The 141,142-nt window shown below is 45.9% G+C and overlaps 2 protein-coding genes, 1 long non-coding RNA gene, 1 other non-coding gene and 1 pseudogene across 15 annotated transcripts; 3 read left to right on the plus strand and 2 right to left on the minus strand.

The window, feature by feature from the left end:
• Window positions 1-22,229: 22,229 nt before the first annotated feature.
• On the minus strand, window positions 22,230-22,871 carry LOC121828241 (splicing factor U2AF 35 kDa subunit pseudogene; annotated as a pseudogene).
• A 288-nt stretch (window positions 22,872-23,159) lies between these two features.
• Window positions 23,160-35,526, plus strand: Nanog (Nanog homeobox). 6 transcript variants are annotated; one of them, XM_042274061.2, is made up of 9 exons: window positions 23,162-23,631; window positions 26,112-26,377; window positions 28,215-28,298; window positions 28,902-29,144; window positions 32,634-33,004; window positions 33,971-34,079; window positions 34,260-34,411; window positions 34,689-34,760; window positions 35,269-35,523. In XM_042274061.2, exons 1-5 carry the CDS (start codon window positions 23,484-23,486, stop codon window positions 32,850-32,852), a joined length of 960 nt encoding a protein of 319 aa, XP_042129995.2. In that variant the 5' UTR covers window positions 23,162-23,483; the 3' UTR covers window positions 32,853-33,004; window positions 33,971-34,079; window positions 34,260-34,411; window positions 34,689-34,760; window positions 35,269-35,523. The 6 variants fall into 6 exon arrangements, with proteins under 6 accessions (XP_042130002.2, XP_076424025.1, XP_042129995.2 ...); XM_042274068.2 differs by lacking the exon at window positions 32,634-33,004 and having other exon boundaries at window positions 23,160-23,631; XM_076567908.1 differs by having other exon boundaries at window positions 34,260-34,726; window positions 35,269-35,526.
• Window positions 35,527-46,934: 11,408 nt separating this feature from the next.
• Window positions 46,935-117,690, minus strand: LOC102924702 (solute carrier family 2, facilitated glucose transporter member 3). 6 transcript variants are annotated; one of them, XM_042274057.2, is made up of 11 exons: window positions 117,456-117,690; window positions 113,879-113,956; window positions 56,624-56,716; window positions 56,037-56,197; window positions 53,889-54,129; window positions 53,378-53,540; window positions 52,966-53,153; window positions 51,647-51,751; window positions 51,304-51,405; window positions 50,300-50,503; window positions 46,935-49,253 (listed from the first exon to the last, which is right to left on the minus strand). In XM_042274057.2, exons 2-11 carry the CDS (start codon window positions 113,897-113,899, stop codon window positions 49,047-49,049), a joined length of 1,485 nt encoding a protein of 494 aa, XP_042129991.1. In that variant the 5' UTR covers window positions 113,900-113,956; window positions 117,456-117,690; the 3' UTR covers window positions 46,935-49,046. The 6 variants fall into 6 exon arrangements, with proteins under 6 accessions (XP_042129991.1, XP_042129990.1, XP_076424032.1 ...); XM_042274056.2 differs by having other exon boundaries at window positions 117,164-117,464; XM_076567917.1 differs by lacking the exon at window positions 117,456-117,690 and adding an exon at window positions 117,160-117,333.
• Window positions 58,105-72,896, plus strand: LOC121828110 (uncharacterized). Of its 2 annotated transcripts, none has more exons than XR_013050151.1 (3): window positions 58,105-58,418; window positions 58,664-58,900; window positions 72,628-72,896. It is a non-coding gene; the product is annotated as an uncharacterized LOC121828110 (long non-coding RNA). The 2 variants fall into 2 exon arrangements; XR_013050152.1 differs by lacking the exon at window positions 72,628-72,896 and adding an exon at window positions 63,631-67,804.
• Window positions 100,916-101,018, plus strand: LOC121828476 (U6 spliceosomal RNA). Its single transcript, XR_006070935.1, has one exon. It is a non-coding gene; the product is annotated as a U6 spliceosomal RNA (small nuclear RNA).
• Window positions 117,691-141,142: the final 23,452 nt, after the last annotated feature.

Genomic DNA, 141,142 nt, shown 5'->3' on the forward strand with positions numbered 1-141,142 from the left:
TGGGTTCAATTCCCAGCATCCACATGTTAACTAAAAACCATCCATAACTCCAGTTTCTGGAGATCCAGCTACTTTTCTTGCCTCCATGGTTATACGTGTGATGCATAGACATTCATGCAGAAAAAAACACCCATAAGAGTGAAATAGAAATCTACTTTTTAAAAAAGTAGTAAGGAGTACTGTAGGTAACGCCAAGTCTGCTGCCCTGTTGCACTGCACTCAATAAACCAATATCCCTAAAAATAATAACATGAAGAAAAATATTTTAAATATGTGAATCTTTAGAAATGAAAAAAATTTAGGAGCTGGAGAGATGACTCAGGGTTTAGAGCACTGGCTGCTCTTCAAGTGGACCTGAGTTCAATTCCCAGCACCCACGTGGCAGCTCACAATCATGTGACACTCCAGCCCCAGGGGAATGCGATGCCCTCTTCTGGATCTCTACAGGCACTGCACACATGCAGTGCACAGATATTGTAGGCAGAATACTTGCACACATAAAGTAAATGACTCCTAAAAACAGTCCTATGCTGCAGGATGTGGGGTGCACACCTTTTTTTTTATTATTAAGATTTATTTATTCATTATGTATACAGTTTTTCTGCCTGCGTGTGTACTTACAGGCCAGAAGAGGGCACCAGATCTCATTACAGATGGTTGTGAGCCACCACATGGCTGCTGGGAATCGAACTCAGGACCTTTGGAAGAGCAGTCAATGATCTTAACCACTGAGCCATCTCTCCAGCCTGGTGCACGCTTTTAATCCCAGCACTCAGGAGGCAGAGGCAGGTGGATCTCTGTGAGTTTGAGGCCAGCCTGGTCGACAGAGTTCCAGGACAACCACAGCTGTTACACAGAGAAACCCCTTCTAGGGGGAAAAAGAGGGAAAAAAACTTCTATGCATTTGCAGCAGCTCCAGTCAAATCCTGGAAGCAGACGCCCTCACCTGCAGAGCCGTCTCACCAGCCCAAATACTTATTCAAGACCGGACGCTCTTCCACTTCCTGCCTAGAACCCTGCAGGGCCCTGGAATACCCTGAATACAATATTTATTTTGGCGTCACTGATGATTAGACCTAGGGCCTCACCCAAGCTCACCAAAACCCACAACTTGACCTTCACCTGCAGTCGGGGTGTGTATTTGGATACAATGTGATCAGAGTGAGTATCTTTTATTTCATCCTACCCCACCTAATTAGATCCACACCTAAGGTCCAGATAAGAGAAGGAACCCTGCTGCTGGATTGTTTTCCAAGACCTCACCGCACCTCCTCAGCTTCAACCTCCCTCGGCTCCTAGGGAAAAATGTTCTTCCTCTAAGGCCTACAGAGTAAGTAAGGAACTCCTCTTCTCCCAGACTGTTCCAGAACAGTCTGAAGCTGGTTGAAGTTTGGGCTGCCTTTAGGTAATCCTCCCAGGCATGGAGGCTACACCCACTGAATAAAACATCCCTTTTTACTTAAGGTCAAAGATGCCCTGAAGACAGGGTGGGAAGGAAGGAGTAACTCCTGAAAGAATGGCCTTACCCCTGCTGGAGGACTCTGGTTTTTTGTTGGAAATGGATTTTTGTTTTTTAAGATTTATTTATTTATTATGCATACAGTGTTCTGCCTGCATGTATGCCTGCAGGCCAGAAGAGGGCACCAGATCTCATTACAGACGGTTGTGAGCCACCATGTGGGTGCTGGGAATTAAACTCAGACCCTTTAGAAGAACAGCCAGTGCTTTTAACCACTGAGCCATCTCTCCAGCCCTGATTTTTTTTTTTTTAGGCAAGGTCTTGTAATGGCAGAGGCTGGCTATAAATTTAATCAATCAATCAATCAATCAACTAAAACTTCTACAGAGAATGACACTTGCTGGCCTGAGTTCAATTCCCAGGACCCATGTAAAGGCAGACAGGATGACCAACTTCACAGAGTAGTCCTCTTAACTTCCACACCCATGTACACATGTTGTGATTAATTACTTTAAAAAGAAAGAAAGAAGGAAGGAGGGAAAAAGGGAAGGAGGGAGGAAGGAAGGAACCAAGGAACCAGCATAGTAGCGCACGCCTTTGATCCCAGTTCTCTGAAGTTAGAGGCAGTCAGATCTTTGAGTTGGAGGCCAGCCTGATCTACATGGTGAGTTCTAGGACAGCAAGGGATATGTAGAGAGATCCTGTCTCAAAAACAAAATAAAACAAAAAAGAACAAAATAAACAAACAAAGAAATAAATAACCCCAGGCTACTCTTCCAAAGGACCTTTGTTCAGTTCCCAGTATGGGGGGGGGATCATAACTGTCCGCAACTACAATTCCAGGTCACCTGCTGCCTTATTCTGACCTCCCAGGGCACCAGGCACACAAGTGGTGTGATAATATACATGCAGGCAAAACACCCATGCACAGAAAAATAAAAGTATATGTTTTAAAACTGACAAGTGGGATTACATAAAATAAAGGCTTCCATATAGCAAAAGAAACTAACAGCAGAGAGAGAAAACTATATACAATCGGGAAGACGCTTTCCTTGAGACAAAGCATTGATATCTAGAATATAAAGAACTGTGAATATTGAAAACACCCACAGCCGGGTGGTGGTGGCACACGCCTTAAATTCCAGCCCTAGGGAGGCAGAGCTAGGCGAATCTTTGTGAGTTCGAGTCCAGCCTGGTCTACACAGCGAGATCCAGGACAAGCTCCAAAGCTACACAGAGAAACCCTATCTCGAAAAAAGAAAAAAAAAAAAAAAAAAGAAAAAGAAAGAAAAACAACACAAAACAAAACAAAACACACACAAACCTGTCAATCAGCACATAAGCCAATGGACTGAACCAACCGTTCTCAAAACAAATACAAATGGCCAGTAAATGTTTTTTTTTAATGGTCAACATCCATAGCTGTTAAAGAAATGCAACTAAAACCAATTTTACATTCCATCTCAGAATGTCTGTTCTGAGTGAAGTGTCCACTGTGTGTCAGTGAGGTGTCCACTGTCTGTCTGTCAGTGAGGTGTCCGCTGTGTGTCAGTGAGGTGTCCACTGTCTGTCTGTCAGTGAGGTGTCCACTGTCTGTCTGTCAGTGAGGTGTCCACTGTCTGTCTGTCAGTGAGGTGTCCGCTGTGTGTCAGTGAGGTGTCCACTGTCTGTCAGTGAGGTGTCCGCTGTGTGTCAGTGAGGTGTCCGCTGTGTGTCAGTGAGGTGTCCACTGTGTGTCAGCGAGGTGTCCACTGTGTGTCAGTGAGGTGTCCACTGTGTGTCAGTGAGGTGTCCACTGTGTGTCAGTGAGGTGTCCACTGTCTGTCAGTGAGGTGTCCACTGTCTGTCTGTCAGTGAGGTGTCCACTGTGTGTCAGTGAGGTGTCCACTGTCGGCGAGGTGGCTCAGGATGCAAAGGTATTTTCCAGAATCCTGACGGAGATGTAAAAATGTTTTATTTTTTTAAAGATTTATTTATTTATTATTTTAGTTTTTGGTTTTTTCAAGACAGGGTTTCTCTGTGTAGCTTTGGAGCCTGTCCTGGATCTCACTTTGTAGACCAGGCTGAACTCGAACTCAAAAAGACTCGCCTGGCTCTGTCTCCCGAGTGCTGGGATTAAAGGTGTGCACCACCACCGCCCAGCTGATTTATTTATTTTGGTGTGTGTGTGTGTGTGTGTGTGTGTGTGTGTGTGTGTGTGTGTTTTGTCTGCATGTATGTGTTTATACCACTTGCATGCTTGGTGCCTGCTGCCCCCAGAAGAGGGTGAAACTGGAGGTACAGACAGTTGGGAGCTGCCAAGTGGATGGTCTGAACTGAACCACAGTCTCCTGGAATAGCAGTGCTCTCTAATAGCTGAGACTTCTTTCCAGCCCCTATTTTTGTTTTAATTAAAAAAAAAAAAAAAAGCCTTCAATCCCAGCACTTGGGAGGCAAGCAGATCGCTGTGAGTTTGAGGCCAGCCTGGTCTACAGAGTGAGTTCTAGGACAGCCAAGACTATACAGAAAAACCCCGTCTCGAAAAACCAAAATTAATAATAATAATAATAATAATAATAATAATAATAATAATATGGCCAAGCATAGTGGCTCACACCTTTAATCCCAGCACTCTGGAGGCAGTCACGTGATCTCTGAGTTCAAGGTCAGCCTGATCTACATTGTAAATTCTAGGACAGACAGCAAGGACTACATAGAGAGATCCCGTCTCAAGAAAAGTTGATGACCACACATGTTGGCGAGAATGTGGGGAAAATATTGCATTTATCCGCTGTTTGGTGGGAGAGTAACCTGCTCAGCCACCATGGAAGTGAGGATGGAGAGTCCTCAGAACACTAATGATAGGACTGTCACATGCCCCAGCACCAACGCCTGTGGGCATAGACCCAGACCCAGAAGACTGAAAGACCCTGACTCTGCTACAGAGACACATGCAGCTCTTTTCCAGAGAGCAAGAAAAGGGAATTAGCTTCAATGTCCATCGACAGAAAATGGGAAGCACGTGCCGGGCGGTGGTAGCACATGCCTTTAATCCCAGCACTTGGGAGGCAGAGGCAGGCCGATCTCTGTGAGTTTGAGGCCAGCCTGGGCTACCAAGTGAGTTCCAGGAAAGGCGCAAAGCTACACAGGGAAACCCTGTCTCAAAAAAAGAAAAAAGAAAAAAAAAGAAAAGAAAACGGAAAGCACACACACAAGGAAATTGTCGTTTTTTGGCAGGATCTTACTGTTTCCCGCCCAGCCTGGAACTCCTTACGTAGGCCAGGGTGGCCTCAAATTCATAAAGATCTTCCTGCTTCTTCCCCTGAGTGCTGGGATAACAGTTGTGCTCTTGAATTTCTGAACAAGGTGGCAATCAGTGGGACTTATTTAACTTTTGTTGCCAAGACATGGGAACTGTGGCTAGAGATACCTAACACTTCAAATAGAGAAAGCCCCTAGCATTTCCCTGCGGGTTGTACCAATAAACCCCCGGGAGCATTAAGATTTTGTATATTTGTTTATTTATGTATGTGTGTGACTATGCTACATGTACAGACCAGAAGAAGGCATCAGATACCCCCACAGCTGGAGTCCCAGGCAGCTGTGAAGCCACCTAAGTGCTGGAACCTGAGGTGGAGTCCACAGAAGAGCAATAAGCATTCTTAACTTTGGAACAATCTCTCCAGCTCCTTACTTATAGCTTTAATTATGTGTGTGTATACGTTTGTGGGTTGGTGCAGGAGGAGGCCAGAGGCATTGGCCACCCCTGGAGCTGGAGTTCCCAGCCGTTAGCAAGAGTAGTATGTGCTTTCAACTGCTGAGTCGTCTGTCCTGATTGTCTATTTGCCTCTCTGTCTCTCTGTCTTCTTTCTTTCCCCCCAAGTCAGTTTCTCTGTAGCCTCGGCTGTCCTGAAACACCCTTTCTAGACCAGCCTGGCCTCAAACTCATACAAATTTGCCTGTCTCTACCTCCTGAGTGCCACCATCTTCCAGCTTCGGTATTGTTTTTTTGTTTATTTATTTATTTATTAATTTATTTTTTGGTTTTTCGAGACACACAGGTTTCTCTGTGTAGCTTTGCGCCTTTCCTGGAACTCACTTGGTAGCCGAGGCTGGCCTCGAACTCACAGAGATCCTCCTGGCTCTGCCTCCTGAGTGCTGGGATTAAAGGCGGGCACCACCACCGCCCGGCTTCGGTATTGTTTTTTTGAAACAAGGTATTACTCTGTAGTATAGATTGCTCTGAAACTCACTATGTAGACCAGGCTGGCTTTGAACTTGTGCAATCCTCCTGCCTCAGTCACCCAGGTGCTGTGATTATAGGTGAAGGCCACTATGCCCAATTGTACTATTACTTCTCATTCTCTTATTTGGAGAGGGATGAGTGTTGTTTTGTTGGAGATTGCCTAGCATGCACAAGTCTCTGGGTCAATATCCAGAGGATCCAGTTTCAAATCCAAGCACCCACATGCCAGCTCACGACTGTCTCTAACTCCAGTCCCAGGAAATGTGACACCTTCTTTTGGCACCAGGCACACATGTGACGCACAGACATACATATAGGCAAAACACTCCTGTGTATATATATATGAAATAAAAATAAGCCGGGCGGTGGTGGCACACACCTTTAATCCCAGCACTGGGGAGGAAGAGGCAGGTGGATCTTTGTGAGTTCGAGGCTAGCCTGGTCTACAGAGCGCGATCCAGGAAAGGCGCAAAGCTACACAGAGAAACCCTGTCTCGAAAAACCAAAAAAAAAAAAAGAAAAATAAATAAATAAAATCTGCTGCTGGGCAGTGGTGGCACACACCTTTAATCCCAGCACTTGGGAGGCAGAGGTAGGTGGATCTCTGTGAGTTCCAGGCCAGCCTGGGCTACAGAGTGAGTTACAGGACAGGCTCCAAAGCTACACAGAGAAACCCTGTCTCGAAAACCAAGTCATACCACAAGGACACATACTCAACTATGTTCATAGCAGCACTATTTGTAATAGCAAGAACCTGGAAACAACATAGATGCCCGTCAACTGAAGAATGGATAAATAAAATGTGGCACATATACACAATGGAGTACTACTCAGCAGAGAAAAACAATGACATCAAGAAGTTTGCAGGCAAATGGATAAAACTATAAAAAATCATCCTGAGTGAGGTAACCCAGACTCAGAAAGACAAACATGGTATGTACTCACTCATAAGTAGATACTAGATATAAAGCAAGGATAACCAGACTGCAACTCACAACTCCAGGGAGGCTACCTAGTAAAGAGGACCCTAAGAGACAGGGATCACCCAATGACAGAGAAATGGATGAGATCTACATGAGCAAACTGGGGGTGGCGGGTAATGGAAGGCAAGAGTCGGGGGAAAGAGAACTTAGGAGAATGAGAGGTTCCAGCTGGATCAGGAGCAGAGTGGCAGAACGGGGAGGGAGATACCATGATGAATGAAGACCCTAGGGGAATAGGAAGAAGCAGACTGCTAGAGAGGTCCCCAGGAATCCACAAAGAGACCTCTACTATAGACTACTGGCAATGGTCAAGAGAAAGCCTGAGCTGACCTGCTCTGGTGATCGGATGGCCAAACACCATGGCTGTCATGATAGAACTCTCATCCAGTGTCTGATGGAAGCAGATGCAGAGATCCATGGCCAAGTCCCAGGCAGAGCTCCAGGAATCCAATGGGCGAGGGAGAAGAGAGATTATATGAGTGAGAGATATTGAGACCATGATTAGAAAAAGCACAGGTACAAATAGCCAAACTAGAGAAAACACATGAACTGTGAACCAATAATGTGTCACCATGGAACTGGACTGGGCCCTCTGGGTAAGAGGGACAGTTGATTAGCCTGAACTGTTTGGGAGACTCCCAGGCAGTGGAACCGGGGCTTGTCCTTGGTGCATGGACTGGCTTTTTGGAGCGTGGGGCCTATGCTGGGAGACTTTGTTCAGCCTTGGTGTAGGGAGGAGGGGACTGGACCTGCCTCCGCTGAGTCTACCAGGCTGGGCTGACTCCCCAGGTGAGACCATGCCTTGGAGGAGGTGGGAATGGGGGATGGATTGAGGGGGAGGGATGTGGGGGCAGGGAGGAGGGAGGACGGGGGAATCCGTGGCTGATATGTAAATTTTAATTTAATTAAATAAAAAAAAAAAAAAAAGAAAAGAAAGCTGGGCGGTGGTAGCACACGCCTTTAATCCCAGCACTCAGGAGGCAGAGGCAGGAAGATCTCTATGAGTTAGTGGCCAGCCTGGTCTATAGAGTGAGTTCCAGGACAGGCTCTAAAGTTACACAGAGAAACACTGTCTCGAAAAAAATAAATAAATAAACAATTAAATGAAATCTTAAAATAAATCCAACACCCCTTCATGATAAAGGTTTTAGAGAGATCAGGAATAAAAGGAACATTCCTAAACATAATAAAGGCAATTTACAGCAAGCCAACAGCCACCATCAAATTAAACGGAGAGGAACTCAAAGTGATACGACTAAAATCAGGAACAAGACAAGGTTGTCCATTCTCCCCATATTTATTCAATATAGTAATAGAAGTTCTAGCTAGAGTAATAAGACAACAAAAGGAGATCAAAGGGATACAAATTGGAAAGGAAGAAGTCAAACTTTCACTATTTGCAGATGATCTGATAGTATATGTAAGTGACCCAAAAAATTCTACCAGGGAACTCCTACAACTGATAAACTCCTTCAGTAAAGTGGCAGGATACAAGATCAACTCAAAAAAATCAGTAGCTTTCCTGTACACAAATAATAAAAGGGCTGAGAAAGAAGTCAGAGAAACATCACCCTTTACAATAGCCACAAATAATATAAAATACCTTGGGATAACACTAACTAAACAAGTGAAGGACCTTTTTGATAAGAACTTTAAATCTCTAAAGAAAGAAATTGAAGAAGATATCAGAAAATGGAAGGATCTCCCATGCTCATGGATAGGTAGGAGTAACATAGTAAAAAATAGCAATCTTACCAAAAGCAATCTACAGATTCAATGCAATCCCCATCAAAATCCCAACACAATTCTTCACAGAATTGCAAAGAAAAATACTCAACTTCATATGGAAAAACAAAAGACCCAGGATAGCTAAAAGAATCCTGTATAATAAAGCAACCTCTGGAGGCATCACCATCCCTGACATCAAGCTCTACTATAGAGCTATAGTAATAAAAACAGCTTGGTACTGGTATAAAAACCGACATACGGACCAATGGAATCGAATTGAAGACCCTGACATTAATCCATGCACATATGAACACCTGATTTTTGACAAAGAAGCCAAAACTATACAGTGGAAAAAAGAAAGTATCTTTAACAAATGTTGCTGGCATAACTGGATGTCAATATATAAAAGATTACAAATAGATCCATATCTGTCACCATGCACAAAACTCAAGTCCAAGTGAATCAAAGATTTCCACATAAATCCAGTTACACTAAACTTATTAGAAGAGAAAGTAGGAAGTACTCTTGAACGCATTGGCACCGGAGACTACTTCCTAAATATAACACCAGCAGCACAGAACCTGAGCACAATTAATAAATGGGACCTCTTGAAACTGAAAAGCTTTTGCAGGGCAAAAGACATGGTCAATAAGACAAAAAGACAGCCTACAGAATGGGAAAAGATCTTCACCAACCTCACCTCTGACAGAGGATTGATCTCCACAGTATATAAAGAACTCAAGAAACTAGACATCAAAATACTAAACAATCTGCTGGGCGGTGGTGGCACACGCCTTTAATCCCAGCACTCGGGAGGCAGAATCAGGCGGATCTCTGTGAGTTCGAGGCCAGCCTGGACTACCAAGTGAGTTCCAGGAAAGGCACAAAGCTACACAGAGAAACCCTGTCTCGAAAAACTGAAAGAAAAAAACCCTAAACAATCCAATTTAAAAAATGGGCTAAAGAGCTAAAGAGAGAATTCTGGGATTACCATTTCATAATTGCTTACTACATCTAACACATTGGAGACCCTGGCAGCAAAAGTAGCTACCAGTTAGTTAATCTTTCATTCTATTGGGCATGATAAATTTAATTCAATAGTTATATACATTTCGATTGGCTTTGAAAATTATAATTTTATAAACTCAAGTTCCATTTGCTTTTGGGATACCATCTTACAAGGACTCCAGTTTGCAGTAAGGCTCGTTAAGGAAGGGAATGGCTCAGTTGCCTTTAGCCTACTGGCTATGGGTCGATAGGACATCTGTTGGTCTTTTCTGTGTCGAACACACAGATTGCAAGCCCAGTGCCACTTTGAGATCTTTGGCAGCAGTTAACTCTGCAGCTCACATACGATTCAGCTTGTATGATAATGAGTATTCAGAGACAGGTAATGCCTGGAGGGCACTCACCAACCTAAGACAGAGCACCTGTGTGGCCTGGGCAGGCATCTCCATGAGGGGTAAGGTGACCTGCTGACGTCCCACGCAACCTAAGTCAAAAGCTCATATTTTAGTAAAAGGGAGACCTGTAGGCTCCTGACCCTCGTTTTGGGTAACTGTTGCCTTGCTTGCTGACCTTGACTTTGATATCCTCCCTATGCTGATTCCCTGCCGGGTTCCACCCTCCTAAATGCTTCAGGGAAGTTCCGTGTCTGTGTATCCTGAATAATGGGCGTTAGCAGCTTAGATGCAAGATTGTAAAACATCCGTAGAGAACTTCTGCCCTCCGGAGTTCTCCCATTGTGCTGTAAGCCTGTATTTAAGACCTCTCCCCTCCTTCAATAAACAGCATTTGGTATTAAATAATAATAAAAAAAACCCACCTGTCATCAGCTATGGTTTAGGCCATCCTTAGATGCTGTCGAGGACTTCTGCCATCCCCTGTAGGGGTCACTGCTGCTGGGGACTGTTAGGCCCCTATGCACTGCTTCATGCCAGCATGTGGAGGGCGGTATCCCCTTGATTCACAGCCAGTTAGAAAACCATTTTCTATGGGCCTAAATGTACCTGTAGTCCGGTTTCTATTCTGCTCACTGGAGGCCTCTTTGTCCTGCTGTCCTCAGGCATACAGCTCAGTCATATGGATCAGGGACATAAAAAATTGCTACTTCGCTGGGCGGTGGTGGTGCACGCCTTTAATCTCAGCACTCGGGAGGCAGAGGCAGGCAGATCTCTGTGAGTTCAAGGCCAGCCTAGTCTCCAAAGCAAGTTCCAGGAAAGACGCAAAGCTACACAGAGAAACCCTGTCTCGAAAAACAAAAAAAACAATAACAAAAACAAACAAACAAAAAAAGGTACTTCAAATAAGACACACAAAATTCCCCCATTTTCTGGCTCTCCCCATCTCACCCAGAATAAAGTGCCCTCATTGTCCTACATGGATGCTTATTACTGCTGGCTTCTTTGCTCAACACCCCACCATCCTGCCATATCCTCATGCCCCTCCCTTCCTAAAAGGAAGATAATCGGCGCTGGTGGCAGCGCTGATGGTGGCATGGAAAGGTCACAGTGTGGGAAGGTCATGGTCACCACAGAACCCAGTACCAGTATTCAGAGCTTTATTAAGAGGAAAAGGGGTCGGGGAGAGGAGACCAGGCTTGGTCAGAGAGAAAGATGGTGGGGTGGGGGAAGAGGGGAGCAGAGCAGGAAGCAGATAGCAGAGGGAGCATGGGGTCTGCATCCAGCTTTTAAGGCGCAGATTGCATGACCACGCCGCACATACACGTATGTAGTCCTAGTTGCCAGCGTCCCCGATGCCGTAAGACCAAGACCTGGAGCTGCACATGTGCAGGTGTGAGGACAGGATCCTGACACTTCCTTCTCACCCTCCTTCACTCACCCCAGCCAAATCCACTTCAGTCTTAGTGAGGCCGCTCTCCTCCGCAGGAGTCGATGATGGTGCTCCATGATGGTGCTCCATGCCCCTTTGCACTATCTCACTTCACGACCATTTCTAGACTTTCTTTCCTTTTCTCCTCGCTTTCCTTCTTGTTTCTCCTCCACCCCCCACCCGTCACTTTTTTTTTTTTAGATGTACACAGGAGAGGGCTCCAGATCCCATTACAGATGGTGTGAGCCATCATGGTTTGTTGTTGTTTCCAGACAGGGCTTCTCTGTATAGCTCTGGCTGTCCTGGAACTCCCTCTGTAGACCAGGCTGGCCTCGAACTCACAGAGATCCACCTGCCTCTGCCTCCCAGGTGCTGAGATTAAAGGCGTATGCAGCCGCCACCTGGCTTTTGTTTTGTTTTGTTTTTTGAGACAGGGTCTTATGTATAGCCCAGGCTGGCCCCATACTCCATGTGTGGCAGAGATTTACCTTGAACTCCTGATATTTCCACTTTTGCCTTCAAGATGCTCAGGTTACAAACCTAGTCTCTACACATAGTAGTTAGAAATTCTCCAAAGACAAATTTCTTGGCTCCACATTCAGAGATTCTGATTTAGTAGGTCCGAGGTAATGCATCATGTAAAAGTCTGTGTTCCTGAGGCATTCTCAGGTGATATTAAGGCCCATGTTATTGACAACTCCACTTAAAGCAGCATTACACTACACTGGACCGTCATTGATTCTTATTTTAGCCCCGAATGTAAACACACAAAGAAATCTAAAACTAAACGTGAAATGGCCAGCACTAAGGGACTGTGGAGGAAGAGGAGCATCCAGTTCTCTGGGAGAGGTGATTCTAGAAATGTGGGCTGACTGTGGGGGTGCATGCTTGTAACCCCAGGATTTAGGAAGTGGAGGCAGGAGGATCGTGAGTTCCAGGCACCCCTGGACTATCAGAGATGCTGCATTACGAAACTGGGAAGTTGGGGAGAAGGATCGAAGCCCAGAGTGTATCTTGAAAATGAACCAAGAAAATGCTCAAGAGAAAAGCATTGGGGCTCAACAGTTCAGGGGACTTGCAGCCCCTGGAAGGAGGAGAATAGGTACTTGTCTATTGTAGTCTACACTTGGAATCTGAGCACTTTGGAAGCAGAGACAGAACACCCCACAAATTCCAGCCCATCCAGAGACAGCAGGTGAAAAAGAAGGAAAAAGAAAATGGGCTTTGGGCTGGAGGGATGGCTCAGTGGTGGAGAGCAATGGCTGCTCTTGCAGAGGACCTAGTTTGATTCCCAACACCCACATGACTGTGGCTCACAAGGTTAACTCCAGTCCTAGAGATCCAATGCCCTCTCTGGCCTCTGAAGGCACACAAGTGGTGCGCAGACACACACGCAAGCAAAACATCCATATATATATAAAATAATTTACTAAAAAAGAAAGTGGGCTGGAAACGTGGTTTATTTGTAGACTTCTTGCCTAGCATGCCTAACGTATGCTGTTCAATCTCCAACACCAGTGTAGGACACAGTGGTGTAGACTCCTATAATTCCAGCACTCAGGAGGTAGAGGTGCGAGGTCTAAGGTTCAAGGTTATCCTTGAACCCATCCCATCCAGGCTGGAATATTTCAGTTATGGGAGTGGAGAGTCAAGGTATTGTGGCACACGCCTTTAATCCCCACAATCCAGATGCAGGTGGATCTCTGTGAGTTCAAGGCCAGCCTGGTCTACAGAGTAAATTCCGGGGAAAGCCAGGGCTACACAGAGAAGCCCTGTCTCAAAAAAACAAAACAAAACAAGACAAACAACAACAACAAAATGAAAACAAAAGCCAAAACGAGATCTCTGTGAGTTCAAGGCCAGCCAGGTCTTCAGAGTGAGATCCAGGACAGGCACCAAAACTACACAGAGAAACCCTGTCTCAAAAAAACAAAACAAAACAAAAAAACCCAAAATGAAAAACAACAACAAGAAGGTGAGGAGTGGTGGCGGTTGAGCGGGAAGGAAGAGAGAGGGGAATGGGGGAAGGAGGAAGAGATGAATGAAAGAGCAGAAGATACAATGTGCAAGGAAAGGAATGCAGACCACGGGATGCCCTCCGGACCACACTGTGAAGTCCGAGCTCACTTAGGAAGAGTTTAAACGGCAGTATGACATAGTGAGGTAGCTCACCCCAGTGCATAGACGTCTAATCTGTGGAATGCAAGAAATGATAGATGCTTGGGCATGGTAGACCTACCTTTAACCCCATCACTCACAAGGCAGAGGCAAGTGGACCTCTGTTTTGGTCTGGTTTTTTGAGGGTTTCTCTGTGCAGCCCTGGCTGTCCTGGGACTCTCTCTGTAGACCAGGCTGGCCTCGAACTCACAGATCCAGCTACCTCTGCTTCCTGAGTGCTGAGATTAGGCGTGTGCCACCATCACCCGGCGGTCACCATTTTTTAAAAAACAAAATTGTGCATGGGGAGATGGCTAAGTGGGTAAAACACTGGCTGTGCAAGTGGTGAGGCCTGAACTCTAATCCCCAGGACCCATAACAGCCTGATGGAGAGGCTGGGGAGATCACTCAGCAGTCAAGAGCACTGGCTGCTCTTCTTGGACCCAGGTTCAATTCCCAGCACCACTTGTTGGCTCATAACCATCTGTATGTAACTCCAGTCTCAGGACATCTGACGCCTTCTTTTGGCTGTGTGGGCATTTCCCACATTGGTACACAGTCATACATGCAGACAAAAATATATACATTAGTAATCATAATGCCAGGTGGTAGTGGCGCACACCTTTAATCCTAGTACTGGGGAGGCATAGGCAGGTGTCAAACTCTGTGAGTTCAAGGCGATCTCTATGAGATCCAGGCCAGCCTGGTCTACAGAGGGAGTTCCAAGACAGCCAGGACTGTTACACAGAGAAACCCTGTCTCATAATGATAATAATCATAATAATAACAACCCAAACAGATAAGTAGAGCTGATGGTAGTGATGCAAACCTGTGCCGGGCGGTGGTGGCGCACGCCTTTAATCCCAGCACTCAGGAGGCAGAGCCAGGCGGATCTCTGTGAGTCCGAGGCCAGCCTGGTCTACAAAGCGAGTTCCAGGAAAGGTGCAAAGCTACACAGAGAAACCCTGTCTCGAAAAAACAAAAAACAAAGAAACAAAAAAAGCAAACCTGTAATTTTAGCACTTAAGAGATGGAGGACGATTATAAATTCAAGGCCACCTTTGGCTTCATAACCAGTTCTTTGAGACAGGAGATCTACCTCAAAGAAGAAAAAAAATTTATTTTATGTCAATTAAAGAATATTTAAGGGGCTAGAAGGATGGTTCAGTGGTTAAGAGCACTGGCTGCTCTTCCAGAGGACCCAGGTTCAATTCCCAGCACTCACATGACAGTTCACAGCTGTCCATAACTGCTGTTTCAGGGGATCTGATTCCCATATCCAGAGATACTTGAAGGCAAAACACCGATGTGTGTGTGTGTGTGTGTGTGTGTGTGTGTGTGTGTGCATGTGTGTGTATGTGTGCGCGTGTGTGTGTGTGTGTGTGTGTGCATGTGTGTGTATGTGTGTGTGTGTGCCTGTGTGGTGTGTGTGTGTGTATGTGTGTGTGTATGTGTGTGTGCATGTGTGGTGTGTGTGTGTGCATGTGTGGTGTGTGTGTGTGTGTGTGTGCATGCGTGGTGTGTGTGTGTGTGTGTGTGTGTGTGTGTGTGTGTGTGTGTGTGTATGAGAATGGAAAAGAGGGCTCCTGGGTTAAGAGCAAGCATTGTTCTAGCAGAGGAGTGGAGTTCCCAGGACCATAAAGGGCAGTTACAAACAACTGTAACTTCAGAACCAGGCATCAGATATCCCTGTCCTTGTGAACTTAAGCACACACACACACACACACACACACACACACACACACACACATGAATGCATGCATGCATGCAAAAATAATAGAAATAATAAAAAGAATTTTTTTTTTTAATTTAAGGTGGTGGAGCATGGTGGCACATGCATTTCATCCCAGCATCCCAGCACTCAGGAGGCAGAAGCAGATACACAGATCTCTGTGAGTTCAAGGCCTCCTTGGTCTGCACAGTAGTTTCCATTGCAGATCTTCACAGCTAACCCTGACCGATTTTCTAAGTTCTAATTCAAAGAGCCTGTTTTCCTTTTCTTCTTTATCCAAAGATTCCACATACTTCCCCAGAACCCCCTGATTTTGTCACCCCCCCACCTCTCTCCTCCCAGCAGAGATTTACAGCTTGCTGGCTCTGTTGTTTTTCTCTTTCAAACCTAAGAAAATGGTCCTCCAGGTTTAAAACAAAAGTCTCTTAAGTGTGAAAGAGTGGCCCACCTTTCATTTCCATACAAAGCCTTGGTTCTTTCCTCTCTGTTAGCAACAAGATACTTATCATCTGTTTTGGTTCCCCCTCTCCTCCGCCCCAACAGGGTTTCTCTAGCTTTGCGCCTTTTCTGGAACTCACTCTGTAGACCAGGCTGGCCTCGAACTCACAGAGATCCACCTGCCTCTGCCTCCCAAGTGCTGGGATTACAGGCGTGCACCACCACACTGTGCTGATAAATTTCAACTTTTATGCCTGTTTTTTGTTGTTGTTCTAGAATAAGTTCTCAAACAATAGCAAGTAAAGGTGTAAAGATAGCCTGTATAGCCTATGGTGTGTGTGTGTGTGTGTGTGTGTGTGTGTGTGTGTGTGTGTGTGTGTGTGTGTGTGTGTGTGTGTTCAACATGAGGACCGAACTCAGGGTCTCCCCATGCTATCCGGGAGTCTACAAAGGGCAACTTGTTTTGTTGAGACAACATCTGTCTGTCAATACCCTGGCTGTGATTCTCTCTCAGGGCCTGAGGTTACAGAACTGAGGCACCACATTCTGCTTCAAGAAAAATTCTGAAATGCAGACTCCTGGCCCCTAGCACCACCAGTCATAACAGCTGGGTGTGAAGTGATGAGCTCCTCTCTCTAACACAGAAGCTGCTGCTGCTGCTGCAGGTGTAAGAGTCTCTTCTAGAGTTACAGATACGTGGATGGACAGGCAGATAGACAGACATACAGATGATAGACAGACAGACAGACATATGATAGATAGACAGACAGACAGACAGATGATAGACAGACAGATAGATAGATAGATAGATAGATAGATAGATAGGCGGATAGATAGATAGACAGACAGATAGATAGACAGACAGATAATAAATAGGTACAATATTAGCAAGATAAGAGAAGTAAAGACAGACACATAGAGCATTTAAGATGTAGGAGAATCATGAGTTCCAGGCTAGCCTGAGCTACATAGAAAGATCCTAAAAACAAAAATGAAAACTGAAAACAACTTCGCCCAACAATGAAAAACAGGGGGAAGCATTAAGAAGGAAAAATGTAAGGAAGCAGTAGAATCCAGATATGGATGTTATTTAAAACAAAAACAAAACAAACAAAAAAAAACTATTGATTTATTTATGTGGTGTGGCAATGGGTGGGTGTACAGTCAGAGGGCAACCTGTGGGAATACATTTCCCCACTGTGAGAGAAAGTTGGGGGTGAGAGAAAGGGAGAGGTATTGGCTCTGATGAAGAGCTGAGGTTCAAGGCACTTTATTGCTGAGCTGTCTGCAGAGACTTGATCCTCCTGTCTCTAGAGGACCAGAATTTCAGGCTTGATCCTATGGTTTTGTTTTTTTTTTGGTTTTTCAAGACAGGGTTTCTCTGTGTAGCTTTGCACCTTTCCTGGATCTTGCTCTGTAGACCAGGCTGGCCTTGAACTCACAGAGATCCGCCTGGCTCTGCCCCCTGAGTGCTGGGATTAAAGGCATGTGCCACCACCGTGTGGCGGTCCTGTGGTTTTATGCAGTGCTAGGAATCGAATCCAGGTCCTTACACGTGCAAGGAAGTGCTCTCCAACTCAACTACATCCCCAGGTCCACGACAAGCTTTTCTGAAGTTTTAAAAACAGAAATATTTTACTGTTTAAAATAACCCTGGACTTTTACATTATAACCTGTTTTTATGTTCAGGCTATCTGTGTATTATTTCTCCTGCAGTTGTACATAAAATGTTTTTACATTAAAAAAAAGGACAAATACTATAGAATTTTATTACATGAAATATACAGAACATACAAATTCATAGAGACAGAAAGATTAGATATTATCTCAAGATAGAGAAGAAAGGAATATAGAGCAATGATTTACTAGGTACAGAATCTGTTTTCTGTGATGGAAAACCCCCACAAATGGACAGTAGTATCAGGACATAATCATGAATGTAATAAATCAAAACAGATTTATTGTAACAATAATTACATTTATGATATTAATGAATATCATAATATAATACTAATGAATATCATAAATGTAATTATTGAATGAGTACTGTGAATGTACTCAATCAATACCACAAATGTAATTAATATCATGAGTGGAATTAATGAATATCATGAGTGTAATTTAAAAAAAAAAAACAGAAGTGTTGGGATCTGTAATTTTCTCTCAAATGGTGAACTTGCTGGAATTCCCCTCCCAGTATTTCCCTCCTGCCTAGAGGACTCAAGGTTTTGTTTTGTCCCACCTGCTTGGACCCACACACAGCACACCGGACTCCTTTTCAGTACTGATCAAAACAACATTACGATCATTCTTTCTTCTGTTTTGATAGTGTTTTACCACACACGGTGGACTCACCTAACACACCCCCTCCTCCACCCACACAGCCCATCCCAACCAAGTCAAGGTTTCAAGACAGTCTCCGCCTTATTCAACTCCTTCCCTGGGGAAGAAATGCAGCCTGTCTGCCTTTCCATGCCAGCCTCCTTTTTCTCCTGGGTCTTCCTCTCCAGAGACTCTCACCCTAGACAAAAGCGGCCGGGCAGTGATGGGGGTAAGGGGGGAATTCATCGAAGGGCCCGACACAAAGACCCCTTCTGCAAGGAGCTGTGCCTCCCGTACCAAGCTTTTGCAGAGCTTGGGGTAAATGCTAGGATTTGATGACCTTGACCCCATGAACCTAGAGGGAGGGTTCAAGCCCTTTTACAGGACTCACATTTTGTTTCTAATTGGAAGTGAGAACCGGCTTCTTTGTTTCTAATTGGAAGTGAGAACCGGCTTCAACCGTGAACATCCAGTTCTCCGACTCCTCCTGGCCCAGAGAGACAGCTCCCCTCTGGGAGGAAGGTCAGAGAAGACAAAGACCTAGTTACCAAAATCCTGTCTCCCTCGGGGCACACCTACCCTTACCTAGTGACACCTTTGTTTGTGTTATAAAGTTTGTTTGTATTATAAAGAAGTTGGTTTTTGTAGGAGCAGAGTGAGCAGCTGTGGGTAGAGTCCCATAGCCCAGTGATGGGAGGATGCTGGGCTACACAGCCAGCCCCCTGCCTCCCAAAAAAAGAATAGTGGTTATTTAAAAAAAAAAAAAAAAAAAAATTGAGTGTTGCCAAAACATGTAACTGGGATTTGCTAAGAGTTTGCATTGCGTGGTGAAATCAGGAAAGAAGAGGTAACCTTAGATCCCTTGAATTTTGAGTTGAGAAATGGGGAGGGAAAGAAGAGCTACCACACAGACTGGCTTCTTGTCCTTCAATATGTCAGTGATGGAACCCGGTATTCAGGTTTGTTTTGTTTGTTTGTTTGGTTTGGTTTGATTTCTGGCTTTTTTTTTTTTTGTTTGTTTGTTTTTTTTGTTTTTTTGAGACAGGGTTTCTCTGTGTAGTTTTGGAGCCTGTCCTGGATCTCACTCTGTAGCCCAGGCTGGCTCTGCTGGAATCAAAGGCACGCACCACCACAGCCCGACCCTGATTTCTGTTTTTCAGACAGTATCTCACCACGAAGACCACCTAGCTGGCTTTGAACTTACACGGAGATCCCCTGCCTCTCCCCTGTGTGTGATGGGCAGAACTCTCAGCAGGAAAAAGCGTTTTCTGTGTAAGCCCAAGGCTTGAACCCACAGTGGAAGGAGAGAACCAACTTCCAAACCCGGCCTCTGACGACTCCCTCTGGCACTTCACACCTGCATATTCTCTCTCTCTCTCTCTCTCTCTCTCTCTCTCTCTCTCTCTCTCTCTCTCTCTCTCTCTCTCTCTCTCTCCCTCTCTCTCCCCCCCTCCCCCCCCTCTCTCTCTCTCACACACACACACCATTAAGCACACATAATAACAAATAAAATTGAAGGGAAAAATTCCAAACCAGGGTGATAGTCTTGGAAGACAGACAGAGGTAGAGGAATCCATGTGAGTTCCAGGCTAACTAGGGATACGCCTCAAGACTGTCATTTTGGGGTATTTTGTTTTGTTTTGCTTTTGTGGTTTTTCAAGACAGGGTTTCTCTGTGTAGTATTGGCTGTCCTGGAACTAGCTCTGTAGACCAGGCTGGCCTCAAACTTACAGAGATCCACTTGCCTCTGCCACCCAAGTGCTGGGATTAAAGGCCTGTGCCACCACTACCCAGGAGACTCTTCAAAAAAGTTAAAAAAATGCCGGGCGTTGGTGGCGCACGCCTTTAATCCCAGCACTCGGGAGGCAGAGCCAGGCGGATCTCTGTGAGTTCGAGGCCAGCCTGGGCTACCGAGTGAGCTCCAGGAAAGGCGCAAAGCTACACAGAGAAACCCTGTCTCGAAAAACCAAAAAAAAAAAAAAAAAAAAAAAAGTTAAAAAAAAAAAACAATTTAAGTATGAAGACACTCCTATATCCCAGCACTCAAAGGCAGAGGAAGAAACACTCACATCAGCCAGCCTGGTCTACACAGTGAGTTTCAGGTCAACCTGGAGTTACATAGCAAGATCCTGACTCAAAATAATTAAAAACTGGCTACAGATATGACTCTAGCTATTGTCCAGCCCAATGGCTCCCTACAGTTACCCCCAATAAAGAGTCTTCTTATTGATAACTGGAAATCTTGTGCCTGGTGGTGGTGGTGGTCGTGGTGGCGGCGGCGGCGGCGGCGGCGGCGGCGGAGGCGGCGGCGGCGGCGGCGGAGGCGGCGGCGGCGGCGGTGCACATCTTTAATCCCAGCACTCGGGAGGCAGAGGCAGGCAGATCTCTGTGAGTTCGAGGCCAGCCTGGTCTACAGATTGTGTTCCAGGACAGACAAGACCACCCAAAGAAACTCTGTCTCCAAAAACCAAAATAAGAAAAAGAAAAAAGAAAGTTGGAAGTCTTAAATTAGATTTTGCAATGCCTGCCTGAACCTCAGAGGTAGGAAGAATTTTTCTCTTTTACTAAACTCTGGTATAAACCTTGATATTCTGAACATTCTGTTCATTTGTGCCTAATGAAAAAAATCACATCAGAGCCATATTTTTATTTTTATATTTATTTATTTTTGGTTTTTTTCGAGACAGGCTCCCTCTGTGTAGCTTTGGAGCCTGTCCTGGAACTCACTATGTAGACCAGGCTATCCTCGAACTCACAGAGATCCTCCTGCCTCTGCCTCCCGAGTGCTGGGATTAAAGGCGTGCGCCACCATAGCCCGGCTCAGAGCCATATTTTTATTAGCCCAGTAAACCAGTGAAAGGTAAAACAGTCATTCTTTTGTTCTATTATTTCTACCTTTTTTATTGTCTATCTGTTCATTGTTTAAAATATTAATATCTCACCAGGTGGTGGTGGCACATGCCTTTTATCCCAGTACTCAGGAAAATCTCTGTGAGTTTGAGGCCAGCCTGGCTGGTCTATAGAGAGAGTTCCAGGAGAGGCAGGGCTACACAGAGAAACCTGTCTCAGAAAAAAACAAAAACAAACACAAACACACACACACACACACACACACACACACACACACACACACTTTTAGAATATACATACATTCATACACTCAAACATATATATACTTTAGAATATATATACACATATACATATATATACACTTTGGAATATATATATACATATGTACACACACACACAATTCTAAAAGTATTGTTCCTTTTTATAAATTTCCTCACCCCTAAAAATTGGGGGAGGGAAGAGGGTAGTGTTGAAACAGTAAATCTGAAGACCACAAGGGAAGAGGGTACAGCTACAATGTCATTCTCCACCTTCTTCCAGTTGGGTGTGGACAGAGTCCACCAGCCACATTAGTTCATGTCTAGTAGTGTTCAAACAAAATAAGAAATGGCTGCTTTTAATTTTATCATGTTGCTCGCCAGATTAAAAAAAAACTCAAAAAAAAAAAAGGCATTCAAATTTAGTGTTTTGCAGCACAAAATTCACATAGAAATGTCAACTAATACGCACTGTGGTAAATAGCCTCGGACATGAGAGATGTTATGAAAATACAGCATTTTCTCTTGTGTAACTCCTAAATTAACACACAGCAGGTAATTCCCTCTCTGTTTACACACACAGAGACAGACTTAACGACTAGGCTAGAACTATCCTGCTCAATGGTGTAAAGAGCACTTCTCGTGAGCATGAAGGTGCTGGGCAAGCTTCGAACTTGTAGAAGGAAAAGCAGGAGTTCAGGGCCAGCATCAGCAATATAGTGCATGTGAGGCTACATGAAACTCTGTCTCAAAGAAGCAACCACAACCAAATTAAAAATAAAATAAGTTCCTTATTCTGTTGCTTAGGAGGCTGAGGCAGGAGGATTGCACTAAGTCTGAGGCCATCATAGGCTACAGTGAGAACTTGTCTCAAAACAAAATAGAACCCCCCCCCAAAAAAAATTAATTTAAAAACTCCTCAAGCTAGTCATTGTGCCTGGCATACTACCTCCAACTCCAGCAGTTGGGAGGCAGAGGTAAAAGCAGATCTCCATGAGTTTGAGGCCAGCCTGGTCTAAATATTGAGTTCAGGTTTCCCAAGGCTAGTAAGACACTGTTTCAAAACCAACTTTGACAAGTGAAAGATACAGACCTACTTACGAAGGAGCCCAAGAGTTGTAGCAGGTCACGGGTCCTCCCTCTTGCTAAAACACGGCGTTTTTGGTAGAAAGACTTGCCCATCTTTCCCAAAATGAAAACCAAGAAAGAACTAAGGTGGGAGCTGCAAAGGAGCGCCATATTTTTTTTTTCTTATTTTATCACTACAAATTTTATTCAGAAACTCATCTTTTTTGGTTGTTAAAAAAAAAAAAATCCCAATATGAACTGGCTTGTCAACCAACTACAAAACTGTCTAGCAGACACAAGGTGTAAACAGGTGGGCTCCGAATCTCCCATCTCTCTTGAGGTATCTGGACTGCCTCCCGTCATGCTCTCGTCCTCCACCTCTGCTGCCACCATGCCTAATGTCTCTGGATGGAGAATGCCTTTCCCAGGATCCGGACCAGGAACTATGCTTCTTGCACTGGCGCCCAGACAGCTTCCTTTGGAGTTCTCTTGAGATTGGCTTCAGATGCATGAAGTTGCAGAAGCCCGTCGGGGCGCACAAGCCCGTCGGGGCGCACTCCCCCATCTCATATAGGCAGGCTTCCCTGAAGTCAGCCACTGTGGACAGCTCTGGATGGATTGGCTCCCCGTTAAGCCAGGGGTTATTCAAGTTCATCACAGCTTTCTCTGCATCCTCCTCACGACGAAACTTGGCATACACATTCCCCACCGGGTGGTCTCCTAGGTTGTCACAGACGTTCATCTCTTCAACCTGTCCGTACCTTTCTGCCATCTCAGTGAAGACTTCCTCAAAGAACTCATCATAGCAGGAGCGCCATTTTTAGAGACTTGGACAACAAGCTCTGATTATTCTATTATGTCTGTGGGAGAACAGATGAGGAAATGGCCCCACTGGAGAGAGTACAGGCTTTGGAGGTGCAGTCATGGTTTGACGGTGAAACATGGTAAAACCACACGTGAGAAGCCACCTTTTTTTTTTTTTTTTGATCTCTGGATTAGGTGGCCCCATCTTTTCCCTTCCCGCCTCAGTCTGGGTCACTCACTCCTCAGCTTCTTTTGCATCACAATGTCCTCGGTGGGCCTGGCAGGAGGGATTAGCTGTGAATTCACAGGGACGGCGGGGCGTGGGTGCTGGGGTGGGGGGTGGGCGGGAGTGGGGGGTGGAGGGGGAGGAGTGATCCAGGACACTGGAATCTACCTTTAAAATCTGGCGCCTTAAGCTGTTGGCCTCCAGCTAGGCTGAGCTGGCCTCTCCCTCTGTTGCTGGAAGACTGAAGCCCGCTTCCTTCTGGCCTCTGGATAATTTTACACCTGGACATATTAATTTGTCATCTCCAGGATCCTTCCTCCTAGACATTGAGTTTTAAGATCTTAGCTTTTTTGTTGTTCTTGTTAATTTTTTTTTTGTTGTTCCTACTGACTTCTATCTGACATGAGTGTGGATCTCCGCGGTTCCCACAGTCTGCCTTGTAAGGACGAAGCAGCAAATTCTGGTGACTCGTCACCAATGCCTGAAGTTCACGGTCCTGAGGAAAACGGTTGCTCACAAGCTGCTGCTGAGATGCTCCAAAAAGAGATCGGTAAGAAGTTCAATCCCGGAAGATGCAAGTTAATTAGAAGAGAAGGAAGAAGCAGTGAAGGGTTACGACCTTTTTTTTTTTATCAATTATAGTCCCTAAGCAGGTGTCATTGTCAACCTCTGGACACCCCTCTTTGAGGTTTTACTGGTGACATCAATGTCACCTTCTAGTCTCGAGCTGTAGTAGAGACCAGGGATATAGAATCTGGCAATTGGATTGGAGGCTGTGATGTGAATTTGAGAACCTTAATGTTTTTTGGAAACAAATGTGCTAGAGTAATTAAGCGAGGTGATGCTCTCATCTTTTTTTTGGGGGGGGGGGTGGCATTTCCAGACAGGGTTTCTCTGTGTCGCTTTTTTGGAGCCTGTTCTGGAACTCACTTTGTAGACCAAGCCTGGACCTCACAGAGATTCACCTGCCTCTGCCAGACACACCACCACCGCCCCGCTGATGCTTTCTTCTTAACAAGGGCTGGGCCTCCAGGTGTTCTCAGCAGCTGCTGAGACCTAACCCCCCGGGAGGATGAGGATGAGGAGCACCCATTTTAGGTTGTAACAATTCGTTTGTAGTAGCACCCATTTTAGGTTGTAACAATTCGTTTGTAGTTTATCCCAATGGCTTCTTTCTCCTGAAGAAGCGGATGGATGGCTTTTCTCTCAACACTTGTAATTAGTCTCCAGCTTGTGAGCACGCATCCTAAAGCTTGCGGTAAAGGTAGTTTTATATAGCGAGCTGCTGGGACCAAGGTCTGAAACACATTTTGTCTATACAGGCTCAGCCAAGCATTGCTAAAGTCTGTGTGTGTGTGTGTGTGTGTGTGTGTGTGTGTGTGTGTGTGTAGTATGTGCAAGTTCCACCACGGCAACACGCGAGGGCGATGACCACTCCGTTGGCTGTGTATTTCAGGACAGTGTCACCTCTTCTCTGAGCTTTGGTTTAATGTCTGTCATTTTGAATTTTGATTTTGTGATTTCGATGTGGAAGAGTGCGGAGTTGGGACTGAGTGGGTAGATTGTCCGTGGCAAGTAAAGTGAGGGAGGATGTATGTGTTTGTGGCCGCCCCTAGTGCCGCCAGAGGACATAAGTGTCCCTTTAGAAGCTGCCTTAAAGCTGGTCTACTTGGAGACGGTGTTGAGCATCGCTAGGGAATGCTAGGCGAAGTTGGGTAGTGGTTCTGAGTCCCCCCCCTCCCCTTCTAGGTGAAGGGGAGGAAGGCCCCCCCTCGCCCCCATCCCCTTCTAGGGGGAAGGGGAAGGAGAAGAAGGGCCTTCTTCCTCGCCCCTTCTTCCCCTTCTCCTCCTCCTCCTCATCATCATCCTCCTCTTCATTTTCTTCCTCCTCCTCTTCCTCCTCCTCCTCCTCTTCGTGTGCTGGGGACTAAACCCAGGGCTGTGCATTGCTAATGGCAAGTGATTTATTTCACCCTGGAAATTTCCTTAGATGACATTCATTACAATGATTTCATTATGACATTTTCATGCAGACTGGTTAGTTCATTCACATGTTAGTTCATACATGTTTGTGGTTGTATGACTAGGCTAGGGCTGACTCAGTGGTAGAGCGTGACAGGTCCCAACAGGGTTGGATCCCCAGGAACATGCAAAAAACTAGGGAAGAAATTCCCCAAATCTGATGCCTGGGATTATAAACCTTTATTTTTTTTATGTGCATCGGTGTTCTGCCTGGGTGTATCATCTGCATGAGGGTGTCAAGTCCTCTGGACCCCCAGTTACAGACATTGTGAGCTGCCATGTGGGTGCTGGGAATTGAACCCGGTTCCCTGGAAGAGCAGCCAGTGCTCTTAACTGCTGAGCCATCTCTCCAGCCCATTTATTTACTTTTCTGAGCTGGGGCTGGTCTCAAACTCTCTCTCATCTCAGCTTCTGGAGCAAGCAGACTTCACGTACGCGCTGCCTCCTGCCTCCTCACTCCCTACCACATGCTCACACTCCACGTGAGGTCACAGTCCTAATTTAGAGGCAGCCCGGATTGAAAGAAGGAAAAAGGACTACAAATTCAAACTTCCTCTCTGTCCTGCCTTTGAGCCAAACATTTGTTAGTTAGTTAGTTTTTGTTTTTTTTTTATTTTGTTTTTGGATTTCCAGGGTCTAATTGTATGATTTAAATAAATAACATAACTTAAAATACCTATGTAAAATGATAGCACAATGTTATGCGGGGGGTGAGGTGGGGGGTGACCAAGTATTCTGACAGAGTATATGATTATAATAAAATAATTAGGTTTTACTTATTACTTAGATCTAAGGCTATGAAGATAACTACTTTGAAAGTAAATACATTAAACCTAATATTTAAATATCTTTTTTTTTTTTTGAGATAAGGTTTCTCTGTGTAACCCTGTCTGTCCTGGAACTCCTGGATCTGCTTGCCTCTACCCCCCAGTGCTGGGAATAAAGGCATGCACCACAATGCCCGGCTGAACATGTTTTACTAACAGATTATCTGTCTATTCCTAACAGCCTCTCCTTGCCCTTCCTCTGTGGACCTACCTCGTCAGGACAGCCCTGACTCGTCCACCAGGCCCAAACTGAAGCTCACTGGTCCTGAGTCTGAAGAGGACGCCGAGAAGGAGGACAACAAGGTCCACACCAAGAAGCAGAAGATGCGGACCGTGTTCTCTCAGGCACAGCTGTGTGCACTCAGGGAAAGGTTTCAGAGGCAAAGGTACCTCAACCTCCAGCAGATGCAGGAACTCTCGGCCATTCTCAACCTTAGCTATAAGCAGGTACAGTTGTTTCTTTGCTGCCGTAATATAACAAAATTGGCTGATTTGCCAAGGAATGGAGTTAACATCTGGATGCCTCTCTAACTGAGGTCTATCCTTTCTCATGTTAAAAAGCATACAGTGATGTGTAGCTCATGTGATTCATATATTGTCCACTCTATTCTATCAATTACTTTGTCTTTACTTCACGCCCCCTCTGCCCACCCCCCACCCCCAAGGCAGGGTCTCATTATGTAGCCCTGACTGGTCTGGAACGCAATATGTAGACCAATTTGGTTTCATACTCTCAGATCTGCCTCTGCCTGCCTGGTGCTCAGATTAAAGCTTTTCTCACCTTCAGGGCAGTGGTGGCACTTGCCTTTAATCCCAGCACTCGGGAGCCAGAGGCAGGCGGATCTCTGAATTGGAGGCCAGCCTGGTCTGCAGAGTGAGTTTTAGGACAGGCTCCAAAGCTACATAGCGGACAACCCTGTTTCGAAAAAACAAACAAGCAAAAAAGCAGTTATCACCACACCCAGTGATTTGTTTTATTTTATTTTGAACCATGCATGATGGCATATCTCAGCATTTGGGAGACTGATGGGAGAATAAGGTGTTCAGTCCATCTATATAGAGTTCAAGACCACCCGATTTAAAAAAAAATGAAGTGCTCTCTTCAGCAGCACATATGCTAAAACTTCGACAGTGTAGAGAAGACCAGCCTAGCTTCTGGGCATCATTGATACAATCTGAAGAGCTCCATATCTGAGGGAGACGGTGGCACAGGCCTTTAATCCCAGAATTCGGATGCAGGGGCTGATGGTCTCTTGAGTTCCAGGCCAGCCTGGTGAGTTCTGAGACAGCCAGAGCTACACAGAGAAACCCTGTCTTGAAAAAAAGAAAGCGAACAATGGGTAGGGAAGATGACTCTGTGATCACAAGCACGGGAGGGAGGGAGTTAGGGTCTCATTAGGCAGCTCACAGCTACCCATGTAATTATTCCTGCTCCAGGGGGTCTCACACGTGTTTTCTGGCCTTGAGGGAACCTGTACTCACTTGTACACACCCGAGCAGACACACAAACACATAAAGCTACACTTTTGATGTGGGATGAAGAGATTTTACAGTCTGTCTTTTTTTGGGGGTGGGGTGGGGTGGGCGGTGGCATGACTTTTTTTTTTTTTTTTTTTTTTTTTGAGACAGGGTTTCTCTCTGGAACTCTCTCTGTAGACCAGGCTGACCTCAAACTTAGATCCACCTGCCTCACCCTCTCAGGTTCTGGGAATTAAAGGTGTGCACCACCATTGCTCAGCTGTCTGTTTTTAATGGTGAAGTTGCCGACTGGAAAGGCACCGCACAGCTAAAGTCAGCACCCAAGAGGGAGACAGGATGTTCAGGAGGCCAGGCCAGCCTGCAACTCAGCAAAACTCTCTCAATAAAAACAAAAAAGCGGAGCCAGGCGGTGGTGGCGCACGTCTTTAATCCCAGCACTCGGGAGGCAGAGCCAGGTGGATCTCTATGAGTTTGAGGCCAGCCTGGTCTACAGAGCGAGATCCAGGAAAGGCGCAAAGCTACACAGAGAAACCCTGTCTCGAAAAACCATGCTAATAATAAATAAACAATTTTTTTTTTTTTTTTTGGTTGCATGTCTATACGTAGATGGGTGTTTTACCTCCGTGTATGTCTGGGTATCCTGTAGTGCTCCTAGGAGGCCAGAAGAGGGCGTCAGGTTGCCCGGCGCTGGAGTTAGAGATGGTTGTGAATCACCCTGTGGGAGCCGGGAATTGAACCTGCGTCCTCTGGAAGAGCAGTCGTTGCTCTTGTCTGCATTTTTAAAAAGTCCTGTCACTTTCTGCAGGTTAAGACCTGGTTCCAAAACCAAAGAATGAAATGTAAGCGATGGCAGAAAAGTCAGTGGCAGAAGAGCAACGGTGTGACTCAGGTAACAGGACACTTCACAGACTTCCCTTTGCTGCCCCCATCCTATTTCGCATGTGTCTGCATCATCTGGGTGTGGCCCATCTGTGGGTGCTGGGGAGCTGGCAGCGGAGCCCAGGTTCCCTGGACAAATAGTCAGTGGTTCTGAACCTCTGGCTGCTTTTCAGTCCCATCCTGTTAACTGTGTTCCATCTGTGTTCCATCAGTCTCATGCCTCCCATCCCTCTCTCCCCCTTCAAGTCCCCTGACCACCCCCCCACCCCCGTTTTTTGAGGCAGGGTTTCTCTGTGTAGCTTTGGAGCCTTTCCTGGAACTCACTCTGTAGATCAGGCTGGCCTTGAACTCACAGAGATCCTCCTGCCTCTGGCTCCCAGTGCTGGGATTAAAGGCGTGCGCCACAACGCCCAGCCCAAGAGCTCTTTCTTGTGATCTTTTTTATTTTTTGAGATAGGGTCTCATGTAGCCCTGACAGTCAGGGATCCTCCTGCCTCTGTCTCTGGAGTGCTGGGATTAGAGGCATGTACCACCATAGTGATCTTTTTCATATTTCTTCAGCTTTCGACTTTAGATTTCCTTTTTTACTCATTGAGTTAACCACCTCTTTTAGAAGGGCTCTGCGTTTGTGGAGTATCCCAGCCTCCATTCCAGCTATCCCCAGGGCTGTCTGAACACATCTGGAAGCCCTTCAGTGTGGGACAGCCAGACTTTGACCGATACTTGGAGCTACCAGACCTGGACCAACCCAACTAGCAGTAACCAGACCTGGACCAACTCAGCTTGCAGCAACCAGGCCTTGACCAGCCTAGCTTGGAGCAATCAGGCCTTGACCGACCCAGATTGGAGCACCCAGGTCTGGAACACTCAGTCTTTGTATTCTCAAGCCTGGAATGGTCAGGCTTGGAACACTCCTTTCCATAACTTTGGAGATGACTCTCTGCAGCCTTACATGCAGTATCAGCAAACCTTCTCTGCCGGTGATGTGGGGGCGAGTTTGGCAGCCACTGGGGGAAGCCACGTGTATTTTAGCACCCCACCAGGCTTGTAATTACTCCTGAACGTCTGAACACTCGGAGTGGGGGAGGGGGGCGGTGGGGGTGGGGGTGAGCAAGGAGTGGACAGATGATTCAGTTTAAAGTCAGGGCAGTGGCTGGATTTCTTCTTTTAAAGATTTTTGGTCTTTCAAGACAGGGTTTCAGGACTGGAGAGATGGCTCATGGGTTAAGAGTCTTGGCTGACCTTCCAGAGGTCCCGAGTTCGATTCCCAACAACCACATGGTAGCTCACAACCATCCATAATGAGATATGGTGCCCTCTTCTGGCATTCAGGTGTACATGCAGACGGAATGCTGTATACTTAAATAAATAAATATTTAAAAAAAAAAAAAAAAAAAAAAAAAAAAGACAGGGTTTCTCTGTGTGTCCCTGGCTGTCTAGAACTTACTCTGTAGACAGGGCTGGCCTCAAATCTCTCTGCTTCCCGAGTGCTGGTGTATCACCACACCAAACTTATTCCAAAGATTTTTTTTGTTTTGTTTTTTTGTTTTTTGAGACAAGGTTCTCTATGTATGTAGCTTTGGAGCCTTTCCTGGAACTCATTCTGTAGTCCAGACTAGCCTCGAACTCACAGAGAGCCTCTGCCTCCTGAGTGCTGAGATTAAAGATGTTTATATTGTTTTTATTTTTATTCTTTTGGTGCTAGAGAGCAAATCTAGGACCTTGAACATGCCGGGCACCCACTCAGCCACTGTGTTCTGCTTGCAGCTCTTCCAGGGTGCACTGTCTTAGAGCTGTGTAACTTTTCCTTTAGTGTTGTGCTGGAGATGACCTAAGGGCTTTGGAGACACTAACTGTACCCTCCCCTCCCCCATACACACACACACACACACACACACACACACACACACACACACACACACAGACCCAACCCGATCCTAGCTTGTCTTTTCCTTAGAAGCTTGGGTCTTGGTGTAATTTGGGTGTGTTGGGTTGAGGGGTGGGGTTTATCTGGAGTCTGAAGAAGGAGGTTTGAATAAGTTGCCTGCTACAGAAACGGACATGGTGGCTCTAGCTAAGGATCCAGTATTTTGGGGTATCTTTAGGATGCAGAATCTAAACGTGTGAAGAGTATAAAGATTCATTCAGATGTGGAGGCCACTCTAGCGATGAGGCAAAAGGATCACGAGTTTGAGGCTAGCCCTGATACACAGTAAGTTCAAGACTAGCCTGGACTATATGTAAATAATAAGATGATGTCTCAACAAAATAAAAGGAAAGCTTTGGTTGAAGGAGGACTTCTGTTTTGGCAGTTAGGAGTCTTTACCTGTTCAGTGTGCCTTGTTGATGTCCTCCCTCTCTTTGGAGTTTCACTATGAGTACTGCTATGTTAATATCTGTAGGGAGAGGTTTATAGTTACTGTACCACAATAATGCAATGCCTGTTTGACTAGATTAAGTAAAATAAAGCACTAACTTTACCTTTAGTGGTCCAATCTCTGTCTTGCTTTCACCTAGTGGCGTCAATATACATTTTTTTGGTATGTGAGACAAAGTCTCATGTAACCCAAGCTGGCCTTAAATCTACTATGTTGCCAACACTTGAGGCTGAATGGGGGAAATCAAGAAAAGTTCAAGGCCCACCAGAGCTGGACAGGCTTTGTCTTTAAAACAAACAAGTAAAGCACTCAGCACATGACATGGTGCTCATCGTGAGTGGATACATGGAGTTTGAAGCCAGCCAAGGCTACATAGTGAGACCCTGTCACCCAAACCCACAGTACTAGTGAGATGGCCCAGTGTGGAAATGACCCTGCTGCCTGGTCTGACCCTCCTTAGATCCCTGGAATCCACAGGCTGGAAGGGGGAGAACCAACTCTTGTGTGAACCTTCCTCTGCTCTCAGCCGTACACACCGATGTGCACACTGTACACGCGGGCACAGACACTCCGTGTAAACAAGCCAAACCAACAGCCAGGGAAGGAAGACACAAGATTGGCCAGTTCAGTGTTGCCCAAGTCTGTCCATTTCTCTAGGAACGAATGTAGTGGGATTTTTTTGTTTGTTTTGAAACAGGGTCTCAGTATGTAGTCCTGGCTGTCCTGGAACTCATCATGTAGACCAGGCTGGCCTCATATCCACAGAGATCTCCCTGTGTCTGCCTGTGTTCAAGGCAAGGATTAAAAGCATGTACTACATGCCTGGATGTAATTGCTTTCTTTATACCTCAAAAATGCATTATCTATACCTTAACCAAACTACGGTAAAAGGCTGGAGAAAGGTTTAGAGGTTAAGAGCACTCACTGGCTTCCATGACAGGACCCAGATTCAATTCCCAACACCCACATGGCATCTCACAACTGTCTACAACTTCAGTTCCAGCACATCTGGTTTCTGCAGTCTACTGACATGTACACAAACATACATGCAGGCTAAATACCCATAAACATAAAAAGAAAAATACACATTTTTAAAAATCCTTTTGTTGATGAACACAGGCTTTTTCTGTTCTTGGTTTTCAGAACGAGTGTGTCAATAGACAGGGATATAGAATTGTCATTGGTATGCTGGCCTAGAGTCTTCAAGTGTATGCCTGGAATTATAGGCATGCACCGTTAGGCTTCTCCAAATTGAGGGATCTCCTACAGAACCATGCTGCTTTTTCTTACATTATTGATGGCTGCGTGTCTGCTTTCAGTTGGGTCCTGATACAGCTAGATAACACTGGGAGCAGAAGAGTCAAGTTTTGAAAACAGCATTTGCTCTTCCTTTATTTTTATGAAGGCTGGCAGATACAGACAAGCCTGTCCCTTTCCTAAAAGTATCAAGCAAAAGGAATCTTTTTTTTTTTTAGATTTTTTTTTATTTTATGTGCATGAAAGTTTTGCCTATGCTGGGTGTGGTGGCGCACACCTTTAATCCCAGCACTCAGGAGGCAGAGGCAGGTGGATCTCTGTGAGTTCGAGGCCAGCCTGGTCTACAGAGTGAGTTCCAGGATGGCCAGGGCTACACAGAGAAACCCTGTCTTGAAAAAAAAAAGAAAAAAAGTTTTGCCTGCCTGCGTATGTATGTATATACATCCCCCGCATGCCTGGTGCCTGAGATGGGAAGGGGTCGGATCCCCCCGGATCTACAGTTGAGAATGGTTGTAGGCACTGGGAATAGAATCTGGGTCCTCTGCAAGAATCGATGTTCTTGGCCACTGAAAAAGTCTCTCCAGCCCCAGGAATTTTTTTTTTCTTACAGTTTGGGAGGATTATACCACAATAGTTGACATGGTAACCAGAGCAGGAGGCCAGAATAAGAAATGAATATTTTTAAAAAGTTTTATTTTTTTAAATCACAGGTATGTGTATGGGTGTGTGCCCTGAGGAGGCCAGAGGCATTAGATGCCCCCGGAAATGAAGTTCCAGGTGTTTGTGAGCCCCCTGACATGGCTGTTGTGAATCAAACTCCAGTTCTGGAAGACCGAATACTTAACAGCCGAGCCAGGAGAGTGGTTTTTATTCCTAAGGAACAGGAATTGACACAGGAGCGCCCTGCCCCCACCCCAAAGCACACCTAGTGTTTCAGCGAGAGCCTCAGGAACCAGGGTCTCAGCATTCTCTTGTTTTTGTGTCACCTGGGGATTAAATCCGGGGCTTCCTGATTCTAGGCCAAGGCTCTTCCCTGAGCTTCACCGCCCACCTGCTTGGGGGATGCCAAGTGTCATTACAGGTAATAGGACGGGAGGATGGATGTGTCGTTTCAGAAGTGAGTTTGGGGCTTAAGGGCGAGGGTGGGGTAGGAGAATCATCAGGAAAGATTTCAAGTCATCGAAAAAGCAAACGGTGAACATTCCTCTGGTGTAGTTGGTGTGTAAACGTTCAGTTTTGCTGTGAGATTAAAAAGTTAAGGGGCTGGAGAAATGGCTCAGCGGTTAAGAGCACTGACTGCTCTTCCAGAGGGCCCGGGTTCAATTCCCAGCACCCACATGGTGGCTCACAACCATCTATAGTGGGATCTGATGCCCTCTTCTGGTGTGCAGGTATACATGCAGAGCACTCATGCATAGAATATAAATACATTAATTAATTAATTAATTAAAAAAGAAAAGGAAGTTAAGTTAATGTGACTTCTAATGTATTCATCATAGATGACCTAGTCATTGGTCAACCTTACTAGATTCAGCTAAAACACAGCACAGAAAAACATGGAAGAAGCCAGGAACACCTAGCAACCACCACAAGTAAACAGCCTTGCCAGTCAGTCACAACATCAGCAACTCAGGACCACTCACCAGGGTGCCCAGCCCACCCCAAAGCACTGCAAGGAGGTTCCATAGCTGCTACTCCGCTAAGGAGAGGCCTTGGCAATCAGAAATATTGGGGCTGGAGAGATGGCTCAGCTGTTAAGAGCACTGGCTGCTCTTCCAGAGGACCTGAGTTCAATTCCCAGCACCCACATGGTGTCTCACAACCATTTGTAATGGGATTTGGTTCAATCTTCTGGCATAAAGTAAATAGAGCACTCATATACATAAAACAAATAAATGTATCAAAAAAAAAAAAAAAAGACCAAGTAATATTGTCCCTCACTGTGCTACAGAGGGTGCATTCATAGAGGCTAGGGAGTATCCTTCAGCAAAGCCCAGACTAATTACACCTAAAATTCTCAATCTCCATCTTCTGTCCTTGTCTTTAGTTCTTGTGACCATTCCCATCAGTGGAGATGGCTGGTGTCTCAGAGATGTATCCTGGCCTTCTCCACAAACTCTAACTACGCTTGCAGAGGCCACTTCAAGTCTTTACAGGTTAATTGATTTAATGGGATTCTAGCAGTGTGTATGTGTGTGTGTGTGTGTGTGTGTGTGTGTGTGTGTGTGTGTGTGTGTGTGGTTGTAGGGACCAAATCCAGGGCTGTTCCATTGACCTGCACTCTCGGTCTTCAGTGTGAGAATCTTGATTATTATCTTTGGCTTTGCCTTTTTCAGGGCCGAGGAGATTCCACCAACCACCCAGGAGGGGGACTGACTTGAGAAAGCCTCCCCAGCTGCAGCGTCCCTCGGCTTTTCGCTTCAGCTTCTCACCAAGGGAGCTATTCAAATGCCTTCATCGTCAACTGAGTCCTGAGGCCCAAGCTGTGGTGGGACCCCCAGCTGACTTCTTTATTTAACAAATTCTCTTTTTCTCCTGCTTGGCCCCCTCTCCCTCCTCTGTCTGGCAGCTGTCTGTCTTTGCTTTGTAGTTTACCACCGGGTTTTCTGAAGACTCAGGGTTTATTCAAAACAGAATTAACCTTTTCCTTTACCCTAAGAAGCCAGCACTTGGGAGTCACTGACCAAGGCAGCCTGTGCTTCTGACTTTGGAGTCTATACCGTCCAGACTGAGGCAAACTCAATCCAGCATGCTTGCTCCCTCAGGTTCAAAAGGAAATGCCAGCTGAAGGTAGAAAATCTAGGTAGATTGAAGTTTCACACTGATATAAACTGAAGGTAACACTCTCTTCGCTTTGGGACGAGAGATGAGAGACAGCAGGAGTTTCTAAGGGGAGGAGGTGGGGAAAGGCAGGCTGGCGGGGACGAGTTTTCTTGTCAGTTTCTCTCCTATCATGTTAGCTAATTTTGGGGTGACCTTTTCAAGCTTTTAAGGTGACTTATTATATACGGTGAATTAAGACCCAAATTAGATTGTCTCAGGGCTGAAGAGACACCTCAGCAGTTAAAAGTACTTCCTACTCTTCCAGGGGACTGACTGGGTTCTGTTCCCAGCACCAGGGTAGGCTGCTTCATAGTGAACTCCAGCTCCAAGGGGTGCCCTGCCTCTGGCTTGCCTAGGCACCTGTACACATGCACAAGCACACACACACACACACACACACACACACACACACACACACACACACACCCCACAATTAATTGCTAAGTAAAATGATTCTGGAAGAGCAGCTAGTGCTCTTAACCACTGAGCCATCTCTCCAGCCCACCTACTTGCTCTTTACAGTGAGTTTCAGACTAACCAGGGCTGCATGTTGAGACCTGCCTCAAAAGGAACAGCAAAACCCAAAGACTGGGCCTGCAGTATGTCTCTGGGCAGAGGTGCTCACCACAAGCCAAGCCTGGTGACTGGAGTCAGTCTCTCAGACTCCCACGATGGAAAGAGAGAAGAAAGAGCTCCATAAAGTTGCCCCCTGATCGCCACACAGTGGCGTGCACCCCTCCCCTACTCCCCAAAACAAATAAATGTAATCATAACCACATGACCCCCCTTTATTACTGCCCTGCTCAGATGCTGAATTTCCTCTTTTCTCCTAATTACTTGAGTGGCCTTTGACTGTCCTGGAGCTCACTGTGTAGATTAAGCTGGCCTGGAATTCACAGAGATTCACCTGCCTCTGCCTCCCTCTGCGTATGCCTTTGATCCTGGGGAGGCAGAGGCCCGCACAGGCAGATCTCTGAGTGTGAGGCCTCCTGCCTCTGCCTCTTGAGTGCTGAAATTAAAAGTGTGCATCACCACATCTGGCTAAGCTAGCCTCTTTGAAAGCCCACACTCAGACTCTCAGGGGATCTCACTATCCTCTGAGCAACTCTTTCTCTTAACCCACATGCTTACACTTATATTAAAGCATCTTGATGTCGAGCCTGGTGGTGGTGACACACACTTTTAATCCCATCACTCCAGATGCAGAGGCAGATGGAGCTCTGAGTTCGAGGCCAGCCTAGTCTACAGAGCAAGTTCCAGGACAGCCAGGTCTACTCAGAGAAACACTGTCTGAAAAAAAAACAACAACTTTATTACTGGGCATGGTTGACACATGCTTTTAACCCCAGCACTTGGGAGGCAGAGGCAGGAGAATCTCTGTGGTTTCAGGCCAGCCAGGGGTCCACAGTGAGACCTTGTCTGAAAACATAACAACAATAAAATATCATCAACTGTCAATGCACTTTTAAAAAAAAGTTATGGGGCTCATTATATTGCCTTGATTGGTCCTTTATATCTGAGCTCAGAGGAGCCTCCTTACTCAACCCTCCCAGGAGCCAAGACTACAGGTGTTAGCTGCTGTCCTTGGCTTCCGTGAACATTTTCAAATGTAAAAATAGCTTAAGTCCTTGTTGTACAGTTGGGTCTGGAACCCAGGGCCTCACACATGCTCTCTCGCCTCCTAAACTGTACCTTCAACCCTGAAACTTGGATTCTGAACCACAGACTAGACTGTCTGGCTTTGATTTGCTCAGAGTCCCAGGAAGTCACATTGAACTTCCTGGAGGATCACAGCGCCCCCTACTGATTCCCTGTTGCACTGGGCTCACCAATCTCCCAACCGTTTGCCTTTTTTTTTTTTTTTTTTTTTTTTTGGTTTTTCGAGACAGGGTTTCTCTGTGTAGCTTTGCACCTTTCCTGGAACTCATTTGGTAGCCCAGGCTGGCCTTGAACTCACAAACTCACAGAGATCCACCTACCTCTGCCTCCCGAGTGCTAGGATTAAAGGCGTGCGCCACCACTGCCCGGCCCGTTTGCCTATCTTAACCTCAGGGCTAAAGATAGGAGGATGGTTAGCAGTCTCTTCCTTAATTACATGTTCGTCCAAATGGGAATCAGTGACAGAGACAGATTAGATATACAGAGACATACATGATGAACTAAAGAGGTCTTCTCAATAGTCAAATAGAGGCCTCAAAGGAGGAAAAAATGAATGAAAATCTTAACAGAAAAAAAAAAAAGGGCTGGAGAGATGGCTCAGCATTTAAGAGGACTGGCTGCTCTTCCAGAGGACCCAGGTTCAATTCCCAACACCAACTCTACAGCTCACAGTTGTCTGTGATTCCTGCACACAGACATACTTGCAGGCAAAACACCAATGTACATAAAAATAAATAAATAATTTTTTAAAACACATTTTTAAAATAAAAAAAATTATTTTTAAGCCACGTGTGGTGGCTCATGCCTTTAATTCCTGCACTTGGGAAGCACCACTCCAGATGCAGAGGCAGGTGGATCTCTGCAAGTTCTAGGCCAGCCTAGTCTACAAAACGAGTACCAGGACAGCACAGGCTACACAAAGAAAACCTGTCTGGAAAAAACAAAAAAAAGGGTGGGATACATGGGTGTAGCATGAATTGTTAGAAGGTCTTGTTAATAAAAACAAACCTGGAGCCAGGTATTGGGGTGAATGCTGGAAGATCAGAGAAGCAGAACAAGTCACAGCCACCTCACCTTGCCAGTTCCTCAGCTGATCCTGTTTCCTCAGACTGGAAGCCTCTGAGTCCTGATCCAAATGGGTCTCAAGCTGAACTGCTTCTCGAAAGCCTGAAAGCTTAACCAGCCAAATGCTTCTAGTTTCTGGTCTTCACGCCTTATATACCTTTCTGCTTTCTGCCATCACTCCCTGGGATTAAAGGCTCATTTTCTGGGATTAAAGGTATGAGTCACCATGCTTGGCTGTATCCAGGTAAATCTCTGCCTCTGGAATGCTAGGCGTGTGCTACCACTGCCTATTCTCTGTTTAATATTGTGGCTGTTCTGTTCTCTGACCCCAGATAAGTTTATTAGAGTGCACACTATTTTGGGGAACACAGTACCACCACACACGGGAGGGGTTGGAGGGATGAAAGGCAAGGAGGGAAATGGTGGAATTATTTTATAATTCTCCAAATAAAAAATGACAATAAAAAGAGTACTTAGCAAGACTGTATATTACTAAATAAATTAAATCAGCATATTTTTAAAAATTTATTAATAATTTTTCTATTATCAGTTTGATATGGTATAAATTTTTATCTTAATAGTGAAATGTTTCACTGAGACTTGCCCAGTAATTGAGTAAAACCAAAACTTATTATAAGCCACAGTCATCCTAGGGTCCCCCCTGCTATATAGCCTCCCTGGATCTGCGGGTTGCAGTCTGATTGTCCTTTGCTTTATATCTAGAATCCACTTATGAGTGGGTACATACCATGTTTGCCCTTCTGGGTTTGGGCTACCTCACTCAGTATGATATTTTCTAGTTCCATCCATTTTCCTGCAAATTTCATGCTGTCATTGTTTTTCTCTGCTGAGTAGTACTCCACTGTGTATATGTACCACATTTTCTTAATCCATTCTTCAGTTGACGGGCATCTAGGTTGTTTTCAGGTTCTGGCTATTACAAACAATGCTAATATGAACATAGTTGAGCATGTATCTTTGTGTTATGTGAATCAACATATTATTACTATTAAAAATAACCTTAAAAAGCTGGGCATGATAGTGCACCCTCAGCCTTTGGGAGGCAGAGGCAGGTAGGTCTCTGTGAGACTGAAGCCAGAGTGATTTATACAACTAGTTTCAGGCCAGCCAGGACAAACTTGTTGAGACCATATCTCAAAACAAAATTAACAATAACAACAACAATAAAATATCTTCATTAAATGTCAGGTCAGCTTCAAGGAAAAAAAGTAATGTTGCTCTGGCTGGTTCCAGAAGAAGCAGAGACCAGTGGAGAAGAAACCTCATAACAAGAACCTTTTTTTTTTTTTTTTTTTAAGATTTATTTATTTATTATGTATACAGTGCTCTGTCTGCATGTATGCCTGCAGGCCAGAAGTGGGCACCAGATCTCATTCTAGGTGGTTGTGAACCACCATGTGGTTGCTGGGAATTGAACTCAGGACCTCTGGAAGAGCAGCCAGTGCTCTTAACCTCTGAGCTATTTCTCCAGCCCGCAATAACTGTTTTTAAAAAAAAAAAAAAGTGAAAAAAAAATTATCCTGGAGGCAGAAAAAAACATTTTTTTTTTTCCTTTTAGAGACAGGGTTTCTCTGAGCAACAGCCTTAGCTATCCTGGAACTTACTTTGTAGACCGGCTATTGAACTCAGAGTTCTGCCTGCCTCTGCTTCCTGAGTGCTGGGATTAAAGGTGTGCGCCACCACCGCCTGGAGAGCCAGAATATTTTTGTTAGGCGGTTTTATGGTTTTTTGTGAGTATGTACGTGTGTGTACACATTCAGTGTTCAAATAAAGGGCAAAGGTGAACACAGATGTTCCCCATCACTCTCTACAGTTATTTTCTCATTCACAGCTTCTCATTCAGCTAGACCTAACGGCCAGCAGGCTCTAAGGACCCGGCATCATCTTGGGTTCTGAAGGACCCAAATCAATTCTTCATGAGCTTTGTTTGCAAGCTCTTCACCAACTGGCTTTGTTTAGCCTTAATTTCAAAATCATAAATCTGGACATGAGGGAGAACCAGGAAATAATGGTGCCGAAGAACTCCAGGAGAGTAGGGCTGATGGGCACTCTGAGAAGATGCTCCTGTCATTTCTGTAGTTAGGGATGCTGTGGTTAAGTAAGCAGTGTCACTGTTGGCAATGCTGATGGGTTTTGACGTTCCTGGACTGGAAGCCCTCCATGGCTCCCACAACATTCTCACCTTCTGTCACTCTGACAAAGCATATGTTACCATCAGTCTTGCCAGAACAGATGAAAAAGCCAGTGTTTAGTGTGAGCAAGATGCCTCCAGGGCCTGCCTGTGACAAGGTCAACTTTTCACCACCAGATGTTTCCTTGTAGATAGTCCAACATCTGTATTAGTCAGAGTTCTCCAGAAAGGAGAACCTTGGCAGGGCACAGACATTTCTATTAGTTATATAAAATAGAGGGTGTGGTGGTACATGCCTGAAAAAAAAAAAACAGCATTTAGGAAGTTGAGGCAAGTGGATCAAGAATTCAGAGCCAACCCTGGGCTACCTACTAGTAGATTTGAGGCCTGTTGTTTTAACTTTGGCTGCATCTTAATCTACTGCTACCGCAGCCAGCAACTGCAACTCCGAAATTACCACCCTGCTTCTCTACCAGCATCCTGGCCACTCAGGCCCCAGCCTAGTGAGGATTCTGCTCCCACAGGCACGGGCTCTGTCGCTGCCACTAAAGGTAACTTTAAATCTCTATCATTCTAATTTTGAATAAGACTGGAGATTCAAAGGCTGCGGTGAAAACCTGCCAGCTCAGAGAGGTTGAGTAGCAACTAGCTTGCCCTCCCTCTTTGCTGGTGTCCATGGAAGACCTATGCTTCGCCAAACCACAAAAGGCTGCACCACTCCAAACCCCACCCTACTGCTTCCTGTGTCTCTCTATCTCTCCTGGATGCCCTCTGGTGCTCTATGATGACTTTCTGTCAACTAGTTGCTAACTCAGCCTCCTGATCCAAAGCTAATTTTATTTAATCAATGAAAATGCAAACTCAGGGTTTACAGTGTGATCAAATAACTCCCAACAGAGGCCAGCATGAGCTACATGAGAACGTGTCTGAAAATATTAAAAATATGTGTATCTGTGGTGTGTGTGTGTGTGTAGTATGTCAGGGGTTGGTGGTGTGTGCATGTATGTGTGTGTGTGTATGTGTGGTGTGTGTGTGTAGTATATGAAGGGTTAGTGGTGTGTGTGTGTTGGTGTGTGTTGGGGGTGTGGTGTCTGTGGAGTGTATGTGTGTGGTGTGTGTGTGTGTGTATGTGTGTGTGTGTGTTGGGGGTGTGGTGTCTGTGGAGTGTGTTGGGATATGTGAGACATGGCTTCTGTGCAGCCTGGGAACTCTCATCCCACTTGCCTTGACCTCCTGAGCTTTGCCACAGCCAGCTGAGATCTTCCAAATACGTGCTATTTTTAGAACCTGCCCCATCCATTACTGGGAAGAAGGTATTAAGTTTAAACTATGATTTTTTTTTTTTTTCAAGACAGCATAGGGTCTCTATGCAGCTCTGGCTGTCCTGGATCTCACTCTGTAGACCAGGCTGGCCTCAAACTCACAGAGATCTGCCTGCCTCTGCCTCCTGAGCGCTGGGATTAAAGGCGTGCGCCACCATGCCAAAATATTATTTTGTCTAATTCTTTTAGTTCTATGAATGTCTATGAATTCTGAAGTTATTTTTGGATTGAAACTAATTGGTTAAAAAAAATGGTGTTTTTGTTTTTGATTTTTTTCCTTTAAAAAAAGATGAAACTAATGGGTAGACATTAAGTGTTCCTTATGGAATAACATTGTCAATGCCTTCTTCAAAAAAAGAAACCATTTTATCACAATATTGTTCCTCTTTTCTTTTTCCTTTCCTTTTTCAGTTTGTAGCTCTGGCCATCCTGAAAATTCACTGTGTAGTCGCAAGCTGGCCTTGATCTCAGGACCATCCTGTTGCCTCAGCTCCCTGTGTGTTGGCGTTACAGGTGTCTGCTACCATCCCGTCCCATTTTTCCCCTTTTCTTGCCCCTGCCTCACTTATGTTTGTTTGCTTGGCTGTTTGAAATTTATTTATTTACTTAACATCACCAGGCATGGTTGTATACTCCTTTAATTCACTTAGGAAACAGAGGCTGGCAGATCTCTGTGACTTCCAGCCAGGGCTACAGAGTGAGACCATGTCTCCAAAACCTTTATTTTTCTATTTATTTTTGTTGGGAGATGGGCATGTATGTCACAGTGGCAATGTCTGTGGAGGGCAGAGGAGAACTCGGAGCAAAAGACAGAATTTAGGTCGTCAGCCTTGGTGACGAGCACCTTTACTGAGCCATCTCAACAACTGGGATTTGTTTTTTTGAAAGAGTTTCGTACAACCCATGCTAGCCTAAACGACACCGTGTGCCTGGTTCCTGCTGCTTCCACTTCTGGAATACTGGGGTTACAGGTGGCTTCACGTAGGTGTGCTCCTCCTTTTGCTAAGTATATTGTGTCTAGTTTCCCTCCATCCTATTTTTTACCACATCACATCCGTCACCAAAACTGCTCCTCTTGAGATCAATAATGAGTCAGACATGGAGACTTGTCCTGCACGTCTGTAAGGCCATCGGGGAGATGGAGGCAGAAGAATAAAGGGTTCAAGAGCATCCTTTGCTGCATGTTTAGTTTGAGGCCAGCTTGTGATACTTAAAATACCCACACACAACACACATACACAGAGAACAATCACTAATGAAACAAAATCTCACATTATCTCCAGGTGGCTGAGTCCAAAGCCAAATCTGGTCTTTTCACTATGAGAAAATCAGTCAATCCATAATGAAAATAATTCTAAGTCATACATTAAGATAAAAACTGAAAGGCCAGGTGTGGAGGCTCACTCCTTTAATCCCAGCACTTGAGAGGCAGATGCAAGTGGATCTCCGTGAGTTCGAGGCCAGCCTGGTCTACAGAGTGAGTTCCAGGAGATCCAGAGCTGTTACACAGAGAAACCTTGTCTTGAAAAACCAGTATATGTATAAACTCAATTAGCAGAAATGATGCTTAATGTTTAACTCCCTTGGACAAACATCACATCTTTACAGATGTTAGCGTGACTCTTTGTTCTCCTGAAGGCTGCTGATTCTGGATGTATGAGGATATTTGACCTCCTCTGCTGCATGTGTAGTACCAGCATACCTTCTACACCTTCCCAGGAGCCTTCCTAGTGATCAAGGTTCATAAGGCCCGCCCACCTTTCTGCTAAGAATCAGAAGTCTAAGCTGCCGGCAGAGTAGCCTGAAGCCTTCCTTCTCTAGTGACCACTAATGTCAGAGTGGGTCCCTGGTATGGTGTGTGTGTGTGGGGGGGGGGGTGTGCGCGCGCATTTGAAGAACCTGGAGAACCGCCCAGGCGGGTCTAAAATAGGATGATAGGATACAATGGTTTATTATCATTTGTTTTTATGGTTGTTTCCCCCAGAAAACCAAGAAATTCTTTGAAAAATCTGGAACACAAACTTGAGACTGGTTCAGCATTTGATAGGATCATGAGGACTCTAATTTAATCATCATATTACTTTAGTGAGTTCATCTTGGTCCCTCCCTCCCTCCCTCCCTCTTTGCTTTTGAGAAAGTCTTAAGTAGCCCAGAATGTGTGCCCCCCCCCACACACACACACACTGACCTTGAACTCTCACTTCTCTTGCGTCTACCTCCTAAGTGCAAAGAGAATAGGCATGACCTGACTGGACTCTTAATTTGATACTTAAAAACTAGGAGGTGGGGCCGCAGAGTTGGCTCAGCAGTTGGGAGCCCTGGGTTCGATTCCCAGCACTCAAATGGCTGCTGACAGCTGTAATTCCAGTCCTAGGGAATGGGATGCTTTCTTATGGTCCTCCTCAAGCACAGCACATATGTGGTGCACACACACTTGCAGGGAAAACACTGATAAACATAAAAATACATTTTAAAAATGATTTATGAGAGCTGGGAGGTGGTGGTACACGCCTTTGATCTCAGCACTCAGGAGGTAGAGACAGATGAATCTCTGTGAGTTCGAGGCCAGTCTGGTCTACAAAGCAAGTTCCAGGACAGGCTCCAAAGCTGCACAGAGAAATCCTGTCTCAAAAAACAAAACAATATATATATTGTGTATTTTGCCTACATGTATGTTCACCATATGTGTGTGGTACCTGCAGAAGTCAGAAGAGGTATCAGTGACTGTGAACTGACTTAGAGGAGGCTGGAAACCACCTGTGCAAGAGCAACAAGTGCTTTGAGTAGCCAAGACATCTCTCGAGCCCTAAACAAATAAATCTTAGAAAATACAAAGTAGTCACAAAGGATGTCCTAGAAGGATGTATCGTGTGCCCCACCCCCCTATTTGATTCTGCCACTCCCTCCTAACAACTCAGACCCCAGGTACTGAACTAGCTGACCACAGACTGAATCTTCTGAAACCCTGACTTCAGATAGCTTCTCCTTCACACTGCTTGCCTCTGACTGACACATGCTAAGAAAACCCACGCTTGAGCTGTGCTCAGAAAGGTCTTGTCATTTTCAGGGAAGGAGGCTGTGTGTGGTGGTACATGCCTGTAATTCTAGCACTCAGGAGGCAGAAAGAGGATGATTGCTCAAAGTTCAAGGCACTGTATGTCTCATTAAACAGAGACCATGAGCTGGGATGATAAGTACTCACCACTGAGTCTGGCTTTTTAATTTTTATTTATTTTATTGTGTATTATTGTACGTGTATGGATGTTTTACCTGCATATAAGTCTATGCATCACTTCCATGGCTGGTGTTTGAAGAAAGAATGACAGATTGGAAGACCTCCTGGGATTGGAGTTTCAGACAGGTTTGAGCCTTCATGTGGGTGCTGGGAATTGAACCTGGGTCCTCTGGGAGAGCAGTCAGTGCTCTTAACTGCTGAATCACCTCTCCACTCCCCTAGCCTGGCTTTGAAAAAGTTATTATATACTTTATTTGGAGAGGTTTGGGGGAAGCATGGGCATGCATTCATGGAGCCTGTATGAAGAAGTTCAGAGAATAACCTGTAAGGATTCATTCTCTCCTTCCACAGTGTTTGTCCCGGGGATCAACCTCAGTCTTCAGGCCTGGCAGTGTTTCTACCCGCTGAGCCATCTTAAGGACCTATGCTTAGCTTTTTTAACCCTGGGTTCTGGGGACCAAGCTCAAGCCCTCACACTTAATGCAGCAAGCAATATATTGACCGAGCTTTCTCCCAGCCCATTCATTCACCTGTGTGAATGACAGCTTCCTCCTATACCGACTTAAAAAAAAAAAAAAGAGCCTTCCCCAAGTAAATCCACTGTTTTTTTGTTTTGTTTTGTTTTTGTTTTTGTTTTTTTGAAACAGAGTTTCTCTGTGTTGCTTTGTGCCTTTCTTGGAACTCACTCTCTAGCCCAGGCTGGCCTCAAACTTACAGAGATCCGCCTAGCTCTGCCTCCTGATTATCCCATCCTGGGACTAAAGGCGTGTGCCACCACCACCCAGCCTAGATCCACTTTTTATAAGTAGTGCTTCAAATAAACAAACAAACAACTGCCAGGGGCTGGAGAGATGGCTCAGAGTTTAAGAGCACTGGCTACTCATCTAGAGGTCTTGAATTCAATTTCCAGCACCCACATGGTGGCTCACAACCATCTGTAATGAGATCTGGTGCCCTCTTCTGGCATGCAGGCATACACACTGGCAGGATACTGTGTGCATAAAAAACAAAAGACAAAACCAAAACCAAAACCAATCAGATCAGCCTACTTTAACTTCATTTGTTTATTCCTATTATTTATTTATTCAGAGATAGCTCAGGCTGGACTCACATTCACTTTTCAATCCTTGCAGCCTAAATACATGTGAAAAGGGCTGGAGCTGCTCTCCCGTTTCCACACATGCACATCCTACACACACACAAAGAATGCAAAGATTTCAAAAATGCATTCATTTAAAAAGATCATTTTATAGCTGAGGATGATCTTGAACTTCTGATCCTCCTGTTCTGCCTCTGGGGTGTTGGGTCACAGATGTGCACCACCAGTTTACTCCCTGCTGGTGTGGTTGTTGGTGCTGGGATCAGCCCTCAGGCAGGCTAGGCAAGCACTCTACCAAGCTTACTAGGCATCCACGAACCTTAGTTCACTGTCAACTATTATGTCCTCCTGTCCCGTAATTCAGAGCTGGCAGAATGGGAAGAAACCAAATTGGTGGTTTTGTTCTTTTGTTTTGTTTTGGAGACAGGGTTTCTCTGTGTAGCCCTGGCTGTCCTGGAACTCACTCTGTAGACCAGGCTGGCCTCAAACTCACAGAGATCTGCTTGTCTCTGGCTCCTGACTGCAGGGATTAAAGGCATGTGCCACCACCGCCCAGATGGATTCATGTTTTTAGTAATAAAGGTCTGATAGGACCTAGGCATGGTGGTGTATGCCTGTAGTTCCTATACATGGGAGGCAGGGGAGGAGGATAAGGAATTCAAGGTCATTTCAGTTACTTATCAAATTCCAGGCCAGCCTGGGCTACAGAAGACCCTGTTTTAACAGGTTTTGAGAATAACTAAAAGCAGTGTACCAAAATTTGTAGGATAATGATCCATTGGCCCTGGTGGTTCAGGATCAGGACTTGCAAGGGAGATGAAAACAGGTGCTGGACAGTTAACAACTAGTTTCCTGGTGGGCGGGGAGGGTGCGCCATCCTCTCATCCAGAGAACCACAATGTAAGGAATATTCTGGAATCAGAAGTCTTTATTTATATAGCTCAAAGCCAAGTGTGCCAGCACACTCCTGTAATTCCAGCACTTAGAAGGTAGGCCAGCTTGGTCTACATAGGGCATTCTAGACCAGTATGTCCCCAACAACACACTCCTTTAACCCCTACACTGGAAAGGTTCCAGGCCGGGTATGGCTACTCCTAGAAACCCCATCCAATATCTGTAGTCCAGTCAACACTTACAGGAGGAGGTGGAGTGGGAACAGGTCCATGAGGTGTGTTCTGTATGAACAGGGGCTGGAAATAAAGGGCAAAGCAAAGCAAAAGGTAGCCACTCTGCCCTGATGCAATGAAGTCTTGAAGGCTGATGACTGGGAACTAGCTGCCTATGGCTCTCCAGGAGAGTGATGTTCACACTGGTCTCTGTGTGAAGTTCATCATGGAGCTAGGGAAGAGCCAAGAACATGGAAAGGCCTCTCGAGTTAACCCACAGTAGTAGTACTGCTATTCTTGATGGATGTTTCGTGTTTGGCCTCAAACTGGCTATCTACTGGAGGGGTCACCTTGGCTGTGCCTGAGGAGAGCGGGAAGTACACCCTGCCCCACCTGGTGTGTGCAGTGGTGGGGGATAAATCTGGGATGCTGTGCACATGACCACTGTACCCACTGACTTTATCCCTAGGCCCACAGCCAGGATTTAGAGACTGCTAAAAGCTCAATGGAAATGAACAAAGGGGAAAAGATAAGCTTGTGACGTGACATATACATTCAGAATCTTTATTTCAAAACAGAAACTACAGTAACATTAATAGAAAGTATATATGGAAATATTCACAACCTGGCCATTGACAAATGGAAAAGTTCTACCCAGCATACTGCCAGCTCACTGAGGAGCGGAAGAGGTAAGTTAGAGCCACTTTTCCCAGCAAAGGCTCTCTTCATAGCTTTTGAGTTTTTACCCCGGGTCTCAATGACCATAGAGTCATGAACAGGTACACTGAAACTGAGTACTGAAATACTGTTCTATGCAAAGGGTTGCCTAAGGGTCTGGAATGTGTAAGCACCAAGAGGGACAGAGGGATCCAGTGACCGATGGAAAAGGGGTCATCAGGGCCACCTCCATTAATGAACTTAGCGGAGAATGAGGGGATGGTGTGGAGGGATCAGTGACGACCCACGTCAGCCGGGAATCTTGGCATTCCTCAACACACCACAACGCCATGCTTCTTAGTCCCTTTAAAGAACTCCTCCCTCTCCACACACACAACTGGGTCTCCAGGAGCCCTGACCTCACACTTTTCCTGTTCCCATCATCCCTCCCAGCGAGAGGGAGGCTGGCCCTTCCATCCTCAACCTCAAGGAAGCACCCCTCTCCAAGAAGGACAGGGAGCCGGATGTGGACTCTAATCCTGGTGCGCACCCCAGCCGGCCGGCAGAGGCACCGCTGCTCACAAACACAGGGATGAGTTTCCATCCATTCGAGCAAAAAAGAGCTCCCGGAGCGAAGGAAGTGGGCACTGAACAGCGGAGCAAAGTGCCAGTGCACGTACATTCACACCCTCCATCGGGCCACACCGCACACTGTCACTCACACCGTCCCTAGTGTGTCCAGCAGAGTCAAGGCCCCCTCGGGCACTCAGCGCACTATCACGGGAACATGGTAACACGGGTAGCCCGAGAGTGTAACCGACAGAGACGAGCATGCCATGACCACAGAGCAACAGGTACTCAGACAAGGTAATTAGTAATCATTCAGGAAAAACCCTCTCCCAGAGCTGAGGTAACAAAATCCAAGTTAGCTATGAATCCCTTTAAACCAAAAAATAAAATAAAACCAACACATAAAATCTCTCAAGAAACAAAATTGAAATAAGAAATGCCTATGGAAAACTACTGCATTTAAGTTTCTCATTTCTATGGCTCGCTCACCAGGGGGAGGGTAGTAGGGGGTGACCAAAGGAAAAGAAACCGTTAGTTCATCAGGACAGGAAGGAGGTGTTTGGCCCAGGGGAAGGAGAGGCATTCTGCAAGCCTTCCCTTCTCTGGACTCTGCAAAAGGCCACCAACACCACTAACTCCAAAACCCGCCTTTGTAACAAGCAGAGATTTCAAGTAACACTACATAAAAACTCTAATCTTCAAAGGCCCACAGAGAGCTGTGAGCCTTTTCCTACAGGCACTCACTCTCCTGAGAAAGACCCTCGAAGAGTCTTTGTCTAGAATGGAAGCAGCTCACACGCCACCATTAAATAAAGTCTGTTCTCCGTTCACGCCACACCATCACCCCTCCAGCACCAAACTTTCTCTCCTCTAGAACCTCTCTCTAAACACCTCCCTCCAACCCAATTTCCTTAACTCTTTCATTATTTGGTAAAATTACACTTAAAAAAATAAATTATTTATGCAATAAAACCTGAAGATAAAATAAATAAAACTCAAGTTACTTAGCTGTGCAGAGCTGTAACAAGTGAGGAGGGCTCTCATTTAATCCCCATGCCCCCCCCAAAACACTAGGTATGAAGATTGTTTTCAGGCAAGCTGAGGTTGGGGGGCCAGGGCTGCACCCCACTCCTGCTCCCTAGGTGAGAAGGGGATCTAGAACCTAAGCCAGCCCCTCCTGACATGAAGGTAGGTTCACTCAATCTCTCCCGATCAGATTACAAGAGAAATAGTAAAGAAAGGAAACAGTTAACAAGCCATTGGTGATCCGGCTAACCCCAGCAATGGGTGCAGCTGAGTGTTCACAGAGTGTGTGGGGTGAGAAAAGGATCGATTAGCAGCGTCCAGAAGCAGTCCCGGTTCATCCTGATGAGGTCTCCCCGCTTCGAGGAGGTCGCTTTCCACGTTGGAGGGAGGTGAAGGAGGGAGGTCCGCCTCAGGCATTGCCAGGGGTATCCTTGACAGGCTGCATGCTGTTCATCTCCATCGCAGAGGTCTTCCCAGCCTGTGCCTGCCCCTCGAAGGCCCGAGCGATGTCCTCGAAAGTCCTGCCTTTGGTCTCAGGGACTTTGAAGAAGGTGAAGATTAGGAATATGATGAGGAAGGCAGCGAAGATGATGAAGACGTAGGGTCCCATGAGGGCCTAGGAAACGGAGAAGGCAGCAGCAGCTGATTATCCCATTGTTATTTGGCGACGGCTCTTCCATACTGAATGGTAGGGCAAGGTTATAAAGACATCGCTGTGTCTCCCTGCAGTTCTTTCTATCATTCTTTTGTACAGTCATTCAAACTAGCTTCTCAAACACCTGAGGATGCTGTTTTGTTTCTGATTTTTGAGACAGGGCCTCACTTTGCAGCTCTGGCTGGCCTGGAACTCACTCTGTAGCCCAGGCTGACCTTAAACTCAGAGATCTGCTTGCTTCTGCCTCCTAAGTGCTGGGATTAAAGGTTTGTGCCAGGGCTGGAGAGATGTCTCAGTGGTTAAGATATCTCACTGGCTGCTCTTCCAGGACCCAGGCTCTGTTATTCTCAACAGCCAGAAGGTATAATTTATAAGCCAAGGATACAGTGGTGCACAGACATACATGCAGGCAAAACACCCACACACGTAAAATAATAATAATAAAAAAGGTGTGCCACCAGGCCTGGCCCTTCTGAGGATTGATCTTAAGACATTTGTCCATATAAGGTTTAAAATCCAGGCATCTAGAAAGAGCCATGGGAATGCTTTATATAACAAATCAGCTCCAGCCCATCCTTCAGATTACAGAGCCTTTAGTTGAGGAGCACTCATTATCAATGCTAACTGAAATGATGATTTCAATGACTATGGGGCTTGGGGGGTCTGGGAGCTTGGTCCTGCGCTTCTGTCCCAAACCAGAATTATATGCTCGAACCGTCTCAGGTCCTTTAAATTGCCCGTTTTGCCCTCATTGTAGCCTAGGCTGGCCTCAACTTCATACGAATCCTCCTGCCACAGCCTCCCACCACATGTGCTGGGATTGCAGACATGAACCACCATGCCTCCTGGCTCGTCCTTTACCTCTCCAGTTTCCTTGCAGGAAATCTGGTATAAAGTTGTTGACACACAGTCTTCCCTGGAGCATCTACCACTAAGGTGCATCTTAAGCGTGTTGACTTAAGAAGGCTGGTTTGTGACTGATGATGCTTGATTTTGAATTTACTTACTGCAGCCGAGGGGAAGAACATTCCAACCAAAAAGTTGGAGGTCCAGTTAGAACAGCCAGCCACTGCCACGGCAGCCGGGCGGGGGCCCTGGCTAAAGAGTTCAGCCACAATAAACCAGGGAATGGGGCCTGGTCCAATCTCAAAGAAGGCCACATAAACCAAGATAGCCACAATGCAGACAAAGCTCATGGCTTCATACTTATCCTGTAAGAGAAGAAAAGCAAAGCCGAGTCCGGTTAAGAAGGCAGCATTGGCATAGGTCCATTTTCGGACTTGTTGTATAAAGGGGTCGCACTACCTGGGAGTCAAAAACCCCAGTACCACCGAATCCCAGCTACTCCATCCCACTCATCCCATTTTGTACCAAGACTACCAGTTCAACATCTGTAAAACGTAACTACAAGACAATTTTTTTTTTGGTTTGTTTTTCAAGACAGTGTTTCTCTGTGTAGCCCTGGCTGTCCTAATTTGATCTGCAGAGAACAGTGGCCTTGAACTTAGCGATTCACCTGCCTCTGCCTCCCACGTGCTGGGACCAATGGCATTGCCACCACACCTTGCGGACAACCTCCTACCTTTGCCAGGATTGGGATTACAAGTGTACACTACTACCAATGTCTGGCCCTTCAAGATGACTGTCAGGTATTGAACAGACAGGGCCTGTAAGATGGCTCAGTGCATAAGGGTACCTGCCATCAAGTCTGAGGACCTGACTCCAGTGCCTCAGACCCACATGATGGAAAGTAATTGGAGGATTAGGAATTCAAGGTCATCCTTAGCTACAAGAGACCTTTCCTAAGCATCAGGCAATGTATCTTATAAGCCTTATTACATGCACACAAGGATGCCTGTTTACCAATCTCTGAAGGTGCACCTTTAATAAAACTTTTGGGCATCTCCAATTTGACTTTACTGATGACCTGGAAGGTCATCACCTCAGCTCCCACCAGAGTCACCTGCAGCCTCTGTAACCCCATGGCTTCCACCATTCCAAGAGTACTCACCTTTAGTAACAAAGAGATGGTCATGAAGACGGAGCAAACAGCCATACCTCCCAGGCCAATCATGTGCAGGGTTCTCCTCCCTGCCCTCTCCACCAGGAACAGCTAGAAGACAAGACATTGCCCATTTCACCAACACGCCGTGTGAAGGATTCTACTGCTTCAGCCCATATCTCCGGGTACCTGAACCTTCCACACCTCCCCTTCCCCATCCAGTCCATATTTGCTGAAAAGGTTTAACTAGATGTGGGACGTTGAAAGATAGGCAGTCTATGTCCATGTTTGTTGAACGCTTGTAGGAAGGACTCTCGTTTCCCCCGTCCCCCATCCCAGCTTCCCAACTTACAGAAACAACAGTGAAGATGGTATTAACCACACCGGCTCCAATCGTAGCGTAGATTGGCTCCTGGACACCTGCATCCTTGAAGATTCCGGTTGAGTAATAGAATACCTGGAAGGGGAGAAAAACCGCATCACTGATTGCATCCCAGGAACACGGGGTTCTTGGCCAGTGCATTAGCTCTGGACCTCTCCCAGTTATCCAAGTCCAGCTAGTGTTTCCTTCTTCTAATGCTTATCCCCATTACTTAGTTTACTTTCTTTTGGGGGGGGGGGGCACAGGGGAGTGCAACATCTTACTCCGTAGCTCCGCCTCTCCAGGGATCACAGGAGCTCCTCCCCATGCCCACCCAGCTCACTCACCTATCTATGCCTTCTTTGTTCAATTTTAGAGATTTAAGTCCTACTTTCTCTTTTGTCTCAATTCCTATTCCTCCTGCCTCAGCTTCTCTAGTGACTGATATTCGATGTGTGTCACCACTCACCTCTGCCTTTACATCATTTCTTAGTTATTATGCAGGACATGGTGGCACACATCTTTAATCCCAGCCAGCACCCAGGAGGCTGAGGCAGGAGAATCAGTTGAGCTCAAGCCAGACTGGTCTATAGAATGAGACAAAGCCTCAAAAAAGGAAAACCCATAAAACAGCAACAAAACCCAAAGGCTGGTGACACAGCTCACCAACAGAGCCCTTACACCCACGGTCCCGAGTTCAGTCCCTAACTGTGTAAGATCAGGAAAAAAAGAAAACAGGTTGATAAAGTAATTTCTAATTCTTCTGTAGACCGGATTTCCTTTTTTTTTTTTTTTCCTTTTTGAAACAAGGCCTCTCCATATAGTTCTGGCTGTCTTGGAATGATGTAGACCAGGCTGACCTTGAACTCACAGAGAGCCACCTGCCTCTGCCTCACAAGTGCCGGCATTAAAGGCGTACACCACCACTACCTGGCCACTTTCAGAACAGACTCTTGGGAGGGTAGGCTCAGGAAAACCCCACCCTGCAGTTTGGATTAGAGTATACCCAGACAAAATCTGCTCATCTGAGTAAACTGGGAGCCATCCTAGTACAATAATGCATTTCCTGAATAAAGTGGGACAGGGACATCTTGCACTATGCACCCTTGGTCACTTGTGATGCTTTGGGTCCTGTTTTGCAGGACCAGGACTGGTGTGAGGTAGCTGACCTCAAACTCCTAGGCATTAGTGACCATCTTGCTCCAGCTTTTGAGTAACTACATTCTACAGACACATGCCAACCTGCCAACGAGATCAGGTGATTTCAGGAGAATATTGCTGGCCCCTTTGGCCCCACGGCAGACACTCACAGCGTTGATCCCTGAGAACTGCTGAGATAGCTGGAGGACCACGGAGATGAGGAGCGGCTGGTGGTAGTTAGATGACCTGAAGAGCTCCAGCACGGTGACCTGCTTCTCCTGCGCCATCCTGGTGCTCTCGTCTTTCATCTCCTGTATCTCCTGGGCTACATCCTGGGTACCCCACAGCTGCTGGAGGACTGTGAGAAAAAGCCAAAAGGAATAAAGATACTGCGTCCCCCGTGCCCCATCCCACCACCACCCCACTGTTGCCTGCTGTCAGTCAGCAGGCAAGGCAACACCAGATGAATGCATCCACAGCACATCCCATCTTTGCTCGCCTTCCCACTTCCTTGAGGAATCGGAAAACTTTCCGTGCGCATGGAGAAGCAGGAAAGGGAGATGACAGACAAGGAGTACTCACTCTCCTTAGCACGCTCTTCCTCCCTTTTGTTAATGAGCAAGAATCTCGGGCTTTCGGGGCAAAACGGAAGGGCTGCGCTTTGTAGGATAGCTGGAATGATGGTTAAGCCCAACAGCCCCGGCCACAGCTCTTCAGAGCCCAAGATGAAGTCCAAACCAAAGACCTAGATAGAAGCCAGATAAAGAGAACACTAAACACCAATCATACTTCCTGAGCCACAGATTCACTATTTCAAAAAAAAAAAAAAGAAAAAGAAAAAGAAAGGAAAAAAAGAAAGATCACTTATCCTTTTACCACACATAGAAAAGAGAAAACAAATTGTTTCTTTTCTTTTCTTTTCTTTTCTGGGCCCTGCCTGCATCATTAGCCACCATATGAACTATAGTAATAGTATCTGAAACATACACATATAAATACATCACTGAACACAAGCCAGATCCTGAGTGGCTTCCCCTACATCATTCACAAAGCACAGAGCTAGCATTCATTAAATATGTAAAACTGCAGGTACCTGAGCCACCAGAATCCCGACGACGATGCCCAGCTGGTTTAGTGTGCCAAAGGCACCCCGGAGGGCGGTGGGAGACACCTCTCCGATGTACATAGGCACAAAGCCCGTGCACAGTCCACAGAAGATGCCAATAATCAAGCGACCCAGGATCAGCATTTCAACAGACCCGGCTATTTTGGCGAAGCCCATAAGGCAGCCACCAGTGATGGCCAATAGGTTGACCAGAAGCATTGAATTCCGCCTGCAGGTTAATCATGGACAAAGCGTAGTTAGCCAGCAAAGAGGCTCCGGTCCCTCCTTCCCTCACGGCTTTGCTCTTCTACAGCCTCTGAGGTACAAAAGTCTTTCCCTTTGTTCTGCGGCCTTGTGTATTTGAGGGAAACATGTCACCACTGAGCTATACCCCACAGCTTTTCCTTCTTTCAGAAGAAAAAGTTCATCACTGTGTGTGTGTGTGTGTGTGTGTGTGTGTGTGTGTGTGTGTGTGTGTGTGTGTCCGTCCAGGTGCCAGTGTGTCGCAGCACACATGTGGAGCTCAGAGAACAACATCATGGATGGAATTGGTTCTCTCTTTCCACCTTTATGAGGATTCCAAGCACTGAACTCAGGTCATCAGGCTTCTTGACAAAGGCCACCATGCCGGTCCCTTTTTATTACATCCATCATAGAATTGATATGGTAATGATAACAGGACATGTAGGACAATTTTTTTTCATTTCACTGAAAACAATCCTCTCAGAAGGTAGGTAGTTTCAGCTCTCTGGGTAGTCACAGGCTAGACTAATTAGTATTGATAGCTGATAGGGAATGAACTAATAAAGCTTTATGTGCTACACAGTGGTCAAGCCACTGACACTGCTGGAAAAAAAGTCAAAGATTAGCACTGGAAAGCCTCACAGCCGAGGGCCTGCGACCGGACGAGACAGGGTCTCGCTATGCAGTTCTGGTTAGCCTGAAACTCAGATCCGCCTGCACTGGCCTCCTGAGCACCCCCACGCCCAGCGAACCGGGGATTCCTGACTCCAAAAGACCAGTGGATTCCCAAGGGAGCTGGGAAGAATTTTCATGCATGAGTCCCACCTCTAGGGACCCGGTTAATTGGTTAATTGGCTGTCACAGCACTAGGATTCCTAAAGGCCCCCTTAGGGGATCCCAAATGTGCAGCCAAGGTGCACAAATTCCGTTAAGAAGAAAAACAAATTAAGAAGTTTTGAGTAATTTTTTAAAAAGTAACTTAAAAAAAAAAAATTCTCTCAGCCAGGCAATGGTGGCCCATGCCTTTAATTACAGCACTCCAGCACTCGCGAGGCAGACACAGGCGAATCTCTGTGAGTTCAAGGCCAGCCTGGTCTACAGCTTGAGTTTCAGGACAGCCAGGGCTACACAGAGAAACCCTGTCTCAAAACAAACAAACAAACAAACAAACAAACAAAACCCAACAAACAAAAAAACCAAAATAATAGCTAAACATTATCCAACAATAGATGACTTTGCTGATTATCTTAAACTCAATTTGTGCATCTAGAATAGCTAATGTGTGTGACAAGACGTGTGTCACAGTGTCTGTGGAGGTCAGGGGTCAGCTCAGGTCACGGAGGTCGGGTCTCTGCTTCCTATGCCTCCTGAGTGCTGGGCCTGTGGGGTTGTGCTACAATGCCCAGCGGTTAGGGTATATAGTTTATCAATGGTCTCTTTTTCAGTCAATTCCTGAATGTATATGATCCTCTTAAGATATTTTATTAATTTATTCAATTTTCTCTTTTGGGGGGGGAATCAGTTTTTTCGCCATTTTCCACAAGTTAAGGATTACAAAAAGTCTTCATTTTATAAAATACAAAAGACTTCCAAGAAACCTCCAAAAATATTCAGACCTTAAAGGAGTTCAAGAAAATGTCATAGCTGACCCCACCACGGTAAAATCGAACTAGCCTGAGCGGAACCTCAGACCAAGCGCTCACACAGCAGATCTGTAGACAGGCAGTGGCCCTGTAGAAGGGCAGCCTTATTCCAGGCCAGGGGGACTAGCTTTCCTGGAGTATGACTCAACGTGTTCTCACGCAAGGCGCATGCATCATCTCCCCGATCCAACACTCTCTCTGCTTGTCTTCAGCGAACCAGTACAGTTCCCGCCCAGGGTCTGCCCAGTACCTGCCAAAGCGGTTGACAAAGAGTCCAACAGAAAAAGAGCCAATCATGCCACCAACGGAGAAGATGGCCACACACAAGGACCAGAGGGTGGTCAGCAGCACCTCACTTGGCAGGTCTTCGAGCCTTTCTTCCAAAGTGTAGTTGAGAAAGTCCCTTATGATCTGCAGGATAAAATGCACAAGGGGGGACAGACCATTCCATCTGGATGGGAACCGTAGACAAGTACCGGGGTGGCTTCCTCCCCCAGGACGGGAGGCATGAGGGAGCCAGCGGAGGCACAGGCTTTGAAAAAGACAATTCTGGGGCATCACCCTAAACATCCAGTAGGTGGCAGCACAAATGGTCAACGGTGCAACCCACCCAGCCACAACTCCCGGGGGTCTGAGGAATCCCTAAGGAAGGACATAGGAAATGGATCACTACTTGGTGAGAGGGCAGGAGGCCACAGCATGAGGAGCAAGCAGCTTCCGGCTTAGGCTTCTTTAACAGTATGTGCCCTCCCCCATCTTAGCCAGGCATCTACATTCACAATCTTAGTTAAAGAACGACTTTCCCGTTTCTTTTCACTCAGGGTGATTGACACTCACTGTCTCAGGCGCATTGATGACTCCAGTGTTGTAGCCAAACTGGAACGAGCCGATTGTGGCGATAGTAATGGCGAACACCAGAGATGGGGTCACCTGTTAAGACAAGGGGAAATTGCTTACGATTTCAGGCACATTTGGGGAGAAAGACCTTTTTAGAGGAACTGGAATCAGTTCTTTTGGGCTGGTCTTCAGAGCCAGTACCAGGCTAGCCAGGGCTACACAGTGAGATCTGTCTCAAAAGGAGAGGCAGAGGAGGGTCTTGCGGGGAGGAGGGGGGAGGGAAAAAGGAGGGAAGGGGTCTTGGAGGGAGGAGGGGGAAGGGGGAAGAGAGAGGGAGGGGGAGAGAGAAAGAGAAACTATCGCACCAGGCGTAGTGCACGTCTGTAATTCCAAAGCCATAGGATCACGAATTCAAAGTCAGCCTGGACTATCTACATAGCAAAACATTGTCTCAAAAATTAAAGACAAACAAGCAAAACTGCACCAGACAGAGGCAGGCATGAAACTGCAATAATGAACTGAGTGCAGAGCATGCAATGGCTGAGGCAGGAGGATAGCCATGAGTTCACGGCCAGCCTGGGCTACAGTAAGACCTGGACTTAAAACACAGCAAACCCCAAAACTCCCCACAGTATAAAAGGCAAAGCTAAGACAGCTCTAAGTTTCCTAAAAATTAGCCATTTTGCAAAGCTGGATTCAGTGTGCTCTTCCCGTCCGTCCGTCCGTCCGTCCCCCAGACTGCAGAGGCCAGAGCAGCAGGTAGCAACAGCGTGGCCACAGGGATTGGAAAGTCAAAAACAGAACCCCGAAACAAGCTAATGGCACAGATGACTGTGTTCTCTCCTCTCACACACCCAATAACCCCCCTCGACTCTCAGATCATCTTCCCTCACCCCCTTTATATTTTTGAGACAAGGTTTCACAGTTTGTATTCCAAGCTAATCTCAAATTCAACTCCTCAATCCTCCTGCTTCAGTCTCTCAAGTGTGGGATTATAGTTGTGAACTGCTATGCCCAGCCTTTTTTTTTTTTTTAAGTTCTACATATCTGAAAAACACGTTTTTCCTTCTGTACCTGGTCTATTTCACATCCATCCCAGTTCCATCCAGCTTTCTAAAAAGTGTCATGACTTCATTTTCCTTTCCTTTCCTTTCCTTTCCTTTTCTCTCTCTCTCTCTCTCTCTCTCTCTCTCTCTCTCTCTCTCTCTCTCTCTCTCTCTCCCTCCCTCCCTCCCTCCCTCTCTCTCTCTCTCTCTCTCTCTCTCGGTGACAGGGTTTCTCTGTGTAGGCCTGGCTGTCCTAGAACTCAAGAGATCCACTGGCCTCTGCCTCCTCCAGGCTGGCTTCATTTTTCCTAACACCTGACTGATACTCCATAGTGTATCACAACTGCTATTTTTGATTCATTCATCCACTGATGGGCACCTAGGGCCGGGCAGCTCTTATCTCTAGACTGTGTAACCAACCAGCAACATCCTGGGGCCCTCACGAGAGTCTTCCTGTTCGCTAAATATGGCACTATTCTCCTCCACCCAGCTGGGCAGAGCGTCTGCTCATTCCGAACACAATATTAGGAGCCATTTTTAGCAGAATGGAATCAGGCAGATATCACCTTGCTGGGGATCACTCAAATGGGCAGGGGTGACTCAAACTGGAGTCTGAGGCCAACCTCTTTGCCCACCACAACCTCTCCAACTGTCCTTAAGTTTTTTTTTTTTTCCTCTAAGGTCACACCGAGTGGCAGGCTGGGAGCTTATACCAGAGTTGACCTTCCGGCAGCCGCCCAGCCTCAGTGGTAAGTGCTGTCTATCCCTGCCAGGCTTTCCGTAAAGTCTTTTCCTTGTAGTAAAAGCCTCTTTTCCCATCTCCTCTACTATCCCGCTCCCCCCCACCCGCCCCGCTGCTAATTCACCTTATTTCCAAATAAATTATCTTCGTGAAAATGCCCTTTCCCTTACAAATACTGCTTCCTTCAACTACAGTAAGATACATCCTACACTCGCGACCACAGTAAGGACAACCGGACTTCTCTCTCCACAGTACTCGGGCATGGCTGGATGCTGAGCAAGCCTAAGCCAACCCCGGGTCCTCCCAAGGTCTAACGCTTTCCCGAGCCTTCCTGCGGGCTCCGAGACCCACTCATCATCGCCACAGCCAAGCCCCTGCCCTCTCTGCCTTCAGCAGTCTCGTCACAGCTGCATCAAACACACCCGAGACGCAAACAGCTTCTCCGGTGACTTTCACATGACAGGAGGTGCCCGGGAGAATCCTCATCAGGTATGAGATGCACCGAACAGTAACGGTAACACCAGGGGCCAATGCTGGAGCCGATACGAAAAGGCCTCCCTCCGGATGGCTCGGTGACTTAGGGGAGACTGGAGCGTGGCAATCGGCACCAAGACCTGCCTTTGTGAGGACCCCAAACAAACAAAAATAACCAGTTCTTACCTTCGCTGTCCCCATGGTCCCAATCTACTTCTCAAGCCTTAAGGACGATCTAGAGGTAGGTTCCAGAGACACCTTTCCCAGTCCGCGGCAGCAAGCTCTCTGGGTCCTCAGCAGCACTCAGAGGGCTTGAGGACCATCACAGGGACCACAGCCAGAAGCCCAGCCTACCTATTTATAATCTCTGCAAAGGGTGGAGCCTCCATGCTCGCCCACCCCACCCCCGCTTCCAGCCTTTAACCTCTAACCTCCGGAATTCAGTGACCTCTGTTATCTGATCGTCACGGCTCCTTCCCCCAGCCCCCTCGCCTTCGCAAGCAATCAATTTCCCCCCTCCTCTGGCTTTTTACCACATCCTCCCTGTGGTTCTGTCTTTCTTTTTTTTTTTTAAGCCCATCCAAATTCCTTCCCCTTTACAAGAGCCGACAACCTTTTTGTTTCACGGAAAAAAACACTGAAAAGTTTGGAGGGCGGGCAAATTTGAAGGCGCTGGGGACAGAATCAGTCTAGGGAGAGAGGAAAGCTAATCTATCTAAGGCAGAGCTGAGTGGGTGCTGCCGTCAGCTGAAAGTCATCCACGGAGTGGGAAGCAGAGGATCCAGGACCCTCTGCGTCTGTCAGCTGCCTTTTCACTACAGGCTGGGGGTGCAATCTTGAAGGGAAAGGAGAGCCTGTCCCGAGAAAACTGGCAATGATTTGTCCAGTTGTGAAGGGTAGCCTGGATGTCTTGGAGCCTGACCAAAGCTCCTAGGCTGCAGGAAGAGGAGATCAGTGAGGTACACAGCCCCAGTTCCTCACCACAGCATACCTTACTTACATTCCCTCACCCCTTGTGAATTCTACCACTCCCTCACCTGTTCTGAGCTTACCCTCACCTGTTCTGAGGTTTATAGCATCTAGAAACACAACAAACATCCAATTCAACTTAACAGATATTTGCTGAGTACGTGCTGGGTCTTTAATGAATAAAAAAAAATAGAGAGAGCCAGGCGGTGGTGGCGCATGCCTTTAATCTCAGCACTCGGGAGACAGAGGCCAGCTGGGGCTACAGAGTGAGTTCCAGGACAGCCACTCACAGAGAAAACCAGTCGAGAGAGAGAGAGAGAGAGAGAGAGAGAGAGAGAGAGAGAGAGAGAGAGAGAGAGAGAGAGAGAGAGAGAAGGAAGAAGAGGAGGAGGAGGAGGAGAGAGGAGGGGTAGAGGTGGTACAGCAGTTACCTAGGCCCCCGTTTATCCCCACCCCACCCCCGCCCCAGAATTCAGGCAGTCAATGGACAAGGACAACTGACTCTCACATAAGAAATGTTTGCTAAAATCCTATTCACTGGGGACTGTGCATTTCTTGAAAGACAAGCATGAGAAAAAATATCTGATTACCACACTGTACAAGAAAAGAAAAAAACTGGGTAGGAGAAATGAGAGCGCAGGGAGGTCAGTGATGGCCAGCAGGAGGCAGGAGGGATTTCAGGTGAGCTTGTGACAGACACGTGGGTGGCTGAGGCTCCGGCTCTGACTCGCTGGAGAAACAACCCTTCCCCGCAGGAGATGGTGGGGGAGGGGGGCTCGGCATATGCATGAGGAAAGAGAAGCATCTTTACTCAACAGCATTGGTTTGTGGCCCCAAATCCAGGCTGACTGGCTGAACTCCAGCAAACCCAGTCCTTTTCTCCTTAAACGAGGGTCCTTCCCGAATCCGCTCTGCACCTGAGTGGAAGGTGACATCCAAGAGAACCTTCCCGAGCCTGCACCCCTCTGTCCTCCCTCCATTCTCCTTTCTGTTTTTTTTTTTGTTTTGTTTTTTTTTTTTTGTTTTTTCGAGACAGGGTTTCTCTGTGTAGCTTTGCGCCTTTCCTGGAACTCACTTGGTAGCCCAGGCTGGCCTCGAACTCACAGAGATCCGCCTGGCTCTGCCTCCCGAGTGCTGGGATTAAAGGCGTGCGCCACCAAAGAGGCACTGAGTCGGAAGCCCCTTTAATTACCACAGCAACTGAATTTAGCAGCCAAAGGAAAACAATGCCCAAGGCCAGTGCCGGCCGGTGGGAAGAGATTCCATCCACTTGTGCAACACTGCGTTTTCTTGTAACCGTGTTAGAAATAATAAGGGTTTTCAAGACTTTGGCTCGGCAGGTAAAGGCACTTGCAGAGAAGCCTGAGTTCAACCCTGAGACCCACATGGTGCCAAGAGAGAGCCAACTCCACAAAGTTGTCCTCTTTTTGTTTGTTTGTTTGTTTTCTTTTGTGTTTTTTTGAGGCAGGGTTCATCTGTGTAGCCCTGGCTGTCCTGGAACTCAATATGTAGACCAGGCTGGCCTTGAACTCACAGAGATCTGCCTGTGTCTGCCTCCTGGATCGAGTACTGGGATTAAAGACGTGCCCCTCCACCACCAGGCTTATTATTTAAAAATTTGATTTTATTAAAATTAACAATTCAAGGCAGGCACAGCGGCATGCCTGAAGTCTTACCTCTCAGAAGAGAAGAATCCTTAGTCTCAGGCCAGTCTGGGCTCCTTGCTGGTCTCATAGAAATGAACAAACTAATAATTCAGTTTTTCAAGGCCAGTAGCCTCCCGTGATGATAAAGAACACAGGAGGTTCATGGCCGGCCTTGTAGCTTGTTGTAAGACCATGATGTCTGTCTGTCTTTCTCCCTCTCATTTCTATTTATTATGCATCAAAATATCTCCTTTCCACTCTTGCCAGGGGCACAAAACTCTGGGCCTCCCACAGACTGGGCTCTACTCTGGGGCTGGCCGCCAGCCCTCCACATCGTGGGGCTGGAGTCTGAACTCCTTTTTTCTTGTTCTCTCTTCCTGAGAGCACAGGGATGTGGCCACAGAGGTGGAAAGCAGCCAGAGGCTGCGCCTTCTTTGCCTACACTGATTGGAGGAATAAATGAATGAGTTGTGAAGGCCCAAGATTGTGCCTGTTCTCAGTTGGTGTAACATTATGCAGAGAAAGAGCCTGCGGAGGATTAATTCTCAGATGCCTGAAGCCTGTAACAGAATATTGTTTTCTTGGTTAAGAAATAAGCAATGTTGCTGGGCGTGGTGAGGCATGCTTTTAGTTCCAGCGTTCAGGAAGGACGAGGTAGGAGGATCTCTGAGTTTGTGACTAGCCTGGTCTACATAGAGACCCTTTCCAGGCTATGTAAAGAGACCCCGTCTCAAAAAAAAAAAGCTTCGGTTTGTGACTGAGAATCCAGACTGATGGGTTGTACTGAATGAAGCAAACCTGGTCCTGGTCCTTCTCCAGGGCAGCCAAGCCCACACAGAGAAAGGCTGTCTTGAAACAAATAAAAACAGACAAAAAAGAAAGAAAAGAAAGAAGCAGTGTGAAAGGGAGATAGACCTGAGACCTGTTTTCTTTGGCAAAATTCAGGACTACTTTCATTTATTTTATTTTTGTCTCTCCTTTTTTTTTTTTTTTTTTTTTTTTTTTTAAATTGGCTTGGTACTGGCTCACAACCATCTGTAATTCTAGTCCCAGGGGATCTCATGCCTTCTGGCTTTCCAGAAACTGCACACACGTGATACACAGACATACATGTAGGCAAAACACCCAGAATGCATTGAAAAAAAATAAAGGTTAAATATTTTCTTTTTTAAAGGTACTGCAGAGGGTGGGAATGGGCTAGTGATTTAGGAGTGACAGGTACTCCAAAGCTGAAGGTTGTCTCTGAAACGGGCAAAGTGCTGGGTGGTGCCAGAGAAGGTTCTACCTGCCGCAATTCATGTATTTTAAAGATCACAGCTGGAATTCAGCTGAAACTCAAGAATTTAAAATGTGCTCAACAAATTGAGACAAATGCTGTTTGAGCCAGTAGCTGCAAAGATGCTCAAAGCCTTGTCCTACCGTGGCCTGAGCCAGAGTCCAAGTTAGATCTTCATCTTGAGCAACAGATAAGAGCCCTAACTGTGACCAGCTTCCTGAGGTTCTCTGTGGGAGTGGGTTCCCTGAGGTTCTCGGTGCATTGTGGGAGTGGATGCCACCTGTTGCCAGGGGTCCTTGGTGCACTTCGGGAATAGATGCCAGAGACTGTAAACTCAGAGGCCCAGTGAGGGAGACCAACCCGGAGGGACGGAGCGCACCACAGTGGCCTCCTGGCTGGCATGCGCTAACAACACCTACCTATCCCTAGATTGCTTGTGAGATCTCTGTGAGCTCTTCTGTCTTTGCTGGATATGAAAGAGGAGGAAGTATGAAGGGACCTTTTAAAATGTACCCAGTTGGGAGCTAAGAGCAAAGGAGGTATGCTCAGTAGAAAGGGGACAATGGGAACAATGGCCGGGTATCAGTTCCAAATGCAGACACCTGCAGAGTGTAAACCTCGGTCCGGCCCCCTGCTAGTTTGCGTTGAGGTTTGTTAGTGTGAAAGCTAAGCAGGAGGACAAAGGATCCTCCAAAAGAGCACTCAGGCTTTACCGCGTCCTGTGCAGGCCTGGGGAAACACAAGCCGGGACTGTTCTAAAGACTGCACGGATCACACTATTTGCATTCGTACCGTTCCGCACAAACAGCAGTGCACATGCTTTTATTTGTCTGATTTTAATCTTTCTCTACCAGGTGAGGTGTCCCCATAATTCACTTTGAATCTGAAAACACTGTTTAAAAAAAGAAGAAGAAAAAAAAAAAAAAAAAAGAAGAAGCCCTGGGGTGAAGAAAGGAAAAATCTGAGAAATGCTGCTTGCCCTGTTTACACTGTGTTTAAACCATTCATTACTGCCACTGGTCCTGAAGACCGAATTCCAGCCCGCTGGTTCTCATCACTGCTGCGGATCTTTCCTGTCCCAAAGTCTCCAGGAACAAATTCCAAAGTAGGGCTAACTCTAAGCTAAAATTCAAATCACAGCAATCTACTCAAAACATCTTCAGCGATTACTCAGGAAGGCCTAGGTTCAAAGCGCCTTTGACTAGAGATCCGTGGGCCACCGTGTAAAACATTCCAGCAGCCTCACACACCCAACTGAAAAGCACAGGTTAACTTTATTAGAGAATATTTATCCCATCTGACTTGTCCCAAATCCTCTCTCTGTCTCACTCCTCTCTCCTTAGCTCTCTGTGGTGCTGGGGATTGAACCCGGGGCCTCATGTATCCTAGGCAAAGCTATGCCGGTCTCAGCCCTCAAAATTCTCCTATTAATATGTAACCCGTGTAAAAATCATTCCTAATCTGTTTTTCTATTGTTGTATCAGGCCTTCAGGATCCAGTGAGTTATTTTACGCTTACAGTGCACCTCAGTTGGAACACTCAAGTTTCAGACACCAAGATGAAATGTCCTTTTTCTTTTCTTTTCTTTTTTTCCCCAATGCTGGGTACTGAATATAGGGCCTTGCATATACAGGCTAGTCAAGTACTCTACCACTGAGCTGTAGTCCCAGCCTGAAATGCCCTTTTAAAATGATAACTACTGGGGCTGGAGAGATGGCTCAGCGGTTAGGAGCACTGGCTGCTCTTCCAGAGGACCCGGGTTCAATTCCCAGCAACCACATGGCAGCTCACAACTGTCTGTAACTCTAGTTCCAGGGCATTTGACACCCCCCCCCCCCACACACACACACACATGCGGGCAAAACACCAATGCACATAAAATAAAAAAGAAAAAGGAAAGAAAATGGTAACGGGGGCTGGAGAGATGGCTCAGCTCAGAGGTTAAGAACACTGGGTGAGGGCACTTGTCTTGAACCCAGTGACCTGAGTGTCATCACCTGGACCCACATGATGGACAATAGCTTCTGAAAGTTGTACACACACACACACACACACACACACACACACACACACACACCCTGCCCAACACAGTCTCACAGGGCTGGTCTGGAATTCACAACTCCTCCCCCCCAGTGCACCACTCTGCCCAGCTTCTTCTACTCTGCACACTGCTTTAGTTTCGTCCACCACATTGCCTGTTTTTACATGAATTTGAGTAAAAAATTGAATGAACTTGCTGGGTGGCGGTGGCCCAACACCTTTAATCCCAGCACTTGGGAGGCAGAGACAGGTGAATCTCTGTGAGTGCAGTCCAGCCTGGTCTACAGAGTGAGTTCTAGGATAGGCTTCCAAAGAAACCCTGCCTGGAAAAACCATAAACAAACAAACAAATGAACTTAAAGAAGTCACTCAGTTGCACTTGCCCTAGTTCAAGCATTCAGTGATCATGTGAGACGCGGGTACACGGTACAGGTCGGCTCTTGACTCACTGGCACACTTCTAACATTATTCCTGGCATTTAGAATGTACACTCAAGGAAAAACATGCTTTTGGGTCAGCTTCCTGAGTAACAGGGACTGCAAGTGTGTGCTGCCATGGGGGGTGGGAGTGACCCCATGTTTTGGCTGAGACATCACCTTCACTAGAAAGCCTATTTCTCCATCTATTCTTTCTTCCTCATCACCCTAATTCACACTTTGAAAGCAAGAGACTTGGGACCTTTTATCTACTTTACACAGTACTAGATATATATGAATGAACAGCAAACAGAATGAATGAGCAAACAAGTTTATATAGTAGCAACTTAAGACTCTACCCAAGCATTTGGCTTGGCAAAGTGATGCAACCATGCTTCTGGGTCAGAGAACTAGGGCAAAGCTGGCTGAGAAGAAATAAGTGTGTTAACCTACACCAAAGCACACAGGCTTTCTTTAAGTCTCCATGTCCAGAGCGCTAGCAACAAATAGCTAACGGTGCCGATGGAAGAATCTCGCAACAAATTCATCACATTCACAATTAGCATGTTAAAATCATCCGGTGTGGCACAATGTAGTATGTAGAGCACCAAGATGAATCAAGATTGCCCTGGAACTCTGCACAGTTGACTACTGTGTGCCATGGGCAGATAAGGGCATTCTCCAAGGGTTCCTGTGCTAGAAGCCGGGTCCAGTGTAGTGATGTTAGAAAAGTGAGACCTTTAAGAAGCAAAGCCTAGGCCAGCACTTTATTGGTGTGTATGTGTGTGTGTGTGTGTGTGTGTGTGTGTGTGTGTGTGTGTGTGTGTGTGCCACAGCACAGCACACACATCTTTCGGGGGGTCAGAGGACAACTTTTGGGAGTCTTTTCTCTCCTTCCACCACGAGCCCCCAGGAACTGAACTCAGCTGTCAGGCTTGGCAGCAAGTGTCTTTATTCTCTGAGCCATTTCACAAGCCCCAAAACTCCTAAGTCAGGCTTTCAGTCCTAGCCCTTGGGAGAGGGAGGCAGGAGGACCAAGAACCCCAGGTTAGGTTGGGCTATATATATAGCTCAAGTATATTATTATAGCAACAGAAAGTGGACTGATACTGTTAAATAGTGTGCTCATCATCTCTGTGTCATATTTTAAAATTTAAATCACAGTCCCGGCCTGCAGGATGACTCAGTGGACAAAAGTCCTTAATGTGGAAACCCGATGACCTGAGTTCCATCCCCGGAATCCTAAAAGCACCAAACCCAGAGAGGGCTCTGCTGTAAGAGTGCTGTTGCTCTTGCTCAAGGCTGCAGTTCCATCCTCAGCACACATAGCAGGTGGCTCACGCATGCCTGCAACTACAGCTCCAGGGCATTCAGTACCTTCTGGCTTCTGCAGACACCTATGCACACACAAGCGCAGATACACACATGAATAAAAATCAGCATCGGCAACCCTGGCACTCCTAAGCGGGGATGGGAGGCAGAGAAAGGGAGAACCTGCCTGGAAGCTCAAGAGACAGTGAACCCCGAGTGTGCAGAGCAGCAAGAACAAAGGCGACCTTTGACCTCCACATGCACACAAAGCTCACACGTATAATAATAATAAATTAAAACAGGACAAAACCACACGTCAGCCCAGTGTGGTGGCTCACTGGATCACCCAGAACTTGGCCGCAGAGGACAAAACCAAGAAGACAGTAACAGTAGAATGAAGGGAAAACGGAAGACTCTGTACCACCCTCACCCTCACCATCATGCCCAAAGATCCCGGTCAGCTGGCTGACCACAGGGGCTGGACATACAGAAGCGAAGGCAGTTTTAGGGCATTTTGTAGTAAATTCTTCATTTTGATTTTTTTAAAATAATAAATTAATTTTGTTATTGTCTGTTTTTGAGTTAGGGCCTCACTATGTAGCCCTGGTTGGCCTGGAACTCATAATGTAGACCAGGTTAGCCTCAAACCAGGTTGCGTCTATAATTGGCTTTCCATCTTCGTCAGTACTTAAGTCATCCATTGGGCTGAATGCCTCAAAAGATCTCACAGACCTCATCGACGTGAGCATTTGACTCGGGACTGACAGGTTCCAATATGCTGAAGAGATGGGCAATGTTTCTTGCTTTTTGTTACGACTATTCCCACGTATTAAGGACTGGTTGAGTGGTTGGATAGTTATTAAAGTAGTAGGATTGATACGTGTGTGTGTGTGTGTGTGTGTGTGTGTGTGTGTGTGTGTGTGTGTGTATGTAGAGGGGGGCAATTTTACAATAAAAATGGCATAATTTGAAAACAGTTTTACAGTTTGTAGTATCTGGCATATGGAAAGCTTTGGTGGCTGGTGAATTAATAGCGGAGCATACAGATAGCAACCATCTCCCGACCACCCCCTCTCTCTGAGTGCAGGTTGACCTCGGACTCGATAGGTACCTGGCTTCCACTTCCTAATTTGGGGATTATAGGTGTGCACCACCACATCCATTGTTCTCTCCTCTTTTTTGTAGTAAGTTGTAAGACTTTAAATCTGCCATCTAGAGATCCTTTCTGTTTTTTGGTTTTGCTTTTGTTTTTCGACGTAGCTCTGGCTGTCCTAGAACTCACTATGTAGACCAGGCTGGACTTGAACTCAAAGAGATCCACCTGCCTCTACCTCCCTAGTGCTAGAATCAAAGGCGTGTGCCACTATGACCAGCTTGGTCCTTTTGCTTTATAGTAGTAATACCTGTCACTCAAAGGCATTAGAATACTGCGGGAGAGGCTGGAGAGAAGGTCGCTGAGTAAGGGCATTCTCTGGCTGCTCTTTTAGAGGACCAGAGTTCAGTTCGCAGCACCCACATCAGGTGGCTCACAGGTTCCTGTAACTCTAGATCCAGGGATCTGACCTACCCTTCTGGCCTCCACAGGCGCTCAAATACATATACATACACACATAAATAAAACACATTGGGGCTGGAAAGATGGTTCTAGAGCACTGGCTGCTTCTAGAAGACCTGGGTTCCACTCCCAGTACCCACACGGCAACTCACAACTGCCTATAAAGCCTGTAACTCGGATCTCTGTGAGTTCGAGGCCAGCCTGGACTACAGAGGGAGTTCCAGGAAAGGGAGTTCCAGGAAAGGCACAAAACTACACAGAGAAACCCTATCTCGAAAAACCAAAAAAAAAACAACAAAAAAAAAACAAACCTGTAACTCAAGTCCTAGGGGATCTGATGCCCTCTCTGGCCTCTGTGGACACCAAGCATTATTACACATGATGCACGGATGGACATACATGCAGGCAAAACACTTGTACATATAAAATAAATTAAAATTTAAAAAAAGGAACTGTGTAATCCTCAGGAGGATGAGGCAGCCTGAGCTACACATGAGATGAGAATAGAAGAAATAAGTAGTTAAATAAGGAGAAAATTTCCTTTTACATTTTATTTAAATGAGTTATTGTACTTTTTTTTTTTTTTTTTTTTTTTGGTTTTTCGAGACAGGGTTTCTCTGTGTAGCTTTGCGCCTTTCCTGGAACTCACTTGGTAGTCCAGGCTGGCCTCGAACTCACAGAGATCCACCTGGCTCTGCCTCCCGAGTGCTGGGATTAAAGGCGTGCGCCACCACCGCCCGGCGAGTTATTGTACTTTTAAATATTAGTATCAGGGGCTGGAGAGGTGACTCAACAGTTAAGGGCACTGGGTGCTCTACCAGAGGACCCGGGTTCAATTCCTAGCACCCACATGGCAGCTCACAACTGTAACTCCACAACCTCACACAGACATACAGGCAAAACTCCGATGCACATAAAAAATGAAAAACAAAACATCAACAACAACAGAAGACCAGGGTTCAATTTCCAGTACCCACATGGTGGCTCTCAACCACCAGTACCCCCAATTCTAGGTGATCTCCCCAATTCTAGGTGATCTGACAGGCACACATGTGGTGTATGTGCACATACATGCCTGCCATGCATTCAGGCAAGACATTCACACATCACATAAAATTAAATGAAAATCTAAAACAATATTTTGTACCGTTAATCTCTAACACTAGGATACGTGGGCGCTTTGATTCATATTCTGGGTAGTGAGTTATGAATTTGGGGACACAGTATAGTTGATAACACTGTCTCACTCTTTTGTGTTCCTTCATCCTGAACAGCCTTCCCAGCAGCTGAGTCCCAGTTCCATATCTGGTCATCAGTTTCTTCCCCTAGGGCGTCTGTTCTCAATCTGTGGGTCATGACTCCCACAGGATCACATAGTGGATATTTAATTATGATTCATAACAGCAAAATTACAGTTATGAAGTAGCAATGAAATAATCTTATGGTTGAGGGTCACCACCACACGAGGGACTGTATTAAAGGGTCGCAGCGTTAGGAAGGTTGAGGACCACTGCCCCAGGGCAGCCTTCCAGACAAACCTAAGATCTGATTTTCTTTGTGCCACTATGACAAACGTCCCTATAGTGTAGTGCTTATTAAAACCCACAGCAATTATTTACTTCCTGCAACTGCAAGCAAGTACTCTTTGGGAAGGGATTTTACTCTATATCCATGGAGATTAGCATCAGGTGGCCAAAAATGATGAAACAGATGAATAAAACATGTGCTGTAATATATATCCTTTGGAACATTTAATCTTTCTTTTCCTAAAAATTAATTTATTTTCACTTTATGAACATTTGGTGTTTTGCCTGCATGTATGTCTGTATGAGGGTGTCGGGTCCCCTGGAACTGGAGTTACAGACAGTTGTGAGCTGCTGCGTGGGTGCTGGGAATTGAACCTGGGTCCTTTGGAAGAACAGTATGTGCTCATAACTGCTGAGCCATCTCTCCAGCCCCAGAATATTGAATTTCTAACTAAGCTATAATCTAACTATATAATATGATCAAAGGAAGGATAAAATAAAGTTAATGACTTACTGAAGTCTCAAAAATGTCCCTTCCCAGGGCTAAGGGTATAGCCAAGCTACAGTTTTTGCTTTAAAAGGATTCACTTTGGATAAGTCAATCCTTTTAGGGATATAGGATATGAGAAATACACGAGAATACACAAAAGCCAGAAGACAGTGTTGGATGCCCTGGAAATTGAGTTACACACAGTTGTGAGGTGTTGGGAATAGAACTCAGGACCTCTGGAAGAGAAGCCTGCGCTCTTAACCACTGAGCCATCTCTCCAGCTCCTCATAAACACTCCTAAAGGTCACAAGTATACTAGCACACTTAAAGTTTTATTGATTTTTACTTATGTGTTTCAGTACTGGAGATTAAACCTATGTCTCGCTGGAAAGTGCTCTGCTTCTAAGCTGTGATTTTCAGATGCTGGGATTCTAGGCAAGAACTAGTGCAGGCTTTCACCTCAATTCTTTACAAAGTTAGCTTGCTTTAGGTGGTGGTAGTGGTTGTTTTCTTTTCTTTTCTTTTTGCTTCGGGTTTTGTTTGTTTGTTTCTTTGAGACACAGTTTATTTATGTAGCCCTGGCTGTCCTGGAACTCACTATATAGACCAGGCTGGCTTGGAACTCACAGAGACCCACCTGCCTCTGAATTAAAGGCATTCGCCACCACGCCAGGTTATTTCCACCTTGTTTTTGAGACAGGGTCTCTCCTGTTGTTTTACCTGCTGCACATGTGAGCTCCTGGGAGATTTTCCTGTCTCTGTCACCTGTGCTGGAGGAGTGTTGGGGGCGGGGCGGGGCGGTGGATTATAAGAACCCGGCCATATTTATGACAGCAGTCCTCAGGTTTGAAGGTAAGGGCTTTTCTCACCGAACCTTCTTGTCATCCCACAATTACCTTTTGAGCTCTGCCTAAGCAGGCAATAAACTTGCTCATTACCACTTCTTTTTCTTCAGGCAAGGGCTCTCTCAGTAAGCCCAGGCTGGTCTGGAACTCATGTAGCAGGGGCTGGGTTTGAACTGAAAACTAAGCCTCCCATGTGTTAGGATTACAGTTGTGAGCTATCTATCATGCCTGGGTCACGAATTTTGCTTTGTTGTTTCCAGTTTTTATGTAGTGCTCTGGATTGAACCCAGGGGCTCATGGGCACTAGGCAAGCAACTACCAACTGAACCACAACCTCTCCCCATAGATATATTTGGAGATAGGGTTTCATGTTCTCCAGATTGGTCTCAAACTCCTGATCCTCCTGCCTCTACTTTCCAACTTCTTTGGAATTACTAGCTTGGCTCAATTTTTTCTTTTCTTTTTCTTTCTTTCTTTTTCTCTCTTTCTCTCTTTCTCTCTTTCTTTCTTTCTTTCTCTCTCTCTCTCTTTCTTTCTTTCTTTCTTTCTTTCTTTCTTTCTTTTTTTCTTTTTCTTTCTTTCAGACAGTGTCTCATGTATCCCTTGAACTCACTATGTAGCCAAGGGACCTTGAACTTCTGATCTCTATGTCCTAGGTAGGGGGATTGCAGGTGTATTCCACTGTGCTAAGTTTATGTGACCTTGGAGATCAAACTCAGGGCTTCATGAGTCATGCTACCTGTCGAGGTATATCCTTAGCCCTCAACTGGCTACTTAAATTTTCCCCCTGTATTTATTCATAGGGGCTAGAGTGTGTGTGTGTTATGGAATACATGTAAAGGTCAGAGGACAACCTACAGGAGTCTGTTCTCTCCCCTCACCATGTAAGATCAGGTCTTCAGTCTCAGTAGCAAATGCCCCTGCCCATGGACTGGCTACATTTTAATACTTGGCAGAAATCAAACTGATTCTATCACACTATTGAATCATTATAACATGCTGAAGTATGCTAGCCTAAAGATCTCTAGAAAGAAAGATAAAATTACATAGACCAAGGAAGAGCCGGGAGGATGGGTCACCAAGGGGGAACTGGGCATGTATGTCGGAACACAAATGTGAAAACCGTTACCTTATAGGAAGCTCATCAGCAGTATAACACCCCTGTCAGTCTAGTGTGCCAACTGTTCCAGGAAGGTTAGCAGCACAGAGAAAACTTTGGGTTAGATTCTAAAGACTCACTCCAATGTGGGTTTTTTTGTTTGTTTGTTTGTTTGTTTTTGTTGTTATTTTTTGGAGAACAGGGTTTCTCTGTATAGTTTTGGTGCCTGTCCTGGATCTCACGCTGTAGACCAGACTGGCCTCGAACTTACAGAGTTCCGCCTGCCTCTGCCTCCCACGTGCTGGGATTAAAGGTGTGTGCCACCACTGCCCAGCCTGATGTGTTTGTTTTTAAGATATATATATGTGTTTGTTTGTGTGTGTTTGTATATGTGAATATGGGTTCAAGAGGAAGGCATTGAATCTCCTGGAACTTGAGTTACAAGCTATTGTGAGCCACCACACATGCCGGGGACTGACCTTGGGTCCTCTACAAGAGCAGTGCATAATCTTAACTGTGGAGACCAAGTGTTTCTATTTTTTGAGACAGGGGTCTTAACTCTCTTGTAGTGGGTAGCCATTCCAGCTTTGATCTGGAAGTTCCAACCCCCATTGAGACTCTGGCAACTGTCACGCCTATGAGGCCGGGCCAGGGGAGGCGCCTGGAGACCCGAGACCTGGATGGGCCAGGCCTTGCTCAGTTCCGGGACCCTGAATGGTGGAGATGGACCGAACAGAGCTCCAGAGAACACCACTGGACTTCGATACACCTTCCCCAGACCCCGCGACCTACCTATCCCTTAATTTGTGAGTTACGCCATTAAATAAATATCCTTTTAACTTCGTGGAGTGGCCTTAATAATTTCACCAATACTCTCTAGTCCTGAGTAGCCTGGAATTTACTATGCAGATCCGTCAGGGGCTTGGCCTTGCAGCCATCCTCCGGCCTCCGTCTCTGCAGTGCTGGGATCACAGGTGTTTGCCACCAAATGTGGCTTCTTGTAGAGTTAGTATTTTTTTTTTATCTTTATTAAACCTTATTTGATTGCTTTGTGTGCTTGCATAGGTGTGTACGTATACACTTGCTACATCAAGCACGTGGAGGTCAGAGGACAACTTGTGGAATCGGTTCTCTCTTTCCACCGTGTGGGTCCTGGGGATTGAACTCAGGTCCTTTGACAGGGCAGCAGATACCTATTTCTGCTGAGCCATCCCACAGGCCCTAGGTTCAGTATTTATATTCACGGTTACAATGTCCATTTCATAGAGTTACCAGAAAATTAAGGCAATGCAAGTGAAAAAAAAAAAAAAAGACCAAACAGGTATTTGGTGAAACATTACTCTGTCTGTTCCTACGAGAGTGTTTTGAATGAGATTGGATATAAATGGGTGGGCTATGAATAGAGCAGATTGTTTTCCACAAAGTCAAACTAACCAGGCTTGAGGAGCATGAGAGACTGGTCTTTGATGAGCAAGAAGAGTTGTGCTAGCAGGTAGCCGACCTCAACCCGGTCTTCTGCGGAGTCTCCAGCCTGCCCACCGACAATTTTACACAGCAGACTCGCCAGCCCCTAGAATGGTGTGAGTTGATTTCCTGCTCAAATCGAAGAATTTATTCATCTGTTTCGTGAGTGATGAACTCGTTCCAAGAAGTAGGGTTCAGGTGTAGTGAAGGCCTGCATGAATCTGTGAGTTCAAGGACAGCTAGAGCTACACCGTGAGAGCCTATTTCAAAAACAAAACAACCAACAACAAAAAATCCTTCCAGAGGGCAATGGGAGAGGCTAGAAAGTTTGTGTAGTGCTGGGAACACCTAGATCACCTTAAGAGACTGTTAGTGAGAATATGGACGTTCAAGGTGATTCTGGGGCAAAGGGAACAACTCCTTCAGTAAAGGCCCTTGTGGTTGATCTTGACGACCTGAGTTTGATTCCTGGGACATACATGGTAGAGAACAATGGACTTCCATAGCCCTCACACATACAAACACTCACAAATATTTAACAACAACAACAACAACAACAACAACAATATATGTCTATAAAAAAGGTGATTCTGCCAAATTCCCAGGAAGAAACACTTTACTATAAATGGACAGATTTTTGTTTTTAAAAGTTTAAGGGGCCGGAGAGATGGCTCAGCAGTTAAGTGCACTGGCTGCTCTTCCATAGGACTCAGGTTCAATTCCCAGCACCTACATGCAGCTCACATCTGTCTGTGACTCCAGTTCCAGGGTACCTGACACCCTCATACAGACATACATGCAGGCAAAGTAACAATGAACATAAAGATGAAAAATTTTTAAAATCCTTTAAAAAGGTTAAAAACAAAACAAACAAACCTGTCTCAATATTGTTTTTTCCATTTGTAATGAAGTGGCTATTTGGCTGAAGAAATTTCTCCTTTTTTCAATTTTTTTTTTTTTTTTTTTGTCCATAAGTGACCTGCCCCTTAGGGCTGCCCTGCGTCCTGACATAGAAGCTTCTTCTTAAGGAAAAACTCTCTGTCTCTCTGTCTCTCTGTCTCTCTGTCTGTCTCTCTCTCTCTCTCTCAACTCCCATGAGGTGTGCCCCCCTTGACCTCACTCTCTCTCCCTCTTCTTTTCGTCTCTCTATTATAATAAACCATTTCCATGTGGCTGCAGTGTATGGGTTGTGAATGTCCCCCTGCTGCCATGCCCCCATACCTGCATGGAGTGCATCACCTGCCAACCCACCGTTGCATCTGCCCAGCATGCCAGCATGGTTCCCTGCATGCGCGGGATACCCCCGTGTCCCCGAGCAATAATTCATAACACTTTTATTTGCGTTAATCACATGAACAAGGCACTATAATACTCCAGGGCAAACTGGAGAATCTGGCAGTTCAATTGGTCCATCAGAGACCCACAGGCCGGCGGCGGCAGCAGCGTAAAATGTCTGGGTTCAGTGAGCTTGTGGCTGCGTCCATCTTACAGGTGGCTAGCCCTCCACGTCATGCCAGGTTTTGGGGCCAGGTAGGAATCGTCTCAGTGCTTGGGGTGTTTCACTCTGGTTTTTTGTCTGATGGCTTCTTTGATCATCAGGTTCTCCTGTGTCTGCCATTTCTTAAAACGACTACCTGGGTGTGCTGGCAAATGCTTATAATTCAGAACTTGGGAGGGGCAGGAGGATTTCTAGTTCAAGGCCAGCCTGGACTACATAGTAAGACTCTGTCCCAACAATTTTTTAAAAAGTAAAAGACTAAAGATGAGCCACCTTGTACTGGCAGGGATAGAGATGAGACAAGAGGAAGACTATCAAATGTCTGGAATTCTACGGAATGGGACAATAGCACCCAAGCATAGGCAGTAAGTATCCTTCAGTTCGAGAGAATACTGACTCCCAAAGGGATGCATGATCAGTCTTTGCACTCCCACCACAGGCCCAGGCACACAGGTCCGCGGGGCAATGCTGCTTCCTCAGGAGTCCTGACAGCAGAGGTGGACCACTACAGAGAGCCGAGAGGACAATGCTACTGTCCAGTAGGCCCGGAAGGCAGAGCATACACCCAAATAGGCTTAGGCTGTTTGGCTTGTTGCTTCTTTCTTTGAGGGTGCCTGGGATTGAACCCAGAGCCTCACCCATAGATCAAATCATCTCCCACTGAGCCATACCCCAGCCTCAGGCGGTTATCTTGATTCTTAAATCTAACAAAACATTAATCTCTTACCTCTAACATCAAAAACACAGGAAACTAAATAAAAAAACAGGCCTACATCAAACTCCAAGACACTGGTTATCAACAGGCACAATCAGCGGAGTAAATTAGAGTTTACAAAATGGAAGAAAATATTTGTAAGTCACAGAATGGTTAAAAATCCAGAATGTGTAAAGAACTTCTGCAAGTCAATAATCAAACGCCAACAACAAAACCACCCCAATAGCCTGATTTCAAAGTGAGCCCCCCCCACCAAAAAAAAAGAAAAAGAAAGTAACTGATGCAGCTTTAAATGCTTTCTATTAACACACACACACACATACACACACACACACACAGAGTAATAAAAGTGAGACCAAATTAGTCATGCTAGCCAACACTCATAATCCTAGCGCTTGTGAGATGGATGCAGGAGTGTGAAGACAGCCTGAGCCTCATGCCAAGTTCAAGGCCACTCTGGGGAAGTTGCAGGTGGTGTTGGCCAGTGATGGCTAGGCAGTTAAGCTCTTGCAGAGGACCCGGGTTCAAGTTCCATGGTAGCTCACAGCTGTCTGTGACTCGGTTCCAGGGGACCTGACACCCTTTTCTGGCTTCCACAGGCACCATGCATGCACACTGTGCACATACACACATACCACCCAAACACTCATAAACTGCTGGGCATGGTGGCGCACGCCTTTCATCCCAGCACTCGGGGGGCAGAGGCAGGCGGATCTCTGTGAACTTGAGGCCAGCCTGGGCTACAGAGCGAGTTCCATGCACTGACACCATGCACATGTAGATAATCAATGTGATTTTAAGGAGGAGGAAATCTGTATAGCACGGCTGACACTTGAGGACTGTTTGTAAGTGAAATAACACCTACATGGAAACCCAAGTCCTCCGTGATTCCACCCAGGGACAGTCCGAAGGAGGCCAAACTCACAGAAACAGAATACAGCTGCTTCTTTAGAGGCTCCGGGAGGAAGTGGTTTGTTGGGTACAGAGCTTCCGATGTACAAGATGAAAGTTTTTGGAGACCTATTTCATAACAGTACAAACACACTTAACACAGTTGAAAAGTGATCAGGTATTTCATTAGTCAACTTTGCACCACTGATAAAATAGCCTAAAACAATCAACCTGTAAGGGAGAAAATTTCATTTTGACTCAAGCTTTCAGAGCTTAAGGCCACAGTAGCTTGGCCCTGATGTCTTTGGATCTGAGGCACAGTAGTATGTTGTGGATAGTAGGATATGGTAGCCACCATGTGTGTGTGTGTGTGTGTGTGTGTGTGTGTGTGTGTGTCTGTATGTGTATTGAGCAGGGTCTTACCCTGTAGCTCCAATCTCACTGAGATGCCCCTTCCTAGGTCTCCCAAAGCTGAGATTACCATTGTACCCAGCTTGAGTCCAGCTTCATAAACTGTGGTCACAGTCCAATGCCGTGTTGCGCCGGGCAGTGGTGGCGCACGCCTTTAATCCCAGCACTCGGGAGGCAGAGCCAGGCGGATCTCTGTGAGTTCGAGGCCAGCCTGGGCTACCAAGTGAGCTCCAGGAAAGGCGCAAAGCTACGCAGAGAAACCCTGTCTCGAAAAAACCAAAAAAAAAAAAAAAAAAAAAAAAAACCAACCAATGCCGTGTTGCATAAGTGAGTGCAGGTGTTGTGAAAATTTTGGCAATCATAAAACTTTTCTGAATGATCAAAAGTTAATTCAAAATCCAACTCACGGCATAACGAATCTGAGGTGTTTGTTCCTGAGCACTCTGGCCCATGCATCAAGGTTTCACTGTGGGTTGTTGTTTTTTGTTTTTTTCCAAGACAGGATTTTTCACAGCATGAGCACTTTGCCCCGCGAGTGCCATAACAGCATGCATGTCAGCAGCTGTCACCCGAAACACCTCAGCTTTGAGACTACTGTTACCCAGTGTAGTGTCTTCATACACAAAGTTTTCTGGTCTTATAATGGTTTAATTACAGAAAACAACGACTTTTTAATATTTTCCTGCCTTCATTCCTTAGCATTCATCAAGTCAAATTGGATTGAGGTAGAAAATCGGATTTGAAAGCCTGACGTTTATGAGGCCAGGAGTGTAGCTCAGCTGTACTATTCACAAGGCCCTAGGTTTGCTCCCCAGCTCCCTATGTAGCCAAGGATGGCCTTGAACAGCTCATCCTCCATTTCCAGTTCTAAAGAACAGGTTGGGTTTGTATTAGGCATCAAACTTGGGACTCACTAATGCATTCCACTGACTGGACTATATACTCAGTCTTTTTTTTTTTTTTTTTGAAATAGGGTTTCTCATTGTAGCTTTAGAGCCTATCTTGACATTCACTCTGTAGCCCAGGCTGGCCGCGAAATCACAGAGATCCACCTGCCTCTGTCTCCTGAGTGCTGGGACTAAAGGCATGCACTACCACCACCCGGCAGTCATGTATTTTTTAAAATTTATTTTTATTGTTTGCTCATGAGTGTTTGTCTGCACTATGTGCATGCCTGCTTCCCAGGAGGGCTGAGAGGGAGTCCAATCCCTTGGAACTGTAATCACAGATGGCTGTGAGCTGCCACTTCAAGCTGGGTGTCAGACCCAGCTCTGGAAGAGCAAGCCAGCTCTTCACCAAGCCTCTCCATCCCTTCTTTTAATTTTTGGAAACAAGGTCTCACTATGAAGCTCCGGCTGGTTTGGAACTCTGTGAAGAGCAGGCTGGAATGGAACTCACGGAGATCTGCCTGTCCTGGTCTTGGCAGCCCTGGGATTGAAGGTGGTCATCACCAGGCCTAGCCCCTCAGCTGTTTTCTGTGCAAATTGCTCTACAAACACCAGGAAGGCCCACAGACGTTGCATGAGGTCAAGTCGAGCCTATGAGTTCTCCAAGTGTTCCCTTGCACTGCTGTCCCAGGTAGACATATCTTTGCTTCTCTATACAGATGTCGGGTGGTGCTACCACTAGGGCATCCCTGCCTGCCTTGGTTACAGGAAAACAGCAACCCGATAACTCACGCTGACTCATATCCCCCCTTTCAAAAAACATAACCACATGCCAGTCTGTGTCATTTTTCAATGAGATATGCCGTAATTAAAGGGCTGTGTTATTTGAGCAAGTCTCTCCCCTAATTTTGGTGGCCCTTGAACCTGGCGGAGCCTAACCTCTCAAAAAGTGGGGGCACCACTCCATGCTCCGAGGTACTGTCTACTGATCTGGTGTTCTATGATGGGCTAGGCCAGTACACAAACTGCCAGAAAATAAATGAAATGCTCTTCTCAGAGGAGAGAGGGTCACAGTCTCAGACTCAGCACAGCTAGAAGGGCTGCTGGGAGTTGTAGGAATCGAGGGAAGGCCAGCTCCCTGGATCCACAGAACCACAGTATAGATACTGAAGGCATTGTCTGACTCCACTGGAATCTCAAAGAACAAGTACTGAGCAGATCAGACGCTCCATCCCATCCCTTCCTGGTATGGTGACACTCAGAGAAACTGTCCTGTCCTCATGATGGTGGTACACATCTGTTCCCAGCACTATGGACACATTGACACTCTTTGAATTTGAGGCCAGTCAGAATTATTTTTGAGACAGGGTCTTTCTTAATAGACCTTGGCTGTCCTGGAACTCACTACGTAGACCAGGCTGGCCTCAAACTCACAGAGATCCACCTGCCTCTGCCTCTTGAGTGCTGGGATTAAAAGAATGTGCCACCACACCCAGATTTCATTCATTTATGTAGTCATTCATTCATTCATTCACTTATGTATGGCTACTTTTGACATGGGTAGTCCAGACAGAGTCCATAGAGTTCACGAACACCAGAGCACTTGCCTAGCATGTTCAGGACCTTGAAAGAAAGTGTCCTCTCTGGTAAACACAGGGTTAGGAAGACGGCTCAGCTGTCAAGAGTGAATACCAGTCTGGCAGAGAATGTGAGTTTGATTCCCAGCTCCTACTTTAGTTGGCTCACAAACACGTTCACTCCATCTTCAGGGATCAAAAGCTCCCTTCTTCTTGGACAACCCTCCTCACCTGCACACACATACAAAGATAACTCTTTAGACAAGCATTGTCGCACACACCTTTAACCCCAGCACTCTGGAGGCAGAGGAAAGTGGATCTCTGAGGGTTCGAGGCCAGCCTGGTCTACAGATCAAGTTCTAGGACAGCCAGGGCTACAGTGAGACTCTGTCTGGAAAAAACAAAATCCTCCACAAGTTTTTGTATAGATTGTGTGTGCCGTGCAGTACAGCAGCCACTGTGCTAGAAATGACTATGATTCAATGCCATTCCTGCTGAAGCTACTCCACTTACAAGTGTATGAAGTCTCTGTTGCAGAGCATCGGCCTGTTTAACAGACTTATCTTTCTCAGGCTGTTGCCTCCAGTGGAACCAGCCGGTCACAGAAATATTTGGATGAGGCGGGCTCAGAAACCAAAGAATCTCTTCTATCCTATCTTGCCGCCTGACTCTTTTTTTTGGAGGTGGGTTGCGTGGTGCATGATGCTGGTCAGCTGAATCTCCAAAAGTGACGAAGTGACGAGCTCCATCACTCAATCCTGTCTCTCCTTTATTCTACTCTCCCTCCTGTGGAATTTGTTTTCTTGTTATGTTGCCGCCGAGGGCTGCAGCCAGCATCTCCCCGTGATTCTGGTTTTCTTCTTCCTGTTTCCCTGTCCTTTTTTTGACACAAATCTGCAAAATCTCATGGGTGTGAAAAGATCCCAAGTATTTATTGGATGGTTTATATGCAAACTTATGACTGGAATGATTTTGGAAATGTGTGTAAAAAAGAAATGTGTGGAATAATCCCTGCCTTTGGTGCCCTGTTCCTACAATCCTTTAAATGTTCAAATGCGGCTACATTCCTTTACCTACAACCACGTTTTAAATTAGCTTTCAGGCCAATTTTCCCTCCCTAGTAAAGGGTTTGAATCCAGGGAATTGAATCCCTTGAATCTTGCACATAACTGGGAAACCTTCTCTCACTGTATTCTATCTCCTAAAATCTCGTTGATTTTATATCTGTCTGTGTGTTTGAGACAGGGTCTCACTATGTAGCCCTGGCTAGCTTGGAACTCACAGATCCACCTGCTTCTGCCTCCCAAGTGCTGGAATTAAAGGAACAGGCATAAAGGATCAGCACCACCCTGACTCAACCAACAATTCTTTTGTTTTGTTTTTTAGACAGGGTCTTATTATATAGTTCAGGGTAACCTTGAACAATGTAGCCAAAACGAGCCCCAAACTCATGACAACATCGTCATCCTCCTGCCTCAGCCCCCTGAGTGCTGGAATTACAGACATGCACCATCACACCAGGCTCCCAGCCTTCTTTTTGTCTTTTATGTTTGAGACAAGGTCTTATTATGTTGCCTAGGCAGGCTCTGAACTGCTATTCTGCCTCAGTCTCCTTGTATCTGGGATTACAAACCAGCTCTGGGATGACTTTTAAATCCAGTATAATTCCAATTATATTTAAGTGGCTGCTTTAATCTAATTGAGAAGAACCAAGCATTATCAGTTTCTCTTTGTTACTGTTTTGTTGAGACAAGGTCTCACTATATAGCTCTAGCTGTCCAGGAAACATGTAGCCCAGTCTGGCTTTGAATTCCCAAAGATCTGCCTGTCTCTGCCTCCCAAGTGCTGGGATTACAGACATTGAGTCACCACACCTGGCTTCTCAGTGTTTTCTTTTTTTTACAAAATTCAGAGGAAAGAAATGACCCATGAAATCCCATACCTTGACCAGGGACCCTCTAGGGCCAATGGACTGTATCTTGATGCTCTCTGGTTGGCCCTTTCGTATGAAGCTCTTTTGGGTTTAGTTGTTGTGAGAAGGGTCTCACATTTCCAGGAGTGGCCTGGAACTAGATGTGTAACTAAGGAAGCCTTGGACTCCTTTCTGATCCTCCCAGTTCTGTCTCCTGAGCAATGGGGATTACAGGCCTGACACCGCACTCAGTTTATCTTAATAGTATTTACTGGGTCTGGGGATGTTGAGACAGGGATTCTCTTCATAGCCTTGGCTGTCCTGGAACTCGATTTATAGAAATCCACCTGCCTCTGCCTCCCGAATGCTGGAATTAAAGGTGTGTGCCATCACCGCCGCCGGGCTCTCAAAACTATTTACTAACAGACACCAACAAATCACAGACAGCAAGAGTGAAGACAGACACACGGCCTGGGAGACAAGTGTCTTAGTTAGGGTTACTACAGCTGTGATAAAACACCACAACCAAAAGCAACTCAGGAGGACAGGGTTTATTTAGTTCACACTTCCTCATCACTGTTCATCACTGAAGGAAGTCAGGACAGGAACGCAAACACAGAAGGAACTTGGAGGCAGGAGCTGATGCAGAGGCCATGGAGGAGTGCTGCTTACTGACTTGCTCCCATGGCTTGCTTAGCCTGCTTTCTTACAGAAGCCAGGGCCTCAAGCCTAGGGATGGCCCAACCCAAAAATGACCTGGGCCCTCTCCCACCAATCACTAAGAAAATGTCCTATAGGCTTGTCTACAGTCAAATCTTACAGAGACATTTTCTCACCTGGGCTCCCTCCTCTGATGACCGTAATTTGGTGTCAAGTTGACGTAAAACTAGCCAGCACAATGCACAACAGTATGGTGCCAGGCTAGCTTAGACTCAGGCATGGGTAGAGGTGTCAGGGACCTCTAGTTTCTAGTCTCTCTCTGCTTGGAGCTCATCTTTCACAGGCTGGGTGGCATTCACATTTGAAGTTTTTGTTTTGTTTTTCCCCTTGCTTTATTATTGCTGTTGCTGTTATTGTTATTATCTGCTGCGCCGCCCGCCCCCCCAACACACTGGGAACTGAACCCAGGACATTTTACTACTAAGCTAAACCCCCAGCACCTGTTTGGTTTTTGAGGTAGGTGCTCCCGACGTATCCCATAAGTCCAGAACTTACTATGTGGCTCACATTGGCCTCAAATTCACAGCAACCTTCTCACCTGTACTCCCCAAGTGCTGGGATTAACGGCGCCGCCGCCAACTACCATGTCCAGCTTTTGTTTTGTTTTTTTTTTGAGAAAGAGAGAGAAATCAAGTCTCTCTGTCTCTTTCTCTGTCTCTGTCTCTGTGTGTGTGTGTGTGTGTGTGTGTGTGTGTGTGTGTGTGTGTGTGTAGGTGTGTCACAGTCTGCAGGTGGAGGGCAGAGGACAACTTTCAGGAGTAAGTTCTCTCCTTCCACCATGTTTATGAGTCCTGAGAATCTAACTCAGGTCATCCCACCGGGTAGAAAGTACCTTTAGAATGACATTCCAGAGTGCGCACACTAAATGAATGAATGAATGAATGAATTTATAGATAAATAAACAAACAAACAAAAGAATAAATAAATAATCATGATGTTGGGTGGGTGAAATGTCTCACTGGGCAAAAATGCTCTCAACACCACAGCATGCACACTCTCAAATAAATAAATGTAATAACTGCTTAACTTTAGATGATTAGTATTAGCAGCTACCAGTTACACAGGTTTCACCATGACATTTCATCTATGTATATAATGTAGTTTGATCACATTCACTCTCCATCACCCTCTCTTGGCCCCCTCCCATCCCCACAGGAAGCATGGTCAGTGCAAGGAACCGGGAGGCTGGAGATAAGCAGCTGGTGCAGAATTCTAGGAAAGGAGCCATCCTCTGAGGAGGCTCAGTCAGGGTCCTGTTCCCAGGCTGTTCAGAGAGCCTCCCAGGAGCCACCCTCTCAGCAACAGGGATGGCTGAAAGTGAGGCTGGTGAGGCAAGGAGGCTCTTAAGACACTTTGTGGTCCACAAACCCTAAACTACTTACATAATCCGACCCTTTACAGTAAAAGTTGCCAACTCCCAAGTTGGACAGTAGATGAGTCAAGGGAGATGGAATCGTAAAGCTGTGAGGTCACAGGCCATACCCCGGGGTGGAAGGGAGGAAGGAAGGAGGCCGTGTTTGGTGGCCGAGGCTTGAGACAAGGAATACTGCATCTCAGTGGGAAACACTCCTCTGGAAGAAGGAAACAGTTTGAGAACTCCCTGCTAAGAAATGCAAAAAGTGGCCCTAACAAGTCTGACAACCAAAAAGATTAATTAAGGAAAGAAGTTTTTGTTTTTTCCTCTCTAAATTTCTCTCATTCCACAGAACAGAGGACGGGAGAAGACTCACCATACGGGTCTTTGTAAGCTGGCTATCCGGGTTCGGCCAGGCCTGCGTGCTCCTTTGGTTTTTACTTAGGAACAAGCACAAAGACCCATCACCCAAATCCTGCTAGTTACCATGACATACTGCTGTCATCCATGTTATTAGGGAGAAGAAAACCTGGGGCTGGATTAGAGAGGTGAGTGAAGAAAGACCGGCTGATGGCTTGGGTTTGGGTCTCCATCTACCTTCACTCTGTGTTCATTTTCTATGCCGCCCCTTAAAGGCGGCAGGCAATGTAGACGAGAGAGCTGTTGAAGACGGCCCAAGGCCAAAGTGTACAGGATCGTACAGACTCAACGGGAAGTCTCTCATTTTCTAATGGGTAACAGTCCCTTTTCAGACTGGACAAGTGGACGTCTCAAAAGTTAGGGGTAGAAACTGAAGCCCGAAGGTTATCACCGTCATCCTTCATGAAGTTTAGTGAGGCAAACAGGATGTGGACCTTTACCAAAGCGAGAAAGACCTAGAGAAATTCCCCCCCCCCCCCCCCCCCGCCCATTCCAGCACCATTACATTATTAGACTGGGGTTTTGGTCTTTTTTGGTGGTTGTTTTGGTTGACAGTGTCTCACGTAGCACACGCTGGCTTTAACCTCCCTCTGTAACCAAACCTGGCCACAGGTTTCTGATTCTCCTGCCTTCACTTCCCAAGTGCTGGGATTACAGGTGGCTGCCACCCCTCCTGGTTTTATGCGGTTCTGGGGATTAAACGCAGAGCCTCCCCGGTATTCTACCAGCTGAGCTACATCCCAGTCCCAGATGTGTTTAAAGAATAACACGCTCGGATTTCCTAATGCCGATCTACAACATGCCAGATAATGTCCTGTGGCTGGTGATATGCTAAACATGTCTGTCTAAAGTCCTAAAATGGGACGAAGGGCTAAACGCATGCAGACATCGCTCGCGTGCTTCCTTGGTAAAAGAAAAAAAGGTAAAAGCCATAGAATAATGCATTTACGGCCAGAGGTTAGGAGCGAGGCAGGCTTTTACTTCTGATTTTTTTCGACCACGATGCACGCCTGCATCACTTGTAGCACGCAACACCAACCCGGATTTGCTTGGAACTGTGTCTGCATTTCCTGGCTGAGGTGCCCACTGAAGTGCCTGTTCACCGCGGGCGGGGCTCTGCGCATGCTCACACACCTCTGCCCCTTCCCAGGCCCACCCCTTCCCGCTCTTCCTGGTGGTCTGCAGCCCATGCCATCTTTTACTTCTCAACTCTCCCTTCGCCTTTCCGGGTCCATTTCTGTCCTTTTATCTCCCCCTGGGCCAGTTCAACCCAGAATGTCTAAAGGTGGAGACCAAGGACAGGAGCAGAATTAAGCGCGATGCGCGTGAGTCAGTGAGCGGGGGAGGGAGGCAGGTCCCGGCACTCGAGGACCGCGGGGGCTGCAGGGCGCCGTGCCACCGCGCACGTCCCTCCCCGGGGCGGGGCCGGCCAGCGCCCACCAGATGGGCCTGAGAAAGTGCAGTCGTCAGGAATCCGCGGCACCTCTGGGGAGTCTAAATAAGTTAAAGCAGTCTGCCTTGAGGGCAGTGGCCAATCCCCTCACCTGCTCCTTGTCAGCTCCAGGCAGGGCCGCCTCCCAGCCTGCCCCATCCACAGCTGCACCCCTCCGCAGCCCCAGACTCTCCGTCTTCGTACGTGCATCACAACGATCACGTCTCCACGCAGCCCGATTCTTTTTTATTTTAGTCAGCTTTACAGATACAATGTGTGCAATAGCATTCACCCATTTATGGTGTTCGGGTAGATGACTTATTTTTGATGCCTATAGTCCCCCGTCCCGGTCCCCATCCCAACCCCCAACATTAGCATTAGCGTGCAGATTTGCTCCTCAGAACGTTGCTCTGCAGCCGGGTGCCCGCAGCAGTTACTCTGTCATTGTTTGGTTGCATTCGAGCGATGGTAGGCTTTTGTAACGGCCCCAGCAGGAGAAGATAATCCGGGAGAGATGCACGCCCCTCCCCTCAGCTATCAGCCTACTGAAACAATGGACCAAAGAATTAAACTTTCCTCAGGATTCCCAAACCGTTGAGGGTAGAGGTGGGGTGCTGATGCCCTGGTGCGGAGGGTGAGGGGTGGCGCGCGGGGGACTGGAGGGGGGGGGGGCTATGGGGCGGGAGACCTGCCTTCCGGGAAAGATTTCACAGGGCTTTGACAACTTTATCACACCCATATTTCCTGGCTTTTGTTTCATCATTTCTATAAAGCACACCGTCACAGAAATGTCCCTGTTTTGGACAAGCCATACATAAATCCATTTCCCTTTAAAAATGTGCTTCCTAATTTCTTTTAAGATGTATGTTATGTATAAAGCAGCTGGGCATGGTGATGCAAGCATTTAATCCCAGTACCCCGAAGACAGAGGCAGGAGGATCTCTGAGTTTGAGGCTAGCTTGGTCTATATAGTGAACTACAGGACAGTCAGAGCTACATATTGGGATCCTGTCTTTAAAAAATTAGAACAAAAAAAGTAACAGGTTTAAGAATCTAAATGACCTCCTGTGACACTTTTTCGCTGTCACTTTTAAATACTAAGTATTTCTTATGACGCAAACGCGATTAATGCCAAAGTAGGAAAGGAGTACAAACCATTTGAAACAAGACGGCGATAAGCTTGCTCTTTCTGCACAGTATGCTCCCCTCCCCCACACCGTTTTCAGACCCTAAGTCGGTCCACTGACTAATCCTTCCTGAGAGGTAATTGTTTTCTTTCTTCCTGAGGAAAGCTGCAGGGAGAAGAAACACTTGAAACTCAATTACTGTTGAGGAGAAAGCCAGGTGCGAATGAAGAATTTCCCGAAGGCCTGGGAGGGGGCAGATGAGGGTGGGAACCCAGGGTCCAGGCCTGGTTTCAAAAACCAGGGACTACAAGTCTGATGGTGTGGCTGTAAAAAACAGCTGGCAGGCTCCCCCTGGGGCAGGATGGGCAGGATGTGAACTCCTGCAATAGACTCATAAAAGAAAATGTCAGCCCGGACCAATGAGCTTAGGGAAAGATGGGAAAGCAGGCTACTGAGAACGGCAGATCTGCCCTCTCCCAAAGGAGTGCTGTGTGTCGGGCCGGGTGGGGTGCGGGGGAGGGGTGTGTGGAGGAAAAACCGGTCTAAGAGAAGACACAATGATGACACTTACGAAGGCCACGGAGGTGTACGCCTCCCAGCACCTGCACCGAGTTATCAGGGCAGCCATAGTTAGACAGTGAGACAGAAGGACAGACAGAGAGAAGAAAAACAACCCACTAAACTTGTTGCAATTTGGATGCCAACCTGGCCTCTTCCTGAACCTGTGATGAAGGGTTTCCAGTTCCTCTTTCTGCCCATTGCTCAAGGGCCGGAGCTAGCTCATCACCCTCAGGAGGAGGGACATCTTCTAGAGCTGCTCCTTTCAGTGGTTCTCAACCTTCCTAACGCTGCGACCTCTTAATACAGCTCCTCGTGTTGTGGTGACCCCCAACCATAAAATTATTTCGTTGCCACTTCATAACTGTGATTTTGCTACTGTTATGAATCATAATGTAAATATCTGATAGGCAGGATATCTGACATGTGAGCCCTGCGGGGGGGCCTAGACTCAGTTTGAGAAGCGCTGCTGAGATGGTCGGTCACAGAAGTCTAGTAGTGCTGGGCCTGTTTGAATTAAAACTTCCAGGACACATACTTTGCTAGTAACGCTCCACTTTGAGGGCGAGAGCTTCCATTTTTACTGAAATACACACGCAATAATGCCGGTAAAAAAACGCACTCATTTATACAGCAGGATGGATGGATTATCTCTTCTCTAGTATTCACCTGTATAACCACTGCTGGTCAATATCTGGATTCTAGAGCTATTCTTCACCCCAGAACCCCAGCCCATGGTTCCTGTGCCAGTCCCAGACTGTAACCCCTCTTAGAGGAAAGCACTCAGGAGAAAGAGTGCTCCCGCCCCTCCTCTCTGTTTTTGTTTTGTTTTGTTTGTTTGTTTGTTTTAGATAGGGTCTTGTTTTGTAGCCCACATAGTCTGTAACTTCCTATGCTTACCCTCCAACTCAAAATCCTCCTGCCTCAGCATTCCAAGTGTTAGCATGCTTCAGAGTGTTGATTATAGGCATGCACTGAGGGGCCTAGGCTCATGTGTTTATGTATGCATACTATTAAGGGCTAGAATGTTTTTCATTGAATAGGCATCTTTAAATATTATATGCTGTGTTTAATTCCTTGTTGTTCCTAGTATCCTGCTCATGGATACACATAAGTTTATCCATTCTCTCATTGATATACACATTATCATCATTATTATTTATTCGGCAGTACTGGAAATTGATGCAGAGACGTGTAGGCTGAGTAAACAAACACTATTATGGAGCAATACTCCTTTGGTATAGACACTGTTGGTTCTACTTCTGAACAACATGTATTTCTTGTCACCTGCCAAATATATGAATGTTTGCTCCTAGGAGTGGGGTGGCCAAATTGCTGTTCTTTGTTAATAAATAATCTCTCTGTCTTTCCCCCTCCCTTCTCTTTTTTGCAGTGCTCAGGATTAAACCCAAGTGTCCCACATGCTAGGCAAGCAGTTTGTTCCTGAGCTATATTCCCAGCCCAAATAATAAATTCTAAACAAAAATAAGCAAGCTACAGAGTATATGTGTACAGCGTTTTGTTTTTATTTTTCTCAGACAGAGGCTTACTATGTAGCCCAGACTGGCCTCGAACTCACAGCAATCCGTTTGCTTCTGCCTCTTGAGTGCTAGATTAAAGGCATGCACCAGGTGTGCGCCACACACCCAGGTCACGTTGTTGTTTTCTAATTTATCTGTATGTGCCTGGGTGAGGTCTGTGCACCATATGCATGCAGCTGCCTGAGGAGGCCAGAGGAAGGTGTCAGAAGCACAGGGGACTGAGCCCAGATCCCCCCCCGCCCCCCAGCAGTAAATGCTCTTTCCCACTGAGTCTTCTCTACAGCTTCCCCCCTCCATTGGCTGTGTTGTGGTTTGGTTTGTTTGGTTTGGTTTTTTGAGACAGGGTTTCTCCGTGTAACAGTGCTGGCTGTCCTGGAACTCGATTTGTAGACCAGGCTGCAACAAACTGTGTTTTAAATACATGGACATTATTGCAATTAGTCTCCGAACACTGGCTGTGTGTGGAGTAGGTGGCATTTTTCTGCATTCTTACAAAGGTGCAGAAACAAATCCAGAGGATTTTCAGTGCCCATTTGAAAGTCAGAAGATTAATACATTGTGAATTCAGACTAGAACCCATCTCCTGCTTCTCAAATGCATATTCTGTTCTTTCTGTCTCACTGGCCTCATGTCAATGGCCAGGTCCCTCAACCACCTGCTGTGCCCAGGACTGTGCCATTTTAACACTGACAGGCACTGGGCAGAACTAGATGGTTGGTCACTTCACATGGACAGTGGCCAAAGGGTGCAAGGCTTGGATATGAAAACCCAAAGCAAGGCTGGGTGTGGTAATGCGTGTCTGTATTCCAGCACTGTCTCTGCAGGCCAAGGACAGTGGGTTTGAGCCTGGTTACACTGTTAGATCTCCCCTCAAAACCAAAACAAAATGAAAACCTAACTGACTGGGCTCATTCCTACTCTTTCATTCCCCAAGGAAAAGATATTGAAAGTCAGGAAGGTGCATCACCCACACACTGATGCCTTGCATATCTAGAGCACTCAACGCTACAGATCCAGCATCATCCAGCCTACTGCTCACTCAGATCATGCTCCAGGGACCAGCCTCTCTTGGAAGCACATTAGACATGCAAATTCAAGCTTCTCATTCCCCAGACTTAAGGAAAGTCAGTGGAATTCTGTGATTAGTGGCTCATCAAGTTGGGGGGGGAAGGCAGAGGGAAATAGCCAAGTGACTTAGCCATTGTCCCTTACAGATGAACAGTCCTCATGCGGCTTCACAGAGAAGCCCTGTCTCGAAAAACCAAACCAACCAAACCAAATCAAAAAGATTTCTAGGCAGAATGACTGATCTCAGACAAGTACTGCCTCTACATGAAGCAAATCTTACTCTTGGGGGGAAAAAGCTTATTAAAAATTTCTTTCTGGATTTATTTATTCTGGAAATATTTCCTGGTTGGTAGGCATGCTTTTGCTTCTCTTTCTGTTGTGCTTGTGATCAAATCCAATTTCTATTTTGTTTTTTCCCTTTCTAATGTCATCTCAAATATGCTTCATGTATTGCTTAAATTTTATGGTGCTTAAGCCCAGCGGTGGTGGTGGTGGTGGTGGTGGGCACTCCTTTAATCCCGGCACTTGGGAGGCTGAGGCAAGTGGGTCTCTGAGTTTGAGGCCAGACTGGTTGGTGTACAGAGTGAGTTCTAGGACAGAGAGGACCCAGAGAAACCCTGTCTCGAAAAACCAAATAATTAATTTTAAAAAAATGATGGTGTCTAAAACTATTAGAGGGAAAATATATCAAAAGAAAACCTTACAAATCTTGAGACAATCACTTATTCTATGGTATACTGGAAATGGTTCAGCAGGTAAATGTGCTTGCTCCCAAGCCTGATGACACCAGGTCTGTCTGTCCCCAGGACGCATGCAGTGGAAGGAGAGAACCGACTCCTGCAAGTCATCCGCTGACATCCACACTCATACTGCAGGTGTGCACACATGCTTACACACACAATTACAAATAATAAATAAGTGCTAAAAAAAAAATTCAGATGAAGAACTAAAAACCGAGAGAGAAACAGGATCTGTGTAATTTTGCTGTCATCAACAGGCTTAGTTTTAATTCTGTTCCAGGACCCAATCCAAATGGTCGTCTTCCAACGCCAACCCAGCTCCTCTTTGCCCATCCCTTCTAGCCCGCTCTTCTTTCCTTCCCCTGTTTCCCCAGGAGAGGCGTTGCCATGGGGATCGTGTCGTCATGGTAAGCCAGCTGGTGGAGAAAAGCTAAATGAGAAAGAGTGGAGGGTGCAAAAGAAACGGGCTGTGACACGGAGTAAAACTGGAGAACTCCTCGAAGTGACAGAAGGTGACCACACACACAACAGGACAGAGACCGGGACAGAGACTGCCAGCAGTGACAACAGAACAGTCGAGGTGGAAGCCGCTCTGGGGCCTGGATTATGCGGGCCACAGTCAGATGGGCTGGATTCTGCTGGATTCTGCAGAAAACAGCTGGAGATAGATGAGGGTTCAGAACAGGGTCAGTTCCTCGGAAGTGTTTATCTGACCTCTTCTGCCTCCTGAGCTCTGCCTCTTTCCAAGGAAAATACAGTGGGCAGCTAGAGAAGTCTTCACTTCTGTATCCGCTTCCACTTCCTTTTCTAGTCGCCCCCCCCCCTTGGCCTTTTAGCACAGAGGGAAACCTCCCCAAGACAATGAAAGGCTAAGAGCACTTCCCTTAGGCATAACCTTGTGCTCTTTGTTTTAGTTGAGACTGGGAATCACTATGCAGCCCTGGCTGGTCTAGAACTCGCTGTACAGACCAGGCTGGCCTTTAACTCACAGAGATTTGTCTGCCTCTGCCTCCTGAGTGGTGGGGTAATAGGTGTGACAGGAGGCACCCTTTGGTCTTGGCTTCTCTTTTGGCGGTCCTGAGGATGAACCCTGGCTTCGTGCATGCTGGGCAAGCACTCAGACTCGGTTGTTCTCTCTTCAATGTCCGAATCTCAGAACCTTCACAGTTCTCTTTGTGGTCCCCTCCCCATGTTGTCCAGGTTCTACATCTGACAGCTGTCTCCTTCTCCTTTCCATGGCTCTGTTTCCCTGAGCTTGTCCTCCAGCTCTACTTAGAAGTGTTGCGTGTTCCAGTTCCACACTCAGGTGCAGAATAAGTACAGTTTACACGTTTCCCCTCTTCACAGCCACCACATACATTCTTTGTCCTGATGCGCCAAACGTGTCACTTCATCTGGTGTGCTTTGCTCAATTAAAACGTCTCCTGCTGGGCACACACCTCTAATCCCAGTACTCAGAAATTAGATGCAGGAGGATCTCTTTGAGTTGGGGGTCAGCCTGGTCTACATAGCATGTTACATGCCAGGATGATGACATTCATTCATTCATTCATTCATTCTCTCTCTCTCTCTCTCTCTCTCTCTCTCTCTCTCTCTCTCTCTCTGTGTATGTGTGTATGTGTGTGTGTGTGTGTGTGTGTGTGTGTGTGTGTGCTGGGATGGACCCCAGGGCCTTGTGCATGCTCACTGTGCCCTACCACAGAGCTAAATACCCCAACCTCCGTGCTTTTCCAAGTTTGCCTTCCCATTGCTTCCCTTGACCCCAACCCTGACGCCCGGCACCGTTGCTTCACTTCATACTCTAGACATTATTTCTGTAAGAAGATTCTCTAGATAGAGACCAGCATGTCTGCTTCAGTGGCCCTTACTTCTTCTTTTAGAGCAAAAATAAGGTTGAGAGTCAGCAAACCAGACACATCCCTGTGGCATTGACACTGACTTGCTACTCTGCCGACTGTGCTGGAAAAAAAAAACGCACAAAAAAGCAAATTGAATAACCTGTCCCGGCTCTCTACAGGGTGAGCTTACAGACCAAGGAGAAGGACTCCATTCTCTGCAGTCTGAAGGTCTGGCAAAGACACTGTTTATACAATTTATACAAACAGTAATTTATGCAGGTAAACTGAGCCCTGGGAAGCAGGGCTTGTACTGTACATTTCAAGCCAGTGGTGGTGGCTCATGCCTTCAATCCCAACAGAGGCAGGTGGATCTCTGTGAGTTCGAGGTCAGCCTTGTCTACAGAGTGAGTTCCAGGATAGCCAGAGCTACACAGAGAAACCATCTCAGAAAACAAAACAAAACAAAACAACAACAGAATTGTACATTTCAACTATTAAATAGGTATTCATTTATTCTTTCAAACACATACTTGGAATTTCTAAATTGCTGGACGCTTTCTCTGGTTCATGTGTATGCCCAGGACTTATACCCTCTGACTGTGAGGTTAAAGTTACTGGGGCAGACATTCCCCCCATCAGATTTTGGGGAGGAACACAGTTGGAATTTGGAAAATGGAAAGCATTTTCTGAGTTAACACTGAAGAATTCCGTCTCCCTTGACTCTTGTCTCCAGCAGGACCTGGCTGTCCCAGGTACCCCGAGAACACAGCTATTTTCTTGTCTCTGGGTGACTCTTTGATCCTGACAGCTGCAGTCAATACAAAGAAACCCAACAGCCCCAGGACAAGACTGACACATTCCCACCGTGGAGGACGTGCCGAGCGCGGGAGCAGCATTCCTCAGGGGCTCTCACGCTCTACCTCTGCGCCACCAGGAGCAGCCCGGTGATTTCTGCCACACCTATCTCACCAATGGCTAACTAGAGATAGAGCCACATTCTAACTCAGCCGCGCACCTTGCCTTACCGGGACGCCTCAAAGATAAGACGGAGCTCCGGCTTAGGTTGTGTTTACCTGATATTAAGAGAGACAAAAGTAGCAGTATTTACCTTCTTTAAAAAAAAATGACCTTTCTCCTGGAAAGAATGAGTGAAGCATGGAAAAGCAGTTAAGACCAGGAAGGGCCGGCGGTGCCACAGATAAGTGATGGTTTTAGTTTGCCTAAATGCTACTCTGTGAAGATGCTGACCACACTTGATGACAGGGCGCTGTTAATGTTCTAAAAATTGGGGAGATGATAATAAGACGAAAAAGAACGTTCTGTGTGACAGAGCCTCACATATCCCAGGCTGCCTTGGAATTTGAGATTCTCTTGACCCAGCTTACCAAATGCTGTTACTATGCCCAGCTTCCAAAACCTAAAGTGGAAAATGTAATGCCTCACTATTTTTCCACTACGATCTAGAAAGATTACTAATAGACAGTTGGGTTCATCAAAAGGGAAGAGTGGTGATTAGTGGGAAGTAGAACTACTTTATTAGTATTAAGTAGAACTTTTTATTAAGCTTAAAGCATGACAAAGTGCTTCCTACGGAGTTAACAAGAGGAGGGCACTGTAGTCCAGTATTCCACACGACACACTGGGGATGCTTTGGGCTGGATAATTGTTACGTACAATCTTTCGACTATGGCCTCCACTCACTAGAATTCTTCTGTTTTTCTTTGTGGGAGTGCTGTGTATTGAACCCATGGTTTCAGGTATGCTAGGCAAGCACCCTACCACTCAGTCCATTCGATGTGATGTTAACACTCTCTTCAGTGTGGTGAGGACAACCAAACTATCTTGAGGAACTGGCAAATGCCGGGGTCCTCTGGAGGGGCAGCCAGTGCTCTCTCTCACTGAGCCATCTCTCCAGCCTCTTGCTTTGCTGCACAGGGAATTCTTATCCAAATCACCTTCTAACTGGGGAGTTCCCACACATACTACACTTCATTGTTCTGTGCTCATTATCCTCCTTACCATTCAGGGTAAGATTCTCTTCATTATCCCCATTTCTGCATTGAATTTCTCAACTCTGGATCATCTTTCCTCTCCAGTCAATGCATTCTTTACTCTTTCCTCTCAGACTACTTATTTGTGTCTTCTTTCTCCTTCCTTCTCGGAAGCCAACTGGAAAAGGTCCCAAGTCACCAAAGGTGCAAAAAGGGTAGCCATGGAAAGAGGCCCAAATCCCCACCATTGGAGTCTCCTGGTCCACCTCACAGCCCCCACAGGACTGCTTAGGCCTCAGCCCAGTCACTCAGAGTGGTGAAGACTGCTGCCCATGGAGCCTAGTGGACTCCTGTCCTGAAGTACCCTGGGTCTTCTTATACTTCCCATAAGGTTTCTGTCCTTCAGAGCGAGCTACACTCTGACTTTCCAGTCTTCTATTCTGCATCAGTGCCTTTCAGAGCAGCCAGGGGTCTGCACAGATCAGGCTTTTCCATGCAAATTGCATGCCTTCTATGACTGATAATAAGATATTAATCTTTGCTATAGTTGGAATTCTTTTGTTGCAATGATTACTGCCCTCCTATGATAAATAACATCCTTGCATGAAGGTTTCACTGAAAAACAGGCGTTCTTGCCCTTGGAGGAAATAAGTTAGCCACAAAAGGGAATGAGAAGGATGCTGGTCCTTGCTCCTGATATTTCAAGCTTGATTATGGTGAGGTCTTCCCTGGAGGTACAAGGTAAAGCTGGCTTTTGACAAACAGAACCGGGCCAGCAGCTTCTCAGGAGGGCTCTGCAGCAAACCGCTCACTCTAAAGTCCCAGCTCTATTTTCTTCTTATCTTCTAGTGAAGAGATAACAAAACTCTAGATAGTCCTGCTACAGCATTCCAAGCTTATCTTAGCTGCGTTCAGCAGCACAGTTGTGAGCTACAATTAAAGGATGAGAGAGGTCCTCTGACCTCCCCATCCCTCTCCCCTTAGGCTACCAAGGTGGTAGTTACGAGCTTTAATAATAATTTCCAAAGGAAACAGCCTTTTCGCCTACAGGTTCAAGCATTCTTTGCCCCTACATTCCATTGCAATCCTTTGTTTTCTTTTTGTTTTTTTCAAGACAGTGTCCCTCTAGGTGGCCTTTGCTGTCCTGGAACACACTATGTGGACCAGGCTGTCCTGGAACTGATAGAGATCACCTGCCTCTGCCTCCTGAGGACTGGCAGTGAGATCATTTCAATCTTTCTCAGGACATTTTAGTAGCAAAAGACATCAAGGAACAGTGCCCCCCTCAGTGAGAATCCAGTCTCCATCACCTAAACTTCCTGAGCTCCCTAGCTTCATTTGGTTTCACTGGGGGGGGGGGGTGGTGGTGGTCTTCATTTTCTCGAGGTCTGGTCACTTATTTGCTACTCTTGTTTTTGATTGGACCAGACGCAGAGGCTCTCAGCAAGGACAGCCTATGTCTTTTAGCAATCTGTTTCTGGCATTTTTATGTGGCTTCCTTCATTCTCTTGGCCCAAAGTTTAGCACATTCTGTAGTCACCTCTTGGTTTTTTCTCAGTGTATTGTTTTTATTTCTTCAGAGCAACACAGTGTTTGAGTTGCAGAACACCGGGAGTGACAGGATGCTGAATCTTGGGTGCTTTGTCCTGGGAGAAGGATGCTTGTTTTTTCTTCCTTCCTTCCTTCCTTCCTTCCTTCCTCCCTCCCTCCCTCCCTCCCTCCCTCCCTCCCTCCCTCCCTCCCTTCCTTCCTTCCTTCCTTCCTTGCCCCCTCTCTCTCCCTCCCTCCCTTCCTTTCTCCTCCTCCTCCTCCTCCTCCTCCTCCTCCTCCTCCTCCTCCTCCTCCTCTTCTTCTTCTTCTTCTTCTTCTTCTTCTTCAGCGGGGGAGGGGGTTCAAAACAGGGTTTCTCTGTTGTAGCCCTGGTTGTCCTGGATTTCAGTCTATGGCCTCAGACTCACAGAGATCCCACCTGTCTCTGCTTCTCAAGTGTTGGGATTAAAGGTGTGTTCCACTACCACTCAGCTCATCATTTTCTTTAGAGAGACTGAAAAGCATTTGGATTCTACTAGCTCTTTGGGGCCCCAACTGCAGAGGGCCCAGCAGTATCTGTCAGTCCAGGAATATCTTCCCCCGACCCCTTTTTTCACAAAACCAAGTTGAAAACACTCAGACTGGCACCCACAATGCATCCTCGAGCGGATCTGTGCTCCCTCTCTCCAGTTCTCCTTGGTCTATAGCAAGAATGCTCCTTGTTCAAAACAGGCATACTCTGCATGAGTCCAGGTGTCCTGCTTCATGGGAAGACCTGGCTTGTCATTCTCTCCACCAATTCATGCCACGCAAACCTTTCTCTCCCCACCCAGAGCAACAGCAACTACTTCTGTGGCCATGAGCTTCTCACGGCATGTACAGAACTTATATCCATCGTCCACTCCAGTGAGTTTCTGACCGCTGGTGGCTGGGAAGGAGATAGATACCCAACTTCATTTTGTGTATGCATTTGTTCTTTATTTTTTGAGACAGGATTTCTTTACATACCTTTGGCTACCTGGCCCCATGTAGCCTAGGCTAACATTAAATTCTTTATGTAACTAAAGATGATATCAGACTTCTTCCTGCTTCTACATTAGGAGTGCTAGGATTACAGGTATATGTCACCAGGACCATTTCGTTAGGGATGGAGACGTGGCTCTTAGTGACAGAGCTCATATGGGTTCTAGGGATAGAACCTACGGTTTTGAGTATTTTAGGCAAGAGTTCTATACTAGGCTACAATCCTAGCCCCTTGTGTATGTGTGTGTGTGTACTTTAAAACAAAGAAACAAACAAACAAAACCTAAAACCTATCATTTATCCTTAACAGTGATTAACTTACAGATGTTATTTTCTTTATTTCCCCAGTCTATTCCATATAAGTATTACTTCTAGGTTCCCTTCTAAAGCAATTTTTTTCTAAGCCATCAGGTACTATGTGCTGCTAAAGAATGAAATCTGAAATTTGTGTAATTTTGCGGTACATCAAATTAAAACTTTCTATTATGATTAATTTTTTTTCCATTACTATCAATTTTTTAAAAAATAAAAACTCTGGGTCTGAGCTAGGCAGTGGTGGCACATGCCTTTAATCCCAGCACTCAGGAGGCAAACAGAGGCAGGCAGATCTCTGTGAGTTCAAGGCCAGCCTGGTTTACAGAGTGAGATCCAGGGCAGGCACCAAAACAACACAGAGAAACCCTGTCTGGAAAAACCAAAAAAAAAGAAAAAAAGAAAAAAGAAAAAAGAAAAAAAAAAAAAAGAAAACCAAACACCACCACCAAACCAACCAACCAAACAAACAAACAAAAAAATCCAGATGGTTCAGTGGTTAAGAGCACTGGTTGCTCTTCCAGAGGACCCGGGTTCAATTCCCAGCAACCACATAGCAGCTCACAACTGTTTGTGACTCTAGTTCCAGGGGATCTGACACCCTCACACAGATACACATGCGGGCAAAACACCAATGCACATAAAATAAAAATAAAAAATTAAAAAAAAATCTGGTAAAATGTGTTCAACAAATATGACAAATATTCAACTATTACACACACACACACACACAAATACAAGAAGAAGAGGAGACCTAAATATTTAGGAGACTGGGGTAATAGCTCAGTGGATAGTGTGCATCGCACAAGCATGAGGATGAACGTTAGTTAGGTCCTCAGCATCCATAACTGCCACCTGTAATCCCAGCACCTGGGAGACAGAGACAGGAGATTCCTAGCGCACACTGGCTAGCTAGACTAGCTGAATCAGTGGGCTCCAGGCTCAGCCAGAGACCCTGCCTCAATACATAAGGTAAAGAACAATCAATGAACCCACTTTGTCAACCTCTGGCCTTCACACACAGGCACATACATGTGTACCGCCACACATATGAACTCACATATAGGCACACATGCATATATGTGTACTTGCACATATATGTATACTCCCACATGTGTGAACCACACACCACCATACACATATTCATGCAAAAAAATGATTTTCATATATTTTAACCACAATTTTTACAAACTATTGCAGTAATACACACAGATAAAAGTACTAAGATGGCCACCACGCCATAATGTCTCAGAGGAAATTTGGAAACAACCTGATGCCGGGGGTGGAGCTGGGGATGGGGGTGGTGTATTTGTTTTAAAGGCGTTGCTTACACCTCACCTTGCACATCTCATTCTTCTTCCTTATTTCCTGTATTTACACAGTGGCATTTTTAACTCTTCAGGCTCACCAAGCTCTTGGGCGCCAGGGCTCCATTTACGTTTCCTCTGCCGAGAAAGGCCCCTTCTCCCATGGCCAGCATATTCTTTTTAGATGCCAGCTGCAACGTCAGTGTGGAGAAAGGCCTTCCTAACAACTCGTTCAGAGGTCTCTGTTAATTTGATGTAAAGTGATTACTGTCTTCTTCAATATCGAGTATTGTGCCTGAGAAAATGCAGCCCCTTAGGAGGGGCAGCCATGCCCAGAACACGATGGACCCATTAAAACAATGAATATAACTACATATCGATTTAAAAGTATATCTAGCTCATATCTTTTCACTGTGCGTTTTCTTAAACTGATAAGAGCAGTCACAACACAAATATCAACCCAAAGGCTTAAAGTCTATGCATTGTACATTTTAGAGTAACAAGGGCATTGTGGAATGTGTAGTACAACAGATTAATATTCCATGAACCAGTGGGCTCTGGGTTCATCCAGGGTCCCTGCCTCAATATAGAAGGTAAAGAACATCGAGAAATGCCTCATTTGTCAACCTCTGACCTCTATACATGCACACACATGTGCTCATGTACCTGTATCCACACCGTTAGAAAGGTGATTCGTTCGCTCTAACTCTAGGTGCCCTGCGAACACTGGAGGAGAACAAAGAGAAATAAAGGAATCAACACACGCCCCACAGGAGGATTAGGGTTAGTCCTACAATAGAGCTGTTAGGGAAGAAAAAAAAAAAAGGCTCACCTTCACAGAGTCAGTGTTCCTGAGAGTTGGAAAGAAGAGAACACAGGTACATTTGAGTCGTTACCATAAACAACAGTCAGCTGTGGTGGTACAGGCCTGTAATCCCAGCACTTGGGAGGTAGAGGCAGGAGGATCAAGAGTTCAGGACAAGTTTGAGACTGCTGGGGCTACACGAGACCCTGTATCAAGAAGGAAAAGAGATGAGCCCCGAGTGAAGGTGCTTGCCAGCAAGCCTGACAACCTGAGCGCAATCCCTGGACCCATGTGGTGGAAGGAGAGAACCAGGAAAACACACATTTCAAGCTGGGAAACCCGTCACAGGAGTAAGACAGGGCAGGGGCAGTTTGTGGTACCAGGTTAGATAGACTTGAGTAAGGAGGGAAATTAAGGCAAACTACATCATTTCCTTCCTTTGCTGGCTTATTAGAGGGGGCTACATGCCAGAGCCTCCGTGCAGAGGTCAGAGGACAGCGTGTGAGAGCTGGTTCTCTTCTTCCACCACATGGGTCCTAGAGCTCCAACTCAGGTTGTGGTGCCACTGAGCAGCAAGTGTCCTTACCCGTGGGGTCATCTTGCCAGCTCCCTGTTATTTTTACTTGGTGTTTGTTGTTTACGCAGGAGATTTATACGACATATAAACTAATTTGAAGACACCGAATAGGGCTGCAGCCTGTCTGCGTATGAAGACAACAGAGCTCGTGAATGGTACCCCTGGAGCTGAACAGGACTGAGTCCCTGGAGTTCAGCATGGCGGATGTGCAGGAAAGGAACTGTCAATCAGGAGGGCCGTGAGCGGTAGTGTTTCAAGAGCGGTTTGCCAAGTAGGTATGTATCCAAAGCCCTGCAGGCTCAGTGGCAGTTACTCCTGCCGAGGGGGGTGGGAGGGAGAAAACAGCTTTCTGGGCTGCAGGGCAGCCCGGGCAGGAGCTTGCTGGACTGACAGGACGCTGTGCTTTTTGATCCAGCATAAAAGGCTGAGAGATAAGAAGGGGAGATTTATTACAAATGGCTGGCCGAGCCAGGTATGGCAGGAGGAGCATTTGGACTTTGTCTGATCACTAAGATATCTAGCAGGTTAACCCGGCCAGAGTGTGTCCAGACTTGAATTTTAGAAAGATCACTAGTAAGACGCGGTGGCACAGGCCTTTAACCCAAGTACTCAGGAGGCTAAGGCAACAGATGTGTCCAGCAGGGACTAGAGTGAGGGCATCAAGATCCTGTCTCAAAATGGTAAAAACAGAAGAAAAATCACCGGCTGCTTGGGAGAAGCCAGCAAGGAGATGCTTATGAAAAGATGATGATGACCGACTTAAATATTTGACAGGAAATTCAGAATATCAGCTCTCAAAAGTACTTAAAAAGTCTATCTTCGTGACAGCCATGGTAGTGCATGCCTTAAGCACTCCAGAGGCAGAGGCAGAGGCAGAGGCAGGTGGATCTCAGGGAGTTGGAGGGTAGCCTCGTCTACATAGTGATTTCCAGGCCAGCTAAGACTACATAGTGAGATCCAGTCTCTAGAAATAAAATAAAATGTAGAATAAAAATATATCAGCTGGGCGGTGGTGGCACATGCCTTTGATCCTAGCACTCGGGAGGCAGAGGCAGGTGGATCTCTGTGAGTTCAAGGCCAGCCTGGTCTACAGAGTGAGTTCCAGGACATCCAGGGCTACATAGAGAAACCTAGTCTCAAAAAAATCAAAACAACTCGCTCGCTTCAGCAGCACATAAACTAAAATTGGAACGATACAGAGAAGATTAGCATGGCCCCTGCACAAGGAAGACAGGCAAATTCATGAAGTGTTCCATATGTTTTTTTAAAAAAAACCAAAAAACCAAAACAATAACAACAACAAAAAGTATATCTAATTGCAAATCTGCTTTCAAGTAAGTTGTCTTGAGAAGATCACATGATTCCCTTTCCTCATTATAGATGGAAAACAAAAAATGCAGGAGTAGCCATGACAGAGGAGAGAGAGAACCTGCCAATGGGGTATTTATTCACTAGACAGTTATCCATCAACCACTATCTACAAGAGTCTCGTGGCACTATTCACCATGGAATTAAAGAGCAAGATACAGAGAGACAGCAGGAGACAGAGATAGCACATTCTTAAGGCTTAGAGGTATTGCTAGGTTTCTAAAATGTGCTGTCTGCTCCTGGCAACACGCTGGCGGAGGGGCTGCTGGCCCTCCTGTAGGGACAGACCTGTGGAAAACATCTCAGCAGATCTGCTTGCTGGACTGTTCCATATCGCCTTTCTACTCTTGCTGACCTTTAGCTCCGCCAGGTTGGAGCCACAGATAACACCTTAAAAGAGATTTGGAATGCCTGTGTACTCAAAGGAGGGTGTCCGGGAGAGGGCGTAGACAAGAAGAGTGGGGGAGCAATGAGACCAGATGAGACATAACCAGGAAAGGAAATGTGCTGGTAATATTCAAAGAGCAATAAGTCATTGTGGTTTAGCTACACAATAGTTCCCTCTAGCACACTGCAGAAATTGGCTTCCCATGCAACAGCTTCAAATGCCAGAAAGAATCCACTGTAAAAAGTGCAAGGTCTATTCCAAAGTGCATGACCATGGCCAGGTTGCCATTAAGGATTGTGTCTATAAAATGATGGAAGGCATCGCATTAATGGGGGAATTAAGTACTATATGCTAAAGTGTTTTGCAGAGTGTAAAGTATGAAGTTGTTATTGCTCTGAATCTCACAAAGTACAGAAGTCTGAAGTCATGAAATAACATATATCCTATGGGCAGATTTCCCACATGACGTTTCTCTTCAAAGCTAGCCTGGGCAATCCGTGGAGCACCTTTTGACTAGGAAGATGACAGGCTCTCTTGGAAGGGGACCCCTTTGACGCTCAGCCAGACGCTGGGCCATCCATCTCTACATTCTTTTGCAGATGTTTATGTCAACTTCAGTTATTGCTTTCTCGATGACTGCTCCCTTTGCTCCCTCAATAGCTGGCTCAGCAACACTGGAAATTTCAAAAGAAAGCTAAGCCAAGAAAGCAGCGCTGGGTGTGGTGATACATACCCAAGAATCAGTCCTAGTCTCCAGGAAGGTTGGGGCTGGAGAATCTCAAGTTTAAGGCTAACCTAGTCTACATCATGAGTTCAAGGTTAGTCAGGGAAACATAGGAATCCCTTACCTCAAAACAGGCAAGAGAAGCTAGCCTAAGTGTCTGTGGTAGCAGGCTTGGCTGGCATGCACAAAGCTAAGCTTAATCCCCAGTACAAAGCAGAGAAATGAGTTCAAAACAGCCATGAAATATCCTGGCCGCTCCTTGGTCAAGCTGTGGTGACCCCTAAACAGTCATCAATGCCCTGCTAGTCCACAAATGCTACTTTTTGTTGTTTGTTTGAGACAGGGTCTCTCTGTGTAACAGTCCTGGCTGTCCTGGAACTCACTCTGTAGACCAAGCTGGCCTCGAACTCACAGAGATCTGCCTGCTTCAGCTTCCTGAGTGCTGGGATCAAAGGTGTGTACCACCACCACCAAGCCATTACTTTCTTGGGAATGTGCCTGGCTTGCTCCCATCTCCTTTCTGTTTCCTTTCAACTTTCTGTTACTTTGGAAAAGAACAGGTTTGTCTCTAACCCACCGTAGCAGGGCATTATGACGATCAACACAGCACTGATGGACACTAGCAAAGTGGTGGCCTCTTGTTTTCATTCACTGCTACTCACTGACGTCCCTGTAACATCACCGTCTCCAGTGATCCTGTGAGACTTGCAAATTCTCACTTTTTACTCCAGATGTGGTGAGTCAACTCTCCTCTTGGGAGGCCTGAGAACCCTGCCATACGTCTTCCAAGTGTCTCCCAGGTGTGTTGAAGCTTTAGGAGCATGGCCGGGTGGTGGTGGCGCACACCTGTAATTCCAGCACTCGGGAGGCAGAGGCAGGTGGATCTCTGTGAGTTTGAGGCCAGCCTGAGCTACAGAGCAAGATCTAGGACAGGCTCCAAAGCTACACAGAAACCCTGTCTCGAAAAACCAAGACATTCTACAGCATATCTGTCTGTTTCAGACTCAAGAAGCAAGATGGTGTGAATTCAAGACCAGCTTGGTCTACAGAGTGAGATCCAGGACAGGCACCAAAACAACACAGAGAAACCCTGTCTTGGAAAAAAAAAAAAAGAAGCAGCAGCAGCAGCAAGATGGCTGGGGACTGGAGAGATGGTCAGCAGGTAAAGGTACCTGCTGTAGAATCATGGCGTCCTGGATTCCCAGAACCCACATAAAGTGAGGAGGAGAGAGAGAACAGACTTCATAAAGTTGTTGTCTTACCACCACACGTGCCCCCGGGGCCTGCACACTCAAATACATACATATATGTAATATAAACAAACAAACAAATAAATGAACACATGAAAGTAAGATGGTTAGCATAGAAACACCTATTAACAGTAATATTTGAAATAAAAAAGGAAGTCAGGCTTTTCCCAGACAGAAGTCTTTTTAGCTCATGGGCTTGCCCAGGAACCATTGTGTTCATCGCTCTGTAAACTGGAATGTACCATCTCTTCTCCCAGGGTTGTGACCTCCCCACCATCGTGAAAGCCTACAACGGCCTTTATGTATGACAGTTTAGCTGGGGAGTTAGTGCAGGCTGGAGTCTTACGTAGTTTCTTCAGCCCCAGCCAGAAGCTTCTTGGCACAGAGGTCCCCCTAGAAACCCTGCTCCCCAGAAAAGCACCTTTTCCTGCTTTGCACGAAGTCACTGCACCCTCTTCTGGCCTTATGAGCAACAAGCATGCACTTGGCACACAAGCATGCCTGTGGTCAAAACACAGGAATGAAAAGAAAACATGCCAACTTAAAAATTCGTGAGGGGGTTCTAGAAAACTAAGAAGAAGGCAAGCAGAAGTTTCGCCGTCTCAAAGATCCCCTGTTCCTACTTTTTCTTTCAGTGATGCTCTGTCTGCTTTCCATCCTATACTGCAGCTTGCAAGCCTCTGCTTTCCATTTGGGTCTTCCCTTTAGGCACCGAGGCTACCTTGCCTTCCTTTAAACACAGACAATGAAATAAAACAGTTTATCTTGGCATCTCCTGCGGTTTGGATAGGAAGTGTACCCCAAAGGCTCATGTGCTGAAGGGTTTGGATGAGAGCTAACAGGCCTCTGGGAAGAATCGTGGGGGATCTGACCTTCTCAGTGGACAGATGGATTCATAGTTTGGTAGTGACATGGATCCTGGGGGGTGGAGAGCAGAGTAGGCCCAGCTGCAGGCATTCCTTTGAAGGATAAATAATTCCCTGGACCTGTCTTCTCTCTCAGCCACCGTCCTCCATCCCATGCTTCTGGCATACCAGCATGCCTCATCACAGCTTGGCCCCAAAACAATGGAACCAATCCAACGGACCGCAATCGGGAGCCGTGAGAGAATAAATCCTTCCTCACTTGAGTTGTTTTCTCGATATTTTGTCACGACTAAAGGGTGACTAATCCAGCATGTGTGGTGTGATTTTAGCTTCAAGCCCTGGCTCATCTCTGATGGACATAATCTGTGGAACAGTCTCGGGAGGGTTGAACCGCCCATTGAGTCATCTGTGGGCCCTCATCTCGAGCCATCCAAACTGAGGAACCATTACAGTGTTTTCCCGAGTGGTTCTGTGGTCAGCACCTGGATTCAGGGGGCCTGTGCTCTGAGAGCCTTCTCCTTCAGGTCTCTGATCAGGTCTGTGTCAAAGCCAGTTAGGCCAACCCTAATTCTCAGTGACCCACCAGCTCTGGTTTCACAGGTAAAGTTTGTCCGTGTCAGAACCTGATAGACCTTTCTAATTCTAAAGCCCATACCTCCCCCTCACCCAGCCCCCTCCATCCCCAGGCAGCTGCCTTTCCTTTCACTCTCTCCCTCAGCCATTCCCTAAACATTCTCAAGTGGGTTCTCTTCTCCCTAGGGCTTTGTCTTCTAGGCCTAGTTAAAAACAGTTCACAAGGCACTGGTCTCACCTCACTTAGGTGAATTCTGGGTCTTGAAAGCAGTCAGTACTGGGAGCTGCAGAGATCTACACTGCCACCTAGTGGCCGGCTGTTAAATAGGTCTTGTGATACCTAGGATGCTACTGGCTGGTATCCTAGCAACAGGCCCTGGAGGCGGATGGTCGTGGGCAGACTGGGAGAGCTCCTTCAAACCCAGCATTTTCCCTGCCTGGGATTATCTTATCCTTACACGTTTTTTTTTTCCCCCGTCAGAATTCTGATTCTTTCCTTTCCCGGGGACTGAACCCACGGCCTCATCCACGCTAAGCAAGGTCACACTCGTCATCCTGGAGCAGGCCCGGCCCTTTCACTCTTTCCTCTCTGCTAAGTCTCCAAGATCTCTTCTTCGGTTTTGATCTCAGCTGATAACCCAACTTATTAGTTCACTGAGAAAACAGAAGCAAAATGAGAGAAACCCTCCATCTTCACTAAAACATCTTTTGGTTCTAATTCGACACACTCTCTCAGCTTCCTGTCAAACAGATAAACTGTCACCTGTTCCAACTGAGTCACACCTTCCCTAGATAGCTGAGCCCCTCTTCCTCTTATCTGCCCAACAATTCTGTCTGGAAAATAACTTCTTTCTGGAATCAAAGCTTCTTTTTCTAATGAATCCATATATATATAAAATCTTTTTGATTTTTGAGACAGGGTTTCTCTGTGTAGCTTTAGAGCCTGTGCTGGAACTCACTTTGTAGATCAGGCTGGCCTCAGAGATCCGCCTGCTTCTGCATCCCGAGTGCTTAGGCTAAAGGCATGCACCACTATCATTTGTGGGGCTGGCAGGTGAGAGAGATTTGTCCTGACTGTGGGCCAGGCAGGAAAACTGTAGCTACAAATGGCACCCAATGAGTTGGCAAGAGTTTCCACCTGAAACCTGAGAAAAGATTCTAAAACAGAGCTAAAAACAGCTTCCTAATCGTCTCTCTCAAATGAGCGGCAGCTTGCCAGTTTGAGCTACTTGTGGGTTCCTGGCGTGCGCGCTTGACCTGCAGTATGGTGGGAATGAGGCCTCTGCAAGTGGCACATTAAGCTGTGTGGTGGATTTAGCCTTTGCTAGTAGAAAACAAAAAAAGAGGTTTCTGGGCTACACACTGCTTGGATAAAAGCATAGACCCACCATAGCTCCCAGAGCTGGCGGTAAAGTGCCATGTTGGAAGCTGAGGTGGGCGGAGCCAGCAGCCATAGTGCCGTTTCAGTCTTACAAATGCTGCAGTTTAAAACGATATTCACAATAAGACAGATTCAGATGTAATAGTTTATAATGTATGTAAAATATACGTAGGCTTGAAAGAGACAAAAGGTGATATATACAGTTATATAAACAAATACATAGTTTTAAAAAAGAAAGTCTTTAAAGAGACAGTAAAATTAATATAAAAAATAAGCCACGTAAAGATGAATCTGGATTGTGTTGTCTTTGGGATTTTTAACTGCAGAAAAACATTTGATCGTAAAAGATGTTGAGTTAAACCAATATGTATATTTAAAGATACCTTGCCTTCAAAATTTGGATGTAAGGATGTGTTGCTTTGGAAAGGAGACTCTGCTTTTGTTCCCGCAGAAAGCCAGAGGCTATGGATTTGTTCCAGATTAAGATACATCAGGTTTGACCAGCCAAGACCCCCTGAAAGATCTCCGATGACACCATGGCCCAGATGATCCAAATCCAGAATGGTTTGAAGGCAACTGGCTCAGACAATACAGCCTATGGACTATTCCATAATCCTAAAATTTTCTTTGTGTCCCCATAAGATACAGCGCCCCCCTCCAGCAGGAAGTAGTAAGAGAAGCTATGCCCAAATTCCCAAATTATATGTAATTTTACTTTGTTAAGGTTAAAACCTTCCTTTTTGAAAAAGAAAAGCGGGGGGGGGGGGGGAGTGCTGTGGGATGTTCTATATGGCAAATGTGTTGCTCTGATTGCTTAGTAAATAAAACACTGATTGGCCAGTAGTCAGGCAGGAGGAAGTATAGGCAGGACAAGGAGGAGAAGAATTTTGGGAAGTGGAAGGCTGAGTCAGAGAACTACCAGCCGCCACCATGACAAGCAGCATGTGAAGAGGCCCGTAAGCCATGAGCCACGTGACAAGGTATAGATTTATAGAAATGGGTTAATTTAAGATGTAAGAACAGTTTGCTGTGGGATGTTCTGTATGTCCTGTGGGAGTCCATTCTCAGGTTCCTCGTGGCTTTACCCAACAGGTCTGCATAGAGGATGATTAGGACCACGAGCCTGAGTGCAGGTGTCTGAGATGGTCTGCACTTGGCTGTGCTGTGGGATGGTCTGTATGGCAAATGTGTTGCTCTGATTGGCTAGTAAATAAAACACTGATTGGCCTGTGGCTAGGCAGGAAGTAGGGACTACTAGGCGGGACTAACAGAGAGGAGAAAAGAAAGAACAGGAAGGCAGGAGTCACTGCTAGCCGCCACCCTGACAAGCAGCATGAAAAGATACTGGTAAGCCACGAGCAGCGTGGCAGGGTATAGATTTATGGAAATGGATTAATTTTTTTTTTTGAGAGAGAGATTTGTCCTGACTGTGGGCAAGGCAGGAAAACTAGCTACAATCATTGGGCTTATGAATCCGTATTCTAAGACCTTTTAAGACTGACTTGTCTGAGGGCCGTAGAATTCAGAAATATTGTGTGGCAGTGAAAAGCTGGGGGTCTTACAGCCTGTAAGATCAAGTGGGGTGCTGAGTGCTAAGACCATTAAAGAATCCCTACTGTGCACAGTTCCTTCATGAGGATCAAAGCAGGAATTCTTCTCTTGCTCCCCTCCCTCCAGACAGACCCTGTCTCTGTTCTTCTTTATTTGTCTAATTATTTTGCAGTGCCAAGCATGGATCCTGAGCTCCACAAATGCTGGACAAGTGCTCCGCCATTGAGGCTTTGAAGCAAATGGCTCCGTTCCTTCAGTCATCCTCTGTTGTTACACCTCTGCCAAGATCACCAACAAGCTCCACCTTAAATCCAGTAACGGCCACCTCTCTGTTCTTTTTCAGCCACCAATAAGTCTCGCTGCTTAGTTGTATTTGTTTGGTTTTAAGATAGGGTCTGAAGTAGCCCAGGCTGGCCTCAAACTTGCTATGTAGCTGAGGATGACCTTGATCTCTCTGCTTCCACCTTCCCAGTGCTGGATAGCTGGTGTGTGCACCACCCTCTGTTACGTGGTGCTGGGGGATCTCTCATTTGGGCCTCACCTCTGGGCTGCAGATCTATTTCTTCACCTAGAGTTCTATCAGGAGTCAGACCGGAGCGCTCTGGGATCCTGCCTTATTCTATTCTTTCTGGTCCTTTCTCCAGGTTCCCCACTGGGAATGGCAACCCCAACAGAGGAGTCAGTCCCACATCTGGATAACCTTTACCCCCTTGTCCCAGTCCATGAGCACATCCTTCCTACGGAATCTTACTACTTCCCCTAGTCCAGCCATGCCGGCTCAAGTCATCTTCTCTCTACCCTGTGGATAACTCATCTCTTTCCTTGTTTGCCTTCACATAGTCTGTTCTGCAAACAACAGCCAGAGTGATCTCTTAGAGACACAAATCCCACCTCATTTCTGCCCTCGCCAACACTCCTCCATGGACTGTCTATCATATTTGGATCAGAAACGTAGATAACATCTCGGTGGGCTGCAGGTCTAGGTGATCCATTTCCCACAGCTCCTCTTGGTGCACCACACTCACCTCTTTGCCGGTGTTTGTTTAGTCTAGGGCAGTGCTTCTCAACCTGTGTGGGGGTCGCTTGACCCCGAGGGTTGTATATCAGATACCCCGCATGTCAGATATTCACAATTCACAACAAACAAAATGTTTCATCTAGCAAAATTACAGTTATAAAGTAGCAGTGAGGTCCCCCCACACCAGGAACTGTATTACAGGGTTGCAGCGTGAGGAAGGTTGAGGATCACTGCGCTAGGGCCTTGCATGTGCCAGGCAAGCAATTCCACCACTAAGCCACATCCCTAGCCCTCCTAAAGCTTCTAATTGTGACACAGGCCTCAAATGTAACTCCAGCTCCAGGGCATCCAACGACCCTTTCTGAGGGTACCTGCATGTACGTGATTATGTATTTATATCATAGACATGTGCACATACACCGTCACAGATCCTTTGAGATACAGCTCACACATCACACAAAGTGCACAGTACAGCAGTTTTTAGTATATTCAAGTGGTGCAACCACCTTTCTTTTTTTAAACATTTGTGTGTGTGTGTGTGTGTGTGTGTGTGTGTGTGTGTGTGTGTGTGTGTGTGTGTGTTCTGTGTTTGAGAGCCTCAGCACACACGTGGAGGTCAGAGGACAACTTTCTGGAATTGGTTCTTTCCTACCATGTGGGTTCTGAGCATCGGTGGCACGTGTCCTTACCCACTGAGCCATCTTGGGGCACAACCTGTATTTTACTTTTTTTGAGACAAAGTCTCACTACATAGCCCTGGCTGGCCCGGTTGACTTCTGCGTTTGCTGTCCAGTTTCACCTGTTCTGATAGATAAGGCTTCAGTGTACGGTAGCCATGATCATTACTTACACAATACGTCTGAATGCTTTTGAGGCCTTAGCATTCAGAGCTGCTGAACAGTGGTAACCAAGACTACGTGGCCCACAGAGCATAATACATACACTCCCAGGATCTATACATTAGACTGTGTTGACTCAGGCTATAGTCTGAGAAGCATTTGTACCCCAGGATCTTTACACACTGTTCCTTTTGTATGCATACCACCAGATTGCCTCATAGCTGACTCCCGGACATTGTTTCGGTTCAAATTCTTCCTGAAAAGGCTTTCCCCAATCAGACCATAGTATCAGAATGAGCAAATTCCCTTCCCTCCTTCCTTCTCTCCAGTTCCTATATTGTTCTCTTGACTTATTTTCCATCTTAGACTTTCTCATATCCTGAACTAGAATTTAAATTCTGTGAAGACAGTTCCAGGCATCAGTAGCACCTGTCACATAAACGAATGAAAAGAAAAAAAGGAGAAAGAAAAGAAAAACAAAAAAGAAAAAAAAGGAAGAGGAAAGAAGAAAAAGAAAACAAAAACATAAAACAAAAAAGCTGTGTGAAAACAACTAGATAAATGAATGAATGAGTCCTTGAAAGAAATGAGTCCAGGAAACAAGAAAAAATAACAACCCTCCATGGTTTTAATAGAGGAAAGCAGCCTGAATGAAAGAACAGAACGGGGCTGGGGATGTGGCTCAGATGTAGAGTGCTTGTCCCGTGAGGACGAGGACGCTGTCTGGGGTTCAATCCCATCACCACAGAAAGGGACAGGGTGTCCTCACCTGGAATCCCAGCACTGGGGAGAGTGGTCGAGGCAGAAATACCAGAAGTTCAAAGTCATCCTCAGCTATGTACAGAGCTTGAGGCCAGCCTGAGAGGCACGAGAGCTATCTCAAAACAAAACAAATCAATAAAGGAAGAACAGGGTCCACGAGGCGGCTCGTGAGGGTCAAGCACTTGCTTGCCACGGAGTATGATAACCCAAGCTCCATCCCAGGGACCCAGCGGCGAGAGGAGAGGACAGATTTCCACAAGGTGTCCTCAGACCTCCGCTAGTGTGCCATGGACATGCTCCTCCACAGACCCTTGAATAAACACAATATAATAAACAATTTAAAAGGAACAAACAGCAGGCCTGATTTCTGTCATGATTTATGTAAATGATGCTTCTGAATGACTATTTCCATGTTATTCACCAACACATCACTATAAGAAATTATAGAGGACTGAGAAGCAAGGATATTCAAACTTTTTAAAAAAATTATTTATTTGTCTATTTTTAAAATAATTTATTTTTATTATATGTGCATTAGCATTTTGCCTGCATGTATGAGGCTGTCAGATCCCCTAGAACTAGAGCTACAGACAGTTGTAAGCTGCCACGTGGGTGCTGGAAATTGAACCCAGGTCCTCTGGAAGAACTGCCAGTGTTCTTAACCACTGAGCCATATCTCCAGCCCCCAACTTTTTTATTTTTAATTTTTCTAAATTGGTATTTCTTTCTGACTAAAAATCCAACGGTGGACTACAGCTTCTTTTCCTCACTATGGATTTAACCCATTACTCTTGGTTCACCTTGAATTCTGAGTTCTTGCCCTTGATGCTGGTGTGATATTGGACACACTTTCAGCGTGGTCAAAACGGCCTTGTCAACAGTAAAACCAGGGCAAGTGCGATGGAGCATCTGGTAAAAGTGCCTGCTACTAACCTGATGACCTCCGAAAATTACCCTCTGACCTCCACATGTTCACAGGGACACATGTGCACCCCTGTCCACAAAGAGTTGTGAATAAATACAGTAAAACCACTGTTTTCAATTGCTAGTAACACCACAAACACTTTAACCTTTACTTAGTCTTTATTCCCACCAAATTTCAGAGGACACTTTCCCTTAACTTTTGTATTACTATAAGATCAACTGATACATATTTCTTTGAAAATAGAACAACAAGAAGAGGGCATGGTGGCGCACAGTAGTAATCTCAATATTGTGGAGCGAGGCAAGAGGATAGTGAGTTTGAGGTTTGTAACTCAGGTTACAAAATAAGATCCTGATTTAAACGAACAAACAAATATACCAATGATGTATGTTACCTTTATGATAAGGCTGGCACAATCAGGAAGCCAAAATAGGAGAAGCAGGGTAGCTTACATAGTTTCTTTTTCTTTTTGAGACTGGGTAGTGTAGGCTAGCATTGGACTTACTTTGTACCCATTGTAGCCTACAATCTTTGAAATGGAAAACAGAGTAACCCCTTGTCTTAAATAGGAAAGCTTAATTATTCAATACACACGGCGAGGGTGAGCCACAGCCACGATCTGCTACAGGGCGAGCTTGATGGGGAATTGGGGTGGGCAGAGCACAGTTAGCATCACTAACTTTTGGTTAGTGATGAAAACAAACACATTAAAAAGGGGATCTCAAAAAAAAAAAGGGATCTCATACTGAAAGCCAACATCCTGGCACCTCATGCCCCCACCCGCCCCTGCCCCCATCTGCTCTGGTAGAAGAGGCTAATGGTCACCCACTCATCTACCAGGCACTGCCTGACCAGTTCACAAAGCACTCTCCCTCTGGCACCACCCCCAGCTTGCCGGGGAACCATGACTTAGTCATCACCGCGTGTCCTGCCAGCTCTTCTGAACCTCACTGGCACGAACAAAGCCAGTTTCTCTTGCCAGGGAAATTGATGTACTGTTTGTGCCACAAATTCCGGGCACTGATTCTTCCTCCAGCCCATGGCTTCTCAGTCTCTGTGAATAGATGTATACTGTTTTCGCCCCTCAAATCCTGTAAAGGGGCATTGTCTGCTCATCGGGGAACACTGGTTGTAGGGTAAATTCACCTGGGTATGTGTCCTACAGCTGTTTCTTCCAGGAGGAGAGAGGGGGTTGAAAGCTTGCCAATAGGAGGCTAAGGAAGCTCATGAAACCTACAAGTCAGGGCCTCCCTGAGGTCATTTAAGCACTTGCTGGTGGGGATAGGGGGGTGGTGAGGGATGGGGTGGGGGAATGGGGGTGGTAAGTTGCCTGCAAGCTGTACAGGGAACTCCAGTGACTCATCTTCCATGAATCCTCACCCATGCAGTGTGCTTTGGATGACGTAGCTGCCTCCTTTGAGTCATCTGTGGGCAGATAAGTCATTCCTTATCCATACTCCTGTTAAGTTACATCAATAAACCTCCTGGTCATTAAGTTAGATCTGAGGTGGAGTCAATTCTTTGGTCTGTCATCGGTAACTTTTCTGGATGAATAGATATGAGTTCACATCTTCCTGAGAAAAGTAATATATTCTGTCATGGATAGTTGTACACTGTGTGAAGGTGTATTGCTGTGATTGGTGTAATAAAAAGCCAATAGTTAGGCAGGAGTTATAGGCAGGACTTCCAGGGAGAGAGTGGAAGGAGGAGGAGGAGGAATCTGGGGGGGGGGGAGACAGAGACAGAGAGACAGAGACACACAGCACACAAGGAGACACAGGAAGCAGGATGGGCTATACATGACAGAACTTAGACTAATAGAAATGGGTTAATTTAAGTTATGAGCTAGTTAAAAACAAGCCTAAGCTAATTTCAAGGTTTCACAATTAACAAGTCTTCCATGTCACTATTTGTGAGCTGGTGCCCCAAAGAAAAATCCGACTACAATATTCAATAAAGATGTGGCAGATAGAAAGGACCACTATGGTCACTTCTGCAGTTTATGTACTAATCTGACTGAGCTTATTCCCTATGCAAGGACAACATGTAAATCTGTGAAGTATCCCATATTAAAAAATGTATGGAAATAAAAGGGAGGGAGAGAGGGAGCAAAGGATAAATTGGGGGAGTGAATATCACGGAAGGACTTAAGAACAGTACATCTACATATGAAAACATAATGAATCATATTTTTACAAATAATATATGCTAATGATACAAAGGAAATCACTGTCTTAGCTTGAAAAGCATGCTAAAGGAGACAACTACTTTCCTAAGGATGACCATTGAAATGTTCAGGACAAAATCTGAGGCTGTCGTAGTAACGGTCTCTCTTATAGTCTAAAGCGATAACGGGCTCCTCTGTCATCACTTATATGCCTTACATTATTATCAAGACAAGAAAAGTTCAGAGAGATGGCAAGCGCTGAGATGATCAGCAGTCTGATGCCAATGGGACATTAATCTCTGTTACTCACATTCTGTTTATTGCTCTCCATCTCTTTATCGTCGTAAGACTTGACCCTTCTTCAAATTCCTCTTCAAGGCACAGCTTCCTGTAAGTTGTAATTGGTTCATTAGTTTTTTGCTCTGTTTAATTAGGTTCCCCGAGAGCATAGCCTGAGACTTAGCCCCTGGACAACTGAGCACTATGATAGTGGAAGATGAATTTCCATACATTCTAACGGTATCTTAAATCAACTCAATTCTGGAATTCTTGTTCCACGGCCAGCAGGTGGGGGGGTGGGAGGGGGGAGAAGGGCTAACAGTGAAGGCTCCTGGGTAGAGGAAAGAAAAAGATAGTTGAGTATGGTAAAAACCTCTAGTTTGAGCCATTACTCAGTCACCAACTAACAGTTTCCCCATCTGCAGAATGAGCAGGAAGAATGTGGACACAAATTCTGGGGGATATTTTTTTCCTTCATTTTTTAGACTTATGTTATTTTTTATGTACATGGGTGTTTTGCCTGCATATAGGCATGTCTACTGCATACACGCTTGATGTCCAAGGAGGTCACAAGGAGGTGTCAGATCTCCTGGAACTGGAGTTAGGGATGGTGGTGTGAGCCACTGTGTGGGTGCTGGGAACCGAACCCAGTTCCTCTGCAAGAGCAGCAAGTACTCTTAACTACTGAGCCATCTCTCCACCTTCACAAATTCTGTGATTTCATGCAGCTTATGAGGTCATGTACGAGTTACAGTGTTTGGAGACCTACACCCGCAGCTCCCAGCATACTTAGAGATTCCGTTATGCTGTGGTCCGATCAATAGCCTGTGGCTGGCGACTCTCCCCTGAGAAACCCACGCTCACACTTTCAGGTTGTCTTCTTGCTCTTAACCCTGCTGCTTAAAAGCTATTTTGAAATCTCTTCCAAACAAACACAATTCTGCTTCAATAGCCTCTTCTCTTGTATAGATGCTTCTATAGTGCAGAATAGTCCTGTAGTATTCTATCACATGGATAGAATATATCATCTATCCATCCACTTTTTGTTGTTGAACATTTGAGCTGTTTCCAGTTCTCAATTCCTCCCCCTCACCCCCAGACAGAGCTTCTTTGCGTAGCCTTGGCTATCTTGGAACTCACTCTGTAGCCCAGGCTGGCCTCGAACTCACAGAGATCTGCCTGCCTTTGCCTCCTAAGTGCTGGGAGACATACACCACCTTCTCCTGACTCAGTTTTCCATTGCTGCAAATAAAACTATGAACAACAGATTTAAACTATTTGAACTAGCCAGTGCCACCCTCCTTTAATCCCACCATGCAGAAGACAGAGTTTCAGGATGACCAGGACTACGTACGTAGTGTGACTCTGAGAAACAACGGCAAACCATCTGAAAACATCTGCCTCGTTTTACCTTCACTTTTGCTCAAGACCACTCCAGCGAGTCGCAGCAGTCGGGAATCACGGCTCGGCTGAACCAGCTGTCCGTTTCCTCCACCCCCCTTCCCCTGACCTGGATGGCTGGCTTTGAATGTCAGCTGAGACGCAGTAAGTGAAAATACTAGTTTGGTTGGAGACTTAGGACACGCTGTCCCTCTGACTGTCTCGCCCTCTCTGTTCCTCCTTCTCTTCCTTCCTTTGTTGAGGGTGTGTGTGTGGCTGGTTATGCAGCCAGTCTGGCTTCAAACTTATGACCTTCCTGCTTTAGCTTTCAGAGTGACGGGGTTGAAGGCATCTGTCACCACACTTGGTGACTCTAGCTTTCTTACATGGTTTTTTTTGTTTTGTTTTGTTTTGTTTTGTTTTTCGAGACAGGGTTTCTCTGTGTAGCTTTTGGAGCCTGTCCTGGAACTTGCTCTGTAGAGCAGGCTGGCCTCGAACTCACAGAGATCCGCCTGGCTGTGCCTCCTGAGTGCTGGCATTAAAGGGGTACGCCACCACCGCCGCCCAGCTCTTTCTTGCATTTTATCTTCTGCTGCCTTCCTCACAACACTCTCACCTCTTACCTTCTGGGTCACTCTCATTTGGAAAAGCAAACCAAAAAAATAAAACAAAACAAAACAAAACAAAAAACTCACACTGCTCTTGTAATTCAAATAAATACACTTTTCTTTAAAAGTGAGGGGCCCGGACCAGCAAGATAGTTCAGTGGGTGGAGGTGCTTGCTGCCAAGGCAGACAACCTGAATTTGATCCCTGGAACCCAATAGTGGAAGGAAGGAACCAATCTGACAAGTTGTCCTTTGACTGACACATCCATGAGGTGATGTGCACATGCATGAAAACACACACACACACACACACACACACACACACACACACACACACACACACTGAATAAATGAACCCTGAAATGTGAAAAATAACCATTTCAAGGTAAGGCAGCAGGATCATAGGGGTCAAGGGCAGCCTGAGCAATGAAGTAAGATCCTGTCTCAAAACTAAATGCAAAACATCTGGGTGGTGGGTGGGGGGTGTATGTAGAGCTGAGCAGGGGGATATTAGCCTAGGATGTGTTCACTCCCCAGCACTGCATGTTAAAGTGATTAACTCAGAATAACTCTTCTCTCTATGTATTCAACTGGGAGAAGTTAACACCATTTCTCCCAGGGCAGTTGGCTTTTCGGACTTTCTCAGACACTTAGGGAATAGGTCACTTGATGACTGAATAACCCATAGTTTGCTGGGGAAAAGACAGTTTGCCTCTGGCTTCAGACCCTTGCAGGCATCTTTCACGGCTAACACAGTTCCCTCTCTGAAGTCCAGTTCGGCTTGGATCCACTTGAGGCTCCTCGCTCTGAGGTCTTTGTGGTATTACTCTCTAAAAGGTCATCTCAGACAAACCACTCTCTCTACCCCGCACTTAACATACAGTCTTGTCCTGATTCCTTCACTCGATTACATTTCCCTTGAGAAGATTTACAGGTCTGATGGCAAGGGTCTGTAATTTTAGGTACTCTGGGAGCCTGATGCAGGAGGATCTAAAGTTCCAATCCAGCCTGGGCTAGAAGGGAGTTCAAGGCCACAGAGAAACTCTGTCTCAAAAAGTAACAAGGCTGGGGATGTAGCTCAGCGGTGTAGCTCCTTCCTGGCATGGCCAAGGCTGTAATTTCCCTCCCCACTTACAAAGATTCCCGCTATGATCTATGCTCCCATCTGTCTTGCCTAGGATGCTGAGTGCAGGAGGGCGGGGCGTTTGGCCGTGTGCTTAGCTGAGGGCCCTGGGATGCAGTAGGGTGCTCAATGAACGCCGATGGGGGCGACCCCCAGAGCAGCCTCCACCCTCCACCCACTGCGACCTCCTCCCGCCTCTCACCCACCATCCCCGCAGCGGCCCGGCGCCGAGCTCCGCCCAATCGCCTGCGTCGCGGCCCCGCTCTGCCCCGGGCGCCGCGCCGGAGTGACAGCGCCGCTGACACCGCCACCGCCACCGCCACCGCCACCGCCGCAGCCTCCAGCCGTTAGCCCCGCGCCGTCGCCGGCTGGCTTTCCGTTCCGAAGGGTCCGTTGACGGAGGAAAACGTGCCCGGCGCCCGCTGCTCGCTGCGTCCGCCTCGCACGCTCCACCTACCGGGGAGGCAAGGGTCCCGCCGCCCGCGCCCTGCTCCTCACCTGGCCACCAACCGACCAGACCAGCCGCAGTCTGGGGTCCTCGGGAGCGACCCGAGCCTTCACGGGGTAACCGTCCTGGGCCCCGCCATCCTCCGCGCCGCCGTTAAGAGTGTGGTGGCATTGCTGCTTTAAGAGATACCGGTGCCCCTCGCGCCTGCACGCCCCCCTCGGGACTGCGCACAGAGGTTCCAGCGAAAGGAGCACGGGGACCCTGCAAAACCAATGTGTTCGTTCGCCTCTGAAAGGAATCTGGGGGTTTGGGGCTTCGGTGTCCTAAAGGTCTGCTGCCCCGTTGGTGTGTCGGGCAAGAACTCAGCAGACCAGACGACTAGGTTTGGGAAGCGGAAGGCCAGGCTTGCAATGACCCGGAGCCCAGGAGCAAGGACTGTCAGGGTTTTTTAAAAAAAATTAAGATTGGAGTTGCACTTCTCAGGAAGGGTATTTGCAATGAACAAACTCACACTTGCAAAGATGTGCAACTGAGGAATTCACTAGGGAACTTCAAATTAAAGCTATATCCACCAGGAAGCACGCACCAGAAGGCTGAAACACTAGAAAAGGGGTCTGGTCTGGGAGGGGGGAAAAGGAATGCCAAGCGGCAGGGGTGAATAGAACTCTCATACATTATTTTGGCTTTTTTTTTTTTTTTTTTTTTTTTGGACAGGGACTTTATATAGCCCAGGCTGGCCCCAAACTCGCTGTGTAGTTGAGGCCTCCTGATCTTCCTGCCCCCACGTCCTGAATGATTTGCCACCACGCCTGGCTTTGTTTGTTTGTTTGTTTTCCTTAGATTTATTCTGTGAGCAGAGTGGTGGTGGCACACTCCTTTAATCCCAAGCATTTGGGAGGCCGAGTCAGGTGGATCTCTGTGAGTTCAAGGCCAGCCTGGTCTACACAAACAAACAATATATGTGTGTGTGTGTGTGTGTGTGTGTGTGTGTGTGTGTGTGTGTGTGTGTGTGTGTGTGTGTGTGTTTTGCAGGGTAGTGGAAACGTGGAGGTCAGAGGACAACTTGTGGGAATTGGTTTTCTCCTCTCACGATGTGGGTTCTGGGTATTGAAAGAAAGAATTCAGTCAAGAGACATTTTTTTTTTTCCTTTTCCCAAACAGGTCTCTCTGTGTAACAGCTCTGGCTGTCCTGGAACTCACTCTGTAGACCAGGCTGGCTTCAAACTCAGAGATCCACCTGCCTCTGCCTCCTGAGTGCTGGGATTAAAGGTGTGTGCCACGACCACTCTGCTACTTATTAGTTTTGAATGATTGGCCTACCTTAAGCATGCTTCTGGCCAGCCTTTTCCCCTTAAACTAACCTGTTTCTCTTTATCTACATTTTGCCTCAGGGCTTATTACCTTTCTTACTTCTGTATATATTACTTTCACTGCTTCTCTATGTCTATCTGTCTGGTGTCTGCCTGATTTCCTGTCCGGGCTCATTCTCTCCTCCTCCTCTCGTTCTTCCTTTCTCTTCTTTCAAGCTTAGATTTATCCTCCTATCCATTCTCTGTGCCTGCCAGCCCCGCCTATCCTTTCTCTGTCTAGCTATTGGCCACTCAGCTCTTTATTAGCCCAATCAGTGCTTAGGCAGGCAAGGTGAAACAGCTGTGACACGTCTTTACATAATTAAACACCCTTGCTTTGTTAAACAAAAGCAGCATAAACTAATATAACACATCTTTGCATAGTTAAAATAATATTCTACAACAGCTAGGTTTTTAAAGTTTATGCTTTAAAATTATTTTTGATTATGTGTATGTGTGTGTCTGAGTGGTGTGTGGTGTATGCTCTAACAAATAAAGCTTGCCTGAAGATCAGAGAGACAAAGGACTAAGCCACAGCCAGCTCTCACCTCACCAACTCCTCAGCAGAAAAGACTGAGCTCCTGTCTCCTCCCACCTGATATTCCTCTCTCCGCCCAGCCATATCACTTCCTGTCTCAACCTCCCTAGTGCTGAGATTAAAGGCCTGTGTCTGTGCCTCCCAAGTACTGGGAGCAAAGGCATAAGATCCCCAGTGTTGGGATTAAAGGTGTGCGTCACCCTTGTCTGATCTCTATGGTTAACTAGTGGCTGGCTTTGCCCTCTGATCTTCAGGCAAGCTTTAGCTGTTAGAGCATACACAAAGCATTACCACATTTCCCCCCTTTTTTTTTTCTAAAATAAAAAAGAAGGTTATAACTAAGAAAAACATATACAATAAGTACAATAACTATATACAATAAATACAAGCAATAAACACATCAACAATGTCTAGCCCATTAACAACTGACAAATTCAGAGAAAAATACTCCATATCTATCCTATCTTGGTGAGTCCAAAACGCTGTACCTAATTCACTTTCTATCCTAACTTGCATTATCAAAACTATCTTTTAATATCTCTCAACCTCATACACTTTACATTTCCTTGGTGAATTTCTTTTCTGAATCTGGTAACAAGGAAAACTATAAAGTCTTCAAGTCCATCAGAGTTTCAAGAAGGAAATAATATTACCTGAGGAAGCAGGAAGTGCAAGCAAGGGACTTCCAAAAAATGTGAGAAATGACAGAAACACCTGGCTGCCTAGACAGTCACCCAAGGTTCCCAACTTTGGTTCACCCAACATGGGGACATCCATCTTCTGCCTACAGGCCTAGCATATCTGACAGACTTTTCTGTGAAGTAGGATTTTCTGAAGGGCTGTCTTATTTTGTCTTAGCAAGGTTCAGCAGCCCTTTCTTTTGTGTCCTGCTTGTCCCATTTGCACAGCATACTGTCAGCAATTGAGGCAAGGGCACTTTCTTGCCCAGTGGCTAACTTTTGCCACAAAGAAAGTAGAATCCATATGGAGTTCCTTCAATGCCCATCATCATCTCTGAAGTAGATTAGTGCTGCTAGGAGCAGATATGTCTCATTGTCATAAAAAAAAAAAAACAACAAAAAAACCAATGTTATTAAAACATCTTAAATGCCATATTCTGTAAATATCTGAAGTGTTTGAAGACAATCTGTCTATCTAAAATATATTTCTGATTGACTTTGAAAACATATTTAATGTGATCACAAATTTGATTGTAATAGGTGACTACTAACCTGCATTTCCTTATTAGCCTAAATAGTTGGTAATAATAACTTTCACCGGGTGGTGGTGGCACACGCCTTTAATCCCAGCACTTGGGAGGCAGAGGCAGGTGGAGGCAGAGCGAGTTCCAAGACAGGCTCCAAAACTACACAGAGAAACCCTGTCTTCTTATTATCACTAGAAGTGTTCTTAACTAATGAGCCATCTCTTCAGTCCCAAGCACACTCTTATTTTTTTATTTTTAAAGATTTATTTATTTATTATGTATACAGCATATATGACTGCAGGCCAGAAGAGGGAACCAAACCTCATTATAGATGGTTGTGAGCCACCATGTGGTTGCTGGGAATTGAACTCAGGACCTCTGGAAGAGCAGCCAATGCTCTTAACCTCTTAGCCATCTCTCCAGCCCCAATAATCTATCTTTTTATCCTATTTTTTATACCCCCTGTTTCTTCTCAGAGTAGATTCAATAATATACCCTTATATTCTATCATATCTATATCCCCCTTTTTCTTTTCAAAACAGAACCTTGAATCTAAAATCCTTTGTTCAGCTTTCTTTTTTTTCTCAAGATACGGTTTCTCTGTGTAGCTTTGCGCCTTTCCTGGAACTTGCTTTGGAGACCAGGCTGGCCTCGAACTCACAGAGATCTGCCTACCTCTGCCCCCTCCCCCCCCCAGTGCTGGGATTAAAGGCATGTGCCACCACTGCCCAGCTTGTTCAGCTTTTTTTCCTGACCATTATCAATAGCAACTTGTAACCGAACCCCCCAAACAATGATAAATATCCATAACCCATAGAACGACCCCAAATCACCCACCCCACCTCTTGGGAATGTGGGTGTTGTGTTCTTAAATTTACTTCCTGCTGTCTGGGGGCAACTGCATCTTTAGGGGATCCTGAAAAGAAAAAAATTGGATAACTGTCAAGTCCTGGGAGAGCTAACTGTATTATTTGTTGCCTAGTCTCTGTGTAATGGGAAAGTGCAGGACTTGTCTCAAGTCCTGGATAGAATAGTCTGTGAGGCTGGATCATCTCAGCTAGCCACCTCAAGTTTGTCCTGAGCAGTTTGTAGTCCCAAGCCAATCTTTAGGTGGTGTTTGTCAGCTTAGTGGCATTTTCATAGTACCTGTGGAATCGTCATTGTGGGCCCCATCATCCTTTTGGAGACTTCAAAGGTCACTGTTAGGCATGGTCATGGTTCATTGCAGAAAACTTAAACATTTTAAATGTCATATACAGCAGATCTCAAAGAGGTTAAGGGATCAATATTTGTTACATTCATCCAGAGTATAAAAACTTAATTCCTAGTTACCTGATAGAGACTCAAACCTAAAATCATGTACAGGAAGATAGATGAAGCCTTTTTCTAGAATTAGTTAGTACTCTATATGACCATTAATATGACAAAAGTTTAAAATATATGTATGTAGATGTAACCAACAGTCTTATTAAATAAGAAACACAGAACCAATGTAAAATAGAAAGCCAAGAGGTCAGAGCTCAGAGCTAAAATCTCACCCTTCCTCCTGTGGTGGTCCTAGCTCTTCGAAAGAGAGAGACTTCCTGTGTGTATGTCTTTTCATAGTATTTTGTTCTGCCTTCTCATTGGTTGTAAACCCAAACACATGACTGCCTCGTCACTGTCTGAATGTACAGCCCCCTAGGTCTTAAAGGCATATGTCTCCAATGCTGGCTGTATCCCTGAACACACAGAGATCTTTGGGATTAAAGGCGTGCGCCACCACCGACACACTCTTGCAATGGCTCTAATAGCTGTGACCCCCGGGCAACTTTATTTATTAACATACAATTAAAATCACATTTCAGTACAAATAGAATACCACCATATATGTATATTAATCTTATAAATTTATGGATAATATTCATACTTTAAGAAAAGCTCTAAGCCGGGCAGTGGTGGCGCACGCCTTTAATCCCAGCACTCGGGAGGCAGAGCCAGGCGGATCTCTGTGAGTTCGAGGCCAACCTGGGCTACCAAGTGAGTTCCAGGAAAGGCGCAAAGCTAGACAGAGAAACCCTGTCTCGCAAAACCAAAAAAAAAAGAAAAAAAGAAAAGAAAAGCTCTAAAGAATTAAGATAAAACCAAAGGATTATGAAATTAGAGGCAATAAAATAGTCCTTTAATTTTGGTTTTTCTTCTGTCCTATATCAGGTGGCTTTTCTGACGTGAGACAGAGATTTTGGATTTTACTTTAACAAGCATGTTGGGTTTAGAGAAGGAGAGAGCCACACTCCAACTTTAACTGGACTGGGACTACAAAAGACCATTTTCATAATACGTCTGTGGAGAGCCCCAAAAACAAACATTTGGGAAGATTTATAAAATTTTATTCTGTTGAAGATGTGATATAGCAATAGGCCAATTTACTCTTTTCTTGGGACTTTTTTTTTTTTTGTGTGTGGATGATTTATTTGTCCTTTTTCTTCACATGTCTCATTTGTCTAGTGGTCTTCAGATTCCTTAGCTGGATTCCTTCATTCTCCTGGAAAGACAAAAATAAATCCCCACCCCAATCTGAACTTTGGGGAGGTTCTCTTTTGGCAAGTTATATCTGGTCAAATGAGAAGCACTTATTAATAATATATGTTAATTTAAATTGGATGGTCATGCTGGTTGATGAACTATCTCCTCTTCTAATTAAGAGGTCTCTCTTGTTCAAATCGAACCTTTATCAATTTTGATGGTATCCATAGCTTTTCTTCTCCCGAGGAAACAAAAGCAAAACCTCCTCCCCAATGTAACACATATCCTGGTTTCATTCTGAGGTTTAAAGTATACTGGCTGATTTAATTCTTTAGTTTTTTTTTTCTGTTATCCAATGTCTTTCCACAGATGTGGTTCCTTGCTCATTGAGAAAATTCAAAGTTAATAAAGCATTATGAAATCTCTTTCTGGGGTTCTTTATTACCCCTTTCTGTTTAATTAGCATATCCTTTAGAGTTCGATTTGATCTTTCTATGACTGCTTGGCCTGTAGGATTATGTGGTATTCCTGTAATATGGTTTATATTGTAATAAGCAAAAAACTGTTTCATTTTACCAGAGACATATGCTGGAGCATTGTCAGTTTTAATTTGTACAGGTACACCCATAATGGCCATGACTTCTAGCAAATGTGTGATTACAGAATCAGCCTTTTCAGAACTCAAAGCAGTCGCCCATTGAAATCCTGAATAAGTTTATCAATAGTGTGGTGTACATATTTTAATTTTCCAAATTCTACAAAATTAAGGACATCTATCTGCCGGATTTCATTCTTTTGAGTACCCTTTGGGTTACTTCCTGCAGGTATTGGAATCCAGTTGTAAAAAGAACAAGCAGGGCCAGGTGGTGGTGGCACGTGCCTTTAATCCCAGCATTTGAGAGGCAGAGCCAGGCGGGTCTCTGTGAGTTTGAGGCCAGCCTGGTCTACAGAATGAGATCCAGGACAGGCACCAAAACTACACAGAGAAGCCCTGTCTCAAAAAAAGCAAAAATCAAAACAAACAAAACAAAAAAGAACAACAAAACCCAAACAAACCAAAAGCCAAGTAGGACATTTCCTTATAATTTTCTTGGTTTGTGGCCAAGTGATGGAAAAATCTTTTTTCAAACCTTTACTATTGACATAGCATTTTATTGTTTTATTCATTCGTTCATTCATTCATTCATTCATTTATTATTTTCTGAGACAGGGTTTCTCTGTGTAGCCTTGGCTGTTCTGGAACTCCCTCTGTACACCAGGTTGGCCTCAAACTCACAGAAATCTGCCTGCCTCTGCTTCCCCAGTGCTGGGATTATAGTTATGTGCCACCACCACTACCACCCGGCTTGACATGGTGTTTCTTATGAAATTCTGAGGCCTCCAGCACATTTCCTATCAATAGTTGATCAATTTCTTCATTACCTTGTGCTAGAGGGCCTGGCAGACCTGTACGGGATTGGATGTGTGTTATACATAAGAGATGATTCCTATTCCTGATTATTTCTTGTAACTGAATAAGTAATGAAGTTAATTCTGACTCATCAGGAATAAATTCAGCAATTTCAATGCGTAAAACAACTTTCTGCATACTATGAGTCAATAACTATATTAAGAAGTTCTGTAAAATCCATTAATGCCATCAGAAGAGCATATAATTCTGACTTTTGGACAGAATCATGAGGGTTTTGAGCCACTTTACTTAAATTTTCTGATTTGTACCTGCCTTTCCTGATTTATTTGCATCAGCATAGAATGTAGGGGCTCCAGATATTGGTGTTCTCCATACAATGTGAGGAAGGATCGAGTTAGTTCTCTTTATAAATTGAATTCTCTTGCTTTTGGGATATTTGTTGTTAACCGCTCCAAAAAAATTACTGCAAGCTCTTTGCCAAGGTTCACTTTCTGCCCATATCTGCCAATTTCATGATTAGTAAAAGGTACTATAATTTCTGCTGGTCTATTCCTGCTAATTGTTGAAGTCTCAATTTTTCTTTTAGAAGACACACAGAGACCTTTTCCACATAAGTTTTTATTTTTTTACTCTGTTTATGTGATAAAAAGATCTATTCTAAGATATTATCTTTGCCCTGCATTAATATTCCTGTAGGAGAACGTATAGAGGGTAAAATAAGCAGAATGCAATCAAACTCTAGATCCAAACGATCCATATGTGCATCCTGTAATTTCTTTTCCACCAAAGCCAATTCTTTGTCAGCTTTAACTGATAATTTTCTTGGACTACTTGAGTCCTTGTCACCATTTAAGGTTTTGAACAAGTTAATAAGTTCTTGATTGTCCATTCCAATAGGAAATGTCTCCTAGCAATCTTTAAAAGTCATTAAGAGTCCCTAACCAATCTCTCCTAATTTGTATCTTTTGGGGTCTTGTTTTTGTAGGCCTATTTTATATCCTAAATAACTAATAGACTCTCCTCTTTGTATTTATTCAGGAGCAATATGTAATCTCCAACCAGTCAAAATTTTCTTTACTCTTTCAAACATTTTCTCTAAAGTATCTACATTTGAGCCAGCTAGTGTAGCATGAATCTTAAAAGTTCTTATTAATAAAGTCAAACCCGAGGCCAGTTATTGGGGTCAATGCTGGTAGATCAGAGAGACAGAACAAGCCACAGCTATCTCACCTCGCCGGATCCTCAGCTGGTCTTGTCTCCTCAGACTGGAGGCCTCTGAGTCCTCATCCAGAATGGGTCTCAGCTGAATTGCTGCTCAAAAGCCTGAATGCTTAACCAGCCAAATGCTTAACTAGCCAAATGCTGCTAGTTTCTGGTCCTCACACCTTATATACCTTTCTTCTTTCTACCACCATTCCTGGGATTAAAGGCTTGCTTTCTGGGATTAAAGGCATGATGAGTCACCATGCCTGGCTGTATCCTTGAACACATGGATTTCTGCCTCTGGAATGCTAGGATTAAAGGCATGTGTGCTACCACTGCCTATCCTTTATGTTTAATATTGTGGCTGTTCTGTCTCTGACCCCAGATAAGTTTATTAGCATGCACAATATTTGGGGGAATACAATACCACAAGCTAGTAAGATGCTGTCCATATAATGGTAAACTATAGATTGAGGAAATTGCTTATGTATCATTTTCAACGGCTGTCATACAAAATATTGGCACAGTGTGGGGATAATTAACATTTCCTGTGGGAGAACTCTCCATTGACATCTCTTAACAGGCTGAGAATTATTGTAGGTAGGCACTATGAGGGCAATTTTTTTCTGTCTTTTTCTTGTAAAGGTATAGTGAAGAAACAGTCTTTTAAATTGATAACTATATGAGGCCATTCTTTAGGTAACAGAGAAGGCAAAGGAATTCCAGATTGTAGCAAGCTCATTGGCTGAATCACCTTATTAATAGCTCTGAGATTGGTTACCATTTTCTATTTTTCATATTTATTTTTAATAATACAGGAGAATTCCAAGGACTGGTTGATTCTTCAATATCCTGAGCATGTAGCTGCTCCTGTACCAGCTGTTGTAAGGCCTGCAAGTTCTCTGATATCAAAGGCCATTGTTCCACCTAGACAGGTTTGTCAGTTAACCATTTTAAAGGTAGGGCTGTTGGTGCCTTTGAAAGATCAGTAGCTATTTTACCCTGTTCTTGTACAACCTGAATGGTTGGTGACTGTTCTTTATAATATTTTCTAACATTTTCCCCCAGAAACATATGTAATGGCTACCCACTACAGTTAGTTTATGGTTTGTTCCTGAGATTGGAGGAATGTTAATCTGGCTATTCCATTGCTGTAAGAAATCACACCCCCATAAGTTCATTGCTATATTGACAACATATGGCTTTAATTTTCCTCTGTCCTTCTGGTCCTATACATTCGACCCATCTTGCACTCTGTTTTGTCTGAGATAACATTCCAATCCCGAAAAGCAGAACATTTACCTCCTGACTGGGGGGCCAATTTGGATGTCAAGGTTCTGGTGCAATTATCCTTTTTCTCTCTTACCATTCAGCTTTTACTCCAATATCTGGCTCTGGGTTTTTATTATTAAGACCAATTGGGATTCATGCTACAGTGGGGTGTGTCCATGTGAGTGTATGTGTGTGTGGGTATGTGTATGTACATGAGTGTAGGTGTGTGTCTGAGTGGGTGTGTGCATGTGAATGTAGGTGTGTGTCTGAGTGGGTGTGTGCATGTGAGTAGGGACCTTCAGAGGACAGAGGTGTCATCAGATCCTCATGGAGCTAGAGCTAAAGGCAGTTGTGAGCTGACACACATGGGCACTGGGAGCTGCACTTGGCCTTCTGCAAGAGCAGGAAGTGCTCTTAACTGCTGAGCCATCTCTCCACCTCCCCCCACATTTTTTTTCCCCTAGACAGGGTTTCTCTGTGTAGCCCTGGCTGTCCTGGAACTCGCTTTGTAGACCAGGTTGGCCTCTTCCCTCTGCTGGGATTAAAAGCATGCACCACTACTACTGCCAGGCACTGTTTATTTTCATATGAATGTTTACTCACCTGTGTGTATGTGTACCACATGCATGTCTGATGTCCAAGGAGGCCAGAAGAGGGTGTCAGCTCTCCTAGCATAGGAGTCACAACTAGTTGTGAGTTGCCATGTGGGGTCTGGGAAGTGTCCTCTAGTCCTCTGCAAGAGCAGCAAGTGCTTTCAACCTCCGAGTCATCCCTCCAGTCCCCTAATGACCTTAATTTTGAGACAGGATCTCTCTATGTGGCCCTCGATGGCCAGGAACTCTCCATGTAGATTAGGCTAGCCTCAAAGTCACAGAGATCTGCCTATCTGTGACTCCCGAGTTCTGGATTGAAAGGCATGTGCCACTATATCCGGCTCCCCTAATTTTTCTTTTTTAATTACATTTATGTCTGTGTGAGCACATGTGTGCATGGGTGGCATTATATGGATCTGGAGGTCAGAGGACAACTTTCAGGAGTCATTTCTCTCCTATCCTATGGGTCCTGGGGATTAAACTCAGGTTGTCAGGTTTAGTGGCAAGCACCTCCACATAATGAGCCCTGTTATTGTTTATTTTTAATTCGCATACAAAACTATGGGTTTCCTTAGGATATTTTCAAACATATACATCATTGTGCTTTGCTTATGTTCACGCTCCCTCTTTACCCTTTTTTGGGCCACCTTCCCCTTTTCTTAGTCTCCTTTCTCTTGGCTCCTTGTGCTTTAACAGGTTTTTAGGTAATCTCAGCACTTGAGAGGCTACACAGAGAAACCCTATCTCACCTCCCCCCGCAAAGTCGGGCTGTGGTGACACACTTTTTTTTTTATTGGTTTTTCGAGACAGGGTTTCTCTGTGTAGCTTTGCGCCTTTCCTGGAGCTCACTTGGTAGCCCAGGCTGGCCTCGAACTCACAGAGATCCGCCTGGCTCTGCCTCCCGAGTGCTGGGATTAAAGGCGTGCACCACCACCGCCCGGCTATTTTTTTTTTTTTTTTTTTTTCTGGAGCTGAGGACCGAACCCAGGGCCTTGTGCTTGCTAGGCAAGCGCTCTACCACTGAGCTAAATCCCCAACTCCGGTGACACACTTCTTTAGTCGCAGCACTCAGGAGGCAGAGGCAGGAAGATCTCTGTGAGTTCAAGGCCAGCCTGGTCTACAGAGTGAGTTCCAGGACAGCCAGAGCTATTACACAGAGAAACCCTGTCTCAGAAAAAAAACCAAAACAAATAAAGTTTTTTTAGGGAAATTGGAGAGATGGTTCAGTGATTAACAATGTGTTCTGCTCTTGCAAAGGACCCAAGTTTGATTCCCAACACCCAAACTGTGGGTCACAAACCTATGTGTACCTCCAGCTCCACAAGGCTCTGATGGCTTCAATGCTTCTCACCTCCACAGGCACCTGCACTCATGTGCATTTGGGAGGTAGAGAGAGGCGGATCTCTGGGAGTTTGAGGCCAACCTGGCCTATAGAGAAAGCTCCAAGGCAGCCAGGGCTGCACAGTGAGACCCTGTTTCAAAATAAACAATAATGTTTTATTTGTTTTTTTAAACCAAGGCAAGAAAATGCTGGATTATTAATCTGGATCCATTCCTCTTGGTTTCATTTCAGCAGACATTCACTTTAGAATCACTGCTATAAACCACTAGTAAATACTGTGGGTACTTCAAAAGATATCTCTCTGCCTTTTGGGAATGCACAGATTAGGAGGTGATCTAAACATCAGAGTCATTGCCTGGGAGGAGTCTTTGATATGGTTAACTAAATACATACTTATTTTTATGTGTATGTGTGTGTGCCTCGGTGTAATTATGTGCACCACAGGCAGGCAGAAACCTGAAGACATCAAAAACAGCATTGGATCCCTTGGAACTGGAGTTACAGGAGATTGTGAATAGCCTTGTAGGCGCTGAGAACCGAATCAGAGTCCACTTCAAGAGCAGTAAGTGCGGGTTAGAGAAATGGGGTCCTGAGTTCAATTCCCAGCAACCACATGGTGGCTCACAACCATCTCTAAGTGGAATCTGATGCTATCTTCTGCCATAAAGGCATATATGCAGATAGAGCACACACACACACACACACACACACACACACACACACACACACGTATAGATATATGTAAAAAAAAAAGATACCTATCTTAAAAAAAAAAATAAAGAAAAGAGCAGTAAGTGCTCTTAACCTTCCAACCACTTCTACAGCCCATAATACAGCTAATTGTTAGGGACAGTCCAGAATAGTTTATCTGAAAGGAAAGTGGGGAAAAGCAAGACAGAAGAAACCTAAAGGCCAGGTGTGGTGGCATACACCCAGGATCTAGCACTTCTGAGGCAGAGGCAGGAGGATCAGATATCCTAGGTCATCCTTGCCTCCACCTCCCAAGAACTGGGTGTGTGCCATCAGGCTGGGCTCTCATGTGGTTCTTGTAATCAGTTTCTTTAGAACCAAGGAGTGGCTCTTTATTGCTAAGTACAGAATAGTCCTGGCAACCTTGGGTCAGTTGGTTTTGGTTGCAGGAACTGACCCTCAGGTGTCTTCCAGCTGCTGAAGTATCTCAGTTTGGCACAAAGCAGATGCTGAATGATTTCAGTAACTGCTTATTGGAATTTTGGGGGGAAAATTATAATGGAAGCTAGGATTTTTAGCTATAAATTATGATCTGCTGATAACTGGCATACTTAATAGACACAGAAAGTAAAATAAGGCACCTTTGGCTAGGCAGCGTGGTCCCGGAACGGTGCTGGCTTTGTCTAGCATCTCAGGACCTAATCGCTAGTACTCACTCCACGGGCACAGCTGGCTGTCAGGGCTGTGCTGTTGCCTTCCTGCGTCCTGGATCACGGCACAGCGCAGCGTGCTCATCAAGTTACCCATGTCGGCAACACTGTGCGGCCGATTCCTCGCCCTTCCAGCTTCCCTGGCAGATGACTTTAGTAGCTGCATTCTTGGAGCCATTTTCAAGATGCTGCAGCACTTCCGGCAACCTTGTAAGCACCCAAGTCCCCATATTAAAGCCTTTTCTATGTCAGGCCCTTTCTGTTCACTGCAGCCTACTCCGCCAAATGTAAGACACAGCCAAGTACAGTCGCTTAGGCTTCCCCCAACCTCCCTCACAGGCCTCTCCGTAAACACTCAAGGCAGTGACACTTTTTGTTTTGTTTTGTTTTTCGAGACAGGGTTTCCCTGTGTAACCCTGGAACTTGCTCTGTAGACCAGGCTGGTCACGAACTTTTTTTTTTTGCAGTGTTACTCTCATCCCTAGGCTTTTAAGGTCTTATAGCTGGCTTTTTCATCTCCAGATATATTGGCGATTATTATTGTTTCAGAAGAAGAGGAAGCCAGGTTTCAGGGGACCAAGGGCTTTCCTAGAGTCCAAGGTTCTAGCTGACTCAAGATTTCATGTTCTTATTTTTAAATTAAATTTATTACTATTATTATTATTATTGTTTTTTTTTTGAGACAGGGTTTCTCTGTGTAGCTTTGCGCCTTTCCTAGATCTCGCTCTGTAGACCAGGCTGGCCTCGAACTCACAAAGATCTGCCTGCCTCTACCTCCCAAGTGCTGGGATTAAAGGCGTGCGCCGCCGCCGCCGCCGCCGCCGCCGCCGCCGCCGCCGCCGCCGCCGCCGCCGCCGCCGCCGCCGCCGCCGCTGCCGGCACCACCACCATCACCCGGCTATTTTTATTTTATGTGTATAGGTGTTTTGCCTGCCTGTATGTCTGTGTACCACATGCATGCAGTGCCCACACAGGCCAGAAGGGAGCATCAAATTCTCTGGAACTGGAGTTATAGACAGTTGCAAATTGCCATGTGGGGCTGGGAACTGAACCCAGGTCCTTTGGAAGATCAGCTAGTGCTCACTGAGCCATCTCCCCAGCCCAAGATCTCATGTTCTTATCAATCAATTATCTGTGGGCTAGGGGTGGGGTTCAGAGGTAGAATGCTCATCTAGCCGGCTCAGGACCCTGGGGCTAGCTTTTCAGTGCCACAGGAGAATGAAAACAATACTGCCCATGTTGAGGGACTTGGATTTATGAGTAGGAACAATCCTCTCACATTTGGTTCTTGGCTCTGGATTGCCAACATTGCTACCCCCGACATTTCCAAAAATTTCTACTTTGGCTTATTGGGTATAATATATAATTAATTAGTATAATTAATTAATATAATTGGTTATGAAATAATCAAAGGGAAAGTGATTATGCTGTTTATTTATTATTAAACAAAAATTTTTGTTTTGCATGATTTATTTAACCATCACTAGGAATAAAGTACATATTCTTAAGAACTTAAAAATTTTGAAAAATCCAACATTCCCCCCCCTATTGATATAAACATGTGCTATACTTATTTATAGCCTCATAGTCATTTCCCCATTGTAGTTTTGCTATCACAAATAACAAAATGTGTTCTAAACTACTACCAGAATGATGCTAAAGTAAAGTCTGGTATACACTCTTGTTTTGTAGTGCATGTACATGTTTATAGGCACTGGGATTGCAAGTATCTTGCCTGGTTTTTACTGTGGATTCTGGGTATCAAACTCAGACCTCATGTTTTTGAGGTAAGCATTTCACTGACTGAGCTCTCTCCCCCAGTCCCAGTATATAGCCTTGAAACCACTTGCACCTAGAAGATGCCAGAAGAATCATGCAAATATGACCTCTCTTTGGAAAAGTAGAAAGTGTCAGTTGTAGACTCTTGGCTAATAGCCCTTGGAGTGTTCTGTGGAGGAACGATGAAGCATGGTTCTGTAACATTTACTCATTGTTACTATTAGTTTGTGGTGTTGGGGACTGTCCAGGACCTTTCCCAGGCCAAACACTGCACCATCGAGCTACGCCCCTAGTTATATTTTAAACAGTGCAGTTTTTAGACAATGTTAAAGCATGCCTGAATTATATTTTTAAGAAAACTTTGGACCAGAAAAAAAAAAAGTGTACATTAGTGCTGGGAGGCAAATGACTCCCCATTACAGCATGGATACTTTTCTCAATATTCCCAAATTGTAAGTTCTTCCTAGCTCCTATCCTCACTCAGGTTGTAGGTTAAATGTACTTATTTTTCACTTACTGTCTGTAGAGGACAGCTTTTTCATAATATTGTGACTTCCATTTTTCAGGTAAGTAGCTTAAGGGGCCATCTTGTTTTAAAGGCTCCTGGGTATTAAGGAAAACCCAAACCCAAAGCAGTAGAGACTGGATTGGCAAAGTGCTTGCCTAGCACGCTCGAAGCCTTGAGTTTCATCCCCAGCACCTCATACACCAGGCACAGTGAGAGGTACGGGGCCTCTACTGCCAGGACTGGGGAGGTAGCAACCTGAGGATGAGGTCATCCTTGACTACACAGCCTCCCCTGCACAGTGAGATCAGAGCAGTGGGGTACAGGGCACTGTTCCCACGAAAACTAAACAAGCCAGGGGCATTTTCCTAGGCTGACAGCTTCCCAGGAAGGAGATCCATTTCTGAAGTTATGGCTGAATTTACCTGGGTGGTTAAGTGGGAAAAAAAAGGGGGGGGGCGGGGCGGGGTGTGCGTGTCATAGCCAGACGGTGGCGCATGCCTTTAATCCTAGGAGCCAAGGGCAGGGGGAAATCTCTGTGAGTTTGAGGCCAGCCTGGTCTACAAATCGCGTTCCATGGCAGCCAGCAATGTTACACAGAGAAACTGTCTCCAAAAAACTAAAACCAAACCAAACCAAAAATCCTAAAATAGGCAAAGACACCTTTAAAAACAATATTTCCCCCCTCATTCTGTCTTCTCACTCCAGCTGGTGGTCACCATCTACTGTGTATTCACTGCCTGCCCTGGGCACAGCAGAGTAAAATGCAGTGCCCATGCAGACAAGCTTCGGAGTAACCCTTTTTTTCAGACCAATCTTTATTTTATTTTATTTGCGTCTAATTTTGTAGCTCTGGCTGTCCAGGAACACACTATGTAGACCAGGCTAGCCTCAAATTCCTAGATTCGCCTGCCTGTCTCCCAAGCGCCAGGATTTAAGGCGTGAGTCACCACGCTAGGTTATTTCCACTTTCATCCATCAACCCACTCTGCGTCAAATTTAGTCCAGACTTGCTTCTCACTCTCCATGTAGTGGAGAATGACTTTGGACTTCTAACATCCTGCTTCCACCTCTCCAAGTGCTGGGGATCACGGGTGTGCGCTACTAGTTTTGTTGGGGATCTATCGCAGGTCTTCTTGCCTCCAGTCCCACTCTATTTTCATGATCTTTCCCTACATACAAAGATAAATCCCATGCTTTCCCCTTTCTCCATCTCATTCATTCTCGTTGGTACTCTAAAAGGCAAGTCTGGGCTCAAAAGTCGAGTCTGAATATCGGGTATACTCCAGGAAGCCAGCGTACACGTTCCCTCCGGAATAAGTAAACAGGAAACTATCGATCCCATGCAGGAAATGACCTTGTGTGAGGGCAAAGTAGGTGCACGGGTTTCCCTCGCTTTCCCTGAGTTCCCTTCCTAACTCATTTCCGGGTGTCAAACCACTTGGTCCTTCCCTACAAAAACAGCGTCGGCTGGCTCTGCCGAGTCCACCCTAGAATTCCTCCCTGAGAGCCCGGCCAATAGGCCCGTACCTTCAGTAGACATTTTTATGCCCTGTTTTACATCACTGCAAACCCCCACCAATCAGTAGCTGGGGAGGGAGGTACCAAAATAATCTTCACTTCCTCCCCAAATGGCCACCCTTTACCTGCGTCATCCCGTGATGGACTCCCGACGTGGCCAATCCTCGAGCACCCCGGGGCCCAGCCCATCCTCCACCCCACCAATCAGGACGAAGGCGAAGCACGGACCTCTTGCCCCTCTTTTGGAAATTCCTTGACGCGGTGCGTCTGGGACCAGGAAAGTTACAACTTTCTACCGTCCGTGCTGCCCGCCTCCGGGTCCAGCTCGGCTGCAGTTCGGCTCCCTGGCGCCCACCCAGGATGGCCCCGCGGTCCCCCGCCCCAGCCCGCCTTGCAGTGGCTCGCGGGCCCGTCCCCGAGCCCGCTCCGCTCCCAGCCCCGGGCGTGCGGCCCGCAGCCGGGGGCGCGGATCTTTCCATTCGCAGCGGCTCTCCTCCTCCCTCCTCGCCTTCGCGTTCCGGGCCGGGCTGACACCGGGGTGGGCGGAGCCGAGAGCTTGCTGGCGGGGAGAGGCGGGCGCCTCTTAAGGTGGAACAGACGCGTGGCTGGGCCTCCCTGGCCGTGCCGCTCCCGCCTCCAGCCTCGCTCCACCCGCTTGCTCACGTCTCCCGCTACGAGCCTGGCTTCTCCACGTAGTTTAGAGAATTAGCCAGGATATAAAATGAATGTATAAACTGAAAAAGAAAAAAGGCATGAAAAGGAGCTGTAAACTACGCAGAGAACTTTTTATCATTTAATCACTTGCGTTCTTTTTTTTCCAGGGACTACAGCTTTAAGTGGCAGGTTTTTTTCCCCTTGCTTTTTGATGTGCAAATGGGAACTCAAATTTTGTCTGATGGGCATATAGATGAATCATTTGTTTTTGTTCTATTCCCCCCCCCTCACCCCTCCACCCACCCCCCCCCCCTGCCCCGGATGACAGTCTCCAAAGGAAGCAGGAACCCGGTGTCTAGTGGCTGCAGCCTACCCCTTGTGGTTGACCAAGGGTTCCTAGAGGGAGCTTAAGAGCGGAGGTGGTAATATCTCAAAGACTTTTGTAAAATGGATGAAAATTTGCTGCTTTCTGGATTTGGTTTATTAAAAGATGTGTAAATGAAAGGTGCAGATATTAGGCGACAGTATATCCACAAAACATGATAGTAAACACCTTATGTTTAGCATTTCTTTGTAGTATTTTTTAAAGCTCTGTTGTAAAATTTCAAAACACAAAAGTAGAGAGGGTGAATTCTTAAGATTTTATTTTTATTAATATTTATTTTTGTGTATGTGTATATATTCGTATTACATGCATACAGGAGCCAGCAGAGGTCAAAAGAGGGAGTTAGGTCCCCTGGACCCAGGAGACACAGGCAGTTGTAGAATGGATGTCAATGCTGGAACCCAGTGGGGTCCTCTGCAGGAGCAACAAAAGCTCTTAACGGCTGAGCCAGCTCCACAGCCCTAACTTTATTTATTTATTTTGGTTTTTCGAGACAGGATTTCTCTGTAGCTTTGCGCCTTTTCTGGATCTCTCTTTGTAGACTGGGCTGGCCTCGAACTCACAAAGATCCGTCTGCCTCTGCCTCCCGAGTGCTGGGATTAAAGGCGTGCGCCACTGCTGCCAACGCCGACGCCCAGCTTATTTTTAGTTGTTAATGTGTGTGCACACGACGGGGGGTAGGTACACGTGTGACTGTAAGGCCCCCACAACACCAAGAGGAAAAGTCCAGAGCTCCTAGAGCTAAGTTGTAGCTGATTGTGCGAGGCTGGACTTGGGTGCTGAGAACCCAATTTGGGTCCTCTGCAAGAGCCGTACTCACTCTTAAATATCTCTCCAGCCTGAAAATTATCTATCTATCTATCTATCTATCTATCTATCTATCTATCTATCTATCTATCTATCTATCTACCTACCTATCTATCTAGCTATATAGTTTTTTCACGAAAGGATTTCTCTGTGTAACCTTGTCCTGGAATTCACTATTTTTAAATGTAATAAGCAATATTTGGCCAATGTTTTATCATCTATACATGTCTCCGTGATCACGATTATTTTGAGACAAATTTCAAGCATTTCAGGCCTAAGTACTCCAATACACATTAAAAAAATATCCTTTAAAGATAATGGAATTCCATTAATACACATCATTTCCCCCCTCCCTTTCCTCCCTTCTAAGGCTCCCATGTGCAATCCTCCTCCCCAGCTCTTTTAAATTTATGACCTCTTCTTTGTTGTTACACACACACACACACACACACACACACACACACACACACACACACATTCCTAAATATGACATGGTCCGTAAACGGTCACTTGCATGTACGAGATTTCGGGGCTGATCATTTGGTATTGGATAAGCAGTCCCTGGGCTCTTCCTGGGGAAGACCACCACCCTCAGCATTCCCTTGTGGCTTACAGTTCTTTGTCCACGGCTGAGGTCACTGAGCTTTGCCCCTTCCACACTGGCGCTTGGTGTCATCTTTGTTCAAACACATACTTTTATTTATTTAAGATTTATTTATGTATGTATTTTAAGTATGTCAGTGCTCTGCTTGCATGTATGCCCGCATGTCAGAAGAGGGCACCGAATCCCATTACAGATGGTTGTGAGCCACCAAGTGGTTGCTGGGAATTGAACTCAGTCAGGATCTCTAGAACCTGATTTCTTAACCGCTGAGCCGTCTCTCCAGCCCCAGGCACATATTTTTTTAAAACACACTATTTGATCACATTAGGCAAACTATTATAACATAATTTTATTTAAAAGAAAAATGAACCGGGCAGTGGTGGTGCATGTCTTTAATCCCAGCACTCAGGAGGCAAAGGCAGGCGGATCTCTGTGAGTTCAAGGCCTGCCTGGTCTACAGAGTGAGTTCCAGAAAAAAAAACTAAAAAAACAAAAAAACAAACAAACAAAAACAACAACAACAAAAAAAAGTTTATGTGTGTGTGTGTGTGTGCCTGAGCACGTAAGGGCCTGAGGAAAGAAGAGTGTGGGGTCTCCCAGAACTGGGGTTACAGAGTGTTGTGAGCTGCCACGTGGGTGCTGGGAACCGAACCCAGGTCCTCTGCAAGACAAATGTTCTTAACTGCTGAGCCATCTCTCTGATTCTTGAAATGTAATTTTCTTATTCAAATACAGACATATAAAAATGATTGGCTAAAGTTATCATACTCATGGCAAAAATGTATATAGATATTTAAATGATGCTACAGCCAGGTGTGGTGGTTCAGGCTTTCAGTCCCAGCATCTGGGAGGCATGAGCTAAATGATGACATAGAAAAATAAAACACAGGCAGTGGTGGCGCACGCCTTTAATCCCAGCACTCAGGAGGCAGAGCCAGGCGGATCTCTGTGAGTTCGAGGCCAGCCTGGTCTACAGAGCGAGATCCAGGAAAGGCACCAAAACTACACAGAAAAACTGTCTCAAAACAAAAACAAAAACAAAAAACAAAATTAATAAATAAAAAAATAAAAACAACTGAACCATTTTATTTCCAGAATTAAATATAATTACTCTTTATTTTTTGGAAGGGTTTATTTGGGCTCACATAGAATTAAATAAAATTGCTCTTTTTAATGCCAAACAATATTCTATTATGTAGATTTACTATAAGTTCTTCTTTATTTGCTTCTATAAAAATGCTACGGCCAACATCTTGTATATATGAACAATATTTGAGCTTTTTATGTTTTTGAATTTTTAAGAAATTTTAATCTTTAATTTTTCCATTTTAAAAAAGGACTTTTATTGAAAATTCAATTTTGTATACGTGTGTGGGTCTTGCACATGAGTGCCTGTGCCCTCAGAGGTGCCCAACTCCTCTGGAGTTACAGGCAGTTGTGGGCGCTGGGCATGGGTGCTGGGATCCAAACTCTGGTCCTCTGTGAGAACTGTATGCTCTATTAACCATGTCTCCACGCCCTAAGCCTTTCCACTTTACAGTACTTCTACTTCTAACCGCTGCCCTGCAAATGTGATGTTAGAAAATTAAAGAAACCATCCAACACAGACCCAGAAAGATTTGTAGATACATTCTGACTCTGAAGCCCAGGCTGAGCCTGGAATTCACTGTGTAGTTTGGGCTAGCCTCAAACAGTGGCAATCCTCCTGTCTCAGCCTTGGAAGTGCTGGGGATTATAGATGTGGGCCACCACGTCCAGCTGTCTTGGTCTGTTGCAGAGAGCATCTCCTGTAGCTCAGTTGGTAGGATGCTTGCCTCAGTGCCACCTAAAACTGGACGCGTGGGGCTGAGGAGATGCTAGGCGGTTAAAGGCAGTGCCGCTCTTGCCAAGGAGTTGAACTGGGTTCCCAGCACCCACAATCAGACATCTCACACCCGCCATAACTGCAGCTCCAGGGGATTCCATATCCTCTTCTGCCCTCCAAGAACACCTGCACCCCACACAGAGATACATAATTAAAAACTAAAATATAAAGCCAGGCGGTGTGGTGGCGCACGCCTTTAATCCCAGCACTCAGGAGGCAGAGCCAGGAGGATCTCTGTGAGTTCGAGGCCAGCCTGGTCTACAGATCGAGATCCAGGACAGGCACCAAAGCTACACAGAGAAATCTTGTCTCAAAAAAACAAAACAAAAACAAATAAAAAACAAACAAACAAAAACTACAATATAAATAAAAAAGTTATCTTGAAACAAAATAAAACAAAATTACCACCACCAGAGCAACTGCGCCCACAGGCCTGTAATCCCAGCACTTGGGCAGGGGGAGACAGGAGGATCAGGAGTTTAAAATTTTATTTATTTATTTTATTATTTTTTATGTATATGACTGCTTTGCCTGCATGTATGTATGTGCATGTATGTGCCTTGTAACTATGCAGGTCAGAAGGGGGTATCAGTTGCCCTGGGACTGGCATTAACAGATGGTTGTGAGCTCCCATGCAGGTGCTGGGAATTGAACCTGGGTCCTCTGGAAGAGCAGGTGCTCTTAACTGCTGAGCCAACTCTTCAGCCCAGGATCAAAATCTTAAAGATTTTTTTTTCTTGATTTTTCAAGACAGGGTTTCTCTGTGTAGCCCTGGCTGTCCTGGAACTCAGAGACCCACCTGCCTCTGCCTCCCAAGTGCTGGGAATAAAAATGCGTGACAGGGGTTGGGGATTTGGCTTAGCGGTAAAGCGCTTGCCTAGCGAGCACAAGGCCCTGGTTCGGTCCTCAGCTCTGGAAAATTAAAAAAGATAAAAATAAAAATAAAAAAAGTTAAAAAAAATGTGTTAACACCACTGCCTGGCCAGGACCAGAAGTTTAGTCATCCTTTACTACATAGTTGATTAGTTGTGTAGGCTGACCTTGAACTCCTGATCTTCCTGGTCTCTCCTCCCCAGTGTTGGGACTACAGGTACTTGCCACCATATAGGGTTTATGCTTTTGTGGTGCTAGGAATGGAGCCCAGGGCCTCATGCTTGTAAGGCCAGCATGCTACCAACTGACCTATAACTGTAGCCTCCTCTTCTCCTTTTAAGGACAGGGTCTTATCAGGGAGGCCAGCTGGCCTTGAACTCAAGACCCTTCTCTGTGATCACAGGTGGGCGCCCCCATGCTGGAGGACATGCGTCTTAAAACTGGACATCAGAGCTGTGGGGAGGGGAACAGTTGTGTTGGGCTTCACTCCTGGCAATTCGAGAATGATTTACGTTTTCACAGTTCAAGCCAACCGTATACTAGAGGTTCAGAACCTGGTTCTGAGGTCATTTGCATTTAATACCTGGCTTAAAATAGTACTAATTATGTAATGGTGTGAATTCTGTGAACTCGGACACAGTATCTTCAAGCCATAGTTACACTCTAAAAGGCATAATAACAGGGCTGTGTGTGATTGCTAGAAGAATCCAGTGTGATAACACACGGGAAGTGCGAAGGCTTAATGTCTGCACATTGTATGTGTAATGTGATTGTATGTACCTAGAACTTAATTGCAGTAGCAACCATTTAGCCAGGAGACAAATGGCATTACTATCTAAAGGTAGTTATCAAACTGTAATCTTTTCGAACAATTCAAATAGCAAATGAATAGTTTTTTTTTTTGTTGTTGTTGTTTTTTTTTGCCTTGTTTTATGTAAAAACACAGTTGGAGAAAAATAAGCCTGAGGGTGATGTGTGTAAGAGTTTGTACTGGAATAGCGTGACTGGAGGGGTAGAAGTGGAGGAGGGCTACCCTGGCGGTATTTCCTGCCCTGAGATGGAAATTATTCTGTAAGGAGTAGAGGGATGTGTTGAGAGAACATTCTATGCCCGCTGCGGCACTCAGGATAAAATGTTTTATAGGAATGTCACTTGAAGTTAGGACAAAGGTCAAAAATATTTTATAGGCATGTCAAGGGGGAAATTAATAATCATGCTTTGCACCCTTTGTATAGTGTACGGTTTTAAAGAGCATCTCCACACAAATCGTTTCCTTTGGTGACTGCGACATCCATATTAGTAGGCAGGCCGGAGTATCCAAAGTCCCCTCTTCGGGACCTAGGACTCCAGAAACAAGGGCCTTGCACAAGTTTACAGAGCAGGAGCTAACACGAGACCCCATCTCCCGCTGCTTATTTCTCTCTAACAAGCTCATCTATCCTTTCATACGTCCACTGATCCAAGGAGCAGCCACTGACCTCCAGGATAGGAGTAAACTTTAACTTCACGCCAGGCTCCATAACCCTTTATGAGCGGTCTGGAAGAGAAAGAGAGAAGCCATCAAATCCGTTCCTCAGAAAACCGGGAATGCTCGTCTAGGAGGAGACCACAGCACAATGAGAGGTCTGCGTGGCGCTTAGCGTGGACGCTGGCACCGCTGGCGCCCGGGTGCGGAGGGCCGGCGACCGGCGGGCTGCGGGGACCCGCGATCCTCCTTAACCCGCGCCGGGAGGCGGTGGCCGCGGCGGCGGGAGGGGGAGGGGCGCGGAGCGCGGCGCCGAGGCCGGGGAGGAGCCGGGGCCTGCAGCGGAGCCGAGCCGAGCCCGAGCCGAGCCCCGACGCGCTCCGTCCGCCTGCCGGCTCCCGGGAACCCCGACCGGCCGGAGCCCCGGTGGTGGCAGCGCGGGGAGCCCCACGCGCGGGGA

The sequence above is a fragment of the Peromyscus maniculatus genome, chromosome 3 (assembly GCF_049852395.1).
Source record: "Peromyscus maniculatus bairdii isolate BWxNUB_F1_BW_parent chromosome 3, HU_Pman_BW_mat_3.1, whole genome shotgun sequence".
NCBI classification, from domain to species: domain Eukaryota; kingdom Metazoa; phylum Chordata; class Mammalia; order Rodentia; family Cricetidae; genus Peromyscus; species Peromyscus maniculatus.

Coding starts and splice junctions, on each gene's coding strand:
- Nanog (XM_076567908.1), top strand. CDS start 23,484: ATGAGTGTGGATCTCCGCGGTTCCCACAGTCTGCCTTGTAAGGACGAA. Junction 26,378..28,214: donor TCAACCTTAGCTATAAGCAG/GTACAGTTGTTT, acceptor CACTTTCTGCAG/GTTAAGACCTGGTTCCAAAA. Junction 29,145..32,633: donor ACCCAGATTGGAGCACCCAG/GTCTGGAACACT, acceptor TTTAAATCACAG/GTATGTGTATGGGTGTGTGC.
- LOC102924702 (XM_042274057.2), bottom strand. CDS start 113,899: ATGGAGAGCAATAAACAGAAT. Junction 53,541..53,888: donor TCGGGATTCTGGTGGCTCAG/GTACCTGCAGTT, acceptor GCTTCTATCTAG/GTCTTTGGTTTGGACTTCAT. Junction 51,406..51,646: donor CCATCTTCACTGTTGTTTCT/GTAAGTTGGGAA, acceptor CTTGTCTTCTAG/CTGTTCCTGGTGGAGAGGGC.